At 47.2% G+C, this 143,746-nt stretch overlaps 4 protein-coding genes across 9 annotated transcripts; 1 reads left to right on the top strand and 3 right to left on the bottom strand.

The window, feature by feature from the left end:
- Nucleotides 1-40,271: 40,271 nt before the first annotated feature.
- LOC142578868 (uncharacterized) lies at nt 40,272-66,811 on the top strand. Of its 2 annotated transcripts, XM_075688523.1 has the most exons (29): nt 40,272-40,462; nt 42,170-42,313; nt 47,684-47,838; nt 47,907-48,118; nt 48,200-48,276; nt 48,988-49,272; nt 50,357-50,650; nt 51,638-51,894; nt 52,416-52,572; nt 53,438-53,856; nt 54,493-54,706; nt 55,270-55,479; nt 55,534-55,587; nt 55,645-55,767; nt 55,838-55,998; nt 56,062-56,259; nt 56,558-56,804; nt 56,905-57,713; nt 57,919-58,042; nt 58,119-58,256; nt 58,538-58,799; nt 58,861-59,032; nt 59,092-59,302; nt 59,368-59,567; nt 61,479-61,605; nt 63,656-63,885; nt 65,533-65,771; nt 65,870-66,072; nt 66,543-66,811. In XM_075688523.1, the coding sequence occupies exons 1-29, from the start codon at nt 40,288-40,290 to the stop codon at nt 66,674-66,676; spliced, it is 6,231 nt and encodes a 2,076-aa protein (XP_075544638.1). In that variant the 5' UTR covers nt 40,272-40,287; the 3' UTR covers nt 66,677-66,811. The 2 variants fall into 2 exon arrangements, with proteins under 2 accessions (XP_075544638.1, XP_075544637.1); XM_075688522.1 differs by having other exon boundaries at nt 65,870-66,678.
- Nucleotides 43,188-44,363, bottom strand: LOC142578871 (RWD domain-containing protein 2B). 2 transcript variants are annotated; one of them, XM_075688526.1, is made up of 3 exons: nt 44,035-44,363; nt 43,704-43,975; nt 43,188-43,621 (listed from the first exon to the last, which is right to left on the bottom strand). In XM_075688526.1, exons 1-3 carry the CDS (start codon nt 44,230-44,232, stop codon nt 43,231-43,233), a joined length of 861 nt encoding a protein of 286 aa, XP_075544641.1. In that variant the 5' UTR covers nt 44,233-44,363; the 3' UTR covers nt 43,188-43,230. The 2 variants fall into 2 exon arrangements, with proteins under 2 accessions (XP_075544641.1, XP_075544643.1); XM_075688528.1 differs by having other exon boundaries at nt 43,704-43,965; nt 44,035-44,237.
- Nucleotides 66,812-69,590: 2,779 nt separating the features above from the next.
- LOC142578870 (uncharacterized) lies at nt 69,591-96,560 on the bottom strand. 2 transcript variants are annotated; one of them, XM_075688525.1, is made up of 4 exons: nt 96,256-96,557; nt 76,284-76,359; nt 73,806-74,938; nt 69,591-72,198 (listed from the first exon to the last, which is right to left on the bottom strand). In XM_075688525.1, the coding sequence occupies exons 3-4, from the start codon at nt 74,897-74,899 to the stop codon at nt 71,913-71,915; spliced, it is 1,380 nt and encodes a 459-aa protein (XP_075544640.1). In that variant the 5' UTR covers nt 74,900-74,938; nt 76,284-76,359; nt 96,256-96,557; the 3' UTR covers nt 69,591-71,912. The 2 variants fall into 2 exon arrangements, with proteins under 2 accessions (XP_075544640.1, XP_075544639.1); XM_075688524.1 differs by lacking the exon at nt 76,284-76,359 and having other exon boundaries at nt 96,256-96,560.
- A 22,795-nt stretch (nt 96,561-119,355) lies between these two features.
- On the bottom strand, nt 119,356-142,547 carry LOC142578867 (putative divalent cation/proton antiporter TMEM165). 3 transcript variants are annotated; one of them, XM_075688519.1, is made up of 7 exons: nt 142,006-142,546; nt 138,066-138,276; nt 130,779-130,877; nt 129,488-129,564; nt 123,975-124,157; nt 121,157-121,262; nt 119,356-120,040 (listed from the first exon to the last, which is right to left on the bottom strand). In XM_075688519.1, exons 1-7 carry the CDS (start codon nt 142,123-142,125, stop codon nt 119,952-119,954), a joined length of 885 nt encoding a protein of 294 aa, XP_075544634.1. In that variant the 5' UTR covers nt 142,126-142,546; the 3' UTR covers nt 119,356-119,951. The 3 variants fall into 3 exon arrangements, with proteins under 3 accessions (XP_075544634.1, XP_075544635.1, XP_075544636.1); XM_075688520.1 differs by lacking the exon at nt 142,006-142,546 and adding an exon at nt 139,604-139,630; XM_075688521.1 differs by lacking the exon at nt 121,157-121,262 and having other exon boundaries at nt 142,006-142,547.
- Nucleotides 142,548-143,746: the final 1,199 nt, after the last annotated feature.

Below are 143,746 nucleotides of genomic sequence, written 5' to 3'. Positions count from 1 at the left end.
CGTAGATAGTCGAGGGTTTGGCAAGCGTGTACGGGGGTACAGCTAATACAGGCAGAACGGTTTGTGTGCTACATGAGTGAAGGCCTAAACATTTGCAAGAGGCAACGTTCTCAGACAGTGCGTTATTTGCACTTAGGTAGAAATTCCAATAATCTACGGTCTGTTTGTTAAAATGGCAATGTATTTTTCTTTTTTCAGCACGGGCTAGCATTCATACGGCATATTATGCTTAATTGAATGCTTGCATGCCTTTTTTGTAAAGAAGCTGCATAAGTGGCCTGCAGAACTTGTCCATAATTAACCTTTATAATTACCCGCCTTGTTTCCTTAGTGGCTATGGCCTTGGGCAGCTCAGCACAAGGTCTCGGGATCGAATCCCGGCCACGGCGGCCCCGTTTCGATGAGGGCGAAAACACCCGTGTACTTAGATCTAGGTGCACGTTAAAGAACCCCACATAGTCGAAATTTCCTGAGCCCTCCACTACGGCGTGCCTCATAATCAGAAAGTAGTTTTGGCACGTTAAACCCCGTAATTTAATTTTTTAACGTTTATAATTGCTTTTGTTGACACCTGATTAGCAAGTTCCTTACTCATGAACCATTTTCGAAGTCTGGTTAGCTCGTAATTTTGTAGCCTTTGATTGATTGTTTATCTCTTATATCGTATCTTCGTCGCCGTCCTCGTGGTGTTGTCGTCGATCTTATCGTCGCTATCGCCGAGACCGTTAAAAGGACACTAACGAACAACACCAAACCAACTCGGACTGAAGAAGTATATATTCACTAAAAATTGTATCTTCACTTATAGCGCACAAAAAGGCTGACTAAAACGGGAGGAGATGAAGGCCGGTAAAATTCTCTTTAATTTCTCGCCTAAAGCACCGGTACATCGCCTATAAAAAACAAGAGCGCGATTCATAGGAAGATGAAAGCTTGAAATGATTAACAGTGTGTTTGGATCGCACCGCTGGTACGATCGGTTTGGAACTCGGCGCTGACGCCCGTGGTTGTACCTGGGTCGCAAGCCCCAAGGGTAGCGTTGGCCTGGCGGCCTGGGGTACAACTGGAAGCATCCGAAGGTCCCGGCAAAGCATGAGTCGACTGGTAACAACAAAACAACTTGTTTATTTTAACATTGCAAAGAGTTGGCGGTCAGGTTGACCGAAGTAGAGAGACGGGAGAGCACTTTACTCAACAGAAGAAATCGGAGCCCTCCTTTTGGCGTCCGGGGGCAGCTGTTTTTATACTCTCGCAGCTGAGGGCAAGAAGGAACCCCTCAATAGACGAGCACGTGAATGTACAATGGGCTAATGGTGACGCACACTGTCGTAGCGCTGCCGTAGCACAATGTCGTAGCACAATGTCGTAGCACACTGTCGTAGCGCTGCCGGTCGGGCACAATGACTGTAATGAGAGGATGATCCCTGCTTTCGCATCGCCTGGTTCGGGCACAATGACTGGAAGGAGAGGGTGATCCTTTGCGGTCGCATCGCCGCAGTCGCGCCTGGAAACACCTGGCGGGGAGCGTTGCGGCGACGACGATCGGGCCAAAATGTCTGCCGCCCCGCCGCAGTCGCGCCGGCAAAACCACGTGTCGCAGGCGAAACGCAACAGACCGCCCCGCCGGGGAAAGGAGATCCCGATGGACAGGGGACTGCATCCGCTGTCCGGAGGGATGTCGCTCGATGATGCTCATAACCGAAGTCGGGCGTCCCTCGACGTTTCTTGAGCGCAGCGCACAGAGAAGGCCTCGTTATCTCGTTCAGGTTCGCACGGGACACTGCAAAGTGACTTCGGGAGAGTTCACATTTTTGTTCTCGTTCCCGGCAAGCGTTAGAACTACGCTGAAACTCAACCGCTCAGTCAGCAAGCACGGCACAACCCTCACTAAGCCCTGCCAGGCTCTTTCCCCTTTTTATACCACTGCATAGTTCCTTACAGTAGTCTAGCATCACTCAGAACGCGTCCACAAATTGGAAAATTGCACTAGAAAGCATATCATCACTTTGAAACACTAAACAAAAGCAATATGTTAAAAAAAATCCTGCCTCAGGAAGAAAAACATCAGTAACCAACAATTTTGAGGCTGATTCCTACGTTAGGGGCTTCGACTTAAGCCATCGGCGTTACCGTTGAGACTCCCCTTTTTGTAACGCACCTCAAAGGAATATTGTTGTAAAGCGAGGCTCCAGCGCAGGAGGCGGCCATTTTTGGGAGAGATGGTCTGCAGCCATTGGAGAGGGCAGTGATCCGTCTCAATGATAAACCTCGAGCCGGCTAGATAGCATGACAATTTCTGAACGGCCCACACGAGACATGCACACTCTTTCTCGGTGGCGCTATACGCCTGCTCACGACTGGTCAGCTTACGACTAGCATACAGGACGGGGTGTTCTACTTCTCCATTTTCCCGTTGGCACAGTACAACGCCCATGCCTCGCTCACTAGCATCGCATTGAACAACGAACCCTTTTGTATAGTCTGGCGATCGTAGCACAGGCTGGCTTGTTAGGGCACTCTTTAGGGCGCTAAAAGCTCTTTCCTTTGTCTCGTCCCAGACGACTGTTTGAGGCTCTGACTTTCTTAGAGCATCCGTCAGGGGAGCCGCGATATCAGAGTACCTGGGGATGTACCTCTGATAGTAGCCGGCGACACCTAAGAACGACCGAATATCGGTCTTCGTGCGCGGTTGCGGAAAGTCTCGCACAGCGGCCACTTTTATTTCAGAGGGGCGGCGACGACCCTGACCAATCACGTGACCGAGGTAGACAACCTCGGCCTGTGCTAACTGGCACTTAGGAGCCTTTACTGTCAAGCCCGCTTCGCGCAGGCGGGTTAGCACTGCCCGCAAGTGTGCCATATGCTCAGACCAGGATGCGGAGAATATCGCTACGTCGTCTAGATACGGTAAAGCGAATTCTTGCTGTCCCCGCAACACTTTATCCATGAGGCTTGAAAAACAGTATGGCGCGTTCTTCAAACCAAAACTCAACACTTTAGGACGGAATGTTCCCATTGGTGAAATGAACGCCGCATACCTACTAGCCTCTTCTGTAAGTGGAACCTGCCAATAACCCCTGACAAGATCTAGGGTGGAAATAAACTGAGCGCTACTAACTTTCTCAAGGCGCTCCTCGATGTTAGGGATCGGATAAATTTGATCCTTAGTGATGGAATTAAGCCTGCGGTAGTCGACGCAAGGACGAGGTTCCTTGCCCGGTACCTCAACTAAAATCAAAGGGGAGGTATAATCACTCTCACCTGCCTCAATAACACCGAGCTGTAGCATTTTCTTTACCTCAGCCTCCATAATATCCCTCTGGCGGGGTGACACCCGGTACGCCTTGGATCGTACTGGCTCTGGGGAGGTAAGTTCTATATCATGAGTAAGTACAGAAGTCCTACCAGGCCTCTCAGAGAACAGACCTTGAAACTCTTGTAAGAGCTGGTGTAGTTCGGTTTTCTGCTCAGGCGACAGCGATGCTCTACTGATTAAGTCACTAATGACTTGACCGGTGTCTTCCCTGTTCGTCACTGAGCCTAGTCCCGGAAGCTCGACCGGAAGCTCTTCAGGAACGTTTACCATCATGCACACCACTGCTTCCCTTTGTCTATAAGGTTTGAGCAGATTACAGTGGTAAACTTGCTGTGCTTTCCGCTTTCCTGGCAGACTTACCACGTAGTTAACGTCCGACAGTTTCTGAACAATTCGTGCTGGGCCCTCCCACTGCACGTCTAGTTTGTTGTTTAGCGATGTGCGCAATATCATGACCTCATCGCCCACCTCAAAACGACGGGCCCTGGCTGTCCGATCATAATAAACCTTGGCCCTCTGCTGGGCCTTTGTCATTGCTTCACCTGACAACTCCTGTGCCCTTCTTAAGCGTTCGAGAAGCTTAAGTACGTACTCCACCACGACTGGGTCGTCGCCCCTACCTTCCCACGATTCTCGAAGCATGCGAAGCGGAGATCGAAGCGAGCGACCGTACACCAGTTCAGCTGGCGAAAACCCCGTAGCCGCATGCGGCGCGGTCCTTAATGCAAACATCACCCCAGGCAGACACAGCTCCCAGTCAGTTCGATGTTCAAAACACAACGCTCTCAACACGCGCTTCATGACGGAGTGGAGCTTCTCAACGGAATTCGACTGTGGGTGGTACACTGAGCTGTGTAACAGCTTTACCCCACACCTTTCGAGAAAAGTTGTCGTCAAAGCGCTAGTAAACACTGTGCCCTGATCTGATTGGATTTCCGCAGGGAAACCAACTCGCGCAAATATGGACAGTAGTGCATTAACTATCTCAACTGAGCTGAGTTCTTTAAGCGGCACTGCTTCAGGGAACTTTGTCGCTGGGCAGATCACAGTCAAAATGTGTCTGTACCCCGTGGCTGTTACCGGCAGAGGTCCCACTGTATCAATAACGAGCCGTCTAAAAGGCTCCGTTATGATAGGTACCAATTTCAACGGCGCCCTTGATTTGTCCCCTGGTTTGCCCACCCGCTGACAAGTGTCACATGTCCTCACGAAATGGTCTGCGTCCCGAAAACACCCTGGCCAATAGTACTCTTGCAAGAGACGGTCCTTAGTTTTCTTAACTCCTAGGTGTCCGGACCACGAACCCCCGTGTGACAAGCGCAACAGATCTTGACGATAGCATTGAGGCCCGATCAGCTGATCGAACTCCACTCCTCTGCGGTCTAGATACTTCCGGTACAGGACTCCACCTCTTTCCACAAAACGCGCATTTTTCCTGGCGATACCTTCCTTGACATTGCAGCGTATGTTTTCTAGGCTACCATCCTTCTTTTGCTCGGCTATCAAAGCCGACCGGCTGACTTTTAGCAACCTATCAAGTCCGTCTGACGTAGGTGCGATGAGCAAATCAGTAGATAGCTCTTCTAACTTTCCCGCATCGGGATTTTCCTCTCCAGTATCTGGTGCCTTTAACGTTACTGACTCAATTTTATTCAGTTCGGGCGTGCTCTGAATATCGGCTTGCTGCGCCTCTGACCCTTTCTCATTGTTCGATAACGTCGGCCCCGCAACTACCGCCTTTGCAGCGAGCTCCCGAACCTTCGACCTGGTTAAGGCCTGAACACAAGCTTCACCAAACAAAAGCCCCTTCTCGCGCAGGAGGTGATCGGACCTGTTTGAAAATAGGTACGGGTACTGGGGTGGCAGCATAGATGACACTGCCGCCTCTGTCTCAAGCGCTCCGAAAGGTCCTTCAATAAGCACCTTTGCTACTGGCAGACACACGCTATGAGCTTCCACGGCTTGCTTGATCCACGCGCACTCGCCCGTGAACATATGGGGTTCTACATAAGACGGGTGAACTACATCCGTAGCGGCGGAATCGCGAAGCACTCGGCACTCTTTCCCGTTCACGAGGAGGTCTCGCATGTAAGGCTCGAGAAGCTTCATGTTCTCGTCAGTGCTGCCTATTGAAAAAAACACAACTTTTGGTGTTGTTTCCGGACACTGCGCCGAAAAGTGACCCGGCTTCTGGCACGTATAACACAAGCGCGCTTTCCTCATCTCGAACCGCTTTCTGCGTTTGGCTGCCGCCGTCTCTTTACGTTTGGTCGGACTGCTTTCACTCGCATCCTCACTACGCGTGTCCCCCTTTAATCTCATGGGTGCGAACTTCGGCCTCTCAAACTTCGAGCCAAATTCACCCTTTTGACCGTCCTTAGCTCCGCGAGCCCGACGCGTCACAAACTCCTCGGCTAGCTCAGTGGCTTTAGCCACCGTACAAACGTCTGGCCTATCCAAGACCCAGTATCGCACGTTCTCCGGTAACCGACTATAAAACTGTTCTAGCCCGAAGCACTGCAGAACTTTATCGTGGTCACCAAACGCTTTCTCTTCTTTGAGCCACTCCTGCATGTTCGACATAAGCCTATACGCAAACTCTGTATATGACTCACTTTTGCCTTTCTCATTTTCCCGAAACTTCCGACGGAACGCCTCCGCAGACAGCCGGTACTTTTTTAGAAGACTCGATTTCACTGTGTCGAAATCCTCTGCCTCCTCTCTATCCAAGCGAGCGACTACGTCGGCCGCCTCGCCGGGTAACAAAGTGAGCAAGCGCTGTGGCCACGTTTCCCGAGAGAACCCCTGCTTCTCGCACGTTCGCTCAAAGTTAACCAGGAACAAACCAATGTCCTCTCCAAGCTTAAACGGCCGCATCAGGTCAGTCATTTTGAACAATACTCGTTCTCCTGCACCGTGTGCCTGACTTCCATTACGAGCGCGTTCCATCTCTACATCGAGACGCTTCATTTCCAAAGCGTGTTCGCGCTCTTCTTTTTTCTCTTGTTGCTCTCGCTCTTTCTGTTCTTTACGTTCACGCTCTTCTTTTTCTTTCTGTTCTTTAAGTTCGCGCTCCTGTCTCTCTTTTTGCTCTTTAAGTTCGCGCTCCTGTCTTTTTGTCCTCTCCTCAATAGTCTCAAGGCATTCCGACAGCTCGTCATCCTCAGCCTCTAACTCAAGAATAGCCTTTAGCAGTTCTGGTTTTCTGAGTTTGTCCGAGACATCCAGACCCAACTCTCTTGCAAGCTCCAACAATTTCGGTTTGCGCAACGACTTCAAATCCATGGCTGCTCTGAATGCTGCTTTCTCTACTGCTTACTATTGTCTTGCCGCAAACTAACCCGGCAGCAACGACAACCACAAATACCAGCTCTGTTTCTAAACTTGTTTATTTTAACATTGCAAAGAGTTGGCGGTCAGGTTGACCGAAGTAGAGAGACGGGAGAGCACTTTACTCAACAGAAGAAATCGGAGCCCTCCTTTTGGCGTCCGGGGGCAGCTGTTTTTATACTCTCGCAGTTGAGGGCAAGAAGGAACCCCTCAATAGACGAGCACGTGAATGTACAATGGGCTAATGGTGACGCACACTGTCGTAGCGCTGCCGTAGCACAATGTCGTAGCACAATGTCGTAGCACAATGTCGTAGCACACTGTCGTAGCGCTGCCGGTCGGGCACAATGACTGTAATGAGAGGATGATCCCTGCTTTCGCATCGCCTGGTTCGGGCACAATGACTGGAAGGAGAGGGTGATCCTTTGCGGTCGCATCGCCGCAGTCGCGCCTGGAAACACCTGGCGGGGAGCGTTGCGGCGACGACGATCGGGCCAAAATGTCTGCCGCCCCGCCGCAGTCGCGCCGGCAAAACCACGTGTCGCAGGCGAAACGCAACAAGTGGTAAAACAAGGAATTACACAGAAGCCAACGCATCAACAAGGGGGAATTGTCTTCCCCAGTTGCTGCCCTGACTATAATACGAGTCGCCATTGTCGAAACGTTGGCTTCAGCGACGTTCCTTGTTCGACCACTGCTAATCACTGTACGTTGGCGGGTATTTCATATAGTATTAGAGAGTTTTAGTTTAGGGGACGCAAGCGGCTTGCGTACGCAAGAACTAGGGGCCACGGTACTACACATGCGCAGGCCACTTGCGTCCCCTAAACTAAAGCTCTTCATTAAGGCGTAAGCCTTTAGTGGCTCATGCGTGTCCGGGCGCAGTCCGTGGTGAACGCGGGAAAGCGGCGATCTCCGGCGAGGGTAGCAAGGAGAGGAGGCGCCATGCCAGTAGCGCTGTGCGAGTGGGCGCGTGGGAGAGCGCGGACATGCGCGTGGAGGTGCGCGCACATCGGTGATAAACCTTGCAGCCATATGGCTATGATTGCATCCCATGCTCGCTACCACGGCGTCGTCTGTTCGCCGAACAGTTCAGACAACCGCAACAGAGGCAGTCAGAGGCATTAGCCTACCGCAGTTTAACTCAGCAAAGTGTCCATATATTTTTTTGTCGTATTCGCGCTTTCTTGGCGCAGCAAAAGTTCTTAAAAGTTTTTACATTGAGTATTTGGCTCCTTTATAGTGCAATATATAGTGATAAATATAGTCCTATTTTATCGATAAGTGAACAACTATAGACCCCATTAGACGCCGTCAAAGTTCATGACTTCACGGTTAGCTTGTACAGGAACTTCAAGATGGCGCCGACACTCATATTTCGCTCTTGAGTCTTCCCTGCTTTATAAAGCCTCCTCTCGCGTCAAAAAGAGAGAGAGACACACAGAGGAAAGGGGAAAGGCAGGGAGGTTAACCAGAGGGGAAGATCCGGTTTGCTACCCTACGCTGGGGAGAGAGGGGAGGGGGAGGTAAAATAACAACAAAGTAGAGATAAAAAGAGAAAGGAGCATAGGCATACAATCACAGTCGGTCACTGTCGCCATATATTGTTAAGAACGGCCCGATGAGGTGCAAGTTTTGCCAGCCAGTTGCGACAGCGGCGTCAACTTTTCTTGGAAAGCCACCATCATCCTCTAGCCAAACGGTGTCACTAAGTCTACTGTGTCCTCAGGACAATACGCCACGTCCGTCACTCTGCGTCGCTGGATTGCCGAGATGAGTTCCACGAACCAGGCTTTATGACTGAACACGCCACCGCCGATCTGGTCTGCCGTGAGCGGGGGAGTTGCCGAGGGAACGTCTTCGGAGGCCCCTTCCCACACGCCTTTCAAGACGCAAGACAATGGAGCACCGGCGGCCGCGCTGCGGGGGTCAGCTCGGGGAATAAGATGCGCCTTTCCCGACGTAAGCGCAGAGTTCTGCGAAGACCGTCTGACGCCAGTGGGGACCGCAAACCTGTGCGGAAGTGTGTGTGTGTGTGTAAGCCCTCCTACAGAGAGGCGGCTTGTCTACTGGTCGAACGTTTCCCTCACCTAGGGATCGAGGGAGGACCGAGTGTTTATAAACTGCTGTTGTGCGGCTGCTCAGTGCACATTCTCTCGCAGTCATACTAGACTGATGAACTGCAACGTCCTTATGTAGATACTGTAAATAAACCCATATTCCTCATTCTCGATGAGAAGCAGTCCTTCCCTTCAACAACGTCCTCAGCGTGGATAAGTTGGACGACGGCATGGGCCAGCTACCACGTAATTCATGCCCGACTCCGATCTTCACAACTGGTTACGAACGGTGGGATTGACCCCCCCAATCCTCACAATACTGTCACCCCACAGCACAGTAGCACTTGCAGCACTATGAATATCTGTTCAGGCTTCAGCGGCTTGTCCAATTCTGTTGCCTTTAAAAACTGCAACAGTGCCCTCGTCACCCTCTTCTGTGATGGCTTGTGATAGCGGCATTTTAAAATAAGTTCCTCTGTTAGAGGTCTTCGGTCAAAGCGCGCTATCGCGATTGCGAGTGATCGTCTCTATAAATTGTAGCTAGGACAGCCACAGAGAAGGTGTTGAAGAGTCTCCTCGTTACCACAGTCATCACACGAGGCGTCGTGGGCCCATCCGATTCGGAAAGCAAAAGACTTGGTGAAGGCCACCCCTAGCCATATTCGACAAAGCAGGGCTTCACGACGGCAGAGTACAGCTGGAATGCAAAGGCGTAGAGAGGAGTCAAGATTGTGGAGTCGGTTGTTTTGAAAGCTTCCTGCGTTCCACAAGGAGAACGTGATATCACGGCTGAGCATTCGAAGTTTTCTAGCGGCATCTGTCCTTGATAATGGTATCTGCTCCTCTTCGTCGCCTTGAAGAGGCGACCAAGCAGCGTTATCGGCGTGTTCGTTCGCTATGAGGTCGCAGTGACTTGGAAGCCACTGAAATGTCACGTGGTGTCCTTTCTCAGTCAAGGTATGGATTAGTTCTCTAATCTCGAATACCAGTTGTTCGTGTGATCCACGTAGCAGAGCTGATAACAAAGACTGAAGTGCTGCCTTCGAGTCCCTGAATATTGGCCATCTTCGAGGTTGTTCTTGGCTGACGAGACGAAGTGCAGCGCGAAGAGCTGCAAGTTCCGCAGCCATCGGTGTCGTTAGGTGACACGTCTTGAAACTGATGGTGGTGGCTTTCGCTGGGAAAACCACGGCGCCAGAGGAACGCTGGAGAGTAGCCGATCCATCAGTATAAATATGGCCGGCGTACCTCTCGTGCAAAAGGAGCAGAGTTAGTTATTTATTCTTTATTCAGACATATCCCCGCTTAGCCCGAAAGCGTTACAGCAGGGGGGTTACAAGCATGAAAAGAATACATCTTTATTCACACTGCACACCTGTCCACATGACAGTAGATTCCACTGAGCGATAGTTTTTACAAAAAAAAAAAACTGGCATAGAGGCCCGTCCTAGCCCGGTATTCTCTAATCTTGTACTGGTTGTCAGTGCGTGCCGATATATAGTTTGGTGGTTTTATGTACATTTCCCTATCAATTCCAGTTTTGTTGTGATAGAGTTCATATAGAAGCTTTAGCTGCAGTTTCTTTCGGCGAGACGACAGGGATTCCCAGTTGAGCTCTGTTTTCATTGCTGTGCAACTGTACCTCCTCCCGTACCTACCCGAGACGAACCTGGCTGCTCTGTTTTGTATTTTTTCTAGTTTATTTATAAGACATATCTGTGACGGGTCCCAAAGGGTACAAGCATATTCCAAAATAGGTCGTATACAAGTAAGGTACGCCGTGCTTCTGAGGTTAGAATTCGCACATTTTAAATTTCTTTGAATGTAATTCAAAGCAACTGCCGCTTTGCCAACTACATAGTCCACGTGTGCCCGCCAAGAGCAGTCGCCCGACAGCATCACGCCCAAATATTTAGTCGTGGATTTATTACTTAATCTATTATTAATTAGACAGCTTAAGTTGTTTAAGAACAGGTGATGACAGCTCAGATTTTTTCCTGATTCCTGGTACGGTGAGGAGCACTGCAGGTCGAGCCAAACACCATGGACGAATCGACGGCTTAGTTGCGGGGGTGAAGCCTGATGGAAGGCAGGTGTAATAATCCGAAATCGTAGTACAAAATGATGCCTGCGGCCTTTCTGACGGCAGTGTTGCCAGATGGTGGGAACGGGCACGGGCAAAGTGCCTAATGTGCGCTCTCAACACTTCCACCGCAATGTGTGTCTGTATGGGTTGGTCCCGGGCGATCGCAATACTCGCCACTGTCGATGTGCATTTTGGCAAACCAAGACAAACCCTGAGAGCCCGAGCTTGAATAGACTGTAGAGCACGAAGATTTGTCTGGCAAGTGTTGGTCAGTACGGGCAAACTATATCTCAAGAAGCCCAGAAAAAGAGCCCTCTACAATTCCAACATTGCATGCACTGACATTCTCCAAGTCTTTCGCCCAGAAACTTGAAAAGCTGAGATATTGCTGTCAGACGATGTTTCAAGTAGGTCACGTGCGGGCTCCATGAGAAATCTCTATCAATGATTATGCCACGAAATCTGTGAATCTTCTCATAAGAAATTACCTGGCCATTTATTGAGATGGCGAGGGTGTCATTGGTTTGCGAGTGAATGCCATCAGAGCACATTTGTGTGACGAGATTTCAAGACCTTGGTTCCGAAGGTATATAGCTGTCAGAGTCGCAGCTTTTTGAAGTCTTGCACGTACCTGAGGACGTGTCACAGGTGAAGTCCATATACATATGTCATCTCCGTACATTGATATTTTGATCGCTGCTGGCAGATGATCAACGAGACCAATGAGTGTGAGGTTGAATAGGGTAGGGCTTAGTACACTTCCTTGAGGAACACCTCGATAAGTGTAGTGTCGTGCGGTTTGACCATCGCCAGTACACACAAAGAACGATCTCATAAAAAGGTAATGAGAAATCCATTGGAAAACTCGATCACCTAGGCCAACCATTTCAAGAGCACCGAGGATAGCCTCGTGAGATGCGTTGTCGTATGCCCCTTGACATCAAAGAACAAAGCAGCAGATAATATTGTGCGTGACTTTTGATGCTGGACATGCGTAGCGAGATCAACAACACTACTGTCTACTGATGACGTTAAGAACGTGGAGGCCCAGCTGAGGTGCAAGTTTTGCCAGCCAGTTGCGACTGCAGCGTCAACTTTCTTGGAACGCCACCGTTACGCTCTACCCTCGTCGCCGTTGTAACTGAATGCGATCAGCGGACCAACTATTGTTACTGAGCCCGCCACCGCCGTCCTGGTCTGCCGCGAGCGGGGGAGTGCTCGCGGGAACGTAGTTCGAGGCTCCTTCCCACGCGCCGTCCAAGACGCAAGACAATGGGCACCTAGCCGCGCTGCGGGGGTCAGCTCGGGGAATAAAAGGCACCTTTCCTGACACAAGTCTCGAGTTCTACGAAGTCCGTCTGACGTCGGCTCCGGACCGTGAACCTGTGCGGAAGTGTGTGTGTGTAAACCGTCCAGCAGAGAGGCGGCTTGTTTACGATGACTGGACGAACGTTTCCGCCACCTTGGAATCGAGGGGGGACCGAGTGTTTATAAACCGCTGTTGTGCGGCTGCACAAGGTACTTTCTCAAGCAGTCATGTTAGACTGAGCTACTTTCTCTCGCAGTCATGCCAGACTGATGTAGATACTGTAAATAAACCCATATTCCTCGTTCTCTATGAGAAGCAGTCCTTTCCTTCATCAACGTCCTCAGCGTGGATAAGTTGGGCGACAGCATGGGCCAGCCACCTTCTAATTCATGCCGGACTCCAATCTTGACAACGGGTTACTAGCGATGGGATTGAGCCCCCAATCATAACAATGAGCGATGTCGACGAAAACCAGCCATGCAATTTGGTAACATGTAGTGTTCCAGGTACCACTCCAAGTAGGAAAGGATCATCTTTTCCATTATATTTTCCACACAGCTGGCCAGGGCTATTGGGCGATATGAGGTGAGTTCAAGTGGGGACTTGCCTTGCTTCAGGAAAGGGACCAAGCGGCTTGTCTTCCATTCTTCGGGAACCATGCCATCTGGCCAAGATACGTTGCATAGATGTAACAGTTCTCTCCGTGCGCCATTACTCAGGTTGTTCAAGGCGTGGTAGGATATTCCATCTGGTCCCGGGAATGAAGAACGGCTGCATAGAGCAAGAGCCGCTTCTTGTTCCTCCATTGTGAAAGGAAGATCCATGCGGCAGTCAGGTGAAACAGGGATGTGACTGAGGGCTGGAGAGCCTGGACCGGTTGCTTGGCCAGCGATCCTTACACAAAAGTGTTCTGCAACATCAGCATCCAATCGCCTCTGGAAGAGCGCCAGCGCTTTAAATAGGAAGCGTTGTTCAGGGAGGGAACGCAGACCACGTATGGTTCTCCAGATGTGAGAAAGTGGCTTTCGGGGGTCTAGTGACTGGCAAAACATTGTCCAACGTCGAGATGCCAATATATTCTTGCGACGTTGAATTATTTTTTTTTGTAGCCGTCTGGCTGTCCTAAGGTCTTCGATGTATTTTGTACACCGGTGACGCCGCTCCGCGCGACGACGGAGTGCACTAAGTCGCTCCAACTCGATATCCAAATCCGTGTGCTTCGACGAAACCGTGACCGTGCGCGTGGCGTCTCGCATTGCAGACTTGATTGTTTCCTCTAATCCAGAGGACAAGCCCTCTCGACAAGCATCTTCTATGGTGGAAGTAAAATTAGTCCAGTCAAATAATTGAACGCTGTTCCGTGGGAAGGACCTGGACATCCCTTTGATGACAAGGCACGTGGGAATGTGATCACTGCCGTGTGTCTCGATATCTGAAAACCATTCAACACATCTTGTGAAAGAGCTGGAGACGACAGCTAGGTCAAGACAGCTACCATAATTCACACCTCGTATAAACGTTGGGCTGCCGTCATTTAGGAGCGAAAGGCCGTGGTTGCAGGCGAAGTTTGCAAGTCTTTGTCCTCTTGCATATTTCTTTGAGCTTCCCCATGCCATATGGTGCGCATTAAAATCTCCGATGATGACATATGGAGCAGGGCACATCGACAAGATGTTCGTGAATCTCTTGGGATCAAAATTACTTGAAGGCGATATATAAACGCCTACAAGTGTAAACATGAGCTTGCCCTTTTTAATTGTTAGGAAAACATGTTGATAGTTATCATGAGGCGGAATCGGCTGGCGAATATAGGTCAGTTCTCGGCGAATAAAAACGATGATCTTGCTGCATGCATCGGTTGTTGCGGATATAACAGCTTCGTATCCCGATAATCTGACTGGTTCTGACACGTTAGACTCACATAGGACAATGATTGGGAACAAATTAGTATATATATATATATATATATATATATATATATATATATATATATATATATATATATATATACACTGACGAAAGGCTGAAAGGCATGACTTTAGTCCTCTTGCGTTCCACTGGATGATTGACGCTGCCTTGACTTCTCGAAAGGATTGGCGATGGTTGGCCATTGTTACGAACGGCCTGCATAAGTACCAACCTACAAAATTCTCCCAGCCCACCGACCTGCAGAGGCTGGCGTTCTTCGGGGAAGCGACCGACGGAAAGGCGCCACTAGGTCTGCTGCGACGACTCGCTTTGAAAGGACTACCAGACGTCAGTCCCAAGCCCATCGGCCCCACCATGGCTGCGGCGACAACCTGCTTTGTGAAGACAAGAATGCGCCGCGTCAACCGGGGGACGGCGCCGAGATGGCTAGACGCAGTCGCCGCCGCCTTCACGGTTCGGTTTGGAGCAGGGGATCCTGGAAGATATTTGGCGGTGCCATCTTACGCAGCTTAGAAGTCGTCAGTGAATGGACATACGCGGCGGCCATTGTCTGCGGCGTCGACTCTGGATAGAGGCGCCTGCTGGGGTCAAGCACCGTGTCTGCGAGAACCCTCTCACCTTGGTGTGGTCAGTGCAACCTGTGCGGAAGTGAGTGCGTTAGCCCTCCCCCTCAAAGGCGGGTCGGCTACGATGACTTTGGACGCTCCGAATCGGTCGGCGGTGAACTGCCGTTTTCCCTCAACAAGGGATCTAGGGAGGACAGAGCCGTTGGCGGCTCCTCAGTGTGTACTCCTCTTTCAGTCATGTTAGACTGATGAACTGTAACGTTCTCATGTAAATACTGTAAATATGTGCCATATTCCTCGTTCTCGATGAGAACAAGTCCCTCCTTTCAACAACATCCTCAGCGTGGATAAGCTGTACGACGGCATGGGCCAGCTCCCATCTATTTCATGCCCGACCCCAACCATCACACCATGTCTCTATTCGAGAGGCTCAAACACTGGGCTCAAGGCGTCCAGTACTTCCAGTGCACTTCGAGCAGACGTGGTTCCAAGAGTCCACAGAATCACTCGAATGGTATATATGAGGGGACGTAGCATTGAAATGACTTGACGGTCTGCGTTGGGCGTGTCATCAGCGGCAGGAGTAGGCTCCCGAGCGGGCTTGACAATCTGTGGTTCTGTGGGAAGTTGCTGGCTCGGAAGCGCAGCCAATTCTTTCTGAGAAAGATTCCTTTCAGCTGACTTTCTTCTGCTGTTCAGCCCCTTCTTGACCTGATCTGAGAATACGGATGCTACAATGGAAGGGCCCCTCTCGTTTGGTGTCTCTGCCTTTTTTGAGGAGGTTCGGTGACGCCGACGCCGACGCCGGATCGTTTCAGCAGCCTCCCTGTGTGTCAAATTGTCCCGAACCATTGCTAGAGAACAGCGACCTCTTTCTTGATGCGAGGGCAGTCCCTAGACGAGGCAGCATGGCAACCATTACAGTTGCCGCACTTTAGGACAGTAGCCCGGCAAGTGTCCTCCGTGTGAGGTTCAGCACACCGGGGACACAGTAACGAGCTTGGACAGACCCCCTTGGCATGTCCAAGCCTAAAGCACTGATGGCATTCAAGAGGCTTTTGTATGAAGGGTCGAACAGTGTGTCGGAAGTGACAGACTTTGACATGAGATGATATGCAATCTTCTTTAAAAATCAGTTTGACGCAGCGCGAAGTTCCAAGGCGGCTCACACGCGTGATGACAACACCCTCACTTGCTGGTTTGACGAGGATAGGCAAGTCCGCGTTGGGAATGGCGACATCAGTGTCCTAAATTACACCTGCTGTGGATGCATCGTCCATCAGGACATAGGAACGCACTTTGATGCGTCCTAGCTCCGAGATTTGCCTCAGTTTTTCGAGCGCACTCCCGTTGGAAACATCGATTGCGAGGAAATTTTTGCGTGTATTTATCCGAATGTCCTTGATTTCATTCGGCACGACCCCTTCCAAGAAAACAGATGGTTCTTGTCTGTTCAGCAATCGGAGGTTGCTTGAGGGTTCCTCGGGTACGAACATGATGGCGTGAGGCCAGCGTTCAGGCCTTGACTTCAGAGTCGCCGTGCTCACTTGCGTTGATGTATTCGCGTTGACAGTCCTCCTTTTTGCCCTCTTTCTGCGGACAGAGATGACGCTATCATCTGATGAGTCTTCACCCGACACGGAGTACAGCTCAGTGTACTCGGTGTCACTGAGCACGCTTCCTCTCTTCCTCGTGAAGGACGGCCTTGATGACCTCTGGCCAGGAGCGCCTCTGGAAGGCTCCGCGTCCATGGCCACAAGACCTGGAGCCGAGGCAACAGGAAATTCCGAAGATTTCGCTAGAAACCAGAGAACACAGATAGAAGTGTTCTACCAAGAAGACAATTCGTCGTAGTTCTCGTCGGGACTAAGTGTATGAAAGGTTCCTCTCACGGCAAAGGTGGCCTTTCTGCTAGTTAGAGAAGTGCAGTTTGTTAATACTGCTGTGGTTATTACTCTTTATCAGTGTCACTTGAAGACTTTGCTCTTGGTGGCACTTTACAATTTTTACGACGCTCTCCATATCTTTCCAGCCCTCCTTAGCAAAACGAACTTTCTGTCCTGCAGTTGACGTCACTGTCTTCCGCTCTTTCTAGCGACTGCGAATGTGAATCACGATTTGTTCTCCGAGATAAATACAGTGGATAGTTCGAGCTTGTCGCCTCGTGTAGTTTCATTGGCAACTCCAGAATCTGTTACTTTTGCTGGCAACACTGTCCAAACTAACCAAAGATGGCTCCGACATCCAGGCTCACGGCTTCATGACGGCGGCTCTTTTGCTTGTTGCTGTGCTTAAATTTCTTGCTTGTGGCGTAGAATCGAGGTGTTTGTCGATGCGTGATGTTCTTTCTTGCGACAGCTTTTTTGCCCAGGTGTCCCTCCAGTTCCTTTTGTTTCTGATAAATAAAATTGATTGATTGATTGATTGATTGATTGATTGATTGATTGATTGATTGATTGATTGATTGATTGATTGATTGATTGATTCCGAAAGGCTCCTTGATGCCGATAACCTTATTTTGGTCGGTCTCAAGGATTTTAGTTAAGAAAGAGCTGAACTCGTTGCGCTGTGCGTGCAAACGTCCGGCCTTCCTAGCGAGCCGCATCAGATCTTTTAAGGACAAAGCGCCTTTCAAGCGAGTCGGAGGTTAAAAAAGGAAATCGTTGGTGCGTGTCGGGCCTCCGAAAGCTGCAAGCACTTGTTCGCGGCGTTGTTCTACTGCTACGTGTATTATACTGGACAGTTTTCGACCTTCATAGGCAACTCCGCACTTTGACTTGTGTTGCAGTATATCACATGCATGGCATCCCACTATTATAGGCAATAATGTCTGTGGTGCTTTCAGAAGGCAAACGCTTATATTGTGCACTGATAGAAAGAAACTAAAAACTGTGAAGTTACTCGGTTAGCGTGTCTTGGGATAAAGACAAATGAGAGTTCAGTTGATGAGTCAGGGTGCACGTTTCTCTTTATAGTTATAGCTGATCCGTGATAAGGTAGTCTGTCTCTAATGACTCGCGCTTGTTGTGCTCGCAGTACGTAATGTTCGAGGTAGAGTCCAGGCTTGGGAGCACAGTAGATGCCCATTGCCTGCAGGAATTCTCAAACCCTGGTGAAACGCGAGAAGTAAATAACAAACAATCGGACCAAGTTGCGTTTCTTCCAGTAGGTTTCCAAAATTTAACGAGGCTTTTCTTTTGAGCAATGTCACTTGTATTAGTGTAAATGCATGACTTGGAAACGAATCGAACCAGTTGTAATAGAACTTGGCTGCGTGCACAGTCTCCGAAAGCAAATTAGCGGCGCCGTGGCCAGGCCGAACGCTCCAAATCTGGAACGAGCGCTGCAGTTGCTTCTAAATTCCTTGCGAGAAAATTGACAACTTACCGGGCTGAATGATAAAACGGCATCTTCTGCTTACACCGCTAAAGTAAAGCATGCTATCAACACGATATGTCGGCTTCGCGGCCTAGTAAGTGTCAGGATCAATCTCAGACCCTCCGAGCGATAGGTATCGTTTCTGCTACCGTTGCCTGCGGACAAACGTATACATTAGGGAGAATATTCTTGCTCTTAAAGCACGAATAATGCTAACGCCGGGGCAGAAAACTAAACTAATCCAACCAAATGAAGCTTAAGCGTGCATCATTAATTTTATAAAGCGCCTGCCTAAACAAAGTACAAGTAAAACTCTTGCTTGGGCTAGTTGGTTCATGCTTGAAGTAGTAAAGGCAAGGCGCAAAAGACCAGTACTCAAGGAGAAGAACACAAACGACAGGACCCGGTCCTGTCGCCGGTCCTGTCGTTTGTGTTCTTCTCCTTGAGTCCTGGTCTTCTGCGCCTTGCCTTTTCTACTTTAAGCAAAGTACACTGCGCGATTTGAAACGCCAGCAACATATTTAAATATATAAAAAGTAAGCAATGGTCTAGTTGCCGAGAATACAGAAGTTGATCCGAGTGAAGGGTTTCAAACAAACTACCATATTGCCAGTCGCCTTTTTCCCAATGCGCAAGTTTCTTATCCATGTTGCTCCCCGTTGCGCATCGTCTGCTACTTTCAGGAAACGATGAAATGATGAATTGCTTTCTTTCGACCGCGACGACACGCCCATGATGGTACACAGCAAAACTCTTTCGAATTCCGTCTTTTTTTTTTGCTTTCTTTTTCGGGATTATCCACGGTGTCATCACGACGATTTAACAACGTTGAAGCCCTCGCTGTGAAGTGAGCACCTGCGGCTGAACCTATATATCGGCTGGTTCTTGGGGCGGCCGCCGGGGCCGAGCATTTAGTTGGAGTCGCGAATAATTCTCGTTCCATAGCGCGAAATTTCTTGATTTACTTTGCAAAAATTAAAGAATCGGGAGGCCAAAGTTCAATATGTATGCGGCTAGCCAGCCTCAGCTACTCGTTCAAATTCTCGCTGCACTCGCACAAACATGTAACGCGCTCCGAAAGCCCACAAGCCGAGCAGCTAGTTCACGCGAACGAAGTTTGACCAGGAAATCCATCCTTCGCAAAATACGGCTCAGAAACGCGCACGCGCCACGGCACCCAAATAGTTGGCAAAATCACCTTCCCTTTTCTTTCTTCTCTTTCTTTCTAACAGCGAAATTGTACACAACTTCACTATATCGGCGAGGATGTTATATGGCTTTAACGACTTCAAGGAATTTCCTGCGCTAATGCTATTATAGCGATTCCCAGCTTTTGTGCATTTCCTTCGTTACAAAAATTGGCAAGTTTCGTCTTTTGCTTGTACCTCTTTTTCTTATTTAGCCGAAAAGCTGACAAACACGGCCTCAAATCCAAGAAGCTGTACATTCACGCGCGATTAACCAAAGATTTGGAGACGCCGTTCTCAGGGTGCCTGTTATAGCTTCAAGGCGAGCTACATCATGCGGGCAAAAGACGCCTCCAGCGGTTGCCTTCCCGCAAGTCATCGGGCGCCCAGAGTTCGCGTAAGTGTACACAGTGACGAATTCTCGAGAGGGCGTGCAACACATGCATACATGATTCGCAGCAAGAGCAGCAACAACCCGAAGGTCAACGAACAAGACAAGCGTAACCGCCGAGGACACACGCCGCCACTTAGGGCGCCCGTCTTTATTTTCTCGCACCTCCGAGCGCGCCTCACCGACTGCGATAAGCGTCGCGGCAGACTTGTAATCTGCTCCCAATCACTCGTAATTTTCGGCTGCTGCAGAGCGCATTGCAATTGCACAAGCCGCCGGGAATCGCAGTCCACATGGACGCTAAGTGGCTGCACAAACAGCAGCAGCAGCAACAGCAGCCCGACGGAGACTCACGAAATCTCTTTGCAAGTAGCATCGGCGCGGGCCCATCTGCGGGCCACAAAGGGACCCGGCCGCGCTGCTGCAGGGATCAGGGCTATTTATAACGCGCGGTACGTGACATATAAATTAAACGCCGCAAGAAGATGTGTCTATCTGAATGGCGCGACTGCAGGGCTCCCTAAGTGCAGCGAGCCGTTGCGATAAATAAGTTATTCGTCCAAATCAGCATTCGAACGGCATCTTTCTCGTTTCTTTCTTCTTTTTTTCTTTTCCCAACTTTGGAAGAATCGTTTTTGCTCGACCGAGCCGCTGAAATCCGAACGCGCGCGCGTGTTGTACGTGCCAGCGCGGGGGGAGACATTTGTATTCCCAAGACTAATGCCGGCATCGAGAAACAGTACACACAGCCTATCATACTATATGTGCCGAGTGCTAACTGCCGTCACCCCGTCGTTGCGGAAAACGCCGCGCGCCTCTTTTGTCGGTGAAGTTTTGCTCGTTCCTTTCGCGGAAGAGTCTGTTTCAGCTTCGAAAGGCAGGCTAACCTGTTCCTCTTATCCGGTGACAAATGGCGCGCCATTTTAACAGGGGCACACCTTTGGAGCTGGAGCCGGATGCCGCGCGGGCGATGTTGACGCTGCATATGCGTGCACACGCTGCCTGCTTCCGGCAGCTTTGTCACGTGGGTTATCGCGTCACCGCAGAGACCTTGGCCGCGCATGGGCCAAATTTCGGTCCGAGGATGATAGAAGCCACAGCGATGCCAAGGCCTATAATCTTCGGCGCACGCGAGTTGGACCGAAGGCAGATCGCCTGTTAGCACCACCCTGCAGAACAATCCGTACGTATGCGGGAACCAGCCGGCAACCCTCGGGATTTTTTTTGTCGCGTTGCTGCCATCCACGGAGCAAGATAGGCAAGAATGTTGACGTTGCTGATAAGTAGCGAACGCTAAATGCCAGCTACGCAGAGTTCTGGACACGTCACGTAGAGGGAAGTGCGGTACTTATCTGCGGAGTTTCCTCCGTAACATTACAGCAAGGCAACGATGGAAACGACAATGATTTCATCATTCGGCTTCGCCCATGGCTTAGACAATGATGCGACTACAAATACCACCTACAGTTTCTCTCTCTCTCTCTCTCTCTCTCTAACATCCAAACTGCAACGTGGTGCTAAACGCCACCTTTCATGGTGAGTGAGTGAGTGAAAACTTTACTGCGGTTCAGAGAAGACGCAGAGGAGACCCCGCGCGACCTGCTAGTCCCACGAATAGGGACCGCCAAGCCGAGATTGACGGCCCGATCGTGGGCAACTCCGGACGGCCAGGGTGTGGTCGTGAAATTTGGAGCCCAAGAATTTGGGGCTGCCCACCTATCCTCGCTGAAGATGGAGCCGATGGGTTCACACTCCCCAAGCACATGGTCCAATGTTGCCGTTAGTCCACAGGCAGGACATTCCGCACTGGGATACCTTTCAGGGTATATGGCATGAAGAATCACAAGGTTAGGATACGCACGCGCTTGGAAAAGTCACCGCGCGCCCTGCATAAGGCAGGGTGCGGGTCTTTCATGGTGATTTACGTGCGAAATGCACACTCAAAATACCGCATGCCATCCAGAGTGGTTGGGAGAGAAAGCAAAACATTTTAGTGAGGTCCACGCACTCACAACACTAAGAAATTGCCGCGCGGCAATCTTGCGTGTATTCGCGCGCTTCTTTCACGCTCGGAAAGACACCTTTATGTAGCACGTATTGAGCAACAGAAACCTGTATCGGGAGTTTTTCATGTTGCTCTACAATGTTCTTATTGACACTTTTCACATAGTCATAGTACTTGAGAAGTTGATTAATTAATTAAGGAGGAGGAGACAAAGGGGAGGAAAGACAGGAAGGCTAGGCAGTATCTGGCTGGCTACCCTGTGCTGGGAAAGGGGGTAAAGGGAATAAAAGGAGAAAGAAGAAGAAGAAAAAAAATGCAATGACTAATTATGTGAATAAGGGGAATGCAAAAAATAATCTAAGTATCTCCTAGCAACGGCAAACAACATTACCTTGATTCTGTCCAGCTACGTGGCATTTGCATGTTTTTAAATCTTGGCGCATAATAGTTGGGACACCCTCTATAGCCACCATTCCACACGCTGACTAAAAAAAGTGAACGAAACCTCATTACTTGTGTCTTTCCCAATAATTTATTGACTATGGTTACCGTCAGTGTCTCTAGCCTACATGCATCACGCAGGCCACGTGAAGAGATAATCGGACGTATACTTTAGCAAGACGGCTACAGCTTCTTTAACGCTCCCTAAGAGGTGGCCACGCCCTGCCCTTTAAATTGAAAGGGGAACCCCCTCCTTGAGCGTTCTCCTTCCTCGCGGCCTAATTAATTAGGGCTAGTTAGGCGGGCAATGGCATTGAAACACAAAGTGCCCTCCGCGCCGACTAAGTGAGACGCACAGCGTTGCATATGTGGGTCGCGCGCAGGATGCCGAGCTTGTATACGTATACATTTAACGCATGTCTGACTGGGCGCCGCGGTGTGTCGCCGCCGTCTCGCCCGTGGGCACCGCATTGTGCTGCAGAGCAGCGCGTGCCCAGAAAACAGAACGCGAGGAGGACGCGTAGGTGGCGTACAGCACGAGCTGACCTACATCATGAGAAGAACCCTGCGGTGGGAAACAATGCAGCTTCGCTCCTTCCCTGCGCAAGGGGACGCTGACGTCTGCAGAAGCTGCCAGGTAGCTGACAGACGGGGCAGTTCTCTGAGCACAAAAGAGCATTTCTTCAACCGGCGGTATATACCACCAAGGACACATAACAGGACATTGACAGCGCTGGTGTGCAACGGCGACGTGATGTGCGGGCTACGTCCTCCCGTGCGTCCGTACACGTCTTAGTTCCGTTCACTGAGGATGTGACGTCACAGCATACGGTCCTATTTACCACGCTTTTGCAGCGCTAATGTAGAAGCTGCGTTCGATATTTACGTGCAGTGCGTCAAGCCCTAGGAGGAAAATTTGGTAGCAGGATCGACTTCGCTGTACAACTGTGAATAATGCGGTGACAATAAAGGCGGTGCCCATTCCTCGTAAATGCAATGATCTTGTTCACTCATCGTGTTCAATAAAAGAAAAGAAAAGGAAGAAAGAAAGAAGACAGAGGAGGAGGAGGAGGAGAGAAGGAAGGAGGAGGAAGAAGGAGCAAGCAATATTTATTGCAGCCATTCGCCATCCAGTTATTCTAGATGAACAGTGTCCCCCACAATGACGGCGAGAGAGAGTTAAGGGCGTTTCATGAACACAGGAGAGGTGTGCTAGCAGCTTTATCCTATGAAGCCGATCACTTGACGATAGCATTTCAAATGAAATCCAGCCGACCAGTCAACCCTACGCACAGCGTACGCATTCGTGCAACACACACCGAAAGCAAACGGGAAGAACCAGGTTGCAAAAACATGCAGATATAAGGGATTCCGTCCCTGTCATACGAGTCATGTGCGCTTACTGTGCAGTACGCGATCTCAACTTGCACGAGCAAATGGACTGATTCCCTGATCAAGATAAAATATGAAGTGGTAGCAATTGACGACTTCTCCAGATTGGTAAATTAAGCGAGTAATGTAAGGAATGCGCGCTACAGCAATAAAGCAGTGTCAATGCACGTAGCGCATTTGAAAAAAAAAAGTCAGCCATAAGAAAGAACATATTAAAGGAATTGTTTTCTCTGCAAAATTTCTGCAAAAGGGAAACAGCCACAAATAATCGCTGAGGGATCCACCAAAGCAAGCGAAGGCAAACGCGTCCTTCAAATGTAACCGAATAGACAAGAGCCAATCCAGCAGAAATCTGTAGTTCATCTAAGCATCCTGACACGTACTCAACAGAATCCAAAACGTGCGACAGACCATATATAGAGTGAATGACGGCGTCAAGACTATGGGCTCTGCGTGCGGAAACACACGCACTCCTAACAAGAACCATCGTTCGCCCTTTTTCCTCAGCGCATCTACACCACGTCCGCTGCAATACAGCGCACTGCTTGAACAGCAACGATAGTTGTAAGAATCGACTTTGTATGGCAACACGAGACTTGAGATGAGTGGTCGGCACGGCTGAATACATTGCTTATCGCCCAAGCGTATAGTGTTTTCCCAAGCTTTTTCGAGATAAGGCTCTCATTATTTCTTCAGCAAAAGCCGGTCACATGTTGCAGATGCTGCTGGGCGCATGCTGCCGAATTGGGATGAAGGTCGCAAAGACACGGCCAAGGCAGTGCCCGGAAGTGTGTGAAGGTTGGATCGCTGACAGGCCGTAATGAAGCAGCCAATCAGCAGAACCAAAGGGCACTAACAAGACAGGGGGGCCTTGAAGTCCACTCAATTGGGTCAGGAACGCAGCAGAACGGCTAAATGAGACCTTCCGGTCGCAGTTGGCGGCCATTTTAATGCCAGGACGCTGCTACGGAAGACCGGACGTTGCAACACGACAACTGTCGAGCGTTGATTGTCAGAAGAGTGCCGGAAAATGTCTAGTCACGGTTAGTTGATAATACTATCTCGCCGGCATATATACGCCGGGCTGCGACAAGCGAAATGTCGAGGCCATTCGTAAAACCAAGCAGCAGCGGCAGAAGAAAATAATGAAAGTGCACACCGCTCACTGGGAGGCCATACTACTCCGTCGCATCCATCAGAGCGGCTACTTCTAATGAAGGCAACGACGCCACAGAATTCGGCCTCGGCGATCACTAAGGGAACCGCCACGCGACGCCGATGAGGATGTATCGGCAGCGTTTGCGCAGACTCGCTCATAGCCGACGTAAATAACGAAGGGCAATAAATGTGGGGAAGGAAGCCGCGTGTGTTCGCGGGGCCAGGAATGACACTACAAAGGACGCCGCTCGTCGTAGAAAAACAATTAGGCGACGGAGGAAAAGCTATTTGTGCGGACCTGAGGAAGGGTCTGCGATTATACCGACGCCCCTTCGGCCGTTCATAAGTGACGGGAAAGTCTGTGCAAAAGGGAACACATTTAACACCGACAGCCTCTTTCTTCCACACATTTTCTTTTTTCTCGCTCTTATAGACAACCTTGTTCCACGGTAAACATGCTGCGACATGCTACGTATGCTGTCAGTAAAGCTTTTAATTGAAGACTTTTGGATAACTGCGGTGATAACTGGTACACAGATGACTGGCACTACGATGATGCTTGAAACGCCTTTTGAGGGAGTCAACTCTGTCGCTGCGTTTAATTTCGAACTCGTGAAAGCATTCAAAAACGAGTGGCAGCAAAAATACTGGAGCCATCACGATGTAGCGCTTCACTTCCTTCTTTCTTCCTGGTGCTATAGATTGAAGACTATTTCAATGTCTACAGGGATCATTAACTTCTAAGCCTGCGTAAATATCATTCACCGCACAAAACTTTTTCAGTCTTCGTTAGGGGCCTTTCCTTCATGACCTGCATGCTAACCTTGATAATAATCTTCAAACTGGTGACATGCCTCTCATTAGAGGACTCTAAAGCGCTTGATACAGTGCCTCATCACTATTTACTACTGAAATTGTCTGGAGTTCAACTTAGGTACTACCATAGCAAAGTGAACAGAAGGAGTCATAACAAATCGTTCCTGGATGATTTTTTGTTTGTTTTGTCACGAGCCATTTTTCCAATCCTCTTCCTGTTTCTTCTGGCGTCCTTCGGAGGTCTGCCTTGGGACCGCTTCTCTTCCTAAAGTGCACTACCCACCTTCTGCTACATCTATCATACCCGCCGTGGTTGCTCAGTGGCTATGGTGTTGGGCTGCTGAGCACGAGGTCGCGGGATCGAATCCCGGCCACGGCGGCCGCATTTCGATGGGGGCGAAATGCGAAAACACCCGTGTACTTAGATTTAGGTGCACGTTAAAGAACCCCACGTGGTCCAAATTTCCGGAATCCTCCACTACGGCGTGCCTCATAATCAGAAAGTGGTTTTGGCACGTAAAACCCCAAATATTATTATTATACATCTATCATGTCTTATTCACATGTTCGCTGACGACTGTGTGATTTACCATGCCGTCACTAACTTATCTGCCAAACATCATACTTACAACGTACGAGACTGGTTCAAGCGATGGCAAATGACTTTGAGCCCCAAGAAAGGCAAACTAGTTTCCTTTCCCGCCATCGTACCCCCCCCCCCTACCTCCCTCCATCTATCTCTTTGCTTAAGGTGCTAAAGTACAAGTATGTGGGCACAAAACCGTCCTACAACCTTTCCTGTAACATGGCTGCGACTAACGTAATTCCGTCAGCAAATAAAACCTTTGGATTCATGAAATGGCATCATGCTCCGCAATCCGTCAAATTACTCGTGTACAAAAAAAATTTACAGTCACTTTAGCATACGTCAAAGAGGGTGAAGGCGAAAGCCTGCGCGCTCAGGAGACCTTCATTAAATTACTTGGTATTCTCAGTCGAATGCGTTTTTACTTCTTATTACTTGTTTTCTCCCGCCTAAGGTCGTGGGTTTGAGTGCCCTAATTGATACTACCTTAATTAACTGTGCCTCAGTTAACTTTGTCTTAATTAAAAACAAATGCCGTGGGTTCGAATCCCACCAATGGTCGTGGGTACGAATGCCTTAATTAACTCTATATTAAGTAACTGCGTCTTACTTCGCCTTAACAACAAAGGTCGTGGGTTCTACTTCCACATAAGCTCGAGGGTTAGACTCCCACCGAAGGTCGGATGTTCGAGTGCCTGAATTAACTCTGTCTTAATTAACTTTACCTTTTGTGGCATTATGAGCGGCATCCGAGCCAGCCATGGAAGAAGACGACCACGACGAACGCGCAAGCAGTGGCACGAGCGCGTGTTTGCGCGAGGCGAGCTCACACGACTTTCTGTGGCGCACGTCGCGTTTTGCAGAATATCGGGGTATGAGCCATTTAAGGCTTTCGCCTTAATAATTTGTCAAACCTCAACTTGATGCGCCGCTGCTATTTAGAACCCGCACTATAAACATACATCAATGCACTTGAATGGGTCCAGAATCATGCGACTAAGTTCATCTAATCTTCGTATTTGTATGACATTTGCATTTCATCGTTAGAAGCAACAATGGGCTCGACAGTTCTTGTTTTTCCTCTTGGCATTGCGCTCTAAGAATTCTTTTACAGCCGCTTAACAACCTGCCTTACATCATGCTGCCTTCACGCATATCCAAGCCCACTAGCCATTGACAGCGAGTTGTTCGTCCTCGCACCCGAACCGTCTCCGTTTCAAGCTTCGTTTTCTTTTTTATTCGGCCAGCTAAAGCCCATGGAGCGACCTTCACTGCGATGTTGGCGCCGTCACCCGCCATCATGCATTCATGGAAGCTGTTACTACTTGTATTTTACCTTAATCACCTTAGTCACCTGTTTTCTCTGCCCTATGCATGTGCTAACCACCGCTTATGTAATACCGCGAACGGTATCTTCACGGTAATAAAGCGAAGTAAAGTCAATGTTTTTTTTTTTGCTCTCAGTATATACACAACCCAAAAGTGAGTGAATATTTATGTAACTTTGGAAAACACGTAGCATCCAGTTCTACGTAAAGCCTGGACGCGTGTTCAGACGAAAATAGTATGCAAAAATAATGTCTAGCACTGCATTATTTAGGGCGCGCACAAAAGCGAAGAGCGGGAAAGGCATTCTCAAATCACTACGTAATTCGACTGCATCAAGCTAGAGCAAAACAGCGATTCGAATGTGTGCCGGTCGCGGAGTGTCATTGGATATTTATGAAGTGAATTAATTAGCGTAAGAGCCCTGCATAACGTGACTGGCTCAAAAGGAGAACAAGAAAAAACCTGAAGAAAGTGCGTGCAAATATATCAGCAGCTTCGCGAGGCATGAGATGAATTCCTAACTAGAAAGGAATGCAAGGGCCGAAATTTCACGTAGTTGCACTAATTTAAATACGCAGCAAAACTGTCAGGATGCTGAAAACCTGCCTCTGGCACATATTTTTCTTTAGCTTTTCTTACTGATTCATGCGATTGCCAGCGATGAATAAGTTCTGGTACACATCTTGACTTGAAGTTCGTGAGCGAGTGAGCAAGGAAATACCATTTCGTTAAAAGGTAGACCAGCTGATTATTCTGGCAATTATAATGACTACAGAAAGAAAATTTCGTGCACAAATATCACGAATCATTGGGCGCAGTTTTAGAACAGTTCTCTAAAGGGTCATTACGGTACACCTTCGATGCCGCCATGGCTATGTATAACAAAGAAAAGAGGAACTGCTAGTTGAGTAGTTTCCACAGCGCTGGACAAGATTCGCTGCAGTCGGTCTTCTCTGCAACCTGCTTTCAGAGAAAAGGAAACAAAATGAAAGGAAAGGGAAGAAAAGCCGACCTGCTTTCATAACACACTCCATCCCGAACGTTCCAGCTGCCCGATACTGAATATCATCAGAGCATAGTTGATTCCGGTACAGCAAGAAGGAGTGTTATTTTTTTTACTCGCCGGTGCATGTGGGCAATACGGTGACAGCTAAAATGGCGTATTCACACAAAATTTGTCAGCCGTATAGTGGCATATACACGACAGGAAAAGCGAAACAGGCACTGAAATCACACGCTGCAAAATGAGGAATCTATCGCGATGCCGGGAGAGAGAGAGAGAGAGAGAGAGAGAGAGAGAGAGAGAGAGAGAGAGAGAGAGAGAGAGAGAGAGAGAGAGAGAGAGAGAGAGAGAGAGAGAGAGAGGAGCAACACGCCCTGCGAGAGCGTCGGTTTTCGCGCCAACAAAAGCGCGCTCGTATACGGCGCAGCTGACACCTGTGCTCACGAAATCACGTGCAAAGGTTCGTCGACTGACGTGTCGTGCGAAATTGTGAAAGAAATCCCATGACTGCGTCGCACGTGCAAACGTCGCTTCCAACGACCCTTCTCATGTCGTCTGCGAAAACGTAGCGCAGCGTCATTCCAGAAAACGACGGTGAGCTGTTCGAGTCACATGCCCCCGATCGAGCTATGGAGGCCTCCCGCGCATAACCCGGCAGGAATGCACGCACTTTATCGGTGCCTTGTGAGCGCGTAAAAGGCCGTCGTAAACAAGCTCAACTTCCAGGCGCGAGATGAATAAAGATAGGGCGAGTTGGCAAAGCGACTTCCCGCCTCACTTTGTTGAGTATTTCTATCTCACCTGCGAAAGTCGCTCCAGCTGCTACGTGCGAAATCGCGCTCAGGGAGAAATGGTCTGCAAAGCTTTCTGCTCTTAAGTTGCAACGCGAGAGCAGAGAGCACCGGTGGGCTCGTTTTCAAATTATGGCGTTGATATTAGTGCGAAGGAAGGAAGCCGCAGGATTTACTCTGTACTCTTTGTTCTATGCGAGCAACCTTTCCCCCCGTAGATGCTTCCTATAGTCTCGCATAGCCTCTATTTGTCTCTGTCTATTCGCTTTCCCAAAGAGATGAAATAGGTGAAAGATGAAATAGATGGAATGGGTTCTGGTAGAGTACCATTGTCTTCGAGGATGGTGTCTACTACTTCGAGAAGCCGTTGCAGGTGGGCGCGATTTGGACATCGCATATTCACTTATAAGGATTCGCCTGCTGGAGGTACATTCTGTGCCCACAAAGTTTTCACACTGAGTAAAACTCGAATTGCATCGATTACACCTGGACTGACTACCGCGGAGTTTAACGAGCGCATAGGCTAACACAGGAAACAGAGCCGTACGCCGTAAAAGTCGGGGCTGAGGTTCTCCCATTTAGTGGCGAAAACGACGCCCCACATCCGGCTCTAAACAGCCAGCAGGTGCTGCGTGGGTTGGCATGTGTGTACCGCTACATGGCAGTCCCAAAGGGAGACAAGGAGCGGGAAATTCTCCACTTCCCGCTTACCGAGTCATGCTATCAACTGAGAACCCATCAAATGCGGCCTAAAATTTAGTCATTGTTTTTTTTTTCTTCTCTGTTCTTACTTTTGTTGTGATGTAAAATATGCGGCTCATTTCGAGTTGAGAAATATCCTCTCTTACAGAAAGGTCGGCAGCTTTAAGCAGGCAAGCTAGTGATGTGCGTTATATTGCGGTGAAATGTATCTATATTAGCTACCTGCATTAAACGAAAGCTTCTCACTGACCTGTATTTGTTCCGCAAAATTGTTTAGGGCAGCGTGTATGTACCGGCCCTCCCGCAGAGAGGCGGCTAGTCTACGATGACTGTTCGAACGTTTCCCTCACCTAGGGATCGAGGGAGGACCGAGTGTTTATAAACCGCTGTTGTGCGGCTGCTCAGTGTACGTTCACTCGCAGTCATGCTAGACTGATGAACTGCAACGTCCTTATGTAGGTACTGTAAATAAACCCATATTCCTCGTTCTCGATGAGAAGCAGTCCTTCCCTTCAACAACGTCCTCAGCATGGATAAGTTGGACGACGGCGTGGGCCAGCTATTATCTAATTCATGCCCGACTCCAATCTTGACAACTGGTTACGAACGGTGGGATTGACCTCCCAATCCTCACAACGCGCATTGTTGTTTACGATAAATGCGTCCCGCTCTCGTACATAAGTCATAATACTAGAGTCATCGCTCGCCCCTGCAATAAACAGTTTTGACACACACACACACACAAAGGTGTGCGTGTGTTTGTGTGTGTGTGTGTGTGTGTGTGTGTGTGTGTGTGTGTGTGTGTGTGTGTGTGTGTGTGTGTGTGTGTGTGTGTGTGTGTGTGTGTGTGTGTGTGTGTGTGTGTGTGTGCAGGGAAGGGGGACGGGGAAAAGCTTGACTATGTCGAAGTGACAAAAGTTCGCGAGCACAGCGGAAGGAAATGCACTGTGCGAGCCAATACAACCGAGATTATGCATGAATGCTCCACAGCGGCATTAAATGAAGTTTTTTGTATTGTATTATTGCCATAGCAATTATATTAACGCTCGAGGCGCGTTCGCGCCATCGGCGCCTCCGTTGTCGTATTGTCAAGCTGTCGAAGGCGCACGGGCACAGTCCGCGCGTGGAAGTTATGAAGGTCTTCAGAGACGCGCAGTGAATTTTGCTGCAAGAGCGAGGAAGCCAATTAGTGGACTCACGTTCTTTCATACGGAGTCTGCAGCGGAGACATGGGCAGCATTCTGCCTCCCACTGCTGGCACGAGCGTTGTGCCAAAGCCACCTAGAAAAATGGCTTTGGTTGTGCGCGCAAACACTACATGCGTTCCTGCTGAGCAGCATGCAGTGTGCATACCCAAAACATTTTTTTCTAGGTGGCTTTGGCATACCGCACCGTGGTGCACTATATAGGGGCCTGAACAGAACGGACAGTGTACGCTTCCACGGCCGCGCTCGAACACGCGCGGCTGCGTTCCGCTGTGGCCGAGACACTTCTAGCTACGAACGCGGACAGTTCTTCTGGTTGTTCTCATTCGGTCTCATCTCGTGCACTATTGAGGTACGAGGCCTGCACCACCGGTGGCGTTGCTCCTCATCCAACCATCGTTGTGAGACGCCTGGTAGCTGCCGAGACGCTGTTTCTGCTACAGAACAGCAGTTACCTCGCGTGCTGTGTCGCGCCAACATGTCGCCCCGCGTGTTCTTCGAACGCCGTATTAGGAACGGCGTTCGAATAAAGGTATATAGGCAGACGTAGAAAGGTTCACAGCACTGAAACTTTATACCTATTTCAATGCAGTTCGGCAATTTCGCCGAAATTGCCAAACCTTTCTTTCTCTTTTTTTTTTTTTTTGCTCATCTCATATATTTGTCACCTATTGAAAAGGGTGATCAGGGGCCGTGTTGTAGTTTGTAATGTTTATCTTCCTTCGATTTCATCTTGGAGAGAGAGAGAGACGCAATTGAGAAAAAGGCAGGTAGGTTAACCAGAGTTCGAACCTCCTGTTTGCTACCCTGCACTATGGGAAGGTAAAGGGGAAATAAAGACGGAAAGAAGCGCGGTAACAAAAATAAAAGCGTGAAAAAAATGAAAAGGGACGGAATGGGGTCATTATAGCCTTTCTAATAGGCCCTTGCCAGGTAAAAAGGTCAACAAATTCTTGACCGACTTTCGGTGCGACGACAGTCCATGTCGGCATTCTCGTATATATCAGCCGAGTGGGGCCTCATTGATCCCTGTGGTGTAATGGCGGCGCGGCGGCATAGAAGTCAACAATGAAAGGCAAATCGAGTGGAGAAATAGAAGTGGCTCTCCCAATGACAATTATCTTGGCTTTCAGGGATTAAAACTAACGTTCATAAAAACTGCGCGAGCACGCCGTCATAGTATAGTGCTGACGTGCACTGAAGCTTGAATATGAAAAATGTGATGAGGCCGCCTTTCAAATTTAAAGCGCTGGGCTCAACAGCTGGTCGTAATATAAACGGTTAAAATATGTTAACATGTCAGCACATCACGGTTCAGCAAGTTTTTCAGAGCAATAATATTTCTGGGTGCATTCCATGACTGTGGCCCTTCGTGGAGGAGGAGGAAGAATTAACTTTATTGTACTACAGTAGATTTATGAGACCTTGGCCTCTCTACTTATATATGACAGCCTCGAGCCCCTGGGCCCTAGTGGCATATATTCGGCCTGCTGGATTGCAGAGCTGAGCAACGCGGTCTCCCATGGAGGGCGGCGGGCGATGTCTCGGAAATTCGGAATGCTACAGTGCTTCCTGTAGTGACTCGAAGTCCTCTTCGTGATACTGCGTTATTTTGACTTTTATTTGACGAGTGCCAGGATGAACGTCCAGCCTGAAAGCTGCGAATGAACAGCGTACCTATTTCGCATGTATGCTGTAATTTTAGCAGATTTATCTGTTATGTCTTGCTTTAGCTGACTTGAGCATTTACCTTTTCAGCAGCTAAAGCTGTCGTAATCAAACAGCCAAAGCTTCTGTTTAGCGGATAGTCAGCGTTGCGGCTTCGTGCACTAGCTATGTCTTAAAAAAGACGGGCGGGCTTTGTCCAAAGCAAATAACCGCGAACAAACTAAAGAAAAAAAAAAGAAATCTTAAAACTTCAGTGCACGATAAGGAAAACTACAAACCTCAAAGCTCGTCCATCTTTAAACGACGAAGCTCAAGAATGGCCGTCAGCAACTTTGCCACCTACATTCTCACCTCCCTGGGCGCTCAGCTCATGTCAGGCTGCCTATCCCTCTCAAGCTTCAGTAGGCAACGCGAATGAAAGAGAAAAGACGGCAGACATTCCAGCGTTCGCCGGCCACGAATTCGTCGCCCGCGAGAAGAGCAATAGGAGCGCCGTCAATTAGCGTCCCCACTTGGTGCCATCATTTCTCCGCGTCGAGCTCATCCATCACGCGATTCGGCTCGTGCGGCATGCTGCATAGACCGCATTGCGCGACCTGCCAGCTCAATCGCGGCCAATAAGCGCGCGCCACCACGCTGAGCCGCACAGGCGCGCTCTTCTCGCTGCCAGCACCACGAACGCGCTTACCTCCAAACCTCCAAGGCTAGCCCACCAACTCCTCCCCTCCCCCTCCCCTTCTCGGCTAGCCTAGTTGTGGTGCATTGCGGGTGTGCGCTCTTGCGTTGCATTTCACTATACTGCATTCCTTTGCCTGGCAGTACGCGCCTCGTTGAGCTTTTTTCTTTTCTTCAATAGAAATGGCTCCACAAGGAATTTGTGCCACGACAAGGTGGCACTAGCTATTCCTTGCCACGTGAGTAAAACGGAAATAGATTCCACATCACCACGGGACATCACAGAGTCAAAGAGAATTGATCATAAAATTAGTAAATCCGGCCGAGACACTCAAAACTGGTCACGAGTGGGAACGCGAAAGCATTATACCATTTTTCCGCCTCGGAACGTCATGAGCGCGCTCGTTTTATACACTCACTAGGTGGCGCCACCACCTCCACATTGGCTGCAGCGTCACGTGCCCCATGACGCACGCAGTACGCCACACGTTTAGCCAGCCAGAGCGCTGCGACGAGACGTCTGCAATGACGCGCGCACGAGGCACACCTTTAGATCAGCCAGAACCGTGGAGTGAACATTGTTTAACTGCGCGAACAAACGGACCACAGAGGCAGCATGGGACAAGGACGGGCGCAGACTTGCAACTAATGTTTATATATATATATATATATATATATATATATATATATATATATATATATATATATATATATATATATATATATATATATATATATATATATATATATATATATGCGTCATGGGGCACGTGACGCTGCAGCCAATGTGGAGGTAGTGGCGCCACCTAGTGAGTGTATAAAACGAGCGCGCTCATGACGTTCATACATATATATATATATATATATATATATATATATATATATATATATATATATATATATATATATATATATATATATATATATATATATATATATATATATATATATATATATATAAGACCGTGGTTATACAATTCTGATTATTCCAGCGGCAAAGATAAGACGACGGGCAAAGCAATGAGACTGGATCATTCATATTTCTTCCCTCACCTCCGGTTCCACTGCTTAGTATGCGTGGTTCCCGCTAGATTCATCACATATCAGGGAAGAACATTGATGCTTCAGCAGATAGCATCAGACGCTGGCATCTGAAGAAACGAGGCGGCCAATGGTCTTGCTACTTCAGAACACAACCAAAACCTGACACTTAGTTCGCTGACGACACCTTATGAAATTTCGATAACGCTTGACTGCTTTTCCACCGACCTACAACACTCACATCCGGATGAAAGTCAAGAAACAATACCCTGCAACAATCTCTGGCCGTACTTTAATCCGCCGCGCATTTTTCTCAGATTAAGCATCCGGCGCATTAGGGCTTGATCGCCTTCATCAGAAAGTTAGTGAGCTGATCCTTTCGGTGCCCTGCTTATGGAAACTATAGTGAAACGCTTTAGCACTTGCTTTTAGAATACCCAACTTTCAACATCTGTCGCTCTGTGCTGCGGAGCAAGTTCCAGCAGGTTGATCTTCCTAAAAGAGCTCTCAATGACCTTTCTATTTTCGAAAGGGCGAGTTTCCATTCGATACGAGGTTCACAAAGCTAGACTGTAATTCGTCTACTACGGGACTCGCGACCCTCGTCTGTACTGCTCGTACTCTGTGTGTGACGTGATGCGTTGTGGTGTGCCTCTCTGTTAACTTCCCCTTTCTTCCTCTCCTGCTCAAGCGAGTGGGCGTGGGCGTGGCGTGCCTTTCGGGAGAAAATTTCTACTCAATTTCTCTTTTTCTCTGTGTATGTACGGAGTTTAAATACGTTTACATGATCACAATGTCATCATGCGCAGACGGACCCGACCCGCCGCGATAGCCCACTGGCTATGACGTTGCGCTGCTATTAAGCGGGAGGTCACGGGTTCGATCCCAGTCGCGGCAGCCGCATTACCGTGGGAGTGGAGTCCAGAAACAATTACGTACCGTGCATTGGGTGCAGGTTAAAGAACACCAGGTGGTCAACGTTAATCCGGATCCCCCCACCACGACTCACCTCGCACTAATGTCGGTGCTTATGGCGCGTAAAACCCCAAAGTTTAATTAGCAAGCAGACCCGGCTGTCCTTGTTTGAACGGTATTTCTGCCTCTTCGCTTCGTCCTCGCTTTCCCGCGCCATTGACGTCATGTAAACGCAACGCTTTCGAGCCGGCAGCGGCCCCATGAACTGCAGTAAAGTAATCTGCGGAAATGCCACCCCCGCTGTCTTCGCCTCGTTACCATCGTTTCTTACACGCGGCGAAGTCCGACAGATTCTTTTGCGCGAGCATGTGCGCAGATTGCCGATTGTGCAAAAACGCGTGAAGGCGTGGCTCGAGAAGATCAATAAATTAACACTGGGGGAAGGAGGCGGCATCCCGTAAAAAACCTTGTTCCGTCGACATCGTGATTAGTGCACTCGCGATGGGTCAGTGTAGAAGAGAGAAGAAAGGAATGGAGGGATACCCCTCCTCTGGGGAGTCCGTCCAATTAATTTCAAGCACGCGTTAATTAGCGGCAGTTCAGCTGTAACCATGCCTGTCAGCGTGCTGACAAAGCTGTGTGCATAGGCCGCTTTGCTGATGTGGATTGCGAAGCTGCGGCCGTGCAAATAAATGAGCGTATTACGGGATTTTTTGTTTTTCCCTTCGCACCTCACTTTCTTGTCTCTATGACTGTGTAACGAATATTGAACGTGCGGAAAACGAGAGGACTAAATTTGTTCCCAGCTAGAATAAACCTCTCTGCCTTGTTTCTATAGAGCGCGCACCTTTGCAAGCTGCTGCGCTTGCATAACTTATAACGAGGAGGCGTGGAGTTTTGACAGCGAATCAGGAGAACGAAAAGAAGAAAAAAGCATTTAGCTTAACCTTGCGCTGGTCAGTTAGGTGGTGTAGCAAGTGTTTCTCGCTGTCAGCCTCTTACAATTCTGTCGTTCCGCCCTTCCTCTTTTTTTTTTCTTTCTTTAATTGCTGGGAGTTTGTGACAGGCGCTGGCTCTTCGTGTACCTTCTTGCTCTTTGCCCTTTCGCTTGCTTATACTGGAAGCATGCACCTCCTTCAGTGGCGTATTTGCGGTAGTTTTCAGCGCAACGTTGTGAGTTGTTTTAAAGGTAATGTATATGGGTAACTCCCGTAGCCTATACATGTGCTCGATGGTTACTCCCTACGCGCCATTTTTGCCACGCATGGAATAAATTTCGATTAAGTCAAGCACCTGGCCCTTTCCTTTTATCGGCTGTGCAACAAGGAACATTTGGTCAGAGAAAGGGCCGGCTATCCCGATATCGTAGACAAGGAAAGAAAAGAAAAAGAGGTACATGATCCGTGATTCATGTAGTTGTTTCGATAGTGTTCCGTTTCGTTACAGACTCGTTTCGACAGCGCCTGTCCCATCCTATTCGTTTCCCTCGGGTATCTAAGTCTTACATTTTTCGATAATGCGCAAGAGCTCGATTCAGCCATCGCCCACTTTTCCACACCATCAGATGCATACTCAGTTCCGCTCTGCAAACAAAGAAGCTGCGGTACAACTACTTATAGTGACACGTGAATTGAAAGGTGACGAAAATAGAATTAACTCGAAGAAGGAGAATGCAACCGTATGCTGCATTCGGTAAAGCAGCGTAGCTCAGCAGCTTCGTCCGCAAGTAGACGTGCTACATCCGCAGGGCCAGCCAGAAACGACCTCATGGAAACGTTGTTGGGTCGCAGTGTTTTAGATCGACGCCTCAGTGCTCACTTGACTCGGATTCACCAAATTATATCGGTGAAACAGGCGAACTTTCAGGCAGACTGGAATAGCATCGCACCATCCAGGAAGATGAATGCGTAGCTGCCGAGCGCGCGAGTTCGCAGCAAGACCCACTAAAGCAGTTCTGAAAACGACGAGTCTCGAGAAATGTCGGCCCTGCATACTATGCATGCCATTGTGTGCCGGTGTTTGACTATGACTGGCGGACTAACTGTTTTGATGTAGAAGTTACGGTGGCACTGAGAGCGTGAAAAAACAGGAACAAAGATGGACTGCATTATTTTCTGCCGCCTTTCTATATCGCTCTCCTTGCACCCTTTCTTATCCACAGAAAACCAGGAAGAAGCGGACGAGCACTTTGAAGAATCGTGAGAGGCCTCAGACCTGGCAGCCTCAGACCTGGAAGATCACCGCAAGCTGGTGAACCAGGCACGGGATGCAACGCCAACGGCTTTCCGGACTAACACTTGCCGTGGTTGCTCAGTGGCTATGGTGTTGGACTGCTGAGCACGAGGTCGCAGGATCGAATCCCGGCCGCGGCGGACGCATTTCGATGGGGGCGGAAACCCCCGTGTACTTAGATTTAGGTGTACGTTAAAGAACCCCAGGTGGTCGAAATTTCCGGAGTCCTCCACTACGGCGTGCCTCAGAAAGTGGTTTTGGCACGTACAACCCCACAATTATTGTGCGGAGCTGCCCGCACTGCATGGGCGAAGATGGAACTCTTTCGCGCTCATTCTCGAAATAAATTTTTACTCTCTCATTTCATGCAGACTGCATTCCTCGCGCCGATATGTGCGTGCAAGAAAGTCCCGATATAACCATTTTTGTCGCCTTGAATTATTGCGGCTATTTTTCCCCCTAAAGCTCTCTCGCTTTCGTGTTTTATTGCTCTGACACGCGGTCCCTCAATGAGCACGTCCTCGTACCGAGCCCATACGGATGTCAGGCGCCAGTGATGCGAAGGACACGCAGTTGTCTTACAAACTACCTTTACATGTTCGCCCCCGTCGAAATGCCGCCGCCGTGGCCGAAATCGAGCCTGCGACCTCAAGCTTAGCAGTGCAACCCCATTGCGGTTAGGCCACTGCGACGGCAAATGATTATATTTACGCGCTACACCATTCACAAGCTACATCGTTCACAATGTAAGAAACAAAAAAACAAACCCCTCAATATATCTGAACGCGTGTAAGGGAAGACGGCGAAAAGGGCTGAAGCAAATCGTTGGTTAATTCAACAAGAAAACTAACACGACCTTGCAAACACGACCTTGAAAACAAGCACTCGGCTAACACGACCTTGCTATAGGCCAGAGGCTTCTCCCTTTGCGCATGTGTAACAGAATAGCTTATTCTATGATGGGTTCCTAACCCAGCGTGGTTGCTCAGTGGCTATGGTGTTGGGCTGCTAAGCACGAGGCCGCGGGATCGAATCCCGGCCACGGCGGCCGCATTTCGATGGGGGCCAAATGCGAAAACACCGGTGTGCTTAGATTTTCGTTAAAGAACCCCAGGTGGTATAAATTCCCGGAGTCCCCCACTACGGCGTGCCTCATAATCAGAAAGTGGTTTTGGCTCGTAAAACCCTGATTTTTTTTTTTTTTTTTTTTTGTGTGATAGGGTCGTAAAGACGAGTCGATCGTCGTGTGTGGCAACTCGCGCCGCATCACGTGGCCGCAACCACTGCTGTTTGTGCCGCCAAGGTTAGTGCTCACGAAGGGAACGTATTCAAGTTTAAAGTTTTCTGCTTTAAGGCCTCCGGGCGATTGACAGTGTGAAAATAAATTAACAAGCAAGCAAAATGGAACTACACTAGCATCGCGAGAAAGGCAGTCAAGCTTCGCATACTTGGGACATTCGGTCACGACGTGCTGCAGTATCTTTAAAAGCCAGTTTTTTTTTAATTATCGTCGTCGCGCAGCATTGCCTACCATTCTTGTATCACATAATTGTGCAAGTGTCGAAAGCAGAATTTTCTTACAAAGTATCGGCTTTCTTTCCGCTAACCGCCTGCCCGCGAACACAGCAGAGTAATACAGCGCACATGAATAGGAACGAAAGCCGGCGATATCGTAGCTAAACGAATGTGCTCCCATGTCCTTTAAGTAATCAGCGTCTGTGCTTGCCACTCAAATCGGCATCGTGCGCCGAAACAAGCGAAACCGTAGCTTTCGTTCCGACGAACAGTTCCGCGCACAGCGTGGACAGAGACTATAACGTTAGAGCGGTGCCTTTGGTGGGCGTTACGGCGTGAATTTCAGGCGCGTGAGCATCGTTACAATGCAGAAAAGAAAACAACCAATGACACGAAAACACCGAGTGGATGCCGAAGTTATATATGGCTTGAGCATCGGAACGCTTGCTTCAGACGCGCAGCGAAGACTGCAAGGTAAGGGTGGCGGCGTTTTCATTCACGTTACCTTTGAATAATTAGAAAAAAATGATAGCATGTAGAGAGTTCTAATGCCCTTGTTAAAACTTTGTCACGTTTCTGCCGTACTATGCGCAACATGGTTTTCATTCGTAAGCATTTATTATTCCAGCCGGAGGCTGCAATAACGCGTTGTTGCTAGAGCGAAATTCTTCACACCTTTCTGCTAAAGAAAAATACAGTGGGTGTGTTGGGCACATGACAACGGTACTGGAGGCTACTTGTGCAAGAATGCGGGAGTGTACCGACGTCACGTCAGCATTTCTTGTCAGCCGTTTGTTTTTCGAAATAGGAAATTGTGACTATTTTCTGCATGTTCTTTATTTTCCCGTGTAAACTGCCGGCAAAGGTAGCGAGGTTCTTAGCAGCGAGACGTTATTCGCAAAATCGTGCAGTACGACTCGCAGGATGCGGAAGATGTGCAGCGCGCTGGCTAATTGCAGAACCTTCGTCGCACGTATGTACTACACCGGTGAGCAGAAATGTACAGACCACAGGCTCTTACAAGCAAGCAAAAAAAAAAAAAAAATTGTTCTTAGAAGTACAATTGAACATCGAGTGCACTGTGACGTTCGTGCGGTGAAGTTCGGGCCGCAGCAGCCAATTTCCCTCCAAGTGAATAAGCTGCGACGAAATCCATGTCCCGGCAACCCGTTGTCCGCGCGCCTTTGCTCATGCGCGTGCGTGCTTCGAAGTGTTGGTCGGCACGCGTCTCCATGGTCTGTGCTCGTGGATAGGTGCACGCATGTCGTCTGCTCGCCCCATGCAGATGGCGTTTCAGCTGGGGTGGCAGCTGACGGCCGCCTTGATGGTTATTGCGGCAGCCTCAGCGCACGCCTCCTGGACACGCCTGCTGACGGATGTAATTCCCGGACTGCGACGGACGGTAGCCACACCGGAAACGACTCTCAACGAGACCGGTGAGAAGAGTGCCGCTCACTTAAGCCATGTGTTTGGTGGGTTCCGGAAACTGCAGTTTAAGCTGTCCGACAGGCATTGCAACATAATTACTGAATACTCGCTTTCTCCATATTTTCCTGCATAATACGAGGCGTTAGCAGGTTTCTACGGTGCCTTCGCTTAAGTAAACGTGCATCCTTGTTTATATTTGGTGCGAATACTGGGCATGTTATGAGCGATGAGTGGCAAATTTCAAAATGTGTAGCTTAATATAGCTTCTCCAATAAATTACTTATGGAAGCGCTCCAGATCTTTTTTTACGAACGCCGTGAATTCGGTTTGCTCTCCTCGAAGAAATGTAACCAGTTCCGATATGTTATTTCCCAACGTGTAGGGCGAAATACATAGGCGCCCCAGTTTTGTGTTTCGATTCATAAATGAGCGTTTTGCTAAAGAGTTACTGGAACGACAGTGCATTTTTACGGCGAGGTTGATGGCGCATATCTCCACACTGGCGCCATTCTTGAAATTCATTCAAGCGGCCAATCAATCGAGAGGCTGGCGTCCGCAGGGCATATCCAGCAATGGATCGCAGCCATTTCTAAAGCTAGCCTGTTCTGTGGGTTGACTGCAGTCGTACGGTAGACCCCACTTACGCTGCCTACTGGTGCACCGTGCCGCGTCCAGGATATCGAACCGGATCTTTACCATGCTTTGCCCTCCAGAACGGATCCGGAACTTTTTTTTTTTTAATTCCGTAAACTTACGAATGATCAATCCGTATTAAGCACGGCTTGTATGCCTGCGGACCTCGCATAATGGAGTGGTCCTAACTTTATATTTGGTGCAAATGAGGGCGCGTTATTTTGAACATTGTCACTCAATCTTTCTTAAATAACTGAAGGGCTTTTTTTCAGATAAGTTGTGTTTTTGCCTTTATATTTGTGCATATTTCACATATAGTCAATTGCTATGTATATATATGTCTCCTGTTCAAACGCTGTTTACCTTGTAAAGGAGGCTGCGGGCTCTAATAAAGTCGCTTGCCCAAAGCGACTTTTACCCGCAGTCTCCTCCATCACTGATGGAAATAAAGAAGTTATTATTATTATTATTATGTCCATTGCGCAAATTTTAACGTGCACACGGGGGTGGACCAATGACAGCGTTACGCGCATGTTCAGTTTCGTGGGGGCACGAAATGTAACACCGTGCTCAAGTTAGCGCGAAATCAGTTTCATGAGATGAATCGTATGCGATTCATCACGTGAGCCGCATACAAACGTTGCACGCATACTAATAAAGGGTTAATAAAGGGTTCAAAACTATACCACCCACTGCCGAGCTTCGGACGCATGCGTGGATCGATGCTAAACATTTACAAGTGCATAAAACATCGCTCGCGTTCGTGGTCTGCTATCTATACTTTATGGACATCAGTCCTCGTAGAAATGTTACACCGTTGTCTTAAGGATACCTGGCAGTACATCTAGGCTAAACATGTAACACCGCCGTCTCGTAGACCCTCTACGAAGACAATCTCTGAAACAATGTCACTCTAACGTCTATCTGCTGTGGTAGCCAGTGGCTATGGCGTAGTGCAGCTGAGCTCGAGGGTACACTCAACGCTCGTGTACCGCGCATTGAGTGCCTCGTAGTCCGGTTGTGGTTTTGGAACGTGAAACGGCACAATTTAATTTTACACCAGAAAAACTCTCTCCTTGTAGGGCCAACCGAGTTGCACGAATACGACCAAGCGGTAGATGATCTTCTGGATTCCATTTTAGCAGCGCACAACTTGCCCAGCGATTCCGGTCGAAGACGAGGGAAGCGCAGCACATCACTCGACGTCTCTATCAAGGACAGTCTCGGTAAGTCGCGTACGGACGATCTCGAAATATCGGTAAACTTAAAGCGTAAACGTTGCTTTAGGTGCACGTTAAAGAACCCCGGGTGGTCCAAAATTACGATTCCCACACTACGGCGTGCCTCATAATCGCGTCGTGGTTTCGGCACGTAAAACCTCACAATTTATTCTTTATTAGGGGGCGTAATCACCCAACAAACGCAAGTTGACTTGACGCCACAACGAGAAAGAATGCGCTACAGTGCAGAATTGTGGTGCCCATTGAAGCTGTGTTCTATATCGTAAATCGTAATTATATATGTAAACACAAATTCCTCGGGCTACCTTTCAAACGTAAAGCACTTGAGCGATGCCACAAGGTAAACAAGTATCTGATATCAAGTTTCGACCGGTGGGCTGATCTTCATGAGGGTTTACAAGAAAATGTAAACCCTGATGATCGGTCCACCGGTCGAAACTTTTGAAATGAAATACTTGTTACCTTGTAGCATCGCTCAAGTACTTACGTTTGGAGGGTAGCCTGGTTTTCTCTCTCTCTATGTATGTCTGTATGTATACGCATGTATTTATGTGTCTTATACTTGACTGTAACCATATTCGTCTGCGTTTCACTATACTTATTCGTCCAATGTGATATTCGCCAACCTCTAGATCCAAAGCTATTGAGGGTAACAGGATCATCGGGCAACATGCAGAACAGTAGCGGCAACATTCATTGCTTGCTCGAATGTTCAAACCACTGTCCACATCGAGTGAAGTTTCCAGAACTTACGAGGCGCTAGGTTTTACGTGTTCTTTTACATAGCAACTCTGATTTACAAGCCGCCGACGTGAATAGACATTACGCACGCGTACTACAATCAGGAAATATTCGCACGCTGTTTTCAGACAAGTTTATCACAAATAAACAAGCGTGAAACGTTAGCTGTTTATCTTGGCCTCGATGCCGAAAAGCACTTCGAAGATATTTTCACAGCCGTGTTCACTCAAGAACCTTGCGAATTCACCCATGTCCATGTGGTGGTCCCTACTAGCGTTTTGTTTAGTGTTGAAAGCAAGCTCGGAAAATTTTTCGAACTTCCTGAGACTTCCCACATCTTGCCCATCAGCTACTTCCATGTCTTCCTGGTGCTTCAGGCCTATCCTTTTCCACGTGAGGTTCTTTATCGTCGACCAGGCATTCAGGCACTCTTCCAAAGGGCCTTCGAAGCAGATTATTCCGGGCTTCCCCGGGAGGCAGAAACCGGTCAAATTTCCTTCCTTTCCGCATTCGAGGATGAGCCTCCGCTTATTCTTGTTGTATATGTGGTGACTGAAAAGTCAAACAGATCATATGAATGCGTAATGCGGACTACCAGACCTCCGTCACAAAAAAGTGCTTTACGAAAGCTTACCTAACGATCCACAACCTTGTAAACAAACGCTGGCTGTTCAGCACGGGCTCTTGGGCGACTGTTGAAGCGCAGAACCGTGGGAAATTTTCCCTGATCCAGTCCACAGTGTCGCCCACAACCAGCGATCCAGATGGCTGTGAGGCGAGGAACTCCAGGGCTTCCTTCGTCAAGGCACTATGCGTGGCTCTATCCAGGCAATCCGTTCTGATTGCGATTTCCGGTGACGCTGAAGGATAGCTGTGCGGCAAATGAACGTCCAGGTCTATTGGTCCCTAGGAAGAAAATCGGGCGCTTATTACATCCACCGATGCGTAAACAGCGCGACACTCACCGCTTCCGTTCTGATCGTGAAGTTCAAATCCAAAGCAGACGTGACCCCGTCGCATTTTCCGTCGAGAAAATCTCTGAATTCGCTAACAGCATGCGCACCCAATAGTTTGAATTCGTCGCTTCGAGGGTACATGCTTGACAGCATTTCAACTTCCGCGAGCTGTAATCCAAGGTTTTCGCTTAAGCTCTCTCGCTCCATGGTTTGTTACGGTATCAATCATTCAGCGGCAAGACTTAAGAAATTAACGTTAAATCGCATATGCAAACGTACCACATGCTGCTACTACCTGCGGGGCGCCATACTTGCAGAAAGCACATTGGCAGGACGGGTGCCGCCATCTACGGGGGTCCTATATAAGCGAATAAAATGGCGCTTCATTTAAACGTACAAGTATTCGCCACTCGGATAGTTCGAAGTCTGCTGTTGCTTTTCAGTCGCACCTAAGAACCCCTTATATGCATAATGTCGTTGTCCTGACAAATTTAGCGAAAGGCAATTTAAATCCGGGTCTTCAACTGAAACTATCATTGTTCCAGTTTTCGTTCTCGTTCAGCGAAAATCGCAGTTTCGCTTCTACTGCTGAGCGAGCAAAATAACAGGTTCAACCAGTTTAAACAAAGTATTTACATAACTTACGAATTACTGGAGTATAAATTGTGCCAGGACTCGACAGTGCTGTAAGCTGCTATTCCTTCAGGTTACATCCCAGGGTCACGGCACTCGATAAACCCGTTTTCATTGAACGGTCGTGCCGGTGTGCTGTAAACTGTCGGCCCAGCTTGAACTTGCTTCATTTCAGATTCTGCATAGTGACACGTGTACTTGTGCTCACCCGATAAACATTTCACCGCCTGACAAATGTTATCGCACAGAGCAGGACGCGCCTGCATGTATCCGAAGTTTCTGGAATGTTATCGATGGTTCCATCCGCTGTCTGTCGCGGAACCTTGTGTAATCTGATTTCATGTACGAGCGACGCGAATGGTGTAGAACTTTCTGGAAGACACGCAGGTCCCAGTGATTACTCTTGAACATTCCACGACTGGTGTATAAAAAGCCGACGCGTTTGACCCGCTGATCATATTTCCGAGGATCGCCGCTATCGCTGTGCTTTAAGTGTAACTTGCTTTTGTGGGCACAAGTTCGCCTACTAAAACGCTAGTTTCGCCATTCACTTTTGCTTTCTTCACCGTCACTACCACGTGACAAGTTTTCCAACGCTGGACAGCTATTTCGCCCTCACCATTTTCGCACGTTGACTCGTGTATTACTGACAAGAGTCCCTTACCACGTCACACCTTCAAAATCACCTTAGTGGAGCTACAACTAAAATGACCGTAAGCTCGTGTGCATTCAGAGGCAGCATAGTTAAGTCATATGTTCAGACAATGGATGGATGAAAAACTTTATTAGGGTCCTTTAGGTCGCGCCCTAGCGCGCAGCGGGCCGCTTCCACGTCGGGACAGAGGCCGAGCCTCTCCGCCGCGTCGCGGGCCCGTTGGAAAGCCCATAACTGTTCTTCGAGGTTGGGGCTGCGTAGGACAGCATCCAAGCGTGAACAAGTGTTACTTTCATCACCGCGTAACGCGGGACATCGCCAGAGCATGTGAGGTAAGTTCGCCGAGTCATTGCATAGTGCACATGCATTTGTCGTCTGAATTACGGGGTACGTCTTGTGAAGTAGAGGGTTTGGGTATGCCCCCGTCTGTAGAAGCCTTAGTGTCAAAGCCTGAGGTCTATTGTTTGCAATGTGGGAGGGGGTAGATCCTCCGAGCCAAGTAAAAGTGCTTAGTAATTTCGGTGTACGAGGAAGGAAAGTCCCAATTGTCAGTACCCCCGGCGTCACGCTGCCCGGTAGCTACGCGGTTGATGATCCCTCGCGCAGCTCCGTGTGCCAACTCATTGAGGTTGGGCGCGGCACCCTCGATCTGTCCCATGTGGGCTGGAAACCAGATCAATGTGTGTGGCTTCATCTCTTTGCTTCCTAATATCCGTAGGGCCAGCTCGAATATGGTTCGTTTGGCAAATGCCCTAACAGCTGATATCGAGTCACTGTAGATTGATGTCCTCTTGTCGTCCAATAAGCCCATCGCTATTGCAGCCTGCTCTGCGATTTCAGAGGACATCGTCCGAATCGAGATTGCGTTCGTTATTTGCCTTTCATGATTTACGCTAACTACAGCGAAGGCCTGTCCGTCGGCGTAGCGCGCTGCGTCTACGAAACTGTTCTCCGAAGCCCGTTCATGAGCGTTTTCCAGGAGAGCCTTCGCGCGCGCCCGACGTCTTTCCACGTTGTGTTCTGGATGGACGTTTCGTGGGATCGGGAGGACAGTGATGCGGTCCCGCTGCTCTCGAGGGATGCTGCAAAACTTTGTTTTGATTATTCTGGGAGGAACGCCCAGCTCCAGCATGATGTGTCTTCCAGCTTGTGTGGTAGATAGCCTGATGAACTAGGCCCTCTCCTGTGCTTCCGCTATTTCCTCTAGCGTGTTATGCATGCCAAGTTGAAGTAAGCGTTCCGTGGAAGTGTATATGGGGAGGCCGAGAGCTCTTGATTGCCTTCCTGATTCAAACAATGCCTCGACGAAAATCTCCCGAGAAGGTTGATAGCCTGAATCGAAAACTGTTCATTTCGATCTTTTTATATTCGTTATGGAATGTGAAAAAATCGTAACGACCCGGTTTAGTTCAGTTTAGATACCTTGGGCGCACTTCAGTGCACCAGTAGGTAGTTTTGATGCCTAATTTACCTTCCGGTTTCAGAAAACCCTGAAGATCAGTTCTCTGCACGAATGATTGCAATCCATTGCTGGATGTCCCGTTCGGACACAAACCTCTTGATTGAGATCAAGTATTGCCCTGAATGTATTCCAAGTTGCCTCGGCAACATTCTCCGATACGGCCAACAAGCTAATGGCCCTGTAATATGAATTAACATTACCATTTTTCGAACTATGTCGTGCACTTTGTCCCTCAGAGCATATACAGACGAAAGTAATCAGTCTCGTAATCGGAAGAGAAACGGAGGTACGCGAGGCTCGGCTAATTAGAACTACGTCTTACTTGCGGTAGTAGAGCAGGACAGTTCCGAATGTGTCGGGTTTTGCGTGGCCTCTGAAATTGCCACATTACGCTTTCAGTTCCCGTGCCATGATCTCAAGGGTCTTGTTTTTGGCGCACTGAGACGCCGGCGCGCGTCCTCAGACTCGCGGAACGCGTTGCGAACGAACAGTTGTAATTCACGATAACAAGCAGTTGGTTCTGTGCAGTTTCAATTTAATTTCATAGACTTCGACATGGGGGCGAAGTTCTAAGACTCCCGTGCAATGGGTGCACGTTAAGGAACCACACTATACGGCGTGCCTCGTAATCAGATTCGGGTTTCATTTCTCGACTTCAATAGTTGAGAAACTCGAAAACACTCGTTCGTATCGGCTTGCTAGTGCACAGGCAGCGGGCCCCGGATGAAATGTTGGTGGCGTCACCTCGCTTATATGGCCACACTCGCTTGCTTGTTAACTCTCAGTAGACACTCTCGTTCCTTTTGTCCAAGAGGCGGCAGGTCTTGTAACTTCCATTGTGGCACTTTCTAGCTAGCTCTGCTATTCTGTTTCTTTCAAAACTGCAAACCTACTGCGCGTCTTCGCAGGCGTACATCGTCTTCAGCGTCTTTCGCCGTTCTCTGATTTGTGTGAGCGACAGCTGTCTGTCAGCTTCGTGCCTTACGCCGGCGAACTTTATGTGGTGTGCGTTTCTGCGGGGTCAAGAGACATACGACCGAGACTTACCGTGGGAACCTTGACGGTAAGCCCGTGACTGGCCCTCATTCCCCCGTTTTATTTTTCACTTCCCTAAATATTCTTTTCTTACAGGGCAGCAAGTGGACTCCTGTTGCTCATACGGATTGCGTTGACCCGAGAAATGTTGTGGGGTTTAGCTTTAATAACAAGCTCTACATTGTCGCCGCTGACGCTGGACTTCCCAATGGCGCTGAGCTTCAATTCTTTGACAAGGACACAAAGAAGATATACATCGACCACACTATCAACAGCGCTTCTCCGACTTCCGCTGCCTTTTGGAGAATGTTCGTACTGCTACATTATTCACTGTGCGACACGTGAGGTAGCACAAATTAAACATTCCATCTGCCTTTGCGTACCCGCAGGAAGTCGAACGGAGAGTTCAACCTGGCATTGGCGAACTCCGGGAAGGAGACGTTCACTTCTATCTACAACTGGAGAGGTATACCGTATTTTCTAATATTTGCTCCCACTACCCCTATTGAAATCTTTCGCGATTTCACGCCGTGACATACAAGGGCCCTGTAGTCCCTTTGGTACATAAGTGACGGCTAAGCATTAAATTTGAAAGTACCTTCGTTCCGTGCATTTTTTTTTCGTCATTAACGCGACAGTTTAAGGCCTCATGAGGTTTATGTCCATTGACAGAACCTTGTATTCCTAATACTCGGCAGGCAAGCAAAACCATTCACAAAGCCGTATGGCAGTGGCCTGAACATGTTACTTGCCCACAAGAAAGCACTAACAGTGTTTGCAAAGTAACGCGTCATAACTTTCTGTATTGCGGTAGCGTTCAAAATATGGTCTAAGACGATGTGTACACCTGATGTACTCGCTGAATAGTGACCTTCAGCCTCGGGACGCTTGCAGCTTCCGTCATATACATAAATGAGCTGACCTTCTGTTTCTATGCAAATTTCTTAAAGTTCATGGAACTTGCCTATGCGTGCAAATGCTTTTAAGCACATCACACTTTATTGGCGTACGTAATCGTAACCAATATTTTCGAAGCTGAAACACCGTGCAAGCCTGTGCACAGAAGTCCACACTTCGTCAACATCTCCATACTTCTGACATAATCTACGTTAGACTGCCTTGTCGGGCCGCCGCGCTTACTGCAAGTCACTTTGTTTAATTTGGACATTCTCCGCAGCCACATACTTCGACAAGTACGCCCAAGTGGAAAGCAGGGTAGTGTGCGACCTCGAGCCGTTCTCAATTCACAACCTGGACTTCTTGGCAGTAGTCAACAAGCGCTTCTCTAAGGACACCGCCAAAGTGAGCACGGTCATCTACAAGTACGACCTGTCCCGCAACACGTGGAAGACTCTGCAGCAGATTCCCACGTACGCCGCGACGGACGCAGAGTTCTTCACACTGGGACCGGACTCTTCGACGAAGGAGTTCTTCTTGGCTATCGCTAACCAATATGAACAATGTAAGACTTCCCTTTAAATTTTGTTGGATTCATCGCTTGCACTTGCTCTATTATTCCGGCACGTATCCATATGTGAATGCTACGATTCGCAAACGTAGAGGTTCGAGCGAGTCGGCAGTGCACGACCGCGTGTTAAATTAGGTGTACCCGTACTCTTCTTAAAGCGCTCTCCTCGGTGAGATAAGCCCACGTTCAATATCTTACCTCGGAGTTGTACAAAACTCTCATTCGGCTTGAGAAATGTATTAATTATGCAAAAGTAATGAGTGTTTAAGTTCTCGTGCAGTGTTATTTTGGTTCCTTCCACAATCTCAATGACGGGAAGCACGGTTTACAAGTCAATACTGCGGTTAGCGCTCATGTCAAAGTTGTCACCGTGTTGGCTCATCCTGTTAATGACGAAGAGGTCAATTCACTTCGTATACATTTCGGTAAAACGGCCGTATTTCGTTCACCACCGGTGTGACTCATCATGGCGAGAGACCAACACTGGTAGGTGAAGCCGTATACGTGCGGTGTGCCACGCGAGCACACAGTCTACGAAACGCCCTCGAATTGTGCGAAATCTTAGAAAGGCTATTTGCGCGGCCGCGGTGTCAATTGCCTGATGTGGTACACCATCTTAAGCCAAGACATCACATTTCGCAGATAGTAGAACATGCACTTGCTAACAGTGTTTCCTCGTATGAGCAGCCTGGAAACAAAGATGGCGCGATAACATCTGGGTGACTTTAGGACTTCTTGGAAGCGCTAACGGCATCTCTGTTCATTCTACCACCGACATCACTGCCTGTAAAGACTTACTACTAGCAAGTGTGCGCTAATGACTGACGTAACGCTCAAGAGGAGCATTTCTCTGCATGGCAGTCTCCTCTACAAATGAACGCTCAGGACAAGTGAGCTAGTATCGAAAATTAAAAGCAACACGAGAGCTCAGTTGGACACGGCCGCACTTAAAGCAATATTCTTTTTTTTTTCTGATGGAGAAATTTTGGCCTGTTCATACGGAATGGGTCATATAATTCATGCATTTGCACACGTTAAGAGGCGTCGTCACAGTGGCAGCGAAATTTGTTTGCTGCAGATGATGACCACCGCAACTACGCAGTCAACTCGGTCGTCTACAAGTACGTGGACGGCAAATTCGTACCGTTCCAGTGCCTTCACACTACGGGTGCTACCAAGATCGCCGCATACGAAGGCGCCGGCGGCGAGTTTCTTCTGGCCGTGGGCAGTCTATACGAGCCGGTGCATCTCTATCAGTTCAACGGCTGGCACTTCGTCCTGGCCGAAGTTCAGCACACCCAGTCGACGATGGGACCCGGCGTGCACGACTTGACCTTCCACCTCCTGCAGCCTTCTCGGGATTTGCTGCTTGGTGCGCTCCTCGCGTGCATGTATTCCCAGTCCGCTTGCGGCTTTGGGCACGTCGCGCTGCCCAGCGCTGACTTTTGTGTGCATGACCATATACGCATCGTACGTGCTCGTGTAAACGACTTCCAGCTCACACGAATAGCTCAAATATAACTCGTTCCGCATTCAAAGGGCTCCAGCTCCATCCAAGAGCTCCAAGTTGGATATCATTTCAAACACCATGTGGCGAATATACCAACCATAATGTGCACCAACCGCTAACGTTGTGCGATGTTCAACCATGTTTCATTGTAAACTAAATATCATTATGTAGCACTGAGTTCTAACACTGAAAATTTCAACGACTACGACAAGGAAGGTGGTTTGCGTTTCGTCCTTCCTTTTTCGTAGTTCATAGATTTCGTCTTACAACTCAGCCCAACGTGATCGTGAATGTGCTCCAGTCAGCCCTGCTCATCACCCTACTAAATATCACGGTGTCTGTCATCTTGACCGCCTTCACTTCTGAACCTTGCATAATTGCTATTTTGCGCTTCTTGTCCTTCCTAGCAACTTACCGTGTGCTGAAAATATTGGCTGAATTCACATTAGGACAGTAAAGCTTTGGTAACGCGACAATACACAACATGCGATCGCTCGCGCAATTTCGACCTCACTACTCTCGCTGTTTCTTTTCGAATTTCCTCTTCTGCGATCTAGTAAGAGCTTTCAGCTCGTTCATGAAGAGATTGTGCCACTAGCCTTAGCATTCATTCCTGTGAGCAGGCCGTCGGTAGCTTATTAGCCTTGAAGGACTCGTGTCTCGTACAATACGCCAACGATATATCAAAAGCTCGAACGACTTACTTTTTGCATGTACTAGTCGGAAGTCCAGTGGTTTCCAGTCAGTGCCAGCACGTACTTCAAAAATTCCAACACTGCAGCTTGTCTCTTTGCATGAATTCGTATTATTGCTGACTAAGCTTGACATGCTTTCTCCCTTCCCAACCAGCCGTATCGAACCCTTCGACTGAAGGTCCAGGCGCGTACAAGGTCGACTTCTACCACGACAACCAGATCCAGCGCTGGTACGACGACAGCCTGCGCTGGTGCATAGAGTCCTCGCAGCTGGCCACCGAGGAGTCTGCTCAGAAACTTGTTTCCCAGTTAGACCAAGTGTACTACGTAGATAAGCGTGAGACCATACGCATTCCGGGGGAAGTAGTTTTCCAGGACCTGTACGTCCAGGATGCCATACGAGCTCAGCAGGTGAGTCTCAAGTCAGCATAATGTGCAGTTGCATCCTCTGAATAACTAGTATGCGAACTGATGCATTCTTCTTTTTCTCGCACCTTTTCTGCCATTGCTCCATCCCCCTGTGCAGCGTAGCCAACCGGACACTTAACCTAGTTAACCTCTGCCTTTCACCTATTCTGTTCTTTCTCTGCATCCTTCAGATGGCAATCTCAGGCGCTCGATCTCGCACTACATTGCACCGCTATACCTACTCACTGTCGAAAAGTTCGACTTCATTTGATCGCGCTGTATGCTACCAAGCCAACATTACTATCACTGCAATAAAATGCTTAAAAAAAACCACGGCAAATATTCCTTTCGTGAAATTGCTTGGGCTCTTAAAGCAATCTTTCAGAGCTTTGTAACTTAGTCGTACATATATAAGAAAAGTCGCCCGCCCTGTTTTCCTTTGTCCGCAACCTCTAGTGCAACCTTTCCGCTTATGCACCGTTCAGTGAGATTAGAACTTTCAGTTTCTTCCTTTTCACTTTCAGTTCGAAGAACTAGCGTCTGGGGAGCGCTACCGCGTTAACGATCTGGAAGAACTTGAGAAACTCCAAACAGAGCTGAACGCAATGAAAGACACCCTACGTGGGATGATGACCGAACTCAACGATGCTTTGAAGCTGACCGGGGACCAAACGCTTATCGGTATGCTGGGTGTTAATTTTGACCGATTGACCATTTTCTCTTTTTCCCTTGAATTATATTAAACTGATGTGTTCAGTGTAATGCAACTCCTTCTCGACTGCGAAAGTAAGATTAACAGGTAAAAGGTTTCGAGTAGCTCGCAGATATAAACTTTGCAGAACTTGCAGGTATAGAAGATAGCCTCAGTTAGGTGGCAACGATTCAATCCAGAAAGTGATCTTCGAAAACACTCGACTTGGGCCAAGCAACTTCCAGAAAATTCTAGGGCGGTTACTATACCTTATCCGGAAGGGGCAGGGGGAAAGAAGACGGAGAACGCATTCGCACCCCCCCCCCCCCCCGTCACCGCCCCAGGCGATATTTTACGTAGCTCCTTTTTTTTTCGACAGGGGTTCTTTGGCTTGCACTTCTGTTGATCGACCGCTATTTCGATTTTGCGTTCCGCATAAAGGTCCAAATAAGAGCCACTGAAAAGTGCGCGTTCTCGTTATTTCTCGCCTTGCCTATAGCTTGAAGCTTTGCTACCACCCCAGAAGGTGCTAGATGCGAGGCGGCGGTTCGGCTGGGTTTATCTATATTCTGGCGCATTCAGGTTGCGACATTTGCTTCTCGCATACGTAGCCACGTTGTGCAGCACAAGCGCACAGTCCGACGTAAATCTTCTGCGACCTTTGTGAGAGCTTTACAATCCCCCTCACTCGCGACCGCCGTACTCTGTACCCGTGTACCTGCTGCTTTAATTTAGGGACATTCACTGCGTTCTCCCCGCTTGATCACTTCAATGCAAAATGAGGAAAAGAGTCTCGCTATAGCGAATTCATTCATTTATCTAATGCCACAGTAATAACTTTTTCGTGTTGCACAGGGGACTATCATTTTGATCACCTCACACTGGACTGTCCGGCGCACGGCTGCCAACTTGGTCAACTCGAGACCATTTACCTAAACAAGGAGGAAGTCTCCAACCTTCCAAGCCGCCTGTTTTTCACCAACGCGCCTCAGTTCCCCAACGTTCCCATGTCGTTCGAGCGCCTCAGTGTGCAGAGCTTGCAGGCCGACGGGCCCGTCAACGGACTAAACGTCTCTACTATCGTCACAGTCTCTGGGAATCATGCTCTCAATGGCAACATCCGCTTCGCGAATCCGGTCCATGCCCTCAACGACGTCGTCACTGCTGGCCTTAGTGGCGTGGTCTTCTCGCCTCATCATCTCCTTCTCACAGAAGGCGACCAAGTTCAGAGTGCAGAACTCACCATGACAGATGCTACTGCCCATGTCTTGCACGTAAGCTGCTCTTGTCTTCAGTGCGATAAGGATAGATCTTTACTTTTAACCAATGAACGCGTGAATACGGAAAAAGATGCGCCCAACTGTGGCTTTTCTGCAGGTTCATTAGTGGGCTGCTACTGCGAGAGAGAGCAACTTTTGCACTTCCATTAGACCTCCTCGTTATTCATTTTATGCTAAAATCTACACGGGCTATTAGCCACATCTACTGCAGGTTTTCTTTAGGTGAACAGCATTGCTATGAAGCCACAATACCGAAGACCGTGTAAATATTAAAATATCGCCAGCATTTTCCTTCTCAAGTTATTTGTTCATGTAATATTTCGTACTTGGCTATATAAATCTATTGTTGTAATCGTTGAGGCAATCGTTAAGCAGCAAAGCAGACAACCACGTCGTTTACTCTGCGAATAGTCCTGTTTGAGAAGAAATGATCTATCGCTTACCACTTGACAGCTGCCACCATTACCTGAATTTTATTTGCCGATATGCCTACTATGCGCAGCTGGCATCTAGGTCCTGTTCGCACGGGCGTTCTTACTAAATTTCCCTCATTATTTTCGAGCGACAAAACTCGGCTGTGAACGGTAGCTCGAAAGCTCGCGCCAAAATGACATCTTTTTTTATCCTTAGGTTGCTGGATCTTGCAATGGCATTAGCATAGACAAATTCTATCGGAATGCATTGACTCGTCATGGAAGCCACGTCATAACTGGTCGCAAGATTGTGCGCGACCTCGCTGCAGAGGGTATGCTGCAGATTAGTGACTCCGGACTATTCAACAACGTTAACCTGCACGATCTCTGGCACTCAGTCATGTGGGTCCACGGACACCAAGTCGTCACAGGTAACCATTCCAGAACGAGTTAATCTTCATGGTTTGGAGGCTTGGTGTACAATTCGTGATTGCTGGGAATTGTGCGTCCGCTAGCTTTGCCTCAAGTTTCATATCTTAGCTCTTATCATTACGTGTCATCTTTGACAGAATTCATTCTCATACTGGTACTATGAAATTACGACGAATAAGCTGTCCGAGTATTTGTCGAGCGCTCCTGGTAACGAAGTGAAATAGTCCTGCAGCATACAGATTATATTAATGTATAATATAGAAGCGAGTAGCATGCGGTCTTTTCATCCTACTCCTTGAATGGCTGTCTAAATAGCCATTGATATCAATATGTAGGTCACATGCACTTTACACTACTCAGGGTAACGAGGAGGTAAGCAAACTTCCTCACTGGTGATGATGCTTTGCCATATATGCAGGGACGACACGAATGGGCGGGCTATATGTAGAACCATACAACTGCTGTTCTGAAATTTCGCACTTAGTTGTTTCGATGTAACCCAAATGAGCACAAACCAGTTCATGGAGCAAATAAGTAGCATTGCTTGTGCTTTTCACTTCAGCTACCCACGAATATACGAATGTCCAGTTCAGCGACGTCAGCGTCCGCGGTACTGTCAATGGTCTCCAGATACCAGGGCCTGACGTTGTGTTGGTCAACCAGAACGTCACAATTACGGCTGAAAAAGTGTTCCTTGCCGACTGTTCAGCACGGGAGCTCCATGTAAACGTCGCTCTCAACGGAATTCGTCACATTCCGGATCCGGCCTCTGGTGCGTACAAAAAGTCTGCGCATATTCCACATGACCAATAACTATTCTTTACAGACTGGAAGGGTCAGCTTGACATGCTGGTAAAAACGCCAATACAGCGGATCACAGGTAAACCAATTGCACGTTTGAGAGCGGCAGAAGAGAGTATTGAGTGTCCATTTACAGGGCGAAAAACATTTGCCAGTATACATATCGACGGACATAGCACCGTTGGACGATTTGTCGACGGTGTGGACTTATCCCAGTTGGCCGAATTCTTGCGCAGGCGGCGCACCACCGTTATGAATGGTAAAAAAAAGTTGTAGTGAATAAGCCTTTGAGCATTGCTCACGAATTCTGCTTATAACTTCCATCTTAGGGACGTGGACATTCAAAGGCAAGGTTGTTTTCGAAGATAAAGTAACCGTTACGGGACTAGTCAACGATCGCAAATTGGACGACTTGTATCGCTATGCCCTCCGCATAGACGCACCTGTGTTTCCAAACTTTAAGAAAGTTGTCTTCGCAAACAACGTGCAGGTACGTTGAAGATAGAGCTAGTTTAAAAACAAAGGTTCACTAAGGCTGTTGCGCGCTGCACAGGTACGAAATCTCACTTGCCAAGATATCAATGGACTTCACGTACCGTCGTCCTTCGTTCTGCGGCGTGGGCCAAAAGTAATGCACGGTGAAAAAGTGTTCGCCAAACTCAGACTCGCTGGAGAAGTCGTCGTTAAAGGGCTCGTCAACGGCGTCAACCTCGGTTTCTGGAAAGATTCGCTTCTGACCCGCGGTAACCAGGTATGATACCTTCGACTCGTTAAACACCGCTTCACCCGGTTAATATGAATGTTTTCCTGCGAGGCGTGCTTCTGGGCGCAACTTAATGGTTCAGTCAATGCAGGAACAGTCGTACGAGAATCGTAAACATCACGTAAATAAGTAGTTTAGTGGCAAAATGTCTGCGCTGACAGCTCACTGGTCTTACGATGAAGTTTTATTCTCCTGATAATATATGGATAGTCGTATCCCTCGCCTGAACTAAAATGATATATACGTTCAACATTACTTATATTTGTCACTATTCCCGTTTTTGTAGGCTGTTCGTGCTCCTAAAGTCTTCATGAGAAACCTACACGTAAAAAACGTTGTCGTCGAAGAGTCCATAAACGGTGTGGCCATCGCTGATCTCTGTAGCCTCGACGAAAACTGCTTAATCACTGCTCCTAAGGACTTCGAGACGCTAACCGTGGACGGTGGCTTGACGGCGAACAATTTCATCGTGAGAAACAGGATCAATGGTGTTCGCGCAGCGGAACTTCTTCAGGACTCCATGCTTTACTCTGGTGAGTACTGTTTATGTACACAGCGTTTTTGCGTACTTTCATCGTTCCTCTAATGATTTCATGGCATGTCGCCGCTGCTTGCCTTTCATTATTTTACCAGCTCACCAGGCTGTCTCTGGGCGCAAGATTTTCACCGGCAACTTAACGGTTCCACGCCACGCTAACGTGCGCACAAGCAACTTCTCAGGAGTCTCGCTCGGCGAACTTTACCTGGACGCTGTTCAGCTGAAAGGAAATCAAGTTATCGCAGGAGAGAAGGTATTCTCCAACACCATAACGTCGCCAAGGTTTGAATTCGAAACTCTTCTGGATGGTGTCTCACAAGAGGACATGAGCAATTGGATGCTTCAAGGAGTAGATCAAGTGATCAGTGGTGACATCGTCTTCGAAAACAGTCTGGAAGCTCTCGGGCCACTCATAGTCCGTGGCACTATAAACGAAGTTAATATACAAGAACTATTTAGCAAAACTGCTTTCAAAAACGAGTCAACGATGTTTGCAGGCCCTCTTAGGTTCGAGTTCCTCGGCTCCATGGCTGATGTGCATGTGAGCGGCACTGTTCAGGGCATTGATGTATCTGAAGAAGTTGTCGACGCCACAAAGAGCGTAACGGTGTCCGGGAGAAAGTTCATGAAGAAGGGATTCAATGTTGACGGAAACATGTGGGTCAGCGGACTAGTGGATTCGGTCAAAGTCGAGGAGCTCTGCAACAAAGTGTTCACTGCCTTCGGCAATCAATTCGTTGCCCCCACGACCGTCCTAGGTGATGTTACCTTCCACAGGGGTGTGAAGGTTGACGGGCTTGTCGATGGTGTGGATATGAGAGAGCTGGATTCAACTTGTGCCAAGACACACGTTCCTGCGACACTGCGAGGAAGCAAAAGATTCAGGAACATCGTAATCGAAGGGGTGAGTATACTTATTGGACAATGGGGGTTGAACAACACCGATGTCGGTACACGCGCCACTTTCGCGCCGCCGATTTTCCATGTGCATTGGGTTGGGCCTGAAGTGCTGTAGACGCTAATGTATAAATTTACGTGGCGCGAGAGTTGTTCCTTAACTTTTTAGCTCCTACAGCTGGTACATCAGCCTGCTTGTATTTTTTTTTCAGCCTGTGATACTCCGAGGTACATTAAACGGCTTCAACTTTGACTATCTGAAAGATCATTACATGAGCGTTTCCAAAGGCCAGATTGTCGAAACCAAGCTGAGAATGCACGCTGCGCATATACATGGTATGTCGGCACACAAATACAGTTAAGTTTGCCTGTGGTTCGCCTTGGGCTAATTCGGTTCGCTTTCACATCTCAGGTTCACTGCATTGCGGCAGCGTCGAGGCTCCACTGGTGAACGGGCTCAGTTTGCCTTCATTGCTGAGCTCTGCGTTGCGGACAGTGGGCGATCAGACCTTGTCCGTGCCCTGCAAGTTCCACAACGCTGCGTTCGGCGGTAAGCCGGTTGAATAGCTATTAGCGTTATCATACCTGTTAATGCCTTACATGCGCACTCCTTTATTTACATAACTCTACCTTGACCACATGATAACGTGGTATTTTAGGTATTCTGTTGAGCATCCGAGCCCCGCTCGGACAACTTCTGCCATTCTATCCTCCAATAGCGGCACCTTATGTCTCGATGTTCTGCTTAGTTTGATGTCCTTCGTAAGTTTAAGCTAAAAGGTCGTAGGGTAATCTTTGTACGGAGAGTGACACGCGATTTTTATTCTACAGGGGACGTGCATGTTAATGGAAAGATCAATGGACTGCAGCTTCCACTAGACGTGTTCACTAAAGTCCGCACCAACGTGGTCTCCGGAACGTTGACAGTAACCGGAAACACAACCATTGCTGGCACCCTGACCATGCCGGAGTCTGCGCGCTTGCAGGACGTCGACGTGGCCGCTTGGGCAAAGATCGCTGTATTCAACGACGGTCGTGAATACAGAATTAACGGTGCCAAGACTCTTAGAAATGTGCACACCGTCAACGCAAAGTAAGGCCCCTTCATTATCTCTTCTAAACCGAAGCTTACAATAGTCTACCTTGAATTCTAGCGTCCAGGGCACCGTAGACGGAATCAAGGTATCATCCAGTGAACTCCTGGTGACGTCAAAGGAACAAGTTATAACTGGAAAGAAAACTGTACTAGGCAATGCAGCTGTACACGATCTCCGCGTCACGGGCTACCTGAACGGTGTCAACATTCACGAATTTGTTCATCAGGCTGTACGTGCTCTGCCCGTGGCCCTACTGCACACCACTTAACTTTATACCTTTTTTTGCAGATGCTGAAGAGCAGGAACAACACGGTTACTGCCCCTAAACGGTTCACAAGTGGATTAAGCATTGCCACACTCCATACGACAGGTCACATTGGAAACGTCAGCTTACGAGAGCTGAAGCAGAGCGTCAGATCTGTCGGCGAACTGCAAGCGCTTACCCGTCAGCTCGGACAACACAAGAACCGAATTAATGAACTCAGCGCCGCATTCCAAGGTATATATTACTGTGGCGCATAAATGCAAACTTCGTTAAATTGCTTCTGCTTCTTTTGTCCCCAGAACAAGCGGTTCTCCTCGCTTACTACGAACAGATATTTGTCTTCACTGTGGGTCCATCCTATTCTGCTCTTTATGCGCCTCTGAGAGACTCTTCAGATATATTCGTTATTAGTTCACCGGCTTTTCGTCACCAGCCCTGTGGCATTCTGAAAATCTTCGAACTCCAGGGGCCGTACACGACAGCACTCCCAGTGCAAGAGGCAAGTGCAAACTAGTAACGACTTATTTAATTTCCCATTCCATGTCGTCTTTGTCACTGCTTAACAATATTTACAAGGTGCTCTAAGGAAGTAAAACCCTATTGTCGTCAAAGAATTTACTTCTGCTTAAGAAACAATCCTTCCACAACGCTCACCATTGGAAGAATTTTTGTCAAACGCGCTTCACGAAATAACTATGACGGCTATGAACAGGCTCGTTCGTTCGAAGGCAGATGAAGGCTCGTGAGGAGCATTGAAATGTGCTTTCATTCGTTTTCTTGTTTTTTTTTTTTTTGCACAGTGCAACGCATTTTCCGCGGGTGAAGACAACAGTAGATGATCAACCACAATAACACAGTACTAATAGTAACATTTCACGCATTTATTCAGCGTTGTTGCCACACATTGTGCATAGTATCATTATAACGAGGAACAAAATAGGCAGTCGCAGCAAGTTAACTATGTACGAGACGGCAGTACACGCATTTAACCGTAACCAAACCTTGCCCGCACATCACTTCCCATTTCTTTTCGAAAATAAGTGAGCAAACATAGAATTTGAAATTTTTTAGCAGTTACACTTGTTAGTGCCAGTTAAATTATAGCAGTGTACTCACTACACACTCGCAATTCGATTTTATTGCTCGTTTTGCGTAATTCGCATTCTCTACAATGCTGTGCGTTTTACGCAAATTATGGCCAGTGTTCCTTCTCGGGAACTGACCAGAAAAGGCACTGAAAACTCTCGATATTTCACAATATATGTATTGTTAATTTCATTTCATAAGGCAGAAATGAGCAATGCTATGCTTTGATATCGTCCGACGTATCAATGTGATCTCCGGAGTTGAGTAGTCTGATTGCTTCACTTTGTAATTCAGGAAGTTTACCTTAATCAGTTTTATTGTCCATTCCCCTCATCAATACGCAATAACCGAAGTGACAATGCATAGTACAAAAATACAATTCCTTCTTTAGCCTAGTTCCTAAGAAATGACGTACACGGCTAAGCAAGCCAAGCACCTTTACGACTTTTATTGTGACGTTTTATACCTGCCGCGACCTGCTTAGGTTAAACTGAAGATACGTCTAAGCAAGAATGATAATCAAGTCACCGTAAGCAAGTTTCACTGCGTAATATACTTCACTATTCGTCGAAAACGACATATATTTTGCCTTTTGCATTCTTAGTTTGTTAGGCGAGACCCGTACATTTGCATAGCCAGTTGTTCGATGGAGCTCTAAGCTCCATCGAACAAGTTAGCCCTGCAGAATTAACCCCCTGTGAACTAACCCCAGGCCCAAACCTTCTGCGGCGACGTCCACCTGGCTACATTATGGCAAGCACAAGGCCACTATAGCTGCTACGATAGAAAAGTGCTCCCAGAAACTAAGCATGCTTTTATCGTTTCCTCCTCACACAAAGGCCATTTCGTTTACCTTTTCTTTCCTTCATGATAAGTAGAACATTTCAAAGCTGCCTTAATATCGAGAAACGCCGCTCTTATCTGTGCTAATGGATACCCTCGTTAACACCGCAAGTTTGATTGGAGGAACCAATTCGAATGTTATTTTAGCTTAAGCACTGTCTACTCAAGTGGAACGTCAGTTTTCAGAGCATGTGGCCAACTAGTTACAAGCTCGATGCCAGTAGCTGACTTCGCTCGTTTAGGTGAGCTTTGGTTGAAAATTGCAGCGCTTGGGACAGCTGCCCCACTCGTGTGGCAGAATGGTTTATAAAAAAAAAAGGGAACATGGTGACCGTTGTTCATTTCTCACTGGCTATATAAGGCCTCTTGCATTGATTCGAGTCTTCGTGGAATCAATGGCGAACGCTGAAATGTTTGCGCTTTTTACCCTCTGATTCTTAGTTAAACATAAAATGATCAAGATTTTTTTTTTCATGTGCAGGATACTCCAGTTGCCCAAGGCTCTTCCCTTCACCTCTTATCCACTCAAGCAGCAGATTACATCATTGTCGTCAATGCACACGCGCCCTCCTTGTGCTCAAAGGAAGTCCCTATTCTAGGTGTTCATGGTAGGACATGCTGACATATCAAACTATTGTATGCCCCTCTGCACCCGATAATCCTTGTAGCACCTGGTGCAGTAACGGGCACATTAGTCGCATGTTTCACAATAACTGCCGCACTCGCCACCCCCCTTCTGCATCTTCGTACAAAAATACTTGGTTTAAATAACATGTCCTAGCTGTGCGACACTCGTCCTTGAAAAACATGTGAACTTCGCCTATTTTTCCTTAGTCAGACTCGCCACCACCCGACATGAGGCCTGCAACCTGCCTAACATCTGTGTAACGTGGCGTCTCCGACACTTTCACGTGTCCCTCTCAATTCCTGAACTCGTGAAGAAGTCGGATCTGTGACCGATAGCCTTCCAGCAACTATCGTTTGCTTAATCTATTCCTACTTGGACCACGGTTACGTTAACCAGGGCTACCTACCAGTTCCAACAGCTTTACCGGCGCGGATTATCGCATCGATCGCAGTCTTTGGCTCTTTATACAGTTCCTTGGCATATTACATCTAAAGATCTACAACCGCAGCACTTGCCACTCTTCAGGGTGCCATGACTTACGTGCTTGAACATCCGCATAATCCTTGTCACCTGCGGCGACTCGAGGGCAGTCCTACAATATTCTGCAGTTTGCCCTAGGTCATGGTTTTCACGAGCATTTGGCGTCTGAATAAGGTGCACCCGCCACCAAGCTTTCGAGAATGAAGCTAAGCACTCGAGCCATTGCAGAATTACCGGCCATGACAGTACAAATAAAACTCGGCTCGTCAACAGGATCTGTGCGTGCCTACACCACATTACTCCCCCACTCGCCACATCACGCTTCGGCAATGCAGTTCAGTCTCGCCACTCCCGCTTGCATATTCGCACGACCCTTACTTTATACTTCTCCTGTCACCAGGACGCTCCCGTGGCGAAACAACTTCATTTTGGCGCATGTGGTTGGGCATCGTGTTTAGCCACGCTCACTCGTTTCTCACCTGAATGAACGAAGGTGACACGTGCAAATTTGATGGTGCGTCTAAACTACAGGGCACTTTTTGTGCCGCTGTCTTTCTTTCGACAGTGGAGACGTTTGCGTCCAAGTCTCAACCACTTAACAAAAACAGTATCCTGAGACATTCGTCAATAGTTCCAAGGGCAAGGATGCAAAAGCGTTATTGCGTTTTATTGAAGCCGACTAGACTCTACGACTGCCTGTGATTGTCGGTGAACGTAGCTCAGCGGGTCTGTACACAGACTTCTCTTTAAACTCAAAGTGTAGGGGAGCCAAAAGAGCGCGATCTTGATTGACCTCCCAAATTTCCCTCTACAATCTTGCATATCTACCAGTTTTGTTCATCAGTAACTTCTGCCCAGTAATCGTGCGTAATGATTTCGATTCCCTATCGTTTGAGTTTGTGCCAGTTCTACTGATGCTGAGGTCGAACAGCCGTTTAATTTCGCCGAAACTCCTTAGAATGGCGCGTGTAGTGTGTATGGCTTGTTTCGATAGCTGCGTGCCATGGTCTACACTTGTGAAAGGCTTCGAGACCGCGCCGCGGCCACGCATACTGGCCTGCTTTAAGAATGCCGCCATGCGCACATCCACCAAAATTAGTGCTGTATCAGTAGCAGGTCCGTGTACACTACCTCATCAGTACAACGCTTCATGCCCGCAGACGCCGTGGTCGCAATGTGCAACTTTTATCAGAGTGCATATGCTTCGTGCGTTCACGTGTAGTCACGCTGCACTCGGTCCTGGATACAATTTCAGAAATGTTTCCTAACGTCGTTGCACCTGTCAATTACACCCATTTAACATTTAAATTTCACTACAATGGCATGTGCGCATACAATGGCATGTGCGCATACAATGGCATGTGCGCATACAATGGCATGTGCGCATACAATGGCATGTGCGCATACAATGGCATGCGCGCGTAGAAGGGATGTAACGACAAATTACGCAGACACTCCTCTGCGAGTTGTCAAAGTATGCGTAAGCATTGTGCCACTTCCTCGTCTCCACACGTCGCAGTGTCATTTTCACTCATCCTAATATATTTCAGGTGCGGGCTACAGCTCTCTAGAGATCTTCAGGTGGAATCCTGCAGCCAAATCTCTCAACCTGTACCAAGTCTTAAGAATGGACGCCCTGAAGAGCGTATCCCCGTTCAACTACGAAGCACTCGGTTGTCTAGCAGTATCCGCTGCCGGATACTTGAAGATTGTATGTGTACATGACGCGTCCACGGGATTCATCGTTCACCAGAACTTGCCCATTCACTACAGCCACGAGGTAAAGGGGAACTACTCCATTTGCATATTATTATTGCCCAGTTCTAGCACACAGTAACAGCAGGAGAAGGCCAGTACCGCAGTCTTAATTGTAATCGAAATACTAAGAATCAAGCGCGCTTTCTCTACTGCACGTTTTCTTGTTTACAAGCAAATCGCGCAAGTTCATTTAAAAACACAATTTTATCGAAATGGCAGGCGTCGATTTACAGCTACTTAGATGTTTCAGCTTTTCTTGGACTTGCGGTGTGACGTAGACTTAATTTAGCTTCTCAGGTGCACACCGCGTGCATGCAATCTGTCGAATGGCTCTCGAAGAAAATTAGCCTGTAAAACCTGCTCGTTTCCACAAAATTTGAAGTTCTTCAACAGAAGTGTAGCATAACCTGTGCAGATATCTATCGAAAGGCCTACGGTCATGTTTTACATAGCTTCCACCTTTATCATTTCGTACTCGTTTATCTTGAGGCAGGTCTCTCCCGTCTTGTGCTACAATTTAGTGGCAGTTCTCCATATCGGTGTTCAATAGCCTAACAAAAATCGCGCTGCAAAATCGTCACGTCAGTGTAAAAGTGCAGTCTCATTCGCAAACATGAAAGCGTGTCGCAAAAGGACTTCGTGGCGTTCAGTCCTTGTCTCCGCTTATTGTCCTATTCTGCCCTCTTGTGCTTAGCAGCAGGAACATAGCTCCATAGAAAAATTGATCTCGTCGCGCGATTGTTTTCACTGTGACGTAATATTCCCTCCAACTTCGAGCCAGCGTCGTCCCGCACCTAAAAAATCAGTATCAAACTTGAGATGTCGAGTTCCAGGAAATCTCTGCGCTGTCGCCCGACCTTCTCGATATGTGCCGGTATGGAAGCCACAAGACAGTGGTGCGGATTGCCATACAGCACACTCAGTTTTCATTGATATGCAATTAAAGGAAAGGTTGGCGCCTTTGTCACCGGCTACTCCTCTTCGAGGCGCAAGAGCAACTAAAGCCTCCCAAAGACGGACACTTAAGGTATTCAAATCGCTTATTTAACTACAATGGCATGTACGCATACAATGACATGTGCGCGTAGCAGGGATGCAGTGACAAATTCACGCAAAAACTTCTCTGCGAGTTATCCAAGTATGCGTAAGCATTGTCACTTCGTCGCGTCCACGCGCCCCAGTGTCTATCAATTTTATGAAACTTGATCCGGCTAATGCAAACGACAGCGGTGCGACAACACGAACTGCTACGGATGGCGTCGAAAGGTCAACTGATGACGCAATCAAGCTACTACACGTGGTGGCGCCAGATGCGCTGACGACGTTCCGATCGGCATGAGCCGTTATCGCTATTTAGTGCCTTATCCCCCTGCGTCGAAACATCATAAACCGTGATAACTCGAACACCAACAACGGCTGCGTATGGCACGGCCGCACGGGCCATATATTTAAAGCTATCTACGATGGGGACAGAGCGCAGACTGGTGATAGCTTCGTGTACGCTGCGTTCTCTTCGCGTAGTTCATGTTGACGGGAGAGGCAGCACGAAGATGACTTCGCTAGCTGTTGCAGGCCCTACCTTGAAAGCGATCGTCTTACGTGGCGGACGGACGGTTTTCCGCGTATTGTAAGCATACAAACGCTTACGCTTTTAAAAATGACCATGCAGGTATCAGCCCAGCTCTGTCCCAAAGACGGCTCTGTGTTGATGGCCGTATCGGCCAAGCAGATCGGCCAGTTCGACCGCGTCTTCTCGTACCGTTGGTCCCGGCGTGGTCTCCAGAAAATTGCCAGCATCGCCGCAGTCTCAGTCGGCTCTGTGGCTGTTCTTGGACACCGTGATGCTTGCTTCGTGGTGGTCGGTCAGCGAAGTGTCGCCGGCGCGGACATGCCAACGTCGGTGTACAAGTACAGTCTCATTCGCAAACAATACTCGCGCGTTTCAATCTCAAAGTGCACGTGCAAGCGTTTGGATATCGCTAATGTGGTTTTATTTTTGCGTCCAGCTACGTTCCCGGGCACCACCAGGAGATGCTGGAAGTGCAAAAGTTGTTCGCAGGCGACGTGCAATCCATCAGCTGGTTGCCATCGCCTGACGGCCGTACGACCCTAATGTTCGTGCGCTCTCGCGGAGTGGGAAAGAATCTCAAGGTCTACGCCTACAAAGGAGCTTCCGGTTTTCTTGAGCAAGAATCTCTTCACGTGGACGGTACGGTGCCGTTTAATCGCGTAATTGCCTTGTGTTTGTGTACGCAGCGAGGCAGAACGTCAACATTTAAGCGCCAGATCCCACAACCAATAAATGAATTCGTATTTGCTCTAACGGTGCACCTTTCCCCAAAAGTATCGGCTACGTCGCCTGCGACCGCCATGTTGGCTACAGGCTGTTTACTGGAGTTCCTGTGGTATGCCGTAAGTAACAACGCCCTAGGGATTGAAAATATCTTGGTACTGACTCTCCAGAGGTCTGAAGTGTCATGGTTGCCCTGGGAACCGCATCACAAATCCTAAAGACGGTTATCGTCAAGGTGTGGAGTAGACCACATGCTTTTGACAAAGACTGCACGTTTTCGTTAGCATGCTGACCAATGCTTGTATTGCCAGCGGGGTTGAAGTCCGTCTGCGTTTAGGGCATCTCCTTATGTTGTACCTACACAGCCCACCTGTTTTCATTTTCAGAATCCTTCCAGGAGGTACGGACTTTCCAAAGGCCAGATGGCCTGCATTTCGTCACGTTGTCGAACAGCCGCGAAGAACCTTCGGCAGTGATCTTGGCTTCCAAGGTCAAGGGAACGCCCTACAGCCATCCTTAGACAGGCGCTTGTTTAGCGTTTTTTTCTTAACAAATTTTACAAACTCTTGAGTCTGACTCATCTACACTTGTTATCCAGTTCATAGAACTGTAACTACGACATAATATAATAAAATTTTACGTTTTTACAACGCTACTGTTCGTTGTCCGAGTGTTACCTTCACGTATATTGCCACATATCGCACGATAGATGGAACATAAAATTCTTGTGGCAGCTACTCACTCATGCGATATTACTTGCACGATTTCGGTAACTAGCGCAATGCTATGCTTCTCATTACCGTTGAAGCACAACGCTGACGCGCGTTGAGCACAAAGCACGATAATCCATGCCACTGTCTAGTTGCAATCGTTGCACGCATTACGCCACACGTGTTTGCTTTGTTGGAAGGTCTTGATTGACGAATGATTCCGGTGGCACTGCTTGCACTGGCTAAAACTGTAGCCGGGTTCTTGGTGCCAACAGGAGAAATAGCTTAGTTGAACTTTCCTCCCAAACATGTCATCTGTACAGCACCATATTAAAGCGTTCATGCATTCAGATCAAAGGCCTTCGATACGACTCTGCGTCTCGCTGATTTAGTAATGAGAACTGGAACTGGAATCAAATCAAACTGGAATCAACAGAGCATGCCAGACTTCACGCCTCGCTAATTTTTTTTTTCGTTTTCTGAAGTCATTTACTACACCGCTTTGCGAATATGCGCACGTGCGTGTGCTAGATTCCGGCTTCGTACCAGGCCTAGTAGAGTGTTACAGCTGTTAATTGCTTCTTACAAACAAATAATCGCAAGTAAGCTAAACAATCATTTTTTAGCTTTGTTTGAAATATTTTTGCTCTCAACTACATTTATTGATAGAATTGACACTGATTTCTTAAAAGACGACCGGATCGAATTGCTGCAAATTAAAATGGATCCTCAATACTTGCATTTTACGAATCCTCGTGCCTGTAAATTTTGCCCAAGATTGATTCACATTAAATACGAGAATTTCTGCGCACAACTTGTAAATTCAGCCTAAAACTAAGAGAAAAACGAAACAAAGATTTTACGCATGCTTATTACTATCGAAGATGTTGAATTTGCGTGAATTTTGGCCGAAATGCAGAGCAGTCTTTCCAGAACAAACGTGTAACTTTCAAATTGTCCTGTTGCGGGCGTGGTAACGTCAATCCCTTTCGAGCTTCCTTCTCCAGCCGGGCTTTCTTAGCTGCAGTGCAATAATATTTAGAAATTATGTTCTTCCCTGGTCTTTTTACTTGGAAGGACACACAACACCTGCAGAACTGCCTCAAAGCCTTCGTTGAACCACGGTGTGGCTATTGAAGCGGCCATCTGCACAGTAGTTCATGAAGAAAACCTCATTTTGAGGTATATAGCAAGCAAATCTTGATGTTGAGAGGCTCAGCCGCGCTTTGTAGTTTTATCTGAATGCAACGAAACAGCTTTTCGCTCGTCAGCCACTGGTCGAAAGTGGACTCGGCCAGTGCCAGAGTTCGCTTGTTGTTACACCAGGAAAGCTCACCATCTGGGCAACACTTGTGGACTTTATGAATGGGCCATGAATGGAACTGAAGCCACGACAGCTACCATGCCTCGATTAGAACCATGTTTAGTCGTCTTGTTGTTGGATAGACGCCTTCATATTTTTACATGTGAAAATGGAATGTTGAAGCTTATTATGTAATTTTAAAATCTACAATTTTTAAAGGTAAATTTCATTTTTTGACCCACCATCTCCCCTTGAGAACTGAATCCAGCAGACCCAGACAAACAGAACAAACGCCGAACGCTGGAAACTACTGAATTATGCGCTAACATGTACTACAGCGCAGAAGACTGAGGCAGACTGATTGGCCGACCTTCGTACACGAGAAAACACGACAAAATAACAGAAAACAATTACTGATACAGATGTCAATATGTTTTATCCGTAATCTAGGCTTTTCCTCTGAATTTTCGCTGCCAAGAATTGACTTGTACCCACTGGCCCATCAAGCCAACCTACTGAAGAGCAGCATTATACGAGTGCGCACACTAGCCGATGTTCCACGATGTATAAAGTACTTATTGCCCACTTTCAGAAAAAAATATGTCGACTTTGCGACAAGTAGCTCAAAGAGAATTACCACACCAGCGACTCGTCATATCGAGCACCAACCAATAATATGTGAGGTGTTAACAGAAAATGAAGCAGCTACGGAAAATACCCTTGCGAACCTTTATTATGCTCCCAACGGGACGTAATGTCATGTCTCAAGCTTCCAGAAGGTGCGGTAAAAAATGATTTATGGAAACTGTCCGTTCAGTAGGCACAAATCCCGAACAGTGTCACTTCAAGCTGACAAGGATAAGGCCCTCATGGATTTGCAAACGCAATATTTGTGAAAACTCCATGATCAGCTAAAGGTCACTCAAGGCTGCAGATATTTACACGAAGACCGTTATAAGCTTGTGAGGAGAGGGGGCTCTCTGCTGGCGCAGACACGCGAGGATGTGACAGGGCGCATTCGCTCGATATGGCATGGGTATCGGTGGTTAGTCTCGTGTCATCAAGCAGTCATTGGTAGTGCTTGTATTCCTTTGTTTTGTGTTTTTGTCTTACAATATATTGCGCTAATATACCCTATTTCGTTAGCCTCCTATATACGTTGCCACGTGATGTCGCAGTGGTCAGAGGGGAATAATAAGGATCTTTTTTTAATTTACCATTTTTATTACGTGTATTCAAGATCTTGGTGCCTGTACGTGGCGTCGGCTATACTTTTTTTTTCTAAGATGATAACTGTGCTCAAAACAGTGAAAATAATAGAAGCAACGACTAGACGAAATACAGTTACATCAGTTCCATCAGTCCCGCACAAAACGAATGTTTGCGGAAGTCCAAAAATATAAATGTTCTTCGGCAAGTGCCAATGAAGTCTGACTTGAGTGCACCATTTTTAAATTTTGCTTTAGGAAGCAGCATGGCCTCGGCAGGCGAGATCAAACATACTTGCACAGCATCGAACCAAATGCTTGAGCGGGGCGTTTGCTTCAAAGTTTAGCACTAGCACTGATTTATGCAACGGGTAAAGATTGAACACGTGTTACTAGTGCCTGTATGCGCCGGTCGTCTCACAGAATCTTTTAAAAACAAAAAGCTCACACAGACCATATTTTCGGCGTACTCGTACTCTACACCGCGTAGTACTCGCCGTAACCGTGGCCCGAATGTACAGTCGGTCACAAAATTTTACGGACCACGGGATCTGAGAAAAAGCTGAATATCTCCTCTGCATCACAACGCAGCATAGTATTAGCATTTCTAGCCACTACTAGTATTTGCGAAAGACACTGATGTGCGATTTTACTGGCTGCTGCTGCAGGCTTCTCGGAAATTAAACGTTTCCCTGAGATCCCATGGTCCGTAAACTGTTGTGGTTGACTGTACCTTGTGGTTGCCGATGCGTAAGGATACCCCATGGTACGCACTTCAGCCATGCTAATAGTGTTATATCACGTGACATGAAATGTATTTGCCAAAGCGGGACTATGCCACAGCTAAAATGTGTCGGAAATACGTTGCGTGGGGTCGCCGCTCATCGCTCGCTGCCTTTTAGTCGCGGCTCGAGCTGCAGGCTGTTGCCGTGCAGACAATGTCTGCACGCTGTGCGCAGAGGGGGCGTTTATGCCCCAATGACAACGGGAGTGGAGGCGCGTGCGTTTGTCCCCATTTCGTGTACTCACGGTCTCGTCGTTTGCCCTTCGTGCGAAGCAACAAGCCAGGTCTGCGTAAAGCATACGTTTCGCGTTTCCACGAAAACAGCCACATCAGCTCTTCTACGCATAGAGATACGCCGCCATTCTGTTTTGTTCCAATTTTCTTGCTACTGAATTCCGTCCTAGGTTTCGCATTGACAGACAAGTACTGTTTACGGCGGCTAGAAGTGCGCGTTTATGTCTGGCTTCTACACCGCTATACGCATGACATATATTTAGTTGAAGGAGACAACACTGTTGACCAGCCATGCTATTCTTATAGTGCGAGAACAAGTCAGCTGCACAGCGCCACGTGAAATTGACTATGTTCTCTTACTTAAACTCTATCATACATAAGCGCAGGAATACTCTAGTGGTAGGCCAAGTGACAAGCATGTGTCTAGTCTAACAGGTGAATGTGCGCAATAACAAAAGAAGGCTCATGACATGCGTGACAAGTCAGCTTGATTTGCAAACCACTTTGCAGGGATTCAGGGATGTAAAATCATATCTTGACATGCTGTGTGGAAAGGCAAAGTCTTTCGTGTAGCAGCCACTGTTCATTCTAGAAATTCCAGCCTTGAGAATCTCCCTGTCTGATCGCTGCCGCACTAAGTTTCCGAAGACTTCATTTATAAGCCGGATAGCAGTGGGATCTCATTGAAACGCCGTTGATCGGCAAGGACTAGTAGCTTGATTGTTTGCTTGCCATCTGCAAGCCTCCAGATACCGATGCAGTTTGACTTCACTTTGCATCGGTACTTGTCGCGATCACATCGGTCTTTGTCGTGATTTGCGTCATGATAGGATACCGTTACGAGGCCACGAAGGTTGAAGGAAACCGTGGAAGTGTACTTCAAATCGCTGTTGTCTCGTTCCCGCCTAGAGGACTGTGCCATCGGTGGCTAATCGAGACAATTCACGTATTATGAACTGGACGAAAACAGCACTGTAGCAAGAATGACAGTCACTACACCAGGTTGGATCGCTGTAAAATGGTTCAAAGGTCCTTACCGTCTCACCAAACCGCCATCGTTCAAAACCGTCGACACCACGCCATTTTGTCAGTCTTCAGACATAGAAGGAATCTCCTGTAGGGAAAGCGGACAAGGTGAATAGTCTTTCCTGCTCAATTAGGCAAGACGCTGCAAGGATACCACGACATGACGCAGCATTTACGCTGTGTTGAAGACGTCACACATCTCTCAAAAAGTAGTTTACGTCATGCCGTGCCATGTACGCGTAACCTTTTCGTCACACTAAGAACTTCCAACAGTTACGCCACTCGCAAGGAAGCGTTGCCCGTGACACCACGCAAAGTATAGTCCCATCCGTACCGCGGTAGCTCTGGCTTGCGTCGCGCACCGATCACGGCGGCTCTTTCAGTCGTCGTAAGCAGCATTCGCAGAATCTGTTTCCAGGGCCGGTGCCCTTCGCAACGCCGGCGTCGTCAACTCGACACACAGTCTGTACAAACACGAGAAGTGTCCGCCGCTAGACGCTCGGATCGAATCCGTCCACGGGGTTTGTGTGCGCCTTGACGTAGTACACGCTACCGTTCCTGTTCTTGCGTGAGATGAACCGCTGGTAGAGGTTTTTCCGTTTGATCAGCAAGATGGCCGACAACAAGATGGCACTTATACTGAGCGCCCCCACAACCAGCACCCCCGTGCGGAAAGTGCTGCTGTGTTCGCGCTCTACACGCAAGCTCGGGCAAGCAAACACTTCGTCGGGCACCTCTAGCATGGGCTCGTGCTCGTACTTGGTTGGGCTTCCGCACCTGCGCAGAAAGTCAAACCAGTTAACACAACAGCGCTCGGCTTGCTGCGATGAGGACGTCATAAGGGTAATTTCAATTTCTCGCCTTTCAGTACCCACCTCTTTAGTGTTTCTTCGCTTCACTTCACTCCACTTTATTACCTTAAAGGACCCCAGGATTGGGGATATTACATAAGGGGTGGGTAGCTAATAAAAGAAATTAAATACACAAGAAAAAGATGCTTAAGTACAAGTTTGTTCGCTGGTAAATATGTCAATTATTTACGTTTCTTACATTTAACGGCAACACGACAGCAGCATCAACGCCACCAACAACAAGAAGGAAGAACGGGAAAAGATATGTTATTTTACTCCGAGATGAATCCGATGGTGCGCTCATGATGGAGCGTTGACTACGCAGAGCATAGGTCGGCTAACTCACTCATTAAGTGTTTGGTACTGAGTTTGAGTGAGAGGACTTCCTCCGTATGAGATTGAGCCGGAGTGAGTCGAGGTGGGTTCGCGTAGGTGTGCTGTAGAGGCGCGACTGATTACGAAGACGCCAAAAACAACGAATTTCAATGGGCGATTAGTCACATCGTTATGCTTTTGTTTTTCCTTCACTGAGGACAGCACATATTTTTCTAGTCAATACAGAGAGACCAATGACGTATCCATAAATTGTTCTCTGGGGGGGGGGATGCACGTGCCCAGTGCGCTACGCCCCCCTTCCCCTTGCTACGCCACTGATACAGGCTCAGGTGGTGGCTATGTATAGGGTGCGGATATCATGCAGCCACCAGGAAATTGTGGCCGTCCGATAACGCCAAAAGGTTTGCCGCATTCCGAGGGGCTGCGGCCTATATTTTGCTTCGCTCTTAGGTTTGTACATGTGGGCACAGTGGAGAATTCGGCGCTAGGCCGCTAGCTCTATGCCGAAAGAATTCACCTTTACTCGAAAGGGGTCTAATACAATAAGGCAATTCCGTGACCTTCTATTTTCATTTCTTGCATTTTGCAAGCTCGCCATAAAGTAACTTCTGCGGAAGTTACTACAGTTTAGCACTACACTTTAAAGAACAAATCATGACGCCTGCGGTTAAAAGAATGTCCCACATCCACTGCCATGGCCGCAAGCGGCACTGGCTAACACTCTCAGCTATATAGTCTTGTACATAAATATACGCAAATACCAGAGAAAGCAGACGAGAGGACGGCACCGCGTTAGCCAAACTGGCAAAGTACTGCACGACTGATCCGGAGGATCTAGGTTCGGCTCCTACCTGCGGCAAGATTTCTTTTCGTCCACTTTCGTTTCTCTTGTCCTCATTATTTCTACATTTCAATTAAACCTAACAATGAATTCTCCGCATGCTTTTCCTGGCTTCATTCCCTGATTCTTCTAACGGTTGTGATTAACAAAAAGAAAACTGAACCCCTGAATTCCCTTACTATTCTCGTTCAAACACCAAAAAGGGGAATTTGCGCTGTACATCTTGACTGTACGTAACTATGCATAGAAGACTAAGCTTCGGAATTGTACGTCTACGTAGCAACGTCAGGTAGGCGTCACACCTGATGCAGCACGAAATTTCAGCTCTACTTAATCGTGCGCACTTATTTACTCACCTCAGCTGGACTGTCAATTCCTTTTGTAGTGGCAACCTTCGAATCCAAGCATTATTGCAGTCACAGGCCCAGGGGTTTCCCTGGAGGTCTAAGATCTCAAATTCTTTCCACGGTGCAATATCTTCGTCCAGGTACTGGATGTTGTTGTTCTGCAGATAAAATTCTCGCAGGGTCCAGTTGGCCGCCGGCTCGACGCGCCAGAACACGCCAAATATGTCGAGGTCTATGCTCTTCAGCTTGGGGTTGTTTCCCAAGAACAGAGACCTCATTTTCTTCTGATAGACGAAGGCGTCGCCTTCGACAGCCTCTAGCTCTTTCATTTTCTCCACATAGAGTTCTTCGATATTTTGCAGCTTGAAGAAGGAGTTGTAACCAAGCGTGCCTACCGGATTGTCCGACATGACTAGAACTTTCAAACCCCCAGCGCTTCGCAAAGCACTGGAAGGCACCTTCTCAAACGAGTTTCCGGACAGGTCCAAATAAACGAGGCGCGGCGTTGCGTGAAAGATGCCGTCAGGTAGCGAGTGAGCGTCGATGTTCGACAGTTCTAGACGCTCAAGGTTGGGCAGCTTGAACAGCCCGATCTCCAGGTACCGCAGCGGGTTATTGTTCAGGTTCAGTTGCTCCACGGACACCAACGGCCTGAATAGTTCAGTAGGCGGGTGCATTAGTTTGTTCCCGCTAAGGTTCAAAGCTCGCAGGTTCGTCATGTTTACGAAGACGTCCGCGTGAAGACTTGCGAGCGAATTCTTGCTCAAGTCCAAGAACTGAAGTTGCGGGAAAGCGGAAAACACACCCGGCTCTACGATGGCGATGCGATTGTCGTGCAGGTCCAGCACCGAGACGTTTGACGGTTCCAGGTTTGTGAGGTGGTTGATGAAGTTGTGGCTCAGATCCATCTTGTAGATGTTTGGCGGCCAGTAGCTGCCCGCGGGAACGATGGTGAAGCCCTTTCGCGAGCAGTCCACCTGCACGGAACTCTCCTTTTCCTGGGACTCGTTCCACAAACAGCTGGCGCGCAGCACGTTAGTGTTGGCTTGGCAAGACGACGCCACGAGGGCGACGATTGAAGCGACTAGGTAATGGCGAGCCATGCCGGCGCTTGGAAGCCTTCGCTTTCGGCTCCTAGAGTCCTGCAAGAAAATTGAAGATGGCTAAAATTGAAATGACCACGCCAGTGAGAAGCAACTTCTAACCTCAATGAAGTGGTCATGCAATAAACACAGTTTTGTCTACCCGTATGCTGCTGTGCCCCTGAAACACAACAAAATGGAACCGTAATCCCGATGCCAATAAGAAACAAGTAAGCAAAGTAAAACCACAGCTGAGAAGGTGAGTACGGGTTTCGATAAAGGCTGGTCGATCTGATCGCGACAGCCTTGACATATTCACTACGCTGACCTACCACTTTTCTCCTCGCCGTAGGAAAAATCCAACTCTTCTTGTGGCTTGCCAGTACACGTCCCCTAACTAAACTCAGCATTTGTCTACTTTTTAAAAGGTTATTTTCCGTAGTAACCGAATAAACCGGCAAACCGTTTAAAAGCATTTAACGGAAATGGAAATACGACGAAACTAGGCTAAATAACAAACCGTTAGCAGTTTCTTTATCTACGAGGAAGTGTTTTGGTCATATTTACGTTGACGAGATATCTTGATCATCATATAAGAAAACTGTATGTATACTAGCAACAATTGGACTCTGAACGTCCAAAATAAGTTTCATAAATTCTAAATTGAGCCTAATAACAGCAAAACAATTTCTCTTTAGTCAATCCTTTATGTATACACGAGAGAACAATGTACGTAGGCCAACTTTCAGAATTATTTTCTTAATCTGGCCCACGCCTGGTGCGACAAGCACTCGCGTGGGCAGAGCTAAAATTTCTGTCAGGAAGTTGTCGACGACAAACACGTCGCCTCCCATGCCGCATTTGCTGTATATCGCATGTATATTGTACTATAATTTCAGTTTTTCTATGTTAACGTAGTGTTTATGCGACGCCAAAAAGAGAAAAAAAGAAAGAACGACTGAAAAAAAAAAGGTCAGCTAGACATAAAAACACCGCGATTGTCGCCGACAGACTTCCCAAGAGGTTGCGAACGGCAATGCAATTTCCGTACATGCGGGGGGCTCTCGCGCCCCCCCGATCTTCGCGACAAATGACAAGGCACTCCTTCAACCGCCTCGATTAAACGTCGCGCACACCGGCCTCCTTGTCCTCAGTTTAGTATCGATGCCGGCGTTGGGCGGACGCTGGAGTCATGAAAGTTGAACGTACTGCGTCGCGAGCTATAGGTGCGAAGTGTTGGCAAAGCGAAAATGTGGTTAGATCGATCCGTTCGACGCGTGAGGAAGGCTCACTCGAACAGCGCGATTTACGCTACGTACGGCCAGGGCTCTTTAGTCCGCGGAAAGCAAGGAGTGGTTGCCGTTTTCTGGAAAAGTTGGGCACAGGGAAATAAAAGAGTTCTTGCCTTGAGAACGCCGGGTGTTGTCAGCAGGCGGTCACAAGAGCGGGCCGGCTTATCTGGGCCACGATCGCAACGCGTCCTGGAGGAATACGAGGAAGGGTGAGAGAGAACACGTATTGTTGGCTCGAGGAGTGAAGAGCAAAGACCACTCGCGCATGTATCCATGGCTACCAGATAAGCGCTAATCGGGCTGTCTATACGTCGCCTCGTTTACACGGCGGGGGCTCAAAAGATACATGGCAGGCGCCGAGCAAATTCCCTCGAAGCCTCGTCCTCCAACTCGTGCATGCAGTGCAGCCAGTCACACAATGCGTTACGCGCGCCATGCTCCAGCTGGAACCCGCCAGGGACGAAATTGCGGTAACCGTGTGGCGCAAACGCGGAACGGCGTCCCGCCGAGCGTGTGATGCGAACGTATCCGGCGACTGAGTGCATGCAATGCGCACTCCCGCGTTTCCATTTCGGTCGTCCTCGCTCCTCGCTCGTGTCCCCGTAGACACGCGGCGCATGGCTTAGCTCTCATTGTTTCGCGCAGGCATACATCTGTACGCTACTGCTGCTGCATACCCGCGGAGCTTTAATGCCGTTTCACCGACGCCGGTGGCGATGCACGCCGCTTGTTTGTGCTGAGGGAAACGGGCGTGGCATAGCGTGATATATCTACAAAGTACGAGTGCTTGAGATTCTGCTGCCACACAAACGATTCCACGGTGTTTCCTACCTATTATTAAACTTGTCTTTCGCAAATTGTGAGGACGACCAAGAGCGACGCCGACTGCTCCTTTTCGCTTAGCCATGTCAATAGGTAGAAATCACCGGGCTGTAAAACTTTTTATCATCGTGTCGCAAAACGCTGAGGTCAAAGCAAACCAAAGGCCCAACGAGCTTACTCCCATTTCTCACAACGTCGTTTGTGGACTTCCTGCCGTGAGTGAGGTGTGTCCTACGGGGCAGCGGCTACAAACGCACGGCTCGCGAACCTGTTGTTTGCGGTCCGTGTAACTTAAATGACCAATTAACCACCCGCAACCCAAGTTTCCTAACGCTTAGTCAGGCCAATGATTCAACACGACCTTGAAAACACTACCTCCGTGGCATGCACATGCCGAGCACGAATCTGTAGACAGACGTAAACAAGCATGACCTGACAATTCCTCGCAGCCCTTTCGCGCTCTAATAAATTAAATAATTAAATTCTCGAGTTTTACGTGCCATAACCACGATCTGATTATGAGGTACGCCGTGAGGGCCTCCGGATTAATTTGGACCACCTCGGATTCTTTCGCGCTCCAACAAGGTATTCACACGGTTTTAGAAATAGCGGAGTACTTCGCGTAAATGCAGTCAAATTAGTTTCTACAAATGCTATAGAACCAGTTATCTATGATGCTTACACTGTATCAATCTTCAATACATTTCATTACCTTTATTCTTTAATGTTTCGTTTCATTTGTAATCAAGGTGGCACGTACGGCTCCATATTCATTACTATTTACCATTTTTTCTTTCTTCTTTTTTTAATGTACCAACCCAATAAAAATGTACATCTAGATATGTTTCATCGTCACCGATGTCACTGGATCTAGCGTTGTTTATTTCCAAGAGTGTCTTCCTATCCCTTTCTCTCTTCAGTTGCTCGATGCCTGGAAAGCATGTGGATCGAGCGCAGTTGGATAGGTAAAATCACAGTACTCCTCTGCTTCACCTGCCTGTCCCCCCCCCCCCCCCTCTATTGGGCCTCATGTCCCAAAACTCCGTGTGTTCTAACGTTTGACCCCATATGCCACTCGCATGTAAAATATTTTAAAAAAAGAAAAAAAAAGAAACTCGGTCACCTTCATGCAAGACATTCGAACAGCGTTTTTTTCCTACAAAAATATCTCACATGACTCATATGGCGCATATTCAATATTGTCATATGGACATATATATTTCACATGTGTTCTCATATGACCATATGAAATTATCAGGTATGTGGCATATGGTGCCACACTATATTTCTTTTATAAGGTTTCGTACGCGATGCGTAGCTACGGTTTTTTGGTTGAATTCTCCAACGTATCCATGTAGGTGAGTTGTCTTTCATAGTATCTTCAACATTTTAGGTGCACCTTCATGGCGTGGTTGCTCCGAATTTGACAGCGCAGTACAGGCACCCGATAACATTAGCAAAGTGTGACTTGGGCATGGTCGGTCAGACACATTAGAAAAGAGCCACCCAACTTTTACACGTCGACAACGTTACTCTCGATCCGACCTTCTGTTTCGAGCTGTCCGCCGCCGCGTATCAACGATGTGATAGGAATGAATTCGCGAAGAACTCGCGAGCTTCACATACGTTCGCTGATCAGATTCACAGACAGCAGCTGTCCCGGCACGGATTGCACTTAAAATTCGCGACACGAAATCTTCAACTAGTATCAAATTAATACAGCACTGATGAACTGATGAATTTTAGCAAACTTTTTATGTGATACAAAGCAATAAATAGTAAAGACGACATACGTAAGCAGTGACATGGACTACAGTGCCGTAGCTATACAAGAAAAACAAAACGCTCTTGCTAAGAAACACATAAATGTAAACGAAGACTGCGGTAATAAATGTGAAAATAATAAGTATATACAACAATAATATATACATATATACGCTGTGCGGACTTCCATTGCCATTCCAAATAATAATACATGTTATACTGCTGATGTGTGTAATCACAAGGTATATACTTGTCAGTTCCTGTGCCTTTTAGTCTGCGTACATATATATATTCATGCCTTTGTGCTACTTTCCATTTAAGTGTTCTGTTATTTTTGTCTTGGTGTTTTTCTGGCCAGTCGCCCAGCGTTTGTTTGCCTCTGTCTGGAGCAGTCCTAATGATGTGTGCTGCTTCTATTGTGTGTCTGATTGAAGTTTTAAAAAGAATTTGTCGTTCAGCTGTACTTTTATCTGTATATCTTTGTTTTTCCAAAAAGATGAGCCAAACACTTCGTCGAGCTGCACCTTGACAGCTTTTTGCACTTTCCCTGGCATTCTTTCCCTTTCTCTCTAATTTGTCGTGTTCTTTTTCTTCTCTCTGTCTCCCTTTACCTTTTCCCCTGTGCAGTGTAGCAAACTGGATGTTTGTTCAATTCTTCAAGTCACTTAATTTACTAGATAGTTCTGGCTAGTTACCTTAGCTAGAAGCTGTGTGAACAGCTCGACAGGGACCATAGTAACCACAACAAGGCAGACACAGCGAAATGGTATGTAAGATACAAAAATAATTGGTGCAAGAACAAAGCGAATCACAATACAAAAAGAGCAGCGTGAAGGTCTTCAAAAGTTTTTAAATACAAGACAGGAAGCACAAATAATCATTTCAAAAATTTGAAGAACGAATCTGGCGACATGTACAGTCATTATAAAAAAAACGTAACATTGTAAACATTTACAAAAAAAAAAGAAAAGAAACGCAACCTGTCATTTAGTACAAAATGACGTCGTAGCTGAAATTTTGTTAACTTGCAGATGTTTTTATAAATATTCAATATTGAGGGGAGGTCGTATTCCAATACAACGCCCGCGAATGCACGCACATTGGCCGCTCGAGGCACATTGCGTGTATTCGCGGGCTTCTTTCACGCTCGGAAAAACTTTTATGTAGCACGTATTGAGCAACGGAAAGCTGTATCCGGAGTTTCTCATGTTGCTCTACAATTCTCTAATTGGCACTTTTCATCTAATTATAATAATCGAGAAGTTCGTTAATTAAGACTAATTATCTAATCAGACAGAATGAAAAAAAATTAAAAAAATAATCTGAGTATCTCCAAGCGACGGCAAACAGCATTACTTTGGTTCGGTCCAGCTACGTGGCGTTTGCATATTTTTAAAGCTTGGCTCCACTTGAAGTGAAATGCCCTGTATTTCGTCATGAGCGCACTTTATACCCTGCTCTGTTTTCACAATTTTTTTTTTTTTTGCACGAAATACCAATGCCTTTGTTTTTGCAGGATTAAATTTAAGTAGGTTTGATGAGGACCGACGATAAAGCTTGTCTGATATTTCATTACATTCAGTTGCTAATACATTGCCATCAGTACCAGATATTAGCATGCTGCAAGCATCAGCGCAGATAATAAATTTTACTCTGCTATCAATACCGACTATGATACTTATGTAAGAATTGACAGAGAGAGGTCTCAACACGCTTGCTTGGGCTATCAGCTGTAATTACAGGCAATAAGGATGGTTTGTGTTTTCTAATACAAACACATTGGCTTCTATTTGTTATAGATATGATTTGATAAGTTAAAGTGTTTTCCCACGAACACCATGGGCTTACATCTTATGCGTTAAAATTTTTTGGTCAAGCGAACCAAAGGCTTTGCTAAACTCAATAAATAAAGCAAGGTTTAACAGTTTATTTTTCACATTTTTCAACACACATATTTTTAGTTCTAATAATGTTGATTCAGTTTATCTTCCTTTTCTAAATTCGTACTGTGAAGCTGAAAATACTTCGTTCTTATCAAAATAACTATGAAACCTATAACGCAATATTTTTTCAAACCCTTTTGCAAATATGGGTATGATAGATATCGATCGATAATTTTTTTCAGTTTATTTCACTTCCAATCTTGTATAACTGAGCACCTAGAATTTTTCATATCACTCGGAAGTTCTCCGGATCCTATGGACAACATATACGCAAGTAAATGCGCTACATGAGTACGTATTTGATTGGTCTAATTTGGAAGTTAGCGATGTCTGGTGGTGGTGGTGAAAAACTTTTATTGATGAGAAGGCCAAACGTAAAAACAAATTAAAAAGCAGCGTTGTGGGCGGCCTTCAGGCTGCGGGTTGTGGCGTCCAGGCCATGCCTAGTCGCGACGTCCTCCGCCCAGTTCACCAGCCGGAGTTGGATATCCGGCTCGGTGCTGGACAAAGCAGCCTCCCACTGCTGCGGATTGCTTAAGGGCCAAGAGGCAGGGGGCAAGTGTGCCGGGCAGGAGAATAGGACGTGAGCGTAATCGGCGCGGGAGCCGTCACATAAGCGGCAAGCCGACGAGTGCGTCCCGGGGTGGAAGAGGGCAAGACGTGCAGGAGTAAGATAGGTGTGGGCCTGAAGGTGGCGCCATAAGTGTTGGACATAAATGTCCTGTATACTTCAGCTTCATCTGTTGGGTCAAGGAGCACACTTCCAGCGCAAGCGCCAGTTTAGTCCTCGTGAACTACTAGCAGGCGCAATGCTTCCAGCGAAATGTTTATTAAACAAGTCCGCAAAAGCCCAGCTGGCCGATATAGGTCTTGCCATCTTGAGCTCTTTGCTCAGGTAATGTATAATCTTTCCGACGCCCTAGAACGCTGTTTACTGTATTCCGTGGTGCAGCAGAGTGCTTATTCGGAATATTGGGGAAAAAAATGTTTTTCATAATAGGCGGTTCTTGCCCTTCGTAGCTCAGCATTTCTTTCGGTTAGCCTACCCACCTTTCACATCTCATTTCTCTCTCTCTCGCTCTCTGTACTGAAGAAATGCTAAAAAGAAAGTTGAATGTAGAAATTAATTTCACCCACAGGTTCAAATGCTTGCGTTACGACCTCGCGGGTTATTGGCGATGCCAGGGAAACGATATCAATGTTGTAAGCGCAATAAGATGTTACCTAGTTTAATAAACGTTAACTTAATTAATATGTGATTAATTGAGGCTAAGACATGAGTAGACAACAAGGGGAAACACAACGCTGGTTTTCATATTGCAGAACCTGTAGTTATGTTTAAAACCATGTGCACGTTTAACCAGGAGAAGGAATGGTATGACAGAGCCAATTCTGGCCTCTGCGCTCATCAGCGGCGCAGCGGATATGACGTTCTGCTGCGGAGCGCACGGCGTCGGAATGTGCTCCGGCTTCGGAGACCGCATTATTGCGCCCGGAATTCAAGAATTCAAATAAACAAATTCTTAAGTTGAGATACACAAACAAATACATAGGGTAAGGAACACCCACTACGTCGTCTTTCAGATATCGTACGCCCCTATCGGATATTAATTATTGCAATTACGAAATCAGTTGTCACTGCTTGATAATGTAATCTATCGACGCTTCATCAGTTACTGATATTAGAAACTCACCCTTTAACTCCGCTTATTGTCACATCTTTCCTCTGTCGCACTATCTTCTGTAGCGGCGGTGTAGGGGTCCGGGGGAAAGTAAATTGTAGATTGCAATGCTGCTGCTCGTAGGTGTTCAGCTATCGGCCTAGACACACTGTGCCCTGCGTGATGTGTTCCCGAGGTTATGCAGCATGTGATCTCTGCACATAACCGCGACACAGGTCACAGGTACCGCTAGACGGGTTACAATAAAGGTGTCTCGTTATTCGTGCCCCAAGCGATATACAGGGTATGCTTGGTACGTGGACAACCTCTGCCTGCGAGTTGCGCCACGAAATCATTTGTGACGTGCCGCCACAGGAGTCGGTGAGATGTTGTAATCAGTTCCGAGTATCTGTGTTCACGGAGCCTGTGTCTGCGTCATATTTCACCAGTTTTACAACAGTAGAGTTGTTATGGGCTGACTCGCCTGGTGGTTTTGATGTACACCGGTGTCTATCGCTTTAATCCCAAAGTGCTTTGCGATAAGTGTATAACGAAAAAAAAAAAAGCCGCAGTCTTTCACGAGAATTTGAACTATGGACGAACAATTTTCCAATACAAAATTCTACCTCTCAGCCACTTTTATTTTTCGCTCTCAGGCACTCCACCGATGATACAGAAGATGCTACAGCAGAGAATACTGTATCTGGCTTCTTGAGCACTTGCCACTGTTGCAAGAATGATTGGCTGACGGCACGCTCTGCAGCTTATCCATAAACCAGCACCCACGGGAAAGAATTCAAACGAAGCCAGCTGTAATAAGCCAATGGAGAGTTATAGGAACGAGGTGGAAGAAAACGTCGTGTCTCTACACATCTTCACCACCGGTGAGCGCCACCTGAACAAACGAGGATGATTCGAAATTAAAGTTATAGGTTTTCTTCTTCTTCTGTTTAGAAGGAGGTATTAGTGCACATCGGGGGATGTTCACTCCAACCGATACTACAAGAAACAGTGCAAGACTTAGGCAAATAGCTTTGTGCCAACTATCGCATCACTGTTTCGCATTGTGAACGAAACCGAAACTTCTTCACCTGCATAGTAGGAGTATAGCATGCGCGTTCAGGCTAACCTCTCCATGCTTCTTGTTAAATCATGCCTTGCACGGGCAATGGCCGTTGCACAATGGCTGCCGTTAATGGCAGCGGTCGGACCATTCGCTCCGCCACGGTCAACACGTCCTACACTGTGGAAACGGAAGAGGCCACAATTGCCATGGGCGCGTCCTTACTCGATGCTAAATTCGTTGTGTCAGACTCTAAATCGTCCATAAGAAGTCACTGTATTGGGGCAATCGGCCCCATTGCAAGCAGACTTCTCACACCCTAGGACAATATCCACCTAATGTGGGTGCCAGTTCATGCAGGTATCCCGGGTAACGAAGCAGCTCACCTAGCCGCCCGAGCAGCAGATGACCGAGAGGTGGGATCGCTCGACCCGGATGGCCGGCTTGAACCCATCCTCACCTATCACGAACTCGCGCAATTCTACAAGGATTCGCGCAGAGCGTATCTGTTCCCGAGCACGGTTCTCTCCCGGGAGCAGGCCACGAGTCTACGGCGGGTAAAGACTCGATCCGTGCTAAGCCCCAAAATGTTGGCTGAAATTTCCACGCAAGAGTTCAAGCCTAACTGCAGGCACTGCGAAGCACTACCCGCAGACCAAGATAACACACTTTGAGGGTGCCCATCCAACCTCCCGCCTAGGAAGATTCTTCGGCGATCCCCGACGATCGAGGCCTGGGAGTGTGCGATCAAGACGGATGACCCAGAATGCCAAGTCATGCTGGCAAAGTGCTGGCGACCCGGCCACATGGCATCCACGCTAGCTTCTCTGCCAGGGTCTCAACTACTAATTTACGCCTCCAATAAAGTTTACTTCTCTCTCTTGTTATACCATCATGCCAGTGCTTTAATCAGTGTCAGGCGAGGCATATATTAAAGCGCGTTTAAGCGAACAAAGTGCTGAAAATGCTTTGTAAGATATGTGTGACACATGTTTGTGCCATTTAAAATGAGATGATAGAATAATGCACAAATATTTACAATCGTGGACGATTTTCAATTTCTGCTACCCGACCATGTATAGGTAAATTCTAGGGGGTCTTTCGTTCGGCTTATTTTCATAAAAAACAGCCTTATTTAAATTAATCTTTATTTGCTATGCCTGACACCAATTTGCTGCTTGCGAAAGTTCGTAATTTAGCGTTACTTGATCATTATGGTTCCTAATCTCCCTATATATAATCAAGTCGTCTGCAAACATACGCACCGTTGATTTCATGCTATTTGCCATGTCACTGACGTATAGTAAAAAGGGAATTGGTGCTAGGACTGTCCCTTGTGGTACTCCGGATGACACCTCTATATACCCAATCACATTGCTGACGTTCGATTTCAACGAATAGCTGTAGGCATGAAACATAAGCTCTTATTTAGTTTACTATACTGCCAAATACGAGAGTGTGTTGTAGTTTGTTCAGGAGTTTACGATGTGATACCCGGTCGAAGGCCTTTGATAGATCTAAAAATATTATATCAGTCTGCCCGCGGTTACCAAATGTTAGAGCGAGATCATTACTATAAGCGTTAGCGTTGGAAGACATTCAGCTGGTGACTCGCAAAACGTTACTGAGAGATGATATATTATCTCGGACCGGTCGGGTACAACTGTGGAGCGCTTAGGAAAGTGGCAACACTGTGGGTCATGCATATTGCAGCCAACAGAAACCCGTTAGCAGTCCGCGCCGCTATGTGTAATCGGTGAAATGGCACAGGCTGCACGAGCAGCAATGGCTTTTGTAATTGCTTTCGTTCACTCTCCGTCTCAAGCAGATGGGTCCACTGCTTGCTCCTTCTTCAGCACAGGAAAATGCAACCTGCGTTATTTGCTTTCGGCGTCAAGCAGAAAAAAAAAAGAAGAAGAAGAGAGAGAGAGAGAAAATCTGTGACCGCGTGGCCACCAGTAGGCAACACTGTATCTCCTCTCACGCGTTTCATAGAAATGGGACAAGGCAACAAGCTCCGCTTAGGGGAAGTTTACAGCATTATAATTATATCGCCGGTCACTAAGAGACATTCCATGCAGGATGACAACGGATTTATTATAAAGAGAAGCTTGAGTGGCTTTTAAATTATTAGAAATAACACCTTGATGATACCCACTGCACGTCACGCAGTATCTACAGCAATTGTGATGACTTGTGCAACTTTTGCTGCCCTTGTCTCTCACACGGGCGCAACATTCAGGGCCCATTATTACTTGACCCTTCCGCGACATGAGGCCCTATATGTAATCTCCTATACAAGGGGCGGCCCGGACTAGTCTTACCGTCAATAACTGTTCGCTCTCTCTATCGCATATGTGTCGAAGAGATCGATCTCGCGCTACGCTTGTATAAGCACGTATGCTTTCGAGAGGGTCTTTCTTACAGTCGCACCACATGGTAGTTATTCCTGTCTTTGTGATATTATGCGACCAGGAACATACGCGTCCCTGTAAGATGCCAATTTCTTTGGATTCCTATGAAAAAAACAAGCAAGCTCGACGACGGTGCCCTTGGCTTCCATACACTCCACTCTCTGTATACCGATCCGCGCAGCCGAAACTGGAGCAAACAAGGACTCCGCTCGAAGACACATTCGACGGGGTCGCGTTCACCACGCGAAAAATTGTGTCAGCGAAGCGCTGCAAGGCCCGTCCTAGTATAATTAGAGCCACCTTGTAGACGGCCGTGGGCTTGATCCAGATCCTCTATCAGACCGCCGAGACTTTAGGAGCGAGGTGGTGACGCAAGAAGTTCTACAAGTCCACGTCGCGGTCGAGCAAGCGTCAGAGGGCTTTCGTTGCGCTTAGCGGAGAGGGTGCTAAACGCTCCGTCGACTCCTCGCGACATCGTGTCACATTTGGGTCGCCTGCATGAATCATAACTGCTTGCGTGACGTCGCGCATCCAGGACACGCTTTAACTCGATGGAAACGCAGCCTTTGCGATGCTTCCAAGTTCAACCCGAGTATTACTGCGGATTTGCGAGGACGTTTCTCTTCTCCTACGTCCACGTTTTCCCAACGTCCTGGTTGACTGACGCGCGTGTTCGTTCCTTAACGCGCATCGAAGGCTCAATACACGACAACTTCTTTTCTTTCTTCTTCTTTCGCATTTCGCCCCCTCACCGGTATGTGGTCCGAAATCGAATCCATGACATCGCGCTCAGCAGCGGACCGTCAATGCCACTGACTCACCTTCTGCGAGCGATTGTTCGGTCTGCGACCTGACATGCGGTATTGAACTTTAAAGCGCATGTTCACGGCATTCGCATGTGAAGCGCAGAGCATAGACGAGGCACTGGAGGTTGATTCCGCTGCCACAAAAAAAGCGAGTAGCTATACACGCAGTATATCCATGATATCTGACACGCTCGCGTTTTCTTGCTAGCATCTAGCCGCATTTGAAATATTTAACGCTAATAACAGCCGGTCTACAAGCACTGCGCCAGTTTATGCACGCACAATTCTTCTTCTGTTTGTTTGAAAATGACGGATGAATACTTGCATGTAACTGAAACTATGTCTTCTAAAGATAAGAATATCTACAATATGGACAACGATGCCGCGACGAAAACTTCTAGCGATATATAACGTCTGACCGAGCAGCTATCCAAACGTTTTCTACACTTTGTAGTCTTTAGCGGTTGGGGCAGGAGCTCTGGACACACAAGAATGGCGCGTCCCACTACACAGCTCAGTTCGAGCTCTGTCATCGCTAAATTCACGAATTCAATTCTTGAATTCCTCACTTCACCCCGCACCCCCACACCCCACCCCAACCCCAACCTAATTCAAGGAACCCATTCAAGTATACCTCAGAACTGGCGTATGCAATTTGCTTGCCAAGCGCGCGAAGACCCTCCGGAGACCACCCTTAAATTTGAAGGTACGCTGCTTGAATGACGATGAAATTTGTGAGTTCGATGACGCGATGCCCTGCGAGCTTTTCACCGAAGCTGCGCTGCATTTTTACAGCCTAGTGCAATGAGTGTCATCAGTACGAGCTGCAGTGCTCACTCAGCTTATCGCTTTGTACGTAGTCAAATGAGAAAAGTGTCGTCCAGCCGACTGTAGCACGAAGCTACAAAGGAAAGCCACACGCATTTCTATGAAGTAGTGCTTCGCGGTTGGAAAAAGATCATTCTTCCTGGGCCGGATGCTTCGCGCTACAGTCCGGTGGATGACAGATTTCCCCTTTCCTGACGTTTCCTCCACCTTGCGGCCTTTCGCTGAACTGATTTGCCGTATTTGCTCGTTATGGTACCTTCCAACTGATTATTACCGCCTACATACAAACACTGAAATACTGAAAATCTGTTTGCTAAAGTGCATATGGCTCGGGTACAAAGTACACTGCATTATGCTTCACGAAACAGGGAGAAAAAGCAGGAGATCACGTACATTTTAACTGAAATAGCACATATTCTTGCAAGGAAGCGGTGCTTCCACTAACTGTGATAGAAAGAGGTAAAAAAATATTCGTACTTTTTTTCTCTTTTCTTTTTCTTTATGCGGAGAGCGGTGCACGTGAATCGATGTGTTCCGTTCATCATAACGCGTCAACGCCAATTGCTTCCTGTTACAACTATATTAGTACATTCACTGAACAATTTTCGCGCATTTCTACTTTACAGTAAAGAGTGCATTCAAAAAGCAAACAGATCAAAAATCAAAACAAAACAAAAAAAAGCTGCTTGATCATCAGGACGCGAAGAAGTTATTGCTCGACTGCACTTACGACACACATCCTGTTTGCACGTAACAGGCTGAGCAAGCACTGCGCGCACTCCCCCGTTGCGGCTGTTCTGGCACCTGAGCCTGCGTGCGCGCCGTGTGACATCACGTGGTACAGCCCTATAAAGCTGTGACGATTTACGTCCCGTTACACAGCTGCTGCGTGCGAAAAGCCGTTGCAGATTCGCGTTTGAGGCTCTATACAGACGACGTTTGCTGTACTGAACTCGCCATTTGTCGCCGACGCGAACGCGCAACTGAGATACGTCGGAGCGATGCCCTCTTTATGCAGCGAAATACGGTTATAACGAGTTACACAGCTGCTGCGTGCGAAAAGCCGTTGCCGATTCGCGTTTGAGGCTCTATACAGACGACGTTTGCTGTATTGAACTCGCCATTTGTCGCCGACGCGAACGCGCAACTGAGATACGTCGGAGCGATGCCCTCTTTATGCAGCGAAATACGGTTATAACGAGTTACACAGCTGCTGCGTGCGAAAAGCCGTTGCCGATTCGCGTTTGAGGCTCTATACAGACGACGTTTGCTGTATTGAACTCGCCATTTGTCGCCGACGCGAACGCGCAACTGAGATACGTCGGAGCGATGCCCTCTTTATGCAGCGAAATACGGTTATAACGAGTTACACAGCTGCTGCGTGCGAAAAGCCGTTGCCGATTCGCGTTTGAGGCTCTATACAGACGACGTTTGCTGTATTGAACTCGCCATTTGTCGCCGACGCGAACGCGCAACTGAGATACGTCGGAGCGATGCCCTCTTTATGCAGCGAAATACGGTTATAACGAGTTACACAGCTGCTGCGTGCGAAAAGCCGTTGCCGATTCGCGTTTGAGGCTCTATACAGACGACGTTTGCTGTATTCAACTCGCCCTTTGTCGCCGACGCGAACGCGCAACTGAGATACGTCGGAGCGATGCCCTCTCTATGCAGCGAAATACGGTTATAACGAATTCGGGTACCACTAATACACGTATGTTGTACTACAGGGCTAAGCCAAATAGTGCTAGTCACCGCGACGCTCCACGGATAGTCTTTTGTAATGCGTGCGGCATGACATTTCATTTATTTTCGTTTCATTTCATTTATTTACGCTAAGAGCAGAAAACAGAAAAGCAAAACACACATCCTGAAAGAACAGTGGTTCAAGATGCAACAAAAAAATTAAATTATATCAAAGGCAGAATTAAGTCAGATAAAGAATAAATACGAGAGCTGAAAATATCGAGATGATAACGCAAGGTATTTTGTTGTGTTACAAGACGTGTTATAGCGCTAGAGGTGCAAGCCCAATTCACGTAGAAAATGCTGGGATTACGCAAGTTCGGGTGAGGCAGGCAGAATGTTACAGCCGACAGTAACCACGGACAGGAGATTACAGGATACATATATGTATTTGCTTCAGCGGTCTATTTATTATTATTATTATTATTATTATTATTATTATTATTATTATTATTATTATTATTATTATTATTATTATTATTAGTATTATTATTATTAGTATTATTATTCATGTAATCATACATCAGTGTTGTTCCAGGGCACGTTAAAAATTATTGATTGGTTGCTATATTAATTGCATTCAAGAAGACGCTGGTGCCTGTAGGTGGCGCCTTCTACTCTTCTTATTTGAAATGATAATTGTGCTCAAAATGATGATCATAACAGACGCAGTGAGTAGATTTACAAAGTAAGAAAAACTATCCATCGCCGATATACCGCGACAGTCTGTTGTATCTTGGTTTCGGTAGCAAAATCTGCAACATCGATTTTACTAACATTACTACTGTCAAAGGCGCCTTTTCTCAGATACCCGACGATTCAATGTAAGTGAATTCGAAGCGCACATTGCTGTTACCAAAACGCACGTATTTTTTCTTGTCCGGACAAAATGCTCTCCAAACATGCCCAATCACTGTCGCCAGAACTCGCATTTATTGCTTGCCCTTACACAGCTCAGAGCACCACCGAACATGACGCAAGCGGTACAACGCGCATTGGAGGGACATTTGCGCGTACATGGAACAGTAAGTTTTCATAGAAAAACAACGAAATGTAGGTGCGCTATATCCGAATCAACAACAGAACAGAAAATGGACAAAAGCCTGTGCGGGTTCTCACCACTGTATCTTTTTTTCTGCACAAAGCAAAGTGTGAAAGTGTGACACATTACAGCCACGAACGGAAAGCGGCATTTGACAACGTTGGTGTTCATAAATGGGCAGGTTTTGCTTCCTGATGCTAGATGACGCTGTGGCCACTGGTGGTGCCGGATACAGGGGCGCTATAACGTAAAACTATTCCAAACTTTTCTATTCCAATACTGCTATCAGCCCTCCACGATTGGTCAAAAACTTTTTTCGACCACGCCCACTTCACCTGTCTGTCACGCGACGTCACGAAAACCGCGATACCTCCCCATCTGATATGATGTGTACACACTTATTATGCATGATTTGACAGAAAAAAGAAAACAGTCATTTCTGATTCGACCCCTTTTCGCCATTAGCCCTCGGCTATTGGTAAAACGTTTTCGGGCTGCACCCACTTCACCTGCCTGTCACGCGACGTCACAAAACCGCACAAACTCACCGCGTCAAAGTGACGTGCACGAGATAAAGATGCATTATTATGCCAAACAAAACTGAATTTTCTTCGGAATAGCCGCAGGCTGCCCCGTTCCGAAAGTAATAAAAGATGGCTGCCGCCGATCGCTGAGACGCTGGCTACTCGCACCTGCCTGAGAGCATGGGTGTATTTGCGTATAATAAAGCTGCTTGAGTGGCCGTGTAACGTTTTCGAGCCCTTTCGGCACGTTTACCACCTCATTCTGCCAACTCTTCTTTGCCGAGGGTCAGTTTTGGTGTCATTCTTAAGCTTCCTTTGCATGCCGCCGTGATTTTCGACCAGCAATCACAAGCTAGGTAAGGGAAAGCCGACCAATCGCAGACGCCGGCACCACCCTCTTCATCCGGTTATCGATTCTCAGTGCACTGGCTCTGCCCCATCGAATCCCTCTCCACTTGAGCGTTCTCCTCGCATCTTGTCAACCAATCAGATACGACAAGCCGCTCAGCGTAGGCAATGTTATTCGTTTTTCAAGCAAACAAAAGTGACCTCCTATGAACGAGGAGAGCGTTTGATTGGTCTGTTCAGACAACCCTGCGGGTGACCGCCCGGTGCTGGCGTCGGTGGTTACGCAAATTCGACGTCAGGAGATTGGAACAGAAACATATTGGAATAGTTTTACGTTATAGGGCCCCAGATTACGAAACACGCTTTCCGGTATAGGGTTCACAGTGCCTGCGACAGCACGTGCGAGAAACGGTTCATGAAATTTCCTAAAGCGTCGTTGTCTTTTCAACGGGGACGGAATACAAAATCTATTGTGTACCTAAATTTAGGTGAACATTAGAGATCCACAGGTGGTCAGTATTAATCCGCAACCCTCCATTACGGCGTGTCCCCAGCCCTGCTTCGGGGCGTACGTTCAATGGGACGTTCAATGATCAATGACGCATGCTTTGCGATTTCCCCATGGGCTTTCTCTTTTTTGTTTTACCCGTTCTAGCACGGTCGTCACATGTGTTGACCACTCAAGATTGTATAAATAACTTTAAGCTTTTATTGCAGTGGTGTTCTTTAACATTTCAAGTCTCTGTACCAATTTCTTTCAACAATAATAATTTCTTTAATACAGACGTGAACTTTTGTGCTTGAAAGAGTTAAGGAAAGAAAGGAAGAAAAAAGAGACAAACAAACAAAGAAGAGGCTCTATGTGCGTAAGCAGTGTTCTTTACTACTTTTTTAAATAAATGTATTATGCTTAAAATTTTTAATTAGGGCACTTCAAATTGTATTCAGACATGGCCCAGTTTGTGTTGTGGCTTTAAGGAAAAGGGGGAACCGGGGGCGCGATAGCGCAAGTATAGAACTACGTTTACTTTATATTGTTGGCTTGTGTCAGAAATAACTATTTTAAGCGGTCCGAGGAAAGGGCGGGGGGCGGGGGCAGTTTTCTCTTGCTTTTGTTTTACGGCGAAGCCGCTTGTAATACATCAACTATATTTGATACCTAACGAATATATGTGTCAATTATACCGTTCATTCTAACATAAATACGCCTTTCAATGTTTTTCGGCACGTTTTTTATACGAACGTAAATTATGCCTAGTTAGTGTTGGTAATATGCTTTACTCTTGCTCGGAGCAGCGTTATACTTCTGTCACCCGGATATATTTATATATCGCTTTTAGTTAACTGCGTTAAAGTAAACGTTTGTCGCCAACGTTACAATTTGCGGTTAAATAGAAACAGCCCTCAAGTAACTTTCGACTTCGTCCACTAGTCGGCAACTTAAGTTGCGTTGGGCAAACAATACGAGCGCCAAATACATTTGCGGTACATTCCCGACTACCCGGGATTTGTTGAAGCGCACAAAACTATCAGCAATGCCGCTTTCTTCGTTCCTTACGTGTAACAGAGACAAACGTCAACACATATGTCTCTTTCACGGCTGAACATCAAAGCCAGGGCTTGACTTCTGCTGCTTGCATACGCGGCTACACAACCAAAGGTGCGCGTGCAAAGCCGCAGTTCATGGATTGACGTTCGCGCGCGAGTCGCCGGCGTCGTCAGTGAAAGGCTGCTAACGCATTGCGTTCGGCTTTGTTGGTTTTTCATTATGCGATGCCAGCAATAGGGAATGCGACACGAGACAAAGGCGACACAACATGGCGCTGCTGTTGATGTCAGCGCCGTGTTGCGTGTGTCGCTTTCTCGCACTGACGTTCCAGTGCTGGCATCGCGTCAAGTGGAATAGCCTTATTCATTCTCATCTATGGGGTCGTTTAATAACATGGTGTTTTGATTGTGGAAGATATACCCACAAATAGCTTCGTATTTTAAAGGAAGTCGCAACTACGGCCGAAAGGCGAAACATCGATTGCGATAACAAATTAGTGGAAAGCTAGCTATACCAAGTAAGGATAGTATCTTTATCGGCCGTATACACTTGCAAACGTTCGCTTACTGACTAAATTAACAAGCATGGTGTCATGCGCGCACAAGCGAACATGAGCACATCTCAATCGATGACCGCGGAAACCAGTTGTCCAAACGCTGGAGCGAGGAAGCACGGCAGCAGCAGCGAGCGAATTGAACTTCGTGCTGCGTCTCGCATCCCCCCCCCAACGCGAACTAAGCCGCGAAAACACAGCGCGCGGCCGGACTCTGGCCCCATCGCAGATGGCTTTCAAGATACAGCGGCCCGGTGTAGAACGCCCCCCCCCCCCTCTCCCACCGGTTCCTTGCGCACGACGGAAGACGGCGCGCTTCCTCCCCGCTTCCCTCGCATGCGTGAGCGACATTGAGCCGCAATTGCCGGCTCACCCTCGCATGCTTTCACTCGCACATACAGCGCACAGTGCGCGACGACGATTTTATTGCCCTTGGACCTTACACGTAACCTCACGGCAACGCCGACGGCGAGGGCAGAAATGCGGCTGGAATGTCCTTATAATTGATATCGCCACAAAGGAAATTCTACGCTTAGCATAAACACATGGACGACACCACCGCGCCTTCAGCGGTGCCTTCAGCGACTGCATGACGAAGTTCGCCATGACTGCACGTCTCTACGCGTTTTCTGTTTGGGTCGACCGCACCTTTTGTTTTGTCCGCTTAGAAGCTGAAAAAAACGGATACAATTCCGTGTCAAGGTGCCCACGTGACGCGCTCTATTTCGCGAGCGAATACACTGTCCTGTCTGTCACCATGCGTAGTTTCTTTCTCGCCGTTTCTTCTTTGCATTTTTCCGCTATATATATATATATATATATATATATATATATATGTGTGTGTGTGTGTGTGTGTGTGTGTGTGTGTGTGTGTGTGTGTGTGTGTGTGTGTGTGTGTGTGTGTGTGCGCCGCTTGTTTCCGTTTCAACAAAGCGAAGCCGTGTGTGGCTGGCTGCTCGCTCCTGACAGGACGCACCTGTGAGGACAAAACGCTATGGATTCGCTCTGCAAACAATATACTCTCGCCCCAGCGAAATAACCACGACCTGCGTGCTCCCACAGAAGGGCACGTGACGATCGACATATGTGGGTGCATGCCATAATGCAAGCGCAGTGCGCACGTCTCCATTACAAAAGGGAGAAAGAAAAGGGGGGGGGGGGAATCATGAGCAATAACGACTGACATGTCGGAAAAGTAGGTCTTTCCGTGCTGAACAGACCGCCTTAGTTCGAACATTTGCGAAACTACACCCACAGGGCAAATGTCTCAAAAATTGGCGTGCTATTTAAATAAGTGATAATTAATTAATTAATTGGACATCTACGGATCGCTAGATCTTCGGGTATGCTAATATTTGTCTCGCGTCTGCTTCCCGAGGAACGGTCACACGAGCTAACCGGATCTTGATGCGAAGTTTTACAAGTGTTACGATGACTCAGGGCGCGTGCAATGCAGAGGCCTTGGGGTGGTAAATGTATAGCTGAAAGTGTGCTTCATGGTCTGGGCGGATAGACCTCCATGAAACCGTCTCCTGAAAATTAATCAAGTTTTGTAGCAAAATTAAAGAAGTTCCTGCCCCGCTTGCCGCAACAATTTCTTCCCCCGCCCTTCTGTGATAAATGCAACATAGCAGAACTATAGTGCAAGTGATATCACTACACCGTTCGCGACTCACGGAAACAGCAAGAACAGCGGCTCACTGACTGCGCTAAGGAACTCGCTTCATCACGCAACCCATCGCACCGATACGCATGATGCTGCGAACACTAAAACATATAGATTTCGCTTCACCGCGGATATATGATGCATGGAGCTCGCGCTCAGTCGCGCCTAGCATAGGCGTGCCGACACCCGCCCGACAGATCTCTCTAGTCTTCACTCGAGTGCATCTCTCTGTCGCTCCTTCTTGGTGCAGTGCACAACTGCAATCCATTCGCTGCTCCCTAATCGCGCCGACGTTTCTTTAAGAGGCGCCCATACATATTCGTGCGCGAGGCCGACGCGCAATGCCGAGTAGGCGTTCTCTGCAGACCATGGTATAGCGCCAACGCAACAGCCGTACGCCAGGATTCAGCCTTAGACGCTGCCCCTCACGCTATAGTTTATTCGCTGGCTGCCCCCGCCGGTGGTACGCATTAAAGCAACGGCGTTATCGCATATAGAACCGCAATCTGTCCCGCCGTCTCAAGGACGCCATATAGTGTACGGTAGGCATCCAGCCGCTTCGAGTACACGTTAAGAGACATAGGTAAAGCCGTGTCCGCAAAAGGAAAAAGTAAAAAAGAAAGAAAGAGGCGCATAAGAACGTCTCGTCCGCGTGCCCGCTTTAGCTGCCAAGGAGGAGCCGTGCGCGCAATGCGTGGAACGCGCGCAGAGTTCTTTCCTTGATGCCCGTGCATGGGTCGCACGGATGGCGCACCGTTAAAAATGTCACTCTGGCGTCTACTTTCACAAAGGGCACATAAGCAGGCGAGGAATATTCGCTCACTGGCGTCGGCGTTTGCGGATACGTTTGGCGCCAACGTGCTGAGCGCGCAATACTACAGATGTCGCTGCTGTGGTGCGTTAAACTGCGGCCTGCTGCGGCTCTGAGCTCTGTCGTCTACACGTATTCATTCTTGGTTCGAGTGAAACACAGCAAAAGAGGTACCGTATGCTAGGAGGATGGTAATTAAAGAAGTTACTGTCTGTGTGTTATACAGAAGATTAACAATTAATCAGAAGCGAAAAGCGACTACACATTCGTGGAGCAACAGCACTCTCATGCGGGCAAGACTACAGCCTAGCTTAACGCATCCTCAGGCATTCGCGTTAAGGGTGCCTTGTGTGGCGGACTTTGATGCAGAACAGCGGTGTTTGCTGATGGAGTCCGTCGACCAAGCTCAATCGAGAAGCAAACGCGCGTCGCCGCAGAAACGCGTCGTCTGCTGCACCCTCTCGCGTCGCTGTGTCAACCACGCTGCCACGCTGCGTCGCGCAGAGAACAGCCCGCACCGCGCGAATCGCCGAGTCAATACTCACCTGCAGAGGTGCCTGCTCCAGAAGCCGGCAGACGACCATGGCGGTAAAGTCCAGAGCGAGGAATTTCTTCAGCGTCGAAGTAACGCGACGCGAAGCGTCGCCATGGCATCGAATTCGGCTGCGTCGTTGCGGCGCCAGCGGCGCGGCAGAGCAAGCGTGCGTGCGAGCTGCCGAGAGGGCGCCTATTCGCGCAGCGCGACCGACCGACCAAGGCTGGCTGCCGTCGCAGCAGCCAGCGCCTCGCACCTGTGGAGCAGGAAGTGCCTGCGTGCGCGTGAGTCGGCGAGGCTTTGTGTGCGTGCGAGTGTGCGTGCAGCGACCTTGCCTGGCTGCGTGTACGGATAAAAAGAGGAGCGTAAAAAAGAACCCCGCTGCTGCCCACACTGCGATGGAACCTCTGGCGAGGGCGTCCGACGGGAAAGGGCACGCGCCGCCGCTCGCCGTCGGCAACACTAGGCCTAACGGTGTAAGCCGCGTACGTAACCCGTCTGCGAGCGTCGGCTTTCTTTCTGCTTATTTCGAGCCGTTTTCTCCCGTTCTTCGGCCGGCAGTCGCTTGCAAAACACCACATGCAAAAGGAACAAAAGTAACGTCAGCCATAGACCTTTCTTTTTTCTTAATCTCCTGTAGTGAGCAGATAGGTTACGAGACATCGTCCAGGCAAGGGCGAGCTGTACAGCTGCTTGTTCCGCTGGACGCGCAACGCGCCTGCAGCGGCTTTGCGGTTTTCGAGAGCGCGGTGAGGCACCACGTGCTCCCGCGAGGCCTGTACTGGAGTAGCCAACGCCATTACCACAGAAGGAGGCGTGGCCGTGGCCGTCAGAGGCAATTTCCTCCGAACCGCCATTCGGGGTCGTAGCTGCTGTATAGTCGTTTTGATGTATGTTTAGTTCGCCGCTGAAGCGTTGAGAATGGTGCGTCATGCACGCTGAGTAAGAGTACCGCTTTTTTGTTTCTTCTTCTGCGGTATAATTGCGTAACACCGCTCTCGGAAACTCCCCTCGCGATTACAAAAAAAAAAAAAAACATTTATTGCTTGTTAGGGGATACAAGCCTGGGGACTTTGGCCACTGAACAGCACGGATGCGACGATCATAAAAAATGAAAAGTAAATGGCTGCAGAAGCCTAAGATGGAGAGGGACAAGCAGCATGTGTTTCCGTGCGCCCGTAAAGAGAAATAGGTCAACGTTGGCGCAGACCAGCAGAAACAGAAGTAATTGAGAGAGAGAGAGCCAGAGGAGTTTAATGACATTACATTGTGTGTAGCTGCAGTAGGACCGGCCTGCAAATGGATAGCCTGAGTAAGCGGCATGGCTTGTCCAAAAATAGTCCCAAGCAAATGAAATATAGTTCCTCTAAATAAACTAGTGTTTGTATTAGCGTACGAATGAAATCCTGTTTCTCTGAATTAAAATGAAAATTGTGCGTTACTTTTTAAGGCTTGTTCTGGGCATAGGCTGAACTTTTCCAAGCGACTCCGTCAGAGCTGAAAACTACTCTGCACATTATCAAATTGCTCCATAATGTCAAATTCGCCATGTTGTCAGCCGTGATTGGCTCACAAGGGCTGTTACGGCCTCTGATTGGTTCAAAACACCGACATGGCGGAACGTGACTGTGTCCAGAATGGCGCTCCCAATAAACGCATCTGGTCACACAGCCATGGATGTAATAAACGAGAAGAAAGGGGGTTAACCGAGGGGCCCGATTTTTATTAGTCATATCATAAGAAGCCAACAAACATGGCTGGATGTAGGCATTCATGGATGTATGCATTCCTACACCCGTGCACCTAGCGCAGTCATCCACACTTATCGTAGAACTTTTCCGTGTGTAAGCAAGCACGCTGCTCAAATCCGAGGGTTACTTGCGTCGTCAGAACAGCGAAACGCAACACGAACGTAACGAAGAAGGTACTCTCGGCACAAGGCCGACTAACGACTGCCGTTCATTGCTGCACCTAGTGGGTCGATGTTGGAAACAGATAATAAAACACGTAAAAGCCAACGCACGTGGAACTGTTGTCACCATCGAAAAAAAAAAAAAATCTCAGTTTTCTGAGGCCCAATGGGCACGTCGCCCGCCACCCCATCTCCCTCCTCCGTCACGGTCGAGTGCGTGCCCCCATACACGAAAACAAATTCTGGCTACTTCACTGCTGCGCTATAGATGGCGCAGTGTGTGCTGCATTAACGCTGTTGCCAATGGTATAGTCAAATACAGCGGCGTAGCCAGCGTGTGGCACACCAGGTACGCGTGCTACCCTCGAAATTTCTGCGCCAGTATATGGCCTAACCAGCTCCCCTCCCTCACACACCCAAGTGCTGCTCTACGAAGTCGATATGAATGAACCAACCGGCTCAAACAGCCCCTACAGCTGAAGATGCAACGGCGGGGTCAAGTGTCATATTGACAGTAATGTCATTATGAAAATACATTCCCATAACGACATCACATTCGTTCATACAACACCCGCCGTGGTTGCTTACTGGCTATATGGTGTTGGGCTACTAAGCACGAGGTCGCGGGATCGAATCCTGGCCACGGCGGCCACATTTCGATGGCAGCGAAATGCGAAAACACCTCTGTAGTTAGATTCAGGTGCACGTTAAAGAACCCCAGGTGGTCCAAATTTCCGGAGAACCCCACTACGGCGTGCCTCATAATCAGAGAGTGGTTTTGGCACGTAAAACCCCATAATTTTAATTCGTTCATACGACTGGCCTATCAGCATAATAAATGAACGAATATCTATAGATGCAGAGATTGAAAACATATATAGCATTATACTTGACCTGTCATAGTAAGTGAGATAATGGGGCATTAGGCGCGGACTCAATGGCACGTACTGCTCACTGACATGCAAATATCATTTGACAAGCGATAAGCGAGGGTAACAGCTAAAATTTGATCGTCGGCTTATCTCAACAAGACACTAGCCAGATATAGCGGGGCCATGTATGTTGCCGTGAAATTTCCAACACACATAATGATCTCCGGAACTGTAACTATATACTATACCGGGTGTCCCAATTAGCTTGGACCAAGATTTTTGAAAAACCTAGGAGCTATAGAGAAATCGTACGGACTGCATAGTAGCCGTAGTCGTGTGTACTTACAGAAAATATTTTTTTTTTCATCACGAAGTATTAATTAATAGCTTTTAATTAGTTGACTTATTAACTCTTGTTTGAATCGCAAACATGTCAATTACGAAGTTGTAGGGCAATTTAAATAACCTCCGAATCAAGCATTTATTTCGTGCTGAAATGTGTCTGTTTGTTTTTTCCAAGAAAAAACAAAAGCCCGCGATATACGCGAAATATGAAATAGATGCGCGCTCACGCACCGCTACTCAAGCGCCTCCAAGCAACCATTTCTTTCTCTATGAGCAACCTTTGAAAGATATGCGAGTGCATTCGTTTATCGCCGAATCGTATAAGGCTCCGTCATGTAGGATGACTCGACAGGTTTCGTGACCTAACTAGCGTGGTGCGATAAGCGTCAGCATCTGCGGACGCAAGAATGTTGTGCTCGATCATGGGGCACTCGGGATAGCTTTAACCTTTGCGCATCATGAAACAAAGCTACAAAAGAAATTCAACCAAGATAAAAAGAACAGCGCGCAAGAGAGCACGAAAAAAGAAAGAAGGCAGCTCTCGGAAGAACAGAAAAGAGCTACTCTAGAGTTTAATAAAAAAATAAACCAAAAGTGCGTTAGGCGTCTCAGCCGCCCACAAAGAAACATACAAAGGTGCAACTGGTTTAGCCATTTACTCTTTCTGTCTCTTGAACTCCGTAAAAGAGGCAAAGCAGCTTTTTAACTGTTTCTATCTTTGTCGCAAGCTTTTTTATGTAAAGGCTAGGGTGACATCATGAAGGTGCGTTAAACAGTCACGTTTTACGCTAGCTTTTTGCGTTTATTTTCCACTGCCACTTATAGCACGTGCTCAAACCGGTCACCGTCTGAAGCAATACAGTACTTGCTTCTTTCCAACGCTTGTGCTATTGCAGCTTTGACCAAGGACGTTGGAATCTCGCGGCAGACTCTGCTTATTTTTGCCTTTAGGGCGTCAGGTGTGGTAGTTTTGCTGCTATACACGCGATATTTCACGTAGCCTAACAAGAAGTCCAGCGGTTGTCGTGTCCAGTGACCTTGCCCGCCAGGGTACAGGAATTCACTGTCCAGGAAAAAGTTTGTCGAGCCACTATCGAGACTGACTACTACTATGCGCAGGAGCACCATCGTGTTGAAATCAGACCTCCCGAAAGTGCACGAGTGGAACGTTGCAACAGACGTCGTTCTCGGGGCCCTCGAGGATGTCGTTGACGTAGCGTTGCGTCGTAAGTGCGTTGTCAAAAAAGTTGAGTGCGTTGATGTTGCCATAAAAAATATCGCACGACACGTTAAACGGCCAGTGGTAGTGGTGTCGTGTTTGTGCCAGCCAGTGGCGATTCCTATCACTCCGGTATAGTGCGCGTTGTGAAGATTAACTTGTGCGTTTCTGGAGAAATCAGCCTCGATCATCCGTCCAAATCACGCGAGTGAGAAAGTTCGGTTCTTCAAATTTCGTGAAAATCCACTTGGCAAAGTCATCTGTTTTCAAAATCTCGGTCTTCAAGTTTTTGATGAAAATGTACATGGTGCGGGTGCATATGACCTTTCTTTTAATATCCTCCACACTGATGACCTTCCAGCCTCCGTACTGGTGTCGCGCACACTACCGTGAGGGTTAGCAGCGAAGAATGCCAAAACACTCGTTTCCGCTCCTTAAACTAACATCGCAGTCCTGTGTCGCTTTCTTGTGAAGCCATCCGTCTCGCAAAGGACTTCGTGCGTTCCAAGTATTGTTGACGGACTAGGGCGTTCCCCAAAATGCCACATCCGGAATAGCTTGGATGCCTTCCACTTGTCGCCATGCGCCGTCCCAAGAGCCAGGATCCCTTTAGCCCTGTGATCATTCGTGAAGGACATGACTGTCTGCTTGAAGAGCAGGTCACTGCCGTGTTACCGTTGAGATCTCCCGTTATTACCTACACACTGGCACGTCAAGCAAAAATTATTTACGTAATTGACGACAGCATATGCCGGCCGCACAGATCCGCCAAAACGCATTAGATGGACATAGCCTGCGCAAGGTTTGTTTCTATTGCTAAAGGGAACAAAAGGAACACACGTTCCGGGTGCGCCTATGAATGAATGTGAGCAAAACGTGAACAAGGTGAAAGCAGGAGCCAACGTTTTGACAAGCGGACTTGTCTTCTTCAAGGCGACGTATGCTTTCCTCGCCACAGTATATATAGGTGGGGTTCTTCTCCAGGTGGGGGTTCTTAGAAGAACCCCACCTATATATTGTGGTGAGGAAAGCATACGTCGCCTTGAAGAAGACAAGTCCACTTGTCGAAACGTTGGCTCCTGCTTTCACCTTGTTCACGCTTTGCTCATCGTCTTGAATTTTCATCTGCCGCCTTCCCCGTGTTGTCTATGAATGAATGTGTGTTTTTTACTGGCCAAAGAGCGCCACGCCAGTGTTAGTGATTTCGCAGTGACGGATTCTATGAAGTTGGTGTGACGTGGCTGTAAAGGGGCCTAAAAGATATATTCGCTGTAAAGTGCGTAAAATTTACGTGTAATAAGATTATGGCGATGACTAATGACGTCTACTATGAGCCTTGAAGTACATTGCGAAAAATGATATGATATACAAAGCATGTCAGATGCAAAGATTGGCCATAGCACTATAGCCTCACCAGAGCGCTTGAGACACAAGGGCCTGGAGGCATGTGCTATACATTACTGCTATGGCGGCGGCATCCTCTTAAGCCTATCTACAGAACAAGATGAGTGCGCAAAGTTACAGTCCCAAGTGCGCCGTCGCGGTTTCCCGGCCTCGAAATCCCCCCTACGGATCCGCTACGCTTATCAATGCGTCAGCGGCGTGTTCTCATGATGCCGCGACCATCACATAGCGTGACGCCGTAGTGAAGCCCTGTATCGAGCTGCCGCCGCTAGTAAAGACGTGTATCCGTGGCTATTCGCTTGGGAACGCTTGAGTAGCGGCGCGCCAGCGCGTATCTATTTCGTATTTTGGATGTTTTGCGCGCTTCCGTTTTTTCTCGGAAAAACCAACAAGGCAAAGCTGAGCACGAAACAAATGCTTGATTCGGAGGTTATTTGAGATGCCCTACAACTTTGTAATTGATATGTTTGCGATTCAAGCAATAATTAAAAAGGTAACTAATTAAAAACTATTATTTAATTAATACTTCGTGATGAAAAAGATACTGGTTGTAAGTACACGCGACTGCCGCTACTATACACTATAAGAAAAGTCTACACCCTTTGAGTCGCATCTTGCCACACAACGATAAACATCATCTGTCTTGTCCGCATTTCCTTTGTTTAACGCTGCGAGCCCGGTACTTTCCAGTATCGAACGGCATGCGCGTTATTAGCATGCCATAGCATTGCCGACAGGAGAGTAGCGGGCGCGGCGTTTTCAAGGAAGGAAATTGTTGTGTGGCAAATATACACCACAAAGGGTGTACATTTATATATATATATATATATATATATATATATATATATATATATATATATATATATATATATATATATATATATATAATATTAAATTGCAAGCGAAGAACGGGACATGCAAACAGCGGCTAAGAAGATAGTTTCCGATTAATGACACCAAAAAGATTTGCAAAATTCGCATTCATTATGTACGCTATATCAGCAACATCGGCGAACGTTAGAAGCATTCGGGGCGTGTTTTCTGCAACCATTCTACCAACATCAGTGCCAGCTCACTTTCCGCGTGGCGAGTGCACACAGTCGTAAAACGCCCGCCGAATTATGGGCCTTCTTGCAACCCGAACCCACTTCTGCCTTCCCTATTGCGCTGATATCTTTGGAGAAGTACTACGGTCGTGACCCTGGTCGCCATCATCGTTTTCTTCAGTATTTCCTGGATCAAAGGTAACCGAAAAACGGGCAATCGAACAATGGTTCGAGCGATGGGAAAAACACGGAGGCAGAACGTAATTGAAATCGGCGTAAGCCACACAGAAGACTTGCTTTTCTAGAATGCCCAAAGCTCAGCAGCTGTCGCTGCGTGCTGCTGAGTAAGTTCTAGAAACTTGATCTTTCTCGAACTGCGATTCAATCATTCCTTATTTATTTCTTTTCTTTATTATTTTTAAATATTTCTCGCAAAGCTGTGCTGGCATTCTTATCAACCAAGGAAATGGATTCTCGTCGGTAATGCTCATACTCTGTTTATAGTGTGGTACGTCTTGATGTGCCATCCTCTCCTCTCCCCTCCCCCATTTCCTTTTTTCCCCCTTTTTTCTTCCATTCTCTGATATCTCTTCTGTATTCTTCAAAGTTATTAGTGATTGTGAAAATTCAAGAGACGGTTGCTGGCCCGCTTCTCTTTCTCCCTGCTGTCGCATTTATATATGGTTACATGATTATTTTTAATAATAATATACGGAGAGGACACACAAGCACACAAAAAAATGGGGGAGCGGAGGGAGGGGGAGGGGGGAGGTCAGTCTTTATATTGCACATTTCGTTAATTTTCGTCCGACACTGCGGTGGTTATATGGAACAACGAACTCGACTACGCTTAATATTGTAGCCTGAGAAGGTTGGATGCCATCCGGAAAGCTCTGCACCGTTCTGCACCGAGAAGTGCAATCCGAGTGCCCTCGGCGTTTCGCGTCGTATGCGTGCGTCTGCGCCTCGGCGAGACCAGGAAAGAAGCCCCGTTTCAAACATTTTATAGCTGCTCTTCGTAGCCGTGCGCCTCAACTCAGCCCGGCTCGCGCTAACTTCCCCGTATATATATACACATATATACGCCGGGGTGCTTCGCAACACGGTCGTTCGCGAAATGCGTTCACCGAAGTGCACCGCGCTCGCTCACTCGAGCGTGCGCGTATATACGGAGACGTATACTCATCGTTGCGAAATTGTGCTCGCATTGCGGGCGATATGTTCTGCCGCGCTTAGGACGGGGCCTGCCTCGGCCGGCGCGAGAGAGGCACGGAGAGCGGCACCACTTGCGCTAACGGGACGCGGTAAGACGATTCGTGAATACGGAATACTACTGGCGCTAATTATGTGAAGTGACAATTAAGCAGCATGTCGTACTCACTTCAGGGCACCGCCGCGCGGTGGCTTTTAATGGCGACGGCGTTCTGCTATAGCACAGAATCTAGGGTTCGATTCCCGGCCGCCATGGCCGCGTTGCTATGAAGAAGCGATAATTAAAAAAAAAGCACGCTTGTGTAACCAGCGTTGATGTACGTTTAAAGAAATACGTTGATTTAAATCTGGAGCCCTTACTAAAACATTTCTCATAACCCCTGTGTAGCGCTTGGAGGCCTAACACAATCAAATATCATCAGTAATTCTGCCCTCCCCACCCCACGGGCGTGAATAGTCACAAAATGGAAACGGGCGAAGCCTCGACGCAAAACCGCACAAGTTTGGGTTTTGTGATACGCGAAGCCGCTATAGGGGACGTTATTTCTGAGACTCCCTCGCGAATACGGATGAAGGGAAATGGGCAACTATAGTGCACAAATATTGGTACCTCAAAAGCGTGGACACGGAATGGAAGAAGAGGTCAAGAAACTCGGCAAACAAGTACAGTGTAAGTGAAAGTGTAAATAGACAACCCGGAGTCGTGAAAAAGAATGGTAACACAAACAGAGACGGTATAAATTGGATCCAAAGAATGGAAACAAAACAGACCGTGGATATTTGCAGATACGGCAAGAAATAAATCAGGAGGGAAAATCCATACGCGACAACATAAAGGGTGTAGTGCCTTTGAAGCCCGAACTGGCCTGCCTGGGGACAAAAAAACAAAAACAAAAACATATCGGAGTAAATATTTGCAACAGGATGAGACATGTACCTGCCCAGATAAAGTCACCCAGGAAGAACCGTAGAGAACGTCCACCTTCCAGAAGCACTGGGATTCAAAGTGGGTGGAAGCATTAACTGCTCAGCGGTCGAGATAAGTAAGAGACGTTTGAGTATAGGTGGAAAGAAGCAGATGAGATATCGATGTATCGGGGGTCGATCGTTAAATGCATAGGTAAATGTACAATTTAAGGATAGAGAGTTCAAAGAGGAAAGAATAGAAAAGATAGGCAATATGCTAGACTTCAACAGATGTAGTAAAACCTGATTAGTTCAGCCGAACTAAGCGACTACCTGTCGCCGCCCCGTTTCGAAGGGGATGCCAATACGGGAGAATATTAAAAGGTTTGATCCTTATATATACTTATGAAAGCTATGTGAATTAATGTTCCCTGGTGTAATCAATGGTGTCTATGTACATAATAGTGTAATTACCGTGCTAATATGCTTTTCTTTTTGCAAGTGGTGGTAGAAGTTAGCATCCCGGAAGATGGGGAACGTTGAGGCTCCCAGCGTACGTTATAACGTTTCTGCATTTCAGGGACTTTAGTGCCCAGCAAATTCATGATGAAATGAAGACTCCCTATGGCAATGATTGTTCATCATGTGCCACTGTCGAGAGGTCGAAAAGAAATTTCCAAATTGGTCACATGTCTCTCACAGACGAGCCTATAGGGTTGACCAATCCTCTTTCACTGATGATGCGGCCACAGTTATTATTGTGGAAAATTTCATTCTACATGCGTAATAGAGGCTTAAGCTATATGGTAGCGTGTGGAACATAATTCTCGACAAACTGCATAGGTCTAAGACGTCTGTACATTCGGTACTTCGACTGCTAACACCTCTCCACCGGCCAGCACGATATGCGGCTTGTTAAGGCAGATGGTAACTTTCTTGAAGCACGACGAGGGAGATTTCTTTCACCACTGAACAAATTACAAGATTCCGTGAAGCGAAAATGACGTGGTATGCTCACAAAAGTCGTCAGCCTTCTAGCTGACAATGCGCCCGTCCACTCATTTCAAGCTGCTTGCTGTGGAAGAAAAGCAATGTGGCTGTGACATATCGCCCCTCCATTTCATTCTCCCGATATCGAACCAAGTGACTATTTCTTCTTTCAAGAAACGAAACATCCACTGCGATGTCGGCGATTTGATGACACAGATGGAGTCATTCAAGAGGCCGAACAGTGAATAATCATTAAATCTGATAACTTCTACAATGAAAGCCAACGGAGGATTAAAAAAGGCTGGGGGAGCTGCGTGAATTTGAGCGGCGACTACAGCAAAGTAAAATAAAGTTTTTTCACTTATTTATTTCATGGTCAGAAATTTTTGGTACCCCCTCGTAACCCGAATGCGGAATACTACCGAGAGGGACCAATAGTAATCCTAGTGCTTCGTAAAGGCTTGCCGGCATGCTGTGGGCAAATGCGCGCTTTGTCGGCGAGCACGTGGGCGTCCGCTTCTGTGCTCGTGTAAGCTGTGGCACCATCTGCACTTTCTTGTACACTGCGTAATCGCTTACACCAGTGGACGCCACCAGTCATAGCTTTTTCTTCAGCAAGGTAATTTGCATGCACGAAGGGCCATGCGTACTGCATATACTCCAACAGCGCCAAGCACAAACTGTAAACGGCGCGAAATGGAGTCTGAGCAAGATTTCAGCTGTAGATATAGAAATGAGTGCATGCAGAGCACGTATATCTCACTCTCGACTCGAGATCATCACCAAAGATCGCAGCGTACGTCGCTTTATTTTACCAGCTGGCGCAGATTCCGCATCAAAAGTTAAACGACAGGACAGAACGTTTTTCTCGAAACTATCAGTTCGTTTTGAGCCTATGAGAAAACACGTGCACATCTGGACAGCCTTGGCATGAAAAAAACGGTTTGCAGCGTGAGGGGGGGGGGAAATGTAATAAGAAATCAGAATAATAAAAATGAACAAAACGTTCTGTGGCATGTTAACGAAACTAAGTTCAGTTTACCGAAGCGTCTTGCGAAACCGCTCGCCCTTGCGCGGCTGAGTATACTGCCGTTGAACACGATCGATCGCCCTTGTCTTTAGATATGGACGTTGAGAAAACGGAGAAAAGGCCAAAAATGTTTGGCCTTCACACAAACACAAGGCGTTGATATACTTTCTTCCATATCTCAGAGCCGCGATCGTCCATGCGCTGACCTCGATCACATTATCTGGCAATGCCCCAAAGCCTCACTCACCAACACCTACCGCACTAACACTACACGCATCATAACTACGACCGAGCAGTGGGAGACCTTGCTGCTCAGCTTGGACCCAGAGGAGCAGCTTTGGGCCGTCCGGATATGGCCGAAGGCGCCGCCAAAAAGCAAGGACTGGCCGCCGTCTGAGGAAGTGGGGGACTGGGGGTTAGTCTCCCAAACCCCGCCACCCCTGGACCCCATCAAGGACGTAATAAAGTTTTATCTCTCTCTTTCTCTGTCCGTGTCATGAACTACTGAAGCCCACAAGTAACTGCCCCGTAGACTGATTAACGCAGCCGTTCGCTGTGCCTCGCAGCAGCAGGGAGACGGAACAGCGCGCCCCCTCACAACAACCGCGTGTGATACGTGCGCCGTGCACGACCAGTTTAGTTGAAATTGCGCCGTGTGTACCGCCTCCTTGAATCTCTTGCCTCTTTTACGTCTGTAACATTCGTCGGACGATCTCGCCGCTGCCGCCATTTGTTAGAGTTGTCGGACGATCTACGAGCTGTAGGCCGATCTCACCGCTGCCATTCAGATGTAAGATTTGGCAGTCGTAGCTGTAGGAAGGAGCTTGACTCTTCGTCGGGACTTAGGAGAGCAGGATTTATTTACATGTTATTTACGGTTGAACATGAGATACATCGACAGTCTAGCGTGACTCCCAAATGGAGCCCGCAAGACGAGCATACAGCAAACAGCTTACGAGCACACAGCTCACGAGTACATTGACGAGCACGACAACGAGCACACACTAGCAGCCGACAATCGCTGCTTATATGCACTCCGCTCTACTCCATAGTTCGACGTCATTGTAAATGAACCACCCTTTTGGAGGAGGCGGGCTCTCGACTTGGAGGAGGATGAGGGCTCACACACACGCACACACACGCATGTTCACAGTCCGAGATCGACACCACACGAATTTCGTAGAACTCGGAGCCGTTCCGGGTAGCTTGCCCGGGTAGCACATTGTCTTGCGTCTTGGTCGGCGCGTGGGAAGGAGCCTTCGTCCGCTTTCCTGCGGCAACTCCCCCACCGTAGCAGATCAGGTCCGCGTTGTCGTGTTGCGCACAAAGGCTGCTTCGTCGAACTCCTTCAGTCACAACGGCGACGAGGCTAGAGCGTAACGGTGGCGGTTTTAGCTCAAAGCCTGCTTCGTCAAACGCATCCTAGCTGAAGCGACGGAGAGTGGAGGATGCGCGCATTGTTCCCGACACAAAGTCGACTTAGTCACGCCGTGGCTAGATGTTGGCGGCGGCGTTCCAAGATGAGGTTGCCACCGCTGGCGTAAATGGCTGGCAAACTTGCACTGCAGCTGGCCGTTCTTAACACGCCCAAGAGAACATCGCCGCCGAAGTTTTCATGCAGATTCTGTGTATCCGGCCTTGTCGTGACATTCGGGTGCACCGCTGACCGGAAGGTCGTGCAGTAACGTGCAGCTGTCTTCGAAAGTCTATTTTCGTAGCGCTGCTTGGAAATCGAAGAGCCGCTGACACATTTGGAGTGTACGTACACATTAGTGCTGCGACTACTTATATCGACTGCGACGGCCAATGTGTTAAGTGGCCGTCACTCGAGCCGGGCCGAGTTAGTTTATATAATTGCGGAAAGTATTTAGCTGGGCATGAGAGAGAAAGAACACGTGCTTTAAGTTGAAATGAGAACTACACGAGCCTTTAGCTGGTCCGCCAGTCACAGATCCAGATCGTTATATTGTAGAAGACACGCCGCTTGCATACGAAATCACGCAGGCAATGTCAACCAACTTTCAGTCAAGCTCCTCAACCCTCAGTTATCAGAGGACCAGATGTCCCGACGGTGAAACGGAGGCGTTACAGGCGACAAGCCCCATTTACAGCGAAAGACCGCGAGTATAATGGCGATGACGAAGGGACGAATGAGTGAATGGGTTGCGTCATATAGACGATGAATGCTGTAATAAGCGATTGTCCTCGTCTTCAGAGGCACGGAAAGCTTGTAAAGTGCAGGAAACGTCGAAAGACAACGATAAGTTTCAACTGCGCAGCCAAACACAACTTTGTATGCCAAGCCCTTGCTTTAGTTTTATATATACCGGGTGTCCCAGAGAACTTTCGCCAAAATTTAAAAGTATGCAAGTGACATGTAGCTGGACAGAACCAAGGTAATGTTTGCCATCGCTTGTAGCAAGTCAGAATACTTTTCTTTATTTCTCCCAATTACATGATTATTTATAATTGACTTATCGCTGCTCAAATATTCAGAGTAAAAGCGCCAATGAAAAAATTATGGACCATCCTGAAAAATTCCCCATCCAGTTTTCTGTTGCTCAATACGTGCTACATAAACGTTCTTTTCCCGCAAGCCTGGAAGAAAAACAGCGAAATACGACGTTCCGAGCAATCGCTTGCACGCCATATATATATATATATATATATATATATATATATTAACGAAGCTTTCTCTGCCTCTTCCTTCGACTTTCCCACTGATGCTGCTGCTGTGGCTACTGTTGTCTGGCACACTGCGTTGGGGGTGGTGATTCAGAGCGTGTGTATACATGACATGAACGAGTCAGAGAGGAAAGGCGACGCGAGAAACTCGTTTGGACCCCACCGCTGATGTAGTGGCGGTCTGCCCTTTGTAACGGCCTAAAAAAAGAGAGAAAGATGGCCTAAAAAGAGGAAAAGATGAAAAGAACAAACAAAAAAGAAGGTCGCTATGCAATCTGAAGTCACATCAGATGCACATTGTTCCACCACTCAGTCAGTCGCTTTTTGGTGGCCTCCGCAACGCAGTGCTGGCCCACGTTGCGTTCATTGTTCACAATGCCCTCTGGAGCTCCCTGGGCGTCGCTACATTAGCCTCTTGACAGTTGCAATTATTCGCGAACCCCCTCAAAAGCATTGCAGAAACTGCGGCGCTTCTATTTCTACTAACGTGCGAGTCCCGAGGGGACGTAGAACTGTAGAGGAGCGAGGAGAGGAGGGAGAAGAGGAAGTTCCCATACAAGAGGGGGAGGGGAGGTGACGTGAGAAGGCAATGAAACTCTATATAATACGACAGCGACTGCGGGGAAACTGGATAAGCTTAACTTCAAGGTACGGTACAGTACGTTCCTGGTATTTTTGAAAAATAAACCCCATGCAAATATAGCAAGCGGACAAATTACACAGGGCGTGCGGAAGCACAGCCGCACTAATTAAAGCGCACCGCTGGGTCCAGGTGGCACTGTGGAAGCGGTCTACCTAGGGAGCCTCCATGTACCGCTGCGGTACATGGAGGCTCCCTAGGTCGACCGTCAAATCAACACTTCTGCGCCAGCCGCGGTAGCCGCATTTTGACGGGGGCGAAATAGAAAACGCACGTGCACTTAGATTTTGGGACACGTTAAAAAAACATCAAGGTGTCAAAATTAATCCGGAGTCCGCCACTACGGCCTGCCTCATAATCTGATTGTGGTTTTGGCACGTACATAATCCAATTCAAGTTTAATACTTCTGCCACAATGCGACGTGCCATGTGAGGCATTGACAACGCTCAACCCTCTAAGAGGTTACGAAATAAGGCGCACAACAACGCCTCAAGCAAACACCCCTCCCTTTGTGTTCTGTGCACTACGCAGACAAACAGCAGCTGTGCACGCAAGGTAACGTTTAACATCAACTCACCCCTCTCGTGTTAGACTAAAGGTTGAAGAAATTAAGCTTTCGCCGAAATCACCGCCAATTATCGTCAATCAAAGCAACCAGCACAGAAAGCTTCGCTTACATCGATTCCCACAGCGCTTGGGATCTGCATAATGTCTCTCTCTCTCTCTTTCTTTTTTTTTTTTTTTTTGAGCAGGTTACGTGGGACACGTGATGTATGGTACATTACAAGTCCTACAGAAAAAACCGGCACAACGCTGATCACCATGCAGCCATGTTGAGGGCGGCAGAGACTGCAAACGATTTCCCACGGTCTGCCAGGCATGGCCTAGATGACGAGGTTACAATAGTCCTTTCGCTGTACAATGCCGCTGAGTCATGCTTTGTCCAGACACGTCTCCCACTGCTTGCTAGGCGAGTTGAGAGCACAAAGGGCACGTCAATTGGCCAGAAGTAAAAAGAAATACGCCTGCTTGGCGCATACGCATTTGAATGTCGTCTCCAAGAACGCGACGGTCGATATCGCACTTCAGCGGAAACGAACACGAGGCGCCACAAACGCTTACGGACATAACAACGAAAAGCGACACTCGATATAAGCTTCATGTGCTTCTTTGCAAGCACAGACTCTATCCTTGAAAAAGGAGTACGTCTACTCGGTGCGCGCGGGAAGTGTCAAGTCTCGTTCAGTTCGTTAGGATGAAAAAAACACTAACATGTAGAAGAGCAGCGAAGCGCATCGCGCGGGGTACGCCTATCACAATCTAGCAACGTTGCCTATCAGCATTCCGAGAAGTTCAGGTAGTTCGGCCACTTGCCTAGAGAAGAGGGTGAGCGCAAGAGGTTATATATATATATATATATATATATATATATATAGTGTTGCGCACTGACTGCCCGGTTCTGTTCGTGTTAGCGGAACAAGCTAATACCGCTTATAAGGAATGAGAACGCTATCCCCCATCATTAAGCGGTCAAATCAATCAGACTCCCAAAGATGCTCGTCTGTGTCCGTGCAAACAACGGTGCCGCTCCTACAAAAAGGTCTAGGTCAAGGAGTCGCTGATGCCCGACTAGATTGACGCAATATAAACGCAATCGGCCAGATGCCATAAGGGGAAACAACGGATTGGCCAATCAATAATCGTTAAAAGGTAATCGGGTAGGCTGTATCAGGGACGCAGTCGCAGTGGGACACGCGGAACGTCTTGCGCGTGCTGCGGAGGGAGTATGGGCACACGGCAATCAAAAGCTTGCACCCTTTGAGGCTTATTTTGTCCCACAACGATAATCGTCATCTATATTGCGCACATTCCCGTTCTCTCAACGCTGTGCGCCTTGTACTTCCAGGTCACGAACGTGCGTGACCTGGAAGTACAGGCGTGCCGTGACATAGCATTCCTGACAGGAAAGTAGCGATAGCGGACATTTCGAGAAAGGAAAGGGAAGCAAGGCAGATGACGATTACTGATGGATTAATTTCCGCAGCGTTTTTAAAACTTGCATTCCAATTGTCATAGCTAGATCTGACATCCGAGGGTGCAAAAAACTGCTCTTTCAAAGACCTCACTTTGTTCCGCTTCCTAGTTTACGCCGATACACTGAAGTCCCAATAATTCTAAATTCCGTTTTTTGAACTAATGGATAACTTGGAACTGCACTTTGGATCCCATCACGTTGGCTGACATTTAAATGGAGAATAGTTGCAGGTCCCATACGCACGCACTGAATGGGTAAACGCGAAGCGTTCGTGAGCCAGCATGGCAAAATGGCGCATTACGACGAGAGATGCGTTGCAGATTTCAGTGATGAATCAGAACGCGTCCTTCAGCCACCGTGGTTAGCCACAGCAGAAAGAGAGAGAAATTCACCGACGATTACGATACTCCCCAATGTGAAATTTGAGCGATGCATGTTTTCATTTCGCGATATATCGGCTGCCGCGGACAACCTATCTCGTGCGGCACATTGCAAACGGAGCGAAGTGTGGCGCGACTGTCTCGCTAATCAGGAGACCGCGAGAGGCAGCGCGCGGGTGACGTGTGGGCACGATTCACAGCAGCCGCCACAACCAGACCTCCGCTCATGCAGCGCTTTGTTTCCATATATCGTATCGGCGGACGCGCTCGCCATCGACGAACAGACGACGGCGCGCTACTCTGGCCCCATCTCGTAGCGGTCGCCGCCGCAGAGCCCATCTTCCACGGCACTAGGCTTCTCACGTTTTTCGTCATACCCTCCTCCTCCGCTTTTCTCCTCGAGCTCTTTGCTATCGCCGTCTTTCATCTCCAGCTGTGCTCCGCGTTCGCTCTTCTGTCCTTCGCTCGATTACGCCGACGCTCAACGCAGGAACTGGCGCCTAAGAGCTGCACTTAAACAAAATCCGAGGACACCTAAGCACTTCTTATGCGTTGTGAATGCAAAAGCATTAATGTCCGACTGAACAGCTAGCACTGAACGACCTTCCGAGCTTAGCATTGCAAGTAATGTACCATAGCAGTACGTGCTGCCCGAGCCAGCAAGCAGCACCCTGTGCTGCCAACACCGCATGCCACCGACGCGGCGCTGCCCTCACCCCTCACGCAACACCAGGCGCGAATAGCGATGCCACGACTCTCGACGACACGATTTTCCTATGTTCGAGTAATTCTATAAGCAACCTCACAACCTTTAATGCAGGACTTATTAACGCTAGTGCAAGGTGTGCTAAATATAAGCTTTTGATAAATCCCTCCAAAAGTTCTTAATTTTTAATTCCAGGCCAATAAATAACACGCAAGTTATGCTCCTTTTTATAAACAAACATCCTATTCATCTATCAGATCATTGTTCCTTCCTTGATATCAAGCTTGATTCTCACTTAAAATTTAATTGGCATATTAATGAACTGCAGCGGGAAACCACTTATGGTATTAGGGTATTACTCAAAGCTAGATGTTACTTTGACTTAACTACTTTGATCACCTTATATTATGCATTCATTCACAGTCACCTAAATTACTGTATTGTTTCCTGGGGTCAAACATATCATTGCCCCCTCTGTTCCCTCCAACATTACAGAATCAGGCCATTCGCATTCTCACCTGGAGTAACCGACGTACACGTTACTGATATGCATCAGGAATTGCAAATACTGAATATTGACAATCTAATCAAATTTAATGTCTGCACATTTGCTTATCAAGCAATTAAAGACCAAAGCCTTCTAAAATTTGTTCTTATCCGGCACCTTACTAATTCAAATACAATGCGCTTTTCTTGCAATTGCAATTTTATGCTCCCCAAGGTACGAACTAACTATGGTTCTCAAAGAGTAGCATTTGTTTTAATCAAACTTCGGAATTCTTTGTCTTATAACATTAAGTGTGCCTTTTCTATATCGTCATTCAAACATCAGCTTCACAATTTCATGGTTAAACTATAGCACCGTTAATTGAATGTCTTTTAAACACAACTTCAACTCTGCTGTTTTGAATACTGTTTACGTCGTCTCCTACTTCAGCTCATGCCTTAACCCTATCGTTTTATATTCTCCATTGTACTATTGTTTTATCTCAATCTGTATTTGTACTTGTATTTTTGTACGTAATGTTATATTCCCCTGCTGTTTTTTTCTGTTAAGTAGTATTTTTATTTGTTTTTTTACATTACAAAAGGTCGCTCTACAGTGTTTGCACTATGGGACCTTTTTAAGTACTAGATATCTATACTTTTGTATCTGCACTAAGTATTGAATAAACTTTAACTTCAACAGGCCTTCCCTATCGCCTGCTACGCCTCCTAGATAGCAGAGGGCCCGTGCACTTCAATCCATGACATCGTGCTACCTTGCCCTACTGCCGTAGCATCTAATGGAGTTGCTCCGGAGTAAGCCGCAGTGACTTTGACGTCACTGCTTGACATCAGTGAAAATTTCAGTCCAAGTAGCATGACATCATAAAGCAGAGTGCACAGGCCTGCGACCTAGGAGGTGTTGGCTCTGCTGCGTCAAGGAGCACTCGTGTCGCAAGTGAGGGTGACAATGTCGCAGCGATGCCCTCTCCCGTCATGCAACACCTGGCTGCAGGAGTTCCCCTTCGCCTGCTCTGCTCCATCGAGGTTCAGCTCGTGACATGGCGTCGCAGCCAACGGGAACTCCATTGTGGTGCACTCGTGACGTGGCATTGCAGCCAATAGCAATGCAAGTTTACGTGCTGTTTCGCTGCTACAGATGACAGGTGTTGGCTTTTTCACTCAATGGGCCATTTGACACGTTCGCATCAAAACTTAGTATTTTAACGTATCCTAGTCCGAGTCTTTGGTGGGGCTCAAATTTCCAGTAAGCAGTGAAGCCATGCTAGGTCCTTTTATGTGGTTTATGTGTGCCCTGAGGAGTGGCCATAGAGGGTGTCACAGAGTTCCGGGTGTGGAGCAGTCTAGCTTTCCTAGAAGTGGAGATAGGAATGTGGGATTTGATAAAGGTTAATCATGTAGGCGCACGTTGAAGTTTTATTCCGCATTAGTATGTGTTGAATCCCAAGTTTTCTCAATTAGTTTGCTCATCTTTGTACCACGATTTTTCTAAGTAACTTGTAAACCAACGTGTTTCCGACAATTAGCAGCAATTCTGTGAATTTAAAGCAGATTCTTTTCCCCTGTAGGTGCAGCTGGGGCCGAGCGCATAGACATTCATGCCCAAATGACTGACAGTGCTTAATGCTGTAGTGAATCCTCATGCATACCTGCATCGCCAATGGATGCATTACTAACCGCAGACAACATAGTCATACGTTTGTGGTACGTTATCAACCTAATCATGGTTCCAGTGTGGGTTCATTTGTGCGTATCAGTCTCAACTGATGCAAACATTCCCAGGCACCTTGTTCCTTTACGTTTGCATTTCCAAATTCTTTCTTATGGTTTAATGGCATCGATGTAGCGGACACCACGTCGCCAAAGAATTTGTGGAGAGTCCTCTCTTTGTGTGCTTCAAGCGCCAATGCCGCCATTTTGAAATGTGGACCACCCAAATACACACAACTTGCTGTGCGTTCAATGCTGCAGCAATCATTCATTCAATTCATGAAACTCTTAATGAAAATAGTTTTAACATTACAGCATACATATACATTGCAGATACTCTGCTTTTGTCTGCTTTACTGCCCGTTCCTCACTTGTTCGGGAGTTTCTGCTGCTACCTATTGTTGGTCTAAATACAACTGTCCTGGCAAGAGTTTTGTGCATCAATCATCAGTCTTACTTGAATGCTCTGTTCTCATTTTCTTTAATTTAGAATACCGCATTTACTCGCATAATGATCGCACTCTTGTGTAAAAAAAAATTGAAACAAATTCAGGAGTGCGATCATTAAGCGGGTTAATTTCTCGCAAAAAAGAAAAAAAAATTTTTTTTTTCATCCCGCGCTTGCTGCAAGATGACAACAGGTCAACAAATAGGCGGCTGCCGCTGTATGTAGTGCGGTACACCAAAACAAAAATGGCGACCCGCAGAGCAAGCCGAACGCGCCAAACGAGATTTTTTTTTTCTTCTCGTGAGTACATTTTGTGCAGTGAAACAGTTTTTTCCATATCAGTAATGAACAATATCGTTAATATCGTCAAGTTTGCAGCAATAACGTAGCCATGTCCACTTTGAGGGGACACAAACAGATGGGCGCGCTTAGCTGCCAGTGACATAGGAACACATGGCAGGCATGCTGCGGAAACTGCGGCATTTGTCTTCACTACTATCCTAATACGGCAGGTTTCCGCTAAGGGTGGACGAATATCTTAGCTGTGTTAGAAGCGTAGGCGTGTGAATGGGGTACACTTCTAACGTATCAGTGTAGACGTGGCTGCTATTGTTGCCGCTCGCGATTTGTTGCGTGCCCACGAGTGCAAACGAGAAGAATCGAAAGGCGCCTTTTTTGTTGTTGTTGACCACAACCATTATAAAGCCTGCACATAATAAAGGCAAGTTTGGTTGTAGCTTTATTTTTTTTGTCATGGAAGTGCGGGAAGTGATGAAAGGAATGAAATGGGGCATCTGCTTAAGAATGTCTGGTGCGCGCAGACCACTTGGTTTGTCTTAAAGAGTCGTTTGAGTAGCATTCGACAGATGATAAGAGCGATCATTATTAGCTAGACTTGGCACATGACATATCGCTTCGGCAAGTTCAAGGTGCGATCATTACACGGGAAATAAAAAAAAAATCAAATTTTGACGAAAAAATTCAGGGGTGAGATTATAACGCAAGTGCGATCATTATGCGAGTAAATATGGTACTTCAAACAACTCAGGTGGAATGGCGTGGTCAACGGCCTGTCAACGGCCATAGGTATGCTACATGGTACATTTACAATACAGGAGGATCAGTTGTGAAATCTCAGCTACATGAAATGCCCACATGGCACTCAAGCCTGGGGGCAATTCTGGTCGTACAAGTTGGTGGGTACCTGCTGAAAGTGGAAGTCGCAAAGCTAGTGCTACACTAAACACTAGGCAAATCCTTGGCGCCACTGGGTAATTCCTATGGTACAACTGGCAGCACAGGCTCTTTCAACATAAACGACACAGCATCTGAGCACAAAATGAATGAATTGCTTAAAATATGGATATCAGCTCAAATTACAAGCATCACTACCAGCATGTAATGTTTCACATCCTGCTAAGTGAGTATAAATTGGGTTCTTTGTTTTTGCACCACGAACAAAATCTATGAAAATCGTGTTAAATCCGATTTCTCACCGAAGTTTGCCCCTTTTGCAAAGGATAATATATATGCAGGTGTTACAATGCTAATGAATGCTGCCCACCTATTGTTAACGAGTGGTCAAGGTATGTCATAATATCAATAATATTAAAATATGAATATGAGATATGTATAAAAACATAATATATTCAGTGTGTACCATCGTTTTGTGAACGAAAGCCTGGTGCTTTTTTTTAGTAGCTGCATTTACATAACATGACAATGGTGCATTGCATCGCATTTCCCACAGATCGCATACATATAAATGGTGGTAATGTGCTAAGACATGAATTAAGACGTGCTGACACTGCTCAGAATTGCAAACGATAGCTATGACATTTAGAGGATGTTAACCCAACTACGTTGCGTCCACAAAGGAGTGGCTGATTTGTCTAGTTGGTATTCGATTAATTTTTTTCGCAAGAGCACATACTGCCAGCCAGTAAAATAGGAAGACGACCAACAAGGATGAAAGGCCCAATACGTGTAGGATGGACGCAAAAATGGTCCCAATGCATAAGACAATGTATGTCAACAAGGATTTGCAAGATGTGGAGAAGCATGACACCTCCTGCAAATCATGCCCATCTGCACTACTTTTCGTACTTTATTCCTTTGTTAAAGAAGTGCAGAGAGCAAACTAAAGAAGTTATCACCAAATATGTCTATTAGATTTTTTTAATGCAGTTTCTTTTAAATGTATCAATAATGTCCCACAACAAGGATTTGTGGAGATGAGTTCGTCACATGATTTGCGAGTGGCTCACTTTGCCATTTCACGTTCCTGCAAGTGATTTCACTCATTTAAAAAGAATGTTTGTGTCCAAAGAGACCAGTGCTTGTGTTGATTGGTTGTAAGAGTTACCAGAAAATCCTGAACACTGTGCTGCCAGACAACAAAACACTCAATTTCTCGCTGGTTTTCTTTAAAATAACAGCCAATTTTTAGCTCTCCCCCCCCCCCCCCAATTTCAAAAAAATGTAAAACCCGAGAATGAAGGACACTAAGCATGCATGGTGCTGTTCTCTAACTAAGCAACAAGATTTTACAAAGTTTGCAGACCTTTCTGAGCATTAATTAAAAGTTAAGCGTGCAAAAGTCCATGCACACATGACCACACACACAAAATGTTTTTTAGTGATAGCAAAGCTTGCTTTCTTTATAATGGGTACTAATATTTTGTACAAATGACTTAATGAGTATACTGAAATCAACAAGGGCATGTCTCTAGAACAGCAGTATTAGAAACAAAGAACAGCACATCATAACACAGAGATTACTCTGTTTTGCTGTCAAAGGCTCAACATTTAATGGCTACCAGCTCATTGAAAGGCAACTGCAAAAACAGCTAAGCATACACGATTGCAGCACCGGTACTTTGTGCTATTGAGGAGAACATCCAGTTGTGACGCTGACTCTAAATTATGGCTTCAGCTGTACTATGCTTCCTGCTAAAGCTTGATTGCAAATATATTTGATTTTGCAATCTTGCAATTTTGCAAGCTTGATTGCAAATATATATTGCAAATGTTTTCCGCTGTCAGAATTCTCATTGGACAAATTGCTGCAAAAACATTTTTATTGCTGTGTCTCATACACGAGCCTTCAACAGCAACCATTGCAAAAGCTATACATTGAAATATAAAATTTGTACAAGGGTTTACATGCCACGGCTACAGAGCTCCTTCCTTAGGATACAATACATACAATTGAGAAGCAACATAACAGTAGACTAAACAGGACAACAAGTCGCATGTACCACGAAACAAAAACGAGCTGAAAAATGCCAGTGCCCAAGAATGCTATGCTATGCAATCTCCTCAAGTGAACTGGCTTAAACAACTGATTTGTTTGCATGGCCTCTACTTAAATATATAACAAGCAAGGATCACAGAATAACAGAATTCGTTGGGAACATAAGCAGCATGAATACTGCTGCTTACACATACTAAATGCAGCACCAGTTAACCACTCAACTTCCAAGGCACCCTTTAAGAATGCCCATAAAATAAGATATAGAAAGACACAATTGAATTTTTCATTCACTACCCAGTTTGTGAGCCGTGGCCATCCATAATCCGTGTACATGAACTTCTTTATATTAACAGTCCTAACTTCACATTCTCTTTGGTGCCTTGGGCCTGTCATAAAGCTGCCTCATAGGCTCCTCAGTGCTTTTTCTCCGGAGCCAAGGTACAACGATGACACCGCAAAGACCAGGAACACAACACCTCCAATGAAAGTGACTGCGAAGGAGAAAATAAAACCCGTGAGTGTTCCAGGAGATGCTAGCAAAATAAGTTAATTGCAAGTAAATTGGCCCCTTCTTCAAAACATTCTTGCAGCATTAAGAATAGCATGTCCTCAGCATACTTGTTGCTGCCAAAATAATACTAACAAACCTTTTTTGGCCTCCAATCTGAAGTAACAAATATCAACATTAGAAACCAACTAACCAATCCAGATGGCCACATGAAAGTGCTATCAGCTGCACTGTATGCCTGAGTGATTGAATGACTGACAGATGAGTTTTAACATTCCAAAGAAACACATAAAACATACCCAAGCAGAGGGCTTCAGGTTTATTTCTATCACCTAGGGTTCTTTAAAGGGACACTAAAGAGAAACACAGAAACGCATGTTTTTTGTTTTACTTCACACCGAAGCAAGAGAGAAGCACTTCCGCTTCGTCTGCTTGTTCCCACGGTCGTGCGGTCACATGCGCAGGTACCGAAACTATGCCATCTTCTACCGTGTTCTAGCGCATGGTCATGCTCTGTGATCCACTTGTTCTGCCTCAGTATTTGTGTAGCACTGAATTATACCGCAAGTCATGTTTCCTTGTGCACAGCGCACAAAATCGTACTTTGCGCGAACGAGACAACAGCTCTAGCGCGACGTCATCGACGAAAGTGCCTACACACACAAAAAAAAAAGAGAAAAGAAAAAAGAAGGCGTGGCCTACGACGTATGCGTCACACGATCCTCGAGATCCGGTATGGAAGAACGCAGAGAAGGAATTTCGCTTGCGTAGGCTAGACAGGGCAAGTGGAGAGAGCATCTTGCTTGGCAGTGGAGCCTGCCCGCTGAAATCATGCGTTCACGGCACTGAAATATTTCTATCTTGGCTATTAATGAGCCGATTTCAAATATTTTTGCGGCAGAACGCTCCCTAGAGGACACGTAACAACTTCCAGTGTATAACGAAAATTTGCTATGGGGCCTGGTGAGGGGCCCTTTAACAATATGTTGGCTATGTCTTTAGTTTGGAAAGTGGCAGCTGTAGCCGTGATAATAAAGCACCTCTTGAATTGATAAGACTATAGTGCCTTCCATTTGCAGTCCCATGCACTGTCACTAACCTGTTCGGACAGATATCCACTGTGCTACAAGCCTGCCTCCTATGACTGCAAGCAGAGTGCACAGGCTATGGCCCAGGATGGCGCCAAGTGACACTGCCACTGGGTCCTGGGAAATACACATGCAAGTAAGCACAAAATTCTCAAGTTCCATCCAACAGTTCATGTACACTAGTAATAAAAGTACTGTACTACAAAACATAAAGCTAGTGCACTTTCCCTATACCAGACCACATTCTACACTAACTTGGAAATGCGAGTAATGATTTGCAACACGAGTGTTGGCACACAATCTTCTATTGTATCAGCAGTTATCTTAAATGCTGATCACAGTAAAGATAAATCCTTATTAAATGAGGATTTGCTCTGACCATCTGTTTGTTCCATTATGTCGCAGTGTGCATTGCCATACTGTTATCCATGCATCATTTAATTAGTATTATAACGTATGGACACTATATGGAACCATGGTTTTGCAGCTTTCTCATAGACACCTTGTGAAACATCTTGGGTGTTGATAAACCGTTCGTAGTAGCCAAAGGTTCCCCCTAAATTGAATTGTTATATGTGGGCTTTACTGTATTCAGAAGTGTATAAAATCTGACAAGTATAGTAAGCAATGAGCAAGCTAGTACGCTATAAAACTGACATTATTTGTTATACATCTTTGCATTTCTTAAATTATAGGGCAAATAAGTGCACTGCAAGGCATCATGCTGTTTTTATTTTAGTGATGGCAGCAAAGACCGCTAAGTGTGCAAAAAAGAAGTTAAAAAAAGAAGGGCAGGGTGAGGAAGAGTGCAGTTTAGTGAAATGTTTACAAGACAGGGAGAACGTGAGAGTGCACTTCCTGAATAATGCAGAGCAGCATGCTTATAATATTTTTTCTCATTATACCTTGCAGCAAATCTTTTGAATTAAAGAAACAGATAAGCTAAAGTTGCAAGCTGTACCATAGACGGGTGCAGACTTTCGCTTTTACGCCACTGACGTGGTTAATGTTTCAGTTTCTGTGGCATCAGGTGCCTATAATATCTGTCTTGCACAAATAGCAGGCACCTAAATCATTTATTGGGTTGAAACCCCCAAACTAACGCCTAGGTTGTGAGGGATATTGTAGTGGAGGGTTCCGGATTAGTTTTTACCACCCAGAGTTCCTTAAAGCCCACTTCTAAACCAATGGGAGTTTATACATTCTGCCTGCTTAGGAGGGTCAGTTGTGTGCCTCGAAACTGAACCAGCAGACCTGTGCTCAGCAACATGTTACAGTCGCTGAGCCAGTGCAAAGGGTGGCAAGCACTGCTACAGTCGAACAAGGCTATATCGAACTCACAAAAAAAAACGCCTATCAGTTCGATATAGAGCATAATTCGATATAAGCCTGCTCAATAATTGGATGTCATAAAAGCACATACCATTTATAAAATCACTTTATTGATGAAACTAGCTTAGGTTCGCATGAAATAGTCCTGCATTTCTTTCCGCTCGGGCAATTTTGCTGCCTGCGACGCACGCATTTCTCCACGTTGTCTAAGGAGTCGGGAGCAGCTGAGGCCGCAACCATCCGCATTCGCGCAGAAGCACCGGACTAGTGCGAGCACACCAGTCACTTCGGAGGATGTAGGCAAAGGACCGTCATTGCTTTCCTCGTTGTGCCCACTTTCACTTGTGCTCGGTACGACGTTGACAATGGAGTCTTCGTTTTCGGGCTCTCCCGTGGTCGCGACACCATCATTTGCACTCACAAACTCGTCCACTGTTGATTTGTCAATAGCTTCCGGAAATTCTGACAGCTCGCTCCAAGTTTCGGCAACACCGGCAACCACTGCGTCGCATTCATCAGAATTTACAGTCATCACCGAGCACGCGGAAGCCGGCACGGCTGAAGCAATTTCGGATGAACCACTCGTACACGGCCGTGCATACGCGTCGGGCGCCACGGGCACCGGAGCGAGAGAGTGGCCACTTTAGCCCTAATTTCCCCCTTATTCTTCAAGATCGTCCTGAGAGTGTTCCTCGGAATCCTTCACGCTGCGGGGACACATGCGACTTCTCACCGCGTTCGACCTGATTAATGATTTCAAGCTTCATGACAAAAGGTAAATTCTGCCGCTTCATCACGGCAACACTGCGGGAGAAGGCCCACAAGGCACACACACAATGGACCGGAAAAGCACCGAGACCACTCGCACTTACGCCATTTTGCACGACGAGGACACAAGAGCCCCTGATTGGCTGTCTGAGCAAGCGCTGCGGGCGGGCCAGGATCATTTTTTTGCAGGGGGGTGTCGACGGCTCGTCCGAAGCAGCGCGGTCACGGTAGGGAGAGCGGTTGGATTGAGCCGCGTCGTCGGGTTTCCCCGCAACCACGAGGGAAAGCCAACTTCTGGGGGCACTTTTCCGCCGCTCGACGTTCGATATGTCGGGAGTTGCTGTTAATTTTGTTCGATGTAAACGTAATTTTTGCTATATATACTCATTGTAACTATACCGTGCCCAGAAATTGTTCTATATATAGAATAAGTCGTTGTAAACGGGGTCGATGTAGTCGAGTTCGACTGTACACTTAAGTTGTTAAACTTTCACTTTGCACATTTTAAAAAGAAAAGAGACTGTCTACTCATTGCTGCCTATCTTCAACATACTATTACCTTTCCCTGATTCACTCTCATAGAAGCTGAACGATATTACATGACTCAGGGTCAAATTGGCAAGCTCTACTTTATTTAGATGAAGATGCATGAGCAGTCTTTTCGATCTTCAAGTGTAGTGTTATGATATAATGTTATGATATTAGACGATGGTAACTCATCCCGCTCACCTCTCGTGCAGCGAGAATGATTGTGGCAATCTGTGAGCGGTCTCCCCACTCTGCCACAAAAGTGAGGGTGAGGGCCTGGAAAAACACCTTCGACAGGAACAAGCGCAGCCGCCAACGAAAGCTCACTGATGATGACCCAGCCTCCATGTTGACTACAGAGTCCCTCGCCTGGCTAGCGCTGTCCTAAAAATAAAAACACAAGCATTCAAACAACAGAAGCAAAAGTGCACTACACTGTGAAAGGACACAAAGTGGAGTGGATCTGTTTTAATGCCAATATGCTAGCATTTTCTCGCATGTTTCTGATTTCATCATTTTTATTTGATTATCAATAAAAATTTCAGTTGGGAGAACGCCTGCATTTAGCAATCATTATGAGAAAAGTGCCCTTGTGGTCTTTGTTTTTATTCTCAGCTTAAGGAATTTGCAAAAAAACAACTTGCCATTTAGACTGTAAGAGTAAATGTCAAAAGACATCACCAGGCTAAACGACAAGTAGGTTTGGGCAAACATTCAATATCTTCCGTTAAAGAGCTCCTGAAACCGTTCGGACAAATTTTGTAGACGCATAGGGTACAGCTAAAGTTAATCATTTGTACCGCAGTTTGTGTGAAGTGTCTCATTAAAGGGCCCCTCACCAGACCCCACAGCGAATTTTGGTTATATGCTGCAAGTTGTCACATGTCTTCTAGAGAGCATTCTGCTGCAAAAATGTTTCAAATTGGCTCATTGATAGCCGAGATAGAAATATTTCAGTGCCGCGAACCCATGATTTCAGCAGGCGGGATCCACTGCCAAGCAAGACGCTCTCTCCACTCACCCAGTCTAGCCTCCGCAAGCGAAATTCCTTCCCTGCGTTTTCTCATACCGAAGCTCGAGGATCGCGTGATGCATATGTCACGGGCCCCACCTTCATTTATTTTTTCTCCTCGCTTTCTTTTTTTCAGCACTACGTATTTCCACTGATGGCGTCGTGCGCGAGCTGTTGTTTCGTTCGCGCAGCGCACAATTTTGCGCGCTGTGCACAAGGAAACATGGCTAGTGGTATAATTCAGTGCTACACATATAGTGAGGCAGAACAAGCGGATCGCAGAGCATGATGCCATGCTGGAACACGGTAGAAAATGGCATAGTTTCGGTACCTGCGCACGTGACCGTACAACCGTGGGAACAAGCAGACAAAGCGGAAGTAGATCTCTTGTTTCGGTGCAAAGTAAAACAAGAAACATGCAGACATTCCGTTTGTGTGTTTTATTATTTCTCTAAACTTCAATTCGTCAATTCAAGCAACCAATCGCACAGATAACAGATGTTGTCTTGAATAATTCTTCAAGTCACGTGTCACCATGAGCGACGCCACACTGCAGACACCAGCACGTAGGCACAGACACACGAGTATGTCATCCTCCGGTTTGGGGGGCAGCAGCCGCGAGAAGAAAAAATGGCGTTCGGTTTGAAATTTCAGATCTTTCTCGTGTGTGCATTTTCAAAGCCCTGAACTATAACAATGCATAAAATTTTCAATTCTTATAAGATTATTTCCTTTATTCATTGTTGTTATTCGTGAATGAAGAGTACATATATACCAACGCAAAATATCTTTTTCTCACTTTACGGTCACCCTAGAAAAATTAGTTATTTTTTTCGAAATAACTCCGTAAGAAGAATTGGAATCTGCAATAAAAAAATTTACCCTCAAAGGGTTAAAACATGCTCTATACAATGTCCACAAGGCTGCACTACAAACGGTGTCGAAGCTGCCTTCTACTGCACAAAACAAGGAGCAGGTTATATTGACCCTTTTCGTGATGATCTTGTGGGTGCTGCCATGTTTGATCATGTGGTGACGTGTCCATTGCTTGCCTATACTGCCTCCGTAGCCTCCGTGTTTACAATGGGTTTGTATGACGCCGGTGCAGCTTAGCAAACCTGTTTTGGGAGATATTGCAGATGGTGACTGGGTAGACGAAACGAAGCTTTGGCCACAGCTTCAGAGAACACACAAAAGTGCTTTCGAATCTGATTAGGCTATGTCAGAGCAGTGTGAAGAGCGTATAGTGTGCTTGTTCTAAAAGTGGGGTCAAATATGTATTTCAAGCTATCTAAACTTTCCGCTCATGAAGTGAATCAGGATTAGTATGTTTTGCTCTTTGTTCTTTATTTGGCAAATATTTTTGAAGATGGCAGCTTGTCACATTTCTGACTTCCTTGGTGCGGTCACTATCTGATTATTTTCTGCCTAATCGCTCGCGGTTTTGCTTACTTCCGATAGATTTGTTCTTGCTGCGCACAGGGCTTGAAACGTGGATGTTGCCTCCTCCTCAGCATGTTGCCTCCTCTCTCGCTTAAAGCCACAGTGCTTGAACGAGTTAGTGATTGTGCTTCGCGACACTGCATTCCACGAACTGGCAATAAAATGCATGGCGTCGAGCACAGTGATCTTTTTTTCTGACTCGCTGCGCTCCATAGCCGCCAGCTGACGCTGCACTAACCGCTTCCGGTACCCTTGCTTGAAGCACTTAATGATGCCGGCATCCAGCGGCTGCAGCTGGCTTGTGCAGTTGGGCGGAAAAAAAAAACAACCTTTATGTTCCTCAGGCTACACACATCGGGTGGGTGTCATGGTGCGTTGTCCATGAAAAGCAATATTTTCCTTACCTTAGAACCTATTTTGTTATCCAGCTGCTGCAAAAAAATTGCTGAAGAGCGAAGACGTCATCCACGCCTTTTTGTTGAAGTTGTAGCTGCACGGCAGCGTCTTCAAGTTCTTAGCCCGAGCTAACCCTTACGTTTAAGAGCGACAGCTCTCATGGTGGCAAATGTAGTAAAGAGCATGTGACGGCACCATTCTATGCTAACGAGGACGGTTCCGAGAGGCTGCTCATGCTCGTTGTTGGAAAGTTTGCGAAGCCACGATGCATATGGTAAAGAATACCGGTTCCATCGGCGTTGAAAACGTCACAGGGCTTCTATGCAGCAATCATCTCCGGCAGCAACTCCATCCACTCGTTCACCATCGAAACGTGCACGGAAGTGCTTTCTCCACAGAAGCGGCTGTACACAATACCATTTTGTTTTTTAAAGCAATCCAGCCGCCCGTTCGATGCCTGAAAGTCGTCGATGCCCAGACGCAATGCCACAAGGTCTGCCTTCTCTTTTAAAATGGTGCCGTCAACGTTGATCGTAGAGCTCCGTGCTTGAAGCCGCCACTTGACGAGAACTTTTTCTAACTTCTCATGCTGTCCTTCTTTTGCCGCTTTCCGCTTGAGCCCGAACTTGTTGGCATTCTGCAATATCACCGCTTTGTTTGCCAGGATCGTCTTAAGCGAAGATTCGGATATCTTAAGGTCAAGAGCAACAGTGGCTTTTGTGGCTCCATGCCACTTTTCCGCTTCCTCGATAATATTCAGCTTATCGCCGAGCGACAGAACTGTATGCTTTCGGGACATCGTGCGTCGCGTTGCTCCACACAACTCAAAACCTCTGCTGAACAATAGGATTACGACGAAGAACACGTGCAATAAACATAGGCCTCTCCGCGCTACCTTGTTGGCGATCTGCTGCTTGGAAACTGGAAGGAGAGAAATGCTTCCCTAACACATGTGGGTATCTCCTCCGTGCTCTTGGGACAAAGGAACGACAACACAGTAGTGCAAACAATCACAAGGGCATTTATTGCACCTTTCATAGATCAATGCCTGCTAGCCGAGTTGCTATCCACAAAACATGCCGATGGGCGCGCGAGAAATCTAGAAGTCCGACTTACCGCGACCTGATAGCGAGCGAATATGTTCGCCCCATGCTGGACCCCAACGCCTGGTCGTTCGCGTGTACTGTCACGCGAACGGTGTCCAAGGTGGCCACGCGAGACGGTCTCGCAGAACCATGGGTCGGCGCACGCGCGGCATGTCCGTCCCGCTTGCTTCCCGAACCCAAAGAGGAAGCGCCTTGTCTCTCGGCGCCTGAGTAACCCCGCCTGTCGGCGGCGTTAGCAGCGCAACACTCGCGCCATCTGTCGCGCTGCGCTTCAACCACATCGACTGCCGCGGGCGTCACGCAGGCCACGCGGCGAAGCGGGATTGCAGGAGATGGGGGAAAACAAGATATCTGGGGACGCGCGAGAGTCGCGCATCCCCACACGCGATAAGAGGCGATGCCGCCAAGAAGAGAGGGAGAAAGTGATTGTGGAGAAGAAAAGGCGCTTTTTCGGCACAGTGAGTGTCGCAGGCGGCTGCTGGTGGGGGAGAGAGAAATAATAATTAATTTTAATATTTGGGGTTTTACGTGCCAAAACCACTTTCTGATTATGAGGCACGCCGTAGTGGAGGACTCTGGAAATTTTGACCACCTGAGGTTCTTTAACGTGCACCTAAATCTAAGCACACGGGTGTTTTCGCATTTCGCCCCCATCGAAATGCGGCCGCCGTGGCCGGGATTCGATCCCACGACCTCGTGCTCAGCAGCCCAACACCATAGCCACTGAGCAACCACGGCGGGTGGAGAGAGAAATGAACAATGAGATGAGGCAGGGAAGAAAGCTGCGCCGGAGCGAACCGGTCGAGCGGTGTCAAGCGCTCTGCATGCGGAGAGGAGCGAGGAAGGAGACCTGCGGTACTTTTCCTTCGTCCACTGTTCCGTCCCGCGCTTCGCGAGGGTCATCGTACAACACGGGTCAGGCTTTTAAGATTACGTCGGATAACCAGGGTTTTTTAATGCATTGGTTCTATGGTGACTCTGCCGGGACTGCACTAATCCGTCGTAAAACCTGGGTCGTTGCAAAACTGGGATACGTATAACCGGGGTTCCCCTGTACTTTGTAATACCTTGAAGCAAATATGTATTATCGCCAGTAACTCGCTTACTCTTGTGGACTGTCACGATACATTCAGTCCATCATTTTTTGTGTGTACATGGTGCGCATATATTCAAGTATGCACCCACTCACTCATTGACACGTTGGCAATAGAGTGGGCGTACGTTGCCGTGCCAGTTGGGGTAGATGTGTGTTGATGCTGCACGTGAAACTATGACAGGAAGCGGTTCTACTCCCTTTGTCGTTGTTTAATGAGTGGAACTCACTCTTGCCGACGTTCCGGGGCTGAAGCACTTTTTTTCTAAGGTTAGTGATACAATGCTGGTCGGTGAGCAAGTTTCTATATCTTCGAGAAAAGCCGTACATCTCGAAGTTCCGGTAACACGTACGGACAGTTGTAACAGTGGTCCGCCAACTTGGCCACCTAGATTCATTCCATTCCTTAATATGCCAGTCACTATTTCTGCAGCCAACTATTGCACACATCTTCAATCCACATGATTCAAACCAGCATGATTGAAGCACAGTGCGTTAGCGAAAACTCAGTTGCATTTCTGACGGCTGATCACACAGAAGCAAGGTGGAAGCGGTAGTGGTTTCGTATTCGTGTGCTGTAGCTGAGGCTACGTGCGGTGCTCCGCCGAAAACACCATCTCGTTTCTTTAGAACAAACTGCTCCGTGAAAAGGGTGAATACTCACATCCATCTCCTTTTTGCTCAGTGATTTTTGCACCTCTTCGTACTCATCCATGCCTTCATCAGCTGGCATGTAATATGCTGAAATGGAACAGACAGCTAGCCTTAAAGAAAATAAAAAGTTATGAAATAAAAGGACGCAGGTTAAGCAACAGTACGCGAGCACACTTCTTTAACTAATGCAGACTTTAATGAAAAGCATTATTAGGATTAATCCCTGGGTTTTCTTCATATGCCTGGCTGGGAAGCCTCAGTCGCAGCCTCAATTATAATTTTTTAATTATTTGTCTGATTATGGATTTTGAATTAGTCTCCCAGCGCAGTAGCCCAATTCTCTACTCATTAGGTCACAGATGCTTGCATGACTTGACAGAATAACGACCTTACCAGTTCTCACATGCAAGCCAGCACTTTCAAATGCTATGTGACATTGCACCACTTTCGAGATGGGTCCAGATGCAATACTTAACAAGTGCTTCCACATTGTGGGTTGGAGTATTTCCTCGTTCTCTCTACACTGATGTATCGTGCTTTGCACTCCAGGTAGTATTAGGTGTTCCTACAATCACAGCCTCCGTGCAGCACCTACAAAGCTAGTTGTGGCCAGGTGTCTAGAGTTGTCAAGCCTTTCCTCTCTTTTTCTACCTTATAAAACAGATGACACAAATATTACACTGCCATGCACATATGTGGAGCGATTCCTTGTTCCCATTGCACTGATATGTGATGCAACGTATTTGAGGTGGTGTTATGTGTTCTACTGCTACTAATTGTTGGGGATGTTCCCATCAAAACCATGCTGTGCAAGACTGACCCTTTAGGGGGTATGCATCAGTCTACTTCTGATGGACTCTTAGCGAGTCACAAAAGTGGAAGTGAAGTACACACAAACCAACATGTGAAATCATTTGATCACATGCATCATTTGATCAACAATTCCCACAATGTGTGGGATTTACTCAAGCTTTTAATGATTAAGTTATTTATTTCATTTAGTTTTCATTGAATAAAAGCATGAAGGTGGTTAAACTAGCTTCTGCTGTTCTGTTATGGTAACTTTAAAGATAGCTTAACTAGATTGCCCAAGAAAAGCAGAATCTGCAGTTATGTCATTGACTGAGGCTTTCTTGCGCAATAAAATGAAGTGAGAAATGAGAGGAATAAAATAAGTCTCGGGAAACTTGCCTGACCATGTTCAATGTCAATGCTTGCAGCAGATGAAAAATAATTTACGTCTGCACGTTAGCATATGCTTTACAGAAACTGCCAACATGCACTATTTGAGAATTTCTTACCTTCTTTGATCATGCGAACACCAAAGAAGACGAAGAGGCCAATGGACAGATAATGCGTGTATATACGGGGAATAACTGTAGTTACAAAGCCTAGGCCAGCTGCAAAAAAAGGAATATGAACAGTGAGATATCAAGTAAAATCAGTACTATGGTTAACTGAAGAAGGCTGCTTATTTTGACAGATGTGAGGCAAACCCTAAAATGAGCAACACTTTTATTTCAAGAAATCCATATGAACTCCTCCAGCATTTCAATCCCAACTGTCATTGATCGACATCGTAGCTTGGCAAAGACTGAGTGCTCAAATTGAAGTCAGCAAATCATACTGTCAATGTAGTCCCCCGGTATCATATGCTTCCACTGGGTCTAAAAAGGCACAACTGTATCCTGTGTGGTACTCATTCAACCATTCAATAAGCACTGCCATAATGCTTGCCCAGCTCCAATGTTTTGCACTGCACCCGACACTACACACATGACCCCTATAGTGTGCTCGCTTTAGCAGTGCCAAAACAAAGAGACAACACTGTAGCTGTTGTTCAAGTGCTTTTTCCTTTGCATTTCCAAAATAATTTCGAGAAAGAACTGAACTGTTGTTGCTGTGCTTCACTGTACTTGACCCACTGTCAACGGTCTACAAGTTTGTTTGTTGCAAATATATTTCCTCATTTGTGCTGAAATATTATAACATTGTGTTGGCTAATGAGAGAGAGAGAGAGAGAGAGAGAGAGAGAGAGAGAGAGAGAGAGAGAGAGAGAGAGACTTTATTATAAAGTGAAAGGATTTATGTGGTTGGGGCCCTCAGTCCAGGGCCCCAATGGCTGTCGCTACGGCTCATGCTCGTCATATCAGGGCTAGCCAGACCGAAGGCTCAGAGCGACGGAGGATTGCTCCCACCGCGCATATGTTGGTTGGGGAAATTGTAGAACAGGGATATCCTTTGGTAGTTTTTGGCACTCAATCGTGACGTGGAGCGTCATCGGTGGTGCACAGCAGCCTGGGCAGGTAGGTGGTGGGATATAAGGTTGGGGAGAACTTGTTGAGAAGGAGGAGGTTCGTATATGAGTTGGTTTGAAGCGGTCTCAGGGATACGGCTTCATTTCGGGAAAAGGATTTCGGTGGAGGGTGATAACGCAAGCGCCCTAGTCTGTAAAAGTCTATAGTGTCACAGTATGTGTTGGGCAAATTCTGGGAGGCTTGATATGGTTTGCTCGCCTCACTGCCAGGTGCCCGGCAGGTTAGCTCTCGGGCAGCCGCACGAGTGCAGTCATTGCCCGACAGTGAGGCATGAGCAGGTGCCCAAATGAGTGGTATTGAGGGATCTGGAATGGAGAGGAGCTTACATGTGCTGGTGAGAGTGCGATCGGCTTCCTGAGGTATATGACCCCTGAGGTAGGCTCGACATGTGTCTTGGGAGTCTGTAATAATGATGTGGTCATGTTTTGGTGATCTTTTCATGTGACTGACGATGCGGTTGATGGCGAGTGCTATGGCCAATGTGTCCCCTGTGAGTGTAGCCTCGGTCTGGACGCTACACGAGGTGACGATATTACCTTGATCATCCGCCACCACCGACACTTGTCTTTCTTTGTTTTTGATCGCAAGAGCATACCGGGCAGCGTTGGTATAATAGACAGTGCCCTCCAACTGGGCGTTGAGGAATTTCCTAAGGTATCTAACACGTGCATCCCGGCAACCATTATGATGCTCTGGATGCATATTGCGCAGTATGGGCGCTATGGTGAGTAAGGTTTGGATGTTTAAGGGGACTGGGACATGCTCTCATGTAGAGGGTGAATGCTGTGGGTAGCCCAGCCGTGAGAGCAAATGCCTGCCTGTGGGGGTCAGTCTCAATCGCTCGAGCTGCACCATTCTGTGTGCTTTGATTCGATGGTATTGTGTACCCCAAGAGCAAGTAGTCGCTCCGTGGAAGCATATACAGGAATTCCGAGTGGTTGTTTAACAGCTCTTATAATAATTGTGTTTATACGGTTGCTCTGGGAGAGCGTCAGGTTATGGTATGGGACGTTATAGGTTAGCTGGCTGATAATGCATGCCTTGACCAACCGCAGCATATCGGCTTCCTTAAGTCCTGAGCGGCGGTTACTAACACACCTCATCATGCCAATGATTTGCTTGCACTGTCGTCCAAGGAGATCTACCGTCAAGTGAGTTTTGGCATTGGATTGTAGGTGATAACTAAGGATTCAGACCCTTCGTGCAGTGGGAATTGGTATGCCTTGTATTTTCACTTCAATCACTGGAATTGGCGTTTCAGAGCTGCTTTGGGGTCGGATTAGTAATAGTTCTGATTTATGTGGCACACATTCGAGGTCTCCAGTCGCGAGGTACGCCTGCACTATATCCACTGCCGTCTGTAGGCGGTCCTGAATGTCTCCATTCGAGCCGGTGCACGTCCAGAGTGTCAAATCGTCAGCATATATCGCATGGTATAGCCCCTCGACCTTTTCCAGTAACTGAGGTAGTCTCACCATAGCTATGTTGAATAGCGTCGGCGAGAGCACCAACTCCTGAGGTGTCCCCGCTCCGGTAACTTTAATGTCTGATGACCGATATGGGCCCATTTCCACTGTGGCTACACAGTCCTTGAGAAAGGCTTGCACGTAATTGTACATACGGGGGCCACAATGGGAGTGGGCCAGGTCCTCAAGGATCAGACCATGGGAAACGTTATCGAAAGCTCTCTTGACATCAAGTGCCAAAAGAGCTCTCGTCTGCGCCTTGATGGTGGGGTCAACAAGATCCTCTTTTATCTGAAGAAGAACATAGTGAGGGGACAAATGGGGTGAAACCCAAACTGTGTGTGGGAGAAGAAATTTTGCATCTCCAAGAAAGGTTGAAACCGTTTTAAGATTACATACTCAAGCAGCTTTCCAATGCATGATGTGAGGGAAATTGGCCGTAAATTTTGGATCGACAGGGGTTTTCCGGCCTTGAGCATGAAAGTGATCTCGGCACACTGCCATTCCAGAGAGAGAGTGCCGGCGTGCCAGTGCTGACTGTACATAGCACAGAGTGTTTCCAGGTCCTCATCCGGGAGATTTAGCAGTAGAGTAAACCGTATCCTATCCTTACCGGGTGCCATGTTCCTATGAATGTCTGTGAGGGCGGCTTTGATTTCGTGGACAGTTATGTCAGTGCCTAGCGGGTCACTTTCCTCTCTATACGGATAGTCCGGATCGCTGGGCTTAGAGCCACGGGAGAGATACCTTTGTTCAAGGTCCTTCAGGAGCTCTGTCTACTCCGTACTGGTGGAGGAATATTTGAAGCTGCCGATTTTTATGGGATTTCGTGTTTCTCGGATCTATTAGCGACCGAAGGATTGCCCAGGTTCTCGTGGTGTTCAGCGTACCACTTAGCTTACCACAAAACGTTTGCCAGTTAGCACTGGTTAGCTGGTCTGTGTATTCCTGGGCTGCTCTCGTGATTTGGGATATTCTGTAGCGTAATTTTCGATTGAAATTTTGCCACTTCCATCGCTTTGTGAGACGTCGGCGCACGTCCCACAGATCTAGGAAATGCGGGTCAACCTCAGGGTTTCTCTGTCGTTGTGATTACGCAGCTAGTCGTTTTGTTTAGATCGTTGCGTCAATCGCTGAGCCAACTGGCATAATTTTGGGGGATTTCATCTCCTGTGGCTCGATCCCTGCGGATTTCGCAGAGCTCGGTCCAATTTGTAATGCAAGTTTTCTTTTCAGGGTGTATGTAACTTGTGCGATTAATGCAGATGATGAGAATGTGGTGATTGCTACCTAACGTCTCGCCAGTGTTTAGCCACTCGCTCTGGACTCTCCTCGTGATAGTGAGATCCGGTCAAGTGTCTCTCTCGACACTATTACCCTGGCAACTAGGCTGGGTATGATCTGTTATGAGGGTGAATCAATGATTATGTGCGAGGTCCCAAAGTCGGGTGTCCTTTGGTGTGTTACTGCGATAGCCCCAGGCCACGTGATCGGCATTGATGTCATTGCACACTACAGACACTGGGCCCAACTTGATGAGTTCCAAGAGTAGGTACTGAAAATTGTCCCACAAAGCACGAGGTGCACTGTATACATTGAAGATGTACAAGCTATTTTGTCGCGTGTCCGTGGGGGGCAATCTCAATGATTTGATGAGGGATGTCTGACGTGAGAGTAGTATGGGTATAGGTGAGTTTCCTGGACACGAGCGCGCACACTTTCCGCGTCCGAGCCCCTCATGGTCTCGTAGCCACTGATAGGAACAAGTGTGGCGCCCAGCTCTTAGAGAAGTATGATGTCCAGCGGTTCTGACGCTGCGGCAATGTACTGTTGCAGCGAGCCCCATTTAGATTGGTACCCCCTGCAATTCCATTGCCACAGCGTCACTCCCGCCATTCTATTTTGCATTTGCATTGAAGGAGCCATCGTTCTGTAGCTGGGCTGGGCGAACGTACGGGTGAACGCGCTTGCTTGTCGCTAGTGACGGTGCTGAGGTTGGTGTAGCACATGTGACTAGTGAGGATAAGGAGCATGATGATTTAGAGGGAAGGGGTTGTGCCGTGAGCTCTCTCATGCTGTGCTTGAGTTCGTTGGTAATATTATGTTGCATTGGTTTCAACACAGTGGTTTGGAAGTCTACAAAGGCGGCTCAGATCATTTCCTTGACCTCCGTGAGAATGCTTTCTCGTTTCTCCTGTATAGCTCTGTGCGATTCTCGTCGAAGCTCATGATGGAGGTCGCGGCACAATGCAGTTGTGGACTGGGGAGGAATCTTGGCACGAGGCACCTATGATTGGGATTGGGTTTGTGGTAGGGATTGAGGTTCGGATGAGTGTGAGGGAGATTTACGCAGTGAAGGTGGAGGGCCCTCCACCTTACCTACCCCTTTAGGTCCGGCTGGCCCTTCGGGCACTGCTAATGGTAGCTGTTGCAGTATTGGTGGCAGCTTCTTCTTGGCCGGTGGTGATGAGGATGATGATGATGATGGTGGTACCCACTGCGGTTCTTAGAACACTCACCAGGGCCTCCGCTCTGAGATCGCGACCGGGATTGGGACTGAGATCGGGACCGCGATCGGCTTCGTCGCTCTCTAGATTAGGTCAGAGGACGATGCTGTTGCTGTTTTTGTTTCTCGAGTTCCTGGCGCACTCGGTGCTTGTTGGGTGGCTTTTGTGCCCGGCCCGGACAGCTGGGATCGGTTGTCGGGTGGTCCCCTTTGCACGTCAGGCACCGGGGCTGGCACTGGTGAGGTTCGGTGGTGGATGGGTTTTCAGTCCCACATGTGGTGCAGCTCTTGATGCTTGGAAGTGGGGCAGACGTCCGCACGGTGGCCCACTGTAAGCCATATGCTGCACACCTGGGCCCTCGGGGTGTGCATGTAGCATCCGTACTCGGTCCCATAATACCTCAGGTAGCGCGGTACCTTGAGGCCAGCAAATGTAATGGTGGCTGTGGTAGTTCGCACCATCATGCGAGCATGGAGGATTTCCACCCCAGGTGCCAACAGGTGATCTAAAAGTTCGGTTGGTGCAGTCCCTGTGTTGGGACCCGTGATAATTTCTTTGCAGGAATTATCGGGGAGGCGATGCATGTTGAGATGGGGTAGCGATGCGGGCCAAGTGTAAGCGATGTCATCTTGTTAAGGCTGGTCGTGATTCTTTCGCTTGGCGTGCTGATGAGGGCAATATTTTGAGCACGTTGAACATGTAGGTGAAGTTCATCGACCTCTTGCTCCTTGAGGCTCACCTCGATGCTGACAGTACGAGTCAGAGAGTGGTGAGGCCACTCACCGAATGCGAGACCGTTTCTCGGGCGCAGGGTGACTTTAAAATCATCAATAGGCTGAGGTGGGGGCCTCTGGGGTCATCGTGGTACAGTTTGGTTCGAATGCTGAGTCTCTTGGCAGCGGGCTGCTGGGTCAGATGTGGCGGCAGTTAGCGTCGGCGCGGCATCCCCGCCGGCCGCGAGCGGTGAGCCATGATCCATCCGCCAGGTCTGCTGGATATCCTTTTGTTGCTGGATCGTCGTCATTGGTAGCTTCCACCTCCATGATCGTGGTCAATGGGTGTTCACTGTGTTGGAGAAGGTCGGCAGTCCCTGGACGGCGATCCTGATCATGGCGAGGCTTAGCTCGAGCACGGCCTGCACGGTGGCTCAGAGACGCCGTGAGCATCCCTGCTGCATCAGTGGTGATCTTGACGTCGCCACGGAAGGTTGCTGGAAGCGTCCGTTGTGATCGGAATAGGGCGAGGAAGAGGGCATGAGACGCTGTGGCGTCTGCTGCTGACACAAGAGCTCCAAACCTCACGTCCGCACACGGTGGTAGCTCCGAGTGGACTCCCTGGCTAATGCGAGCACGTGTTCTCTAGAAGCATGTTTACTACTTACATGTGTCCTATGTGCTTTATTCAGAATAAGCCAAGATGCATCGACGCCGTGACAGATTCCCCAGCAACTAATACCCTATGATCATGATAGTCTAAAGATCATGGTGGAGCCATCTGTGGTGTAGAAACATAGCACTGACCTCCTGCTATTATAGGTGTGCAGTGCATATCTCGCTGCATGCACTTTGTGTTTGTCAAGCACTCCTAACTTGGTGGCAAAGTGAAGTTTTGGATTCACGAGAGTTGAATAGTAACCCATCTATATTTCATTTCATACATAGAAGGAAACACTACAAAGCATAAGGAGACTTCTCTCATTCTAAGATTCGTGACAAAATATAGCGCGTCCCACATGAAAGAAAGATAGAGGTATGCGTCATGTAATTCGATATAACAATGTCTCCCACTATTATGTTGCGAAATATGTAATAGTTTGTAATACAGGGAAGCATTGTATATCTGAATCTCTTTACCACCGAATGTGCGCAGTGACATTTCTGAGAGCAGCAGCTACAGCGCACTGCTAGTGCTTGCAATCGAAACATGTTAAATCACAAACTGGAAGCACGAAGGTGCATAAATAATATGTAATTTCACAGAACCTTAGGTCCACAAGTAGTTATGCATGAAATAGTTATTCCATAGGAGGCATTGCAGATCAACACCTACTGCACTGTTAAGCATTCGGAGTGACACTCTTATGGCTACACTACTTGCACAGTTTCTGCAGTGTTGCCCGATAAGTATGAAACAAAGTGTAGTCACAGATAATCGTAGCAAACTAGGAAAAATTGCCAATGTGAAAAATCACTACATATGTCAATGAAAATTAGATTTAGGCGCTGACAAGGCTGCCCTACTTAAACTAGAAATTCTCATGTCATAGTAACCTGGCAGAATCGTAAAAGCACGGTTACCTGAGAGCACTGTCATAATGGACAGAGCTGCAATGGCACCCCCAAATACGACCAAGCGTGAGTGGCGCATGGCAAGGATGGCCGCGATGAAGAATGTCTTGTCTCCAAGCTCAGAGACAATGATGACAGATATAGCCCCAATGAATCCATGCCAGAATTCAGTGTTGGCTTCTGGGGATACATCAGCTCCTGAAGTTGGTGTGGCAGCAGGCTGAAAGTAATTTGAAGCATACAGAATTAGCAACAAACTCAAACTTTGCATGAAATTACCACAGAGAATGACAATGCTTGCTGCAAGTTTCTTGCAAGTTCCCACAATACACAATAAGCAGGAAACTGCTAATTTGAGCTCAGAATTTTGCTAAAATGGTTCCATTTAGGGCTCTTACGGTGGTACAGCAAGAATGCTATGATGCCTGTTTTCCCATAATCAAAAGGCCATTAAAGGGTCCTTGAAACACTTTTTGAACATAGTAAGAAAATGTTGCTGATCTGTCGTAGAGGCTGCTGTGAACATGTGAGCCAAATATTACTGCACTGCATGCAGCAGAGAATTTAATATCTCATGTCTAACACAGCAAAAAATCACTTGCTCTCACTTCAACAACACCGTCATGCAGCCAAATCGCAAGCAGCTAGACCCCTTATTGGGTGATTTCATGATCACAAGAACATTCCCAGTAATACACAATTGTTAATATTGAGTTAAATAAAGAAAACATGTATATGTTTGGGATCTCAAAAAGGCAGAAATATTTTATTTTTGCACTGACGGCCTGCGCGTGGACTCAGAAACAGCAGCGGCATGCTGCATAGCATAGTCTACCATGGGGACCATGGTTTGCTGCAACAAACCCTTTCACTGCCATGACACTCAACCTTTGCAGGCTTTTGCACTCTTGGCTTCTCCCCTGTGTAGCTTCCAGTCCACTAGTGTGGAGACAAAGAGAGAAAGTTATCAGTGGGATAACTCCACTTATATTTGAAGGATTCGTAAAACTTTTTGCTTCATGAGATTCGTGAGGTGACGTCCTTTCATAGTGAGGCCATTCTATGATTAGTTAGAAAAGTGTTTCAGGGCCCCTTTAATGAGTAATTAAGGGTCAAACTAATTTGTAGCCATTCAGCTGTGCTGCAGAAGTGGCATGCCAAACATTTTAGGCATGCAGATACTGGATTTTTAAACAGAAGACAATACAAATCACATAGTCATGGTACTAAATTAAGTACAAATTAAATACACTTCAAATATCACGTGAATACTTCTTCAGCAGAACTCAAACACAGGCATATCCTGCCCATTGTTACATGGCAAGATTTTGGGTCTCGTAGACCACAAACTATCTCCATAATCATTAGGCACGGAGAGTTTATAGTGCACCACAGTGTAGGTAAATTACATAGAAATTATAGAGCGAAAAATAGCAGAACAGTTACGACTGCTGTATTTCTCTCTCTCTTTTACTATAGCATTGTTACCAGCCTTAGTGAATGGTGTGATACTCTCCCAATGTCGAACAAATGCTCTGCCAACTTACAATAGTCCTCATCACAAGGAGTCCAGTTCATTTACTTGTTTGCACATACCACTGTCTTATACCTGAACCACACGGGCAAGATTAATGCCATTAAAAGTTTGAGACCTTAAGTTTCTTAATGCCATTATATTTCGATCGCTGCTACACGTGCATACTAAATGACATTAAGCGTTGCGATGGCGATAGCTGCCGTGAAACAGTTAAGTTTACTTGGCAATCGTAATACAATAAAAAACAATTATCTAGGGAGCAGATGTTTAAGAAATGGCATGAGAAACATTAATTGGCATATTGTATGTAGTTTACTTCAGGAATGTCATTGTTGCACCCAGCCGTAAACTGTTTGAAGCCAAAGCTAGCTCGATGGCCTATCCATAGCGTAGCCAAAGCATTGAAATTAGAAAAATAGCGCTCACAGCTTCAAAGCTCTTAAGCAGCAATCCAGAAGAATTTGACCTTGTGCTTCAGTTTGTTGTGGTGTATGTGCTTCTTTGAGTCAAGCATCGTTGAGAAATGGCTTCAGTATGAAGCCAGCAAGGCAAAGAGCTGCCACCATGCAATCGAACAGCTTCTCCTGGCTAACGCACTCACGATTAGTGCTCTAGCCGTGAGTAGCGGCAAGATCGCCTGCTGATCTCTACGAAAATAAAGAGCTTCTTTTAAAAAAGTGAGGAATATATTAGTTGTTTTTATCTACAAGTTTCGTTAATATCATGAGAATATGGTCACTACGGCCACAGCGGGCACATTGTAAACGAGAGTACGCATTCGACGGCCAAGTGAGTTGTAATAATTACAAGAACGCACTATGCCACGAGAAAGAGAAATTTTTTAAGGAAAGTGAAGAATATATCAATTGTTATTCACTAAGAATCCGTTTAGTCTCGTCAGAATGTGAGACATTGGGAACGAGAGTACGCATTTGATGGCCAAGTGAGTTACGAGAACGCACTACGTCATGAATGGCATTGAGCTTTAATGCCATTAAGCACGTCCATGTGGCACCCCGTGAATGACATTAAAGTTTAAGGTATTAGCCAGTTAATGTCATTTTCTCTGCCCATGTGGCAGGGGTATTACATTTCAGACGGCATGTTATCTTCTTCTATGAATCCAGCCAGTTTTGATGATGCTGCAGATATCTTTCAAGCCAGATGACTTGGAAACAAAACAATATAAACTGAATGTCAAAATATTTTTAAAATAAATTTGTATACCTTAAGCTGACTTCAAGAACATTTTCATATTCAGAACTTCAAAATTTATTTAATATGTTTAACCTTGTTTAAGTTCCATGTGTAAGAAAGCTATAAGTTTAACATCATCTATAGAAAACTCATTCTGTTCGAGCAAGTGAAGAACACTCCCTTGCTTGTAATCTAGTGAATGAAATGCTGTTGGACTGCAATGCAAGAACCTCTATGATTTCTTCCCCAATCTATGTCCCTGGGACACTGGGGGGACTGCCCATGCAAAGACAAAACTAACAACTGTACATAGTTTCGAATTTGTTGCACCAGGCAACACTAGACTTTTCAGTTCTTTGGTAACGACAAGATGTTGAAGATGATTCGTACAGATAGCTCTTAAGCTATTTCTGTTTGCTGCTCAATTGCAGAAGTAGTTGCCTTTTACTCTATCTGGACAGATGAACTCTCTGTTTATACATATCCAAATAATATTAGCAAAGTATTTATGAACTCATTATAAATTTCAATAGTGCCTCTTTATCTCGCACAGTTCAGTAACTCGTCATTCATCATCCGAAAACTATATAATATGTAAGTACCGCTGCCATATACAAATTCGTAATCAAAGTTCTACAAGTTTAACTGTCTTGTATGAACATAACGCAAATCGAAGAGTTCATCGCTGGCGTGGTCGTGGGCCATTTGCTACCTACTTGCTGCTACCTCGCTGGTTGTTAGCTGAAGAAACAAAACACGTCGGCTGGCATTAGCTGTGCCTATTTTTAAAGAAAAATTGACTTCACAGTGCTATTTAGGAAGCTTAGCAGCTTAAAGCAGCGCGACACATTCAATTAACTTTATGCATCTAAATTTACAATCTTAAATATTGTCAGTTACTTCTAGAGTAATTCCTACGGAAACTATTCGGAAAGTACACCTTTATCACTCGAAGCGAATGATCACAGAGCAAGCAGCATGCCGTATTCATGCTGTAGACCCTGCACATCAGATAATCTAGGTGCTGCCGCAGCAACACAGCCACAGTGATGGAAACATCGACAACACCGTCACCTCGCCCCACGTGCATTCGTCGGGTTCGCTTACTGTCATCGTGTGCTCAAAGAGCATAGATGACGTGCAGGGATGGATGCTTACGCAAGTAATACTGAATACCAATTGAGGCCACGTGAACTTTTGACGCCGCCATCATACCTTGAACACATCTTCAGACGCACGAAATTCCAAATTCGGCGCAGCACCTTGGAGTTGATCAGCAACGTAGGCACAGGCACCAACGAGAAACGAAAGCGCGACAATGAGCTGGGGATACATAACGGAATGAGAGACGCGAACAATGGCAGTGGTCGAAAAACTTAAGTGGTGATGCGTTGACTAGACCGACTGTCGATTTAGCCCAAAGCAGCAATGTAGGATTTAGCGAAAGTTCCGCATGATCACTCTTCAGACGGCCGAATACTAACAGTTGATCACTAACGTTCGCCCGAAACCCGGCGAACGAATCGCGCTACGAGCAGGCACCTTGACACGCGTGCTGGACAAATATGACTCTCACGGGGCGGCTATCCATGCTCGAGATCGATCATTCAGCTTTCCAGATAGGTGGAAGGAAACTGCATTTCCGAAAGAAAACAAAACTTATCATTAAGAACAGCAATGAATGCACATCGAGCAAGCACCGCCGGACAAGAAGTCGTGACGGCTGTGACGTCGCTGTACACGCGCACCTTTTTGAGTACAGACTTGACCGAACGTAATAGAAAACTACGGCTGCGAGCACAAGGCGCTAGTGTCACGTCACCTTCTCGTGCCGCGAGAATTTGAACGTCTAGCCCGCTTACTCACCACTGCTCCAAGCCATAACATCTTCGTAAACAGGCAGAGTATGATGAATTCAGGCAAACATAGGATGTGTGAGCCTCCTGCTTCTTCGTGACAAGCACGTGAATGTAGGGACCGAAAGAAGCACTTCGCACGTGATCAGTGCTTAACAGTCGTCATTTTCTGCACGCTAGTGTCAAGCATGTCCATACTACTTGGTCCATGTAATCTTTTTACGTGCACATTCTGATTTCCTTTCTTAACTGTACGACTGTTTATCGAAACAGTTGTTATTCAGCACCAGTCTATTTCGTCACACTCGTGCGATTTTAATTGTTCTGAACTACTGGATAGTCGACATCATCTGCCGTTAAAAATAGAAGAAAAAGAAAACTGACCACTTTTTGTCAGAGCTGTGCTAAAGCAGACAAAATACAAAAAAGAAAGACGTATATGTGCAATATTACCTTGGATCAATCTATTATAGTAACGTTGCCTTGAATACACCTGGGAGGATCGCTCTATGCTGATCATTATCGGTTGACTGCACTTTTCTTCCTCCACGTTCGCCTGTCTTAGTTTAGAGCACGGTGTAAGAATATTACAATGAGAGCAGCATTCCGGGCAAGTTGGTAATCCATTGCTTAAATGATATTGCGCGACATAAAAACGACACGGACGTGAAAGAAGACGACACACCAAGCGCAAACTTTGCGCTTGGTGTGTCGTCTTCTTTCACGTCCGTGTCGTTTTTATGTCGCGCAATATCATTTAAGCAATATTACAATATTCTTACAGCGTGGTTTAGAAGGATGAACAATGTCGCCTGGTCGATATCGAATGAAAAGGCGCAGTTTCGAACCCGGTCTAGGTGCCTTCTTTACGACGACACTTTCAACTATATACTCGACATAGCCGTGAACTTGCCACTATAATGGCTTTCGCCAGTAAAACGTGGCCGCAAAAGCAAGCACAGCGCTGATTCCAGGAGGTTGTTGACATATCTGTGACTGTTGTTACATAAATCCACAGGACATCTATATGTATATAGTACTGCTGCGCTGTCAGATCTGAGGTCCCTGTATTATTCAGGGACCTTAGTCGGATCCCCTCA

Source organism: Dermacentor variabilis, chromosome 4 (genome assembly GCF_050947875.1).
Source record: "Dermacentor variabilis isolate Ectoservices chromosome 4, ASM5094787v1, whole genome shotgun sequence".
Lineage (NCBI taxonomy): Eukaryota > Metazoa > Arthropoda > Arachnida > Ixodida > Ixodidae > Dermacentor > Dermacentor variabilis.
This window is presented reverse-complemented; position numbering and strand designations above follow the sequence as displayed.

What these genes read in the sequence shown, in the direction of transcription:
- LOC142578871 (XM_075688526.1), bottom strand. Translation starts at nt 44,232, where the DNA reads ATGGAGCGAGAGAGCTTAAGCGAAAACCTTGGATTACAGCTCGCGGAA. An exon ending in TCACGATCAGAACGGAAGCG is followed by an intron (nt 43,976 to 44,034) that starts GTGAGTGTCGCG and finishes TTTTCTTCCTAG; the next exon opens with GGACCAATAGACCTGGACGT. An exon ending in ACAAGGTTGTGGATCGTTAG is followed by an intron (nt 43,622 to 43,703) that starts GTAAGCTTTCGT and finishes TTGACTTTTCAG; the next exon opens with TCACCACATATACAACAAGA.
- LOC142578870 (XM_075688524.1), bottom strand. Translation starts at nt 96,294, where the DNA reads ATGGTCGTCTGCCGGCTTCTGGAGCAGGCACCTCTGCAG. An exon ending in TGGAGCAGGCACCTCTGCAG is followed by an intron (nt 74,939 to 96,255) that starts GTGAGTATTGAC and finishes ATTTTCTTGCAG; the next exon opens with GACTCTAGGAGCCGAAAGCG. An exon ending in GAATTGACAGTCCAGCTGAG is followed by an intron (nt 72,199 to 73,805) that starts GTGAGTAAATAA and finishes CTTTCTGCGCAG; the next exon opens with GTGCGGAAGCCCAACCAAGT.
- LOC142578867 (XM_075688519.1), bottom strand. Translation starts at nt 142,125, where the DNA reads ATGTATCCCCAGCTCATTGTCGCGCTTTCGTTTCTCGTTGGTGCCTGT. An exon ending in CATTATGACAGTGCTCTCAG is followed by an intron (nt 130,878 to 138,065) that starts GTAACCGTGCTT and finishes CTTTTTTTGCAG; the next exon opens with CTGGCCTAGGCTTTGTAACT. An exon ending in TGAGCAAAAAGGAGATGGAT is followed by an intron (nt 124,158 to 129,487) that starts GTGAGTATTCAC and finishes TTTTATTTTTAG; the next exon opens with GACAGCGCTAGCCAGGCGAG.
- LOC142578868 (XM_075688522.1), top strand. Translation starts at nt 40,288, where the DNA reads ATGTCGTCTGCTCGCCCCATGCAGATGGCGTTTCAGCTGGGGTGGCAG. An exon ending in TTCTCGGGATTTGCTGCTTG is followed by an intron (nt 50,651 to 51,637) that starts GTGCGCTCCTCG and finishes CTTCCCAACCAG; the next exon opens with CCGTATCGAACCCTTCGACT. An exon ending in CGGGGACCAAACGCTTATCG is followed by an intron (nt 52,573 to 53,437) that starts GTATGCTGGGTG and finishes CGTGTTGCACAG; the next exon opens with GGGACTATCATTTTGATCAC.